The sequence below is a fragment of the Eptatretus burgeri genome, chromosome 9 (assembly GCF_056783735.1).
Source record: "Eptatretus burgeri isolate ZD-2024b chromosome 9, Ebu_testis_v1, whole genome shotgun sequence".
NCBI classification, from domain to species: domain Eukaryota; kingdom Metazoa; phylum Chordata; class Myxini; order Myxiniformes; family Myxinidae; genus Eptatretus; species Eptatretus burgeri.
The window spans coordinates 31,750,944-31,895,122 of NC_140969.1; the positions used below are offsets into that span (position 1 = coordinate 31,750,944).

A 144,179-nucleotide genomic window follows, 5' to 3' on the forward strand; every position below is an offset into this window, starting at 1 on the left:
TGTCTCCACCCCTCAACCAGGAAGTTGAGCAGCAATATGTTGCGTTGGCTCCCCATTGTCCGAGAGGTGGCAGAAGTGCTCGCACCCCTCCGATTGGCTGAGAGGGGTGCCATGCCCGTATTTGGAGCGAAATCCAAGACGCCAACATTCAAAGAAACCCCGCCTGGCACATTGGACTCCGCCTACGGCTGTGCTTGACACGCATGTGCGTGGGAAAGGCCGATGATGAACAAGCGAAGATGGGCGTGGTTGTTGTTGAAGTTTAAAATGTAAAAATCCTAACTATAAAATAACTCACAGCGCACGTACAATTAATCACCCATTAAACAAAGGACGGGACCCTAACTACAAACACATACTTTCCGATATAGCTGATCTATAGGACCTGGCTGTTGTGTGCAGTAAGCTTCCAAATCCGCAACACTATAACAACTCTAGTTACAAAGTATATCCAGCCATTCGGTACTTCAGTGTGCATGACTTTAGACTACTTGAGTATCACAAAGTAACCATATACGAGGGGCAGTCAATAAGTGACCTTGAAATGGCGATATAAATTTGTAGTTGTAGATGACATATGTTATATCTATGGGTAAGAGTCATGTTTTGCCTGTTTTAGATCTGGAAATATTGAGCGTATGATGTCAGTACAGCAGTTCCAAGATGGTGACTCCCTTGGAAGCATGCACCAGGGAGGAGCCATGTTCTATCATCCGTTTCTTGGGAAGTGAGAGGGTGAATCCCAGTGGAATCCATCACAGAATGAAAATGCAACATGGTGACACATCTTTATCGCTGCAGCAGGTGTACGACTGGGACAGGAAGTTTAAAAGTGGAGTGTCCAGTGTGGCAGAAGCTGCTTGCTCGGGTTGGCTTTACACAGCCGATACACCAGAAATGGTTGCAGGAGTTGAGTGCGTGCTAAGGAAAAACCGTCGCATTACGCTGGTTGAAGTGGTCTCCAAATTGAACATTAGCTGTGGTTCAGCACACCTTATCATTCACAACATGCTGGGGCTCCGTAAAGTGTCTGCAAGGTGGGTGCTTAGACAACTCACACCCAAACTGAAAGAACTCCACTTTTAAGCTTCTTGTCCCAGTTATACACCTGCTGCAGTGATAAACATGTTTCACCATATCTTATTTTCATTCTGCAATGGATTTCACTGGGATTCACACCCTCACTTCCAAAGAAACTGATGATAGAACGTTGCTCCTCGCTCGTGCATGCTTCGAAGGGAGCCGCCATCTTGGAACTGCTCTAGTGACGTCATACGCTCAATGTTGCCAGATCTCAAACTGGCAAAACATGACTCTTACCCATAGATATAACATATGTCGTCCACAATGACACGCATTACATTCTCGAATTTATATCACCATTTTAATGTTAGTTATTGACTGCCCCTCATTGGACCAAAAATGTCATCAAGGCGCGCGTACGCTGTCGATTGCCAGGACTCCGTTTATCGATATTTCTCATCTATATATTAAGGTGGAGTAGCTGGAATGCTCCGTCCATCCCTGTGTTTGTCACACTCTTTTCAATGGGATGTCATTATGGTATTACGTATGGGATGCCATTATGGCATCATTTCTAGTGCTAAGTGAGGCCTCTACAGACGAGCATGTTATCCTGGCACGTTATCCCGACATGCACGTTATCCATTACTCAATCCATCCCGTCGCTTCGCTGATGGCAGTTGAACAGCATAACCCATATCTGACGTCTGGACGTGACGAGCTGAAAGCCAAACAATAGGCGTCAGGATAATGGATTTCATAGGACTAGCACACTCACTCCCTACGAGTGATGAGAAGGGTTATGTTGTTATCTTTGGAGTATACACAGTGCCTTCAGAAAGTATTCACAGCCCTTGACTTTCATCACATTTTGTTGTGTTACAGCTGAATTTGAAATGGATTAAATTTAATTGTTTTTTTGTCACCGATCTACACAAAATACCCCAAAATGACAAAGTGAAAACATGTTTTTAGAATTTTTTGCAAATTAATTAAGAATGAAAATCAGAAATGTCTTGTGTCAATAAGTATTCAACCCCCTGAGTCAATACTTTGTAGAAGCGCCTTTGGCAGCGATTACAGCTTTGAGTCTTCTTGGGTATGTCTGTATGAGCTTTGCACATCTGGATTTGGGGATTTTCTCCCATTCTTCCTTGCAGATTTGCACAAGCACTGACAATTTGGATGGGGATCATCAGTGAACAGCATTCTTCAAGTCTTTCCAGAGATTCTCAATGGGATTCAAATTTGGGCTTTGGCTGGGCCACTCAAGGACTTTCACATTCTTGTTCTGAAGCCATTCCAGTGTTGCTTTGGCTGTATGCTTGTGTTTATTGTCCTGTTGGAACATAAATCTTCGCCGTGCTATCTCATTTTTTTGCACTCTAAAGCAGGTTCTCCTCAACAATTTGCTTGTAGTTGGCTCCATTCATTGTTCCCTCTATCCTTACAAGTCTCCCAGTCCCTACCGCTGAAAAGCATCCCCAAAGCATGATGCTGCCACCACCATGCTTCACCGTAGGGATGGTGTTTGAAGGTTGATGAGCTCTGCTCGGTTTCTGCCAGAAGTAGTGCTTTGTATTCAGGTGAAAGAGTTCAAGTTTCATCTCATCAAACCACAGAATCTATTGCTTCATGCTCTCGGCCTTTCATGGGCCTTTTTGTAAACTCCAGGTGTGCTGTCATGTGCCTTTTTCTCAAGAGTGGCCTTCGTCTGGCCACTCTCCCATAAAGCCTAGATTTTTGAAATTGCTGCAGAGCTTGTTCTCCTTCCGGCAGGTTCTCCCATCTCAGCCATGGAATTCTGCAGTTCTGTCAGAGTGGTCATTAGGTTCTTGGTCACTTCCCTGACGAAGGTCCTTCTTGCTCAGTTGCTCAGTTTGGTCGGACGACCAGCTCGAGGAAGAGTCTGGGTAGTTCCATATTCTTTCCATTTTCTAATGATGGAGCTCACTGTGCTCTTGGGAACTTTCAACACTCTAGAAATTGCTTTATACCCTTCCCCAGATCTATGCCTCCTCACAATTCTATCTCTGAGTTTTACGGACAGTTCCTTTGACTTCATGGTGGAGTTTTGCTCTAATATGCAATGTCAACTGCAGGACCTTATATAGAAAGGTGTGTTTCTTTCTAAATAATGTCCAATCAATTGAATTGGCCACAGGTGGAATCCATTCAAGTTGTTGAGACATCTCCACGATGATCAAAGGAAACTGGATGCACCTGAGCTCAATTTGGAGTGTCATAGCAAAAGGGTTGAATACTTTCTGAAGCAAGACATTTCAGCGTTTCAATTTTTAATAATTTGTAAAAGATTCTCGAAACATGTTTTCACTTTGTCATTGTGGAGTATTTTATTTTGATCGGTGACAAAAAAAAAACAATTAAATCCGTTTTCGATTCAGGCTGGAACACAACAAAATGTGACAAAAGTCGAGGGGTGTGAAGACTTTCTTAAGGCACTGTAGATTCCAGCAGATCTAGGTTCGGGCCTCAAGAACATGAGGTTTCCTCCCTTTACTTTCAGTTTAGTATTAAACAGCAGGAGTGACTGTTTAAAAAAAAAGGTAATCATGTGTGTTTGTGGTTTCTAATATTTTTACTTCTGTTCGAGGTGCACCACAAAACCCCACAAAAAGCTATTTATATCCGTTAACACGGTGTTTGTCCAAGGAGGAAAAGCCCCTTGTGGATGGGGGATATTGTTGGAGAATCCACTCGGCTTGGTCACGGCAGATGTTAAAGTGAAGAAAAAGAAGCTTGATAATCTCCACATGACCTCTGCCGGTGCCAAGGTGAGTTGGTCTGTGGACCAATCCTGGCGTCACGTGACAACTGCAAATGGCCTGGAAGAGATGTTATAGCTTTGGCCCCTGTATGTGACGGATGAAATTGCAAACCGCCGTTTTTGTTGAGAGATGGCGATTCAACTCTTTCCCAAATGGATTCCTTTACACCTCGAGCAAACCACTTTCTTTCTCTGTATAAGATGACCACTTGACTTATAAAAGCTGTGACCATGCAGGTTCAAGTGTGGATACACAGCAGAGTTGAAAGCCTCTTCATGAAAACCAAGACTATGTTGGTTCATACAGGCCTTAAGGGTTTGCTGAGTGTGTCCTTTGTGGGTCTCAGTGCATGATGGGTCTCTGCATCTGATGCCACATACCAAGTTGCATTTCCTATCCTTCCAGATATTGTCCTTAACATGAACTAACTGGCTGTGCAGAATTCTGCAGGGTTTGTATGATGTAACAATGTCCAAACTTGGAGAAGGATCTTCTCACTTTCTCAGATAGCCCAGCCACATATGGAATTGTCACTCTTGTCATATTTTCTTGAGCTGTGTCCTGTTGTTCACCAGACATGATGTTCTTTTTGCTACTTCCCGCTTTTAAAAACGACCATCCTGGATAATCACACTTACTGAGAGCACTCCTGATATTCTCGTTGTCATATAATGTCTCCTGTGTTTTCGGAATAGTATCTGTACGACGGAAATCTGCAAAAATGTATCTGCACGAAATGTATCTGTAGAAACAACATCACGCCTGGTGAACAATAACAGGACACAGCTCAAGAAAATATGACACGTGTGACCATTCCTTGTGTGGCTGGGCTATCTGAGAAAGTGAGAAGATCCTTCTCCAAGTTTGGACATTGTTACATCATACAAAAACCCTGCATAAATTTGCGCAGCCAGTCTGTTCATGTTAAGGACAACATCTGGAAGGATGGGAAACGCAGCTTGGTGTGTGGCATCAGATGTGGAGACAGACTCATCATGCACTGAGACCTATATCAGAGAAACTCGGCAAACCCTTAATATAAGTCCCGTATGAACCAACATCGTTGTCCAGCTTACGAAAAGGCTTTGAAATCTGCTGTGCTTACACACTTGAACCTCATGGTCACAGGTTTGATAACAACGAAGTGGTCATCTTCGACAGAGAAAGAATGTGGTTTGCTCGAGGTGTAAAGGAATCCATTTGGGAAAGAGTTGAATGACCGTCTCTCAACAAAGACGGTGGTTTGCGATTTCATCTGTCATGTACATGGGACGAAGCTATAGCATCTATTCCACGCCATCTGCAACCGTCACGTGACGCCACAGTTGGTCTCCAGACAAACTCACCTTACCACCGACAGAGGTCACGTGGCGATTCTCAAGCTGCTTCTTCACTTTAGCATCTCCGTGATCGAGGCGAGTGGATTGTCGTCGAAACGTCAGTCCCGACTTGTAAGTCCAGCTTTTTAAAATTATAAACTTTTACTGTTTTACTTTGACTGGATGAATAATAACAGCCTGCATCAAATTATGCTATTATCATTCGTGGTGTTATTGCTTCTGCCACCGAAGGTGGACGGAAGTTATATTTTCACCCTTGTCTGTCTGTGAACAGGATATATCAAAAAGTTGTGGACGGATTTCGACCAAATTTGGTGGACAGGTTGGGTGTGACAAGGACTAATTGATTAGATTTTGGTCAATATCCGGATACCAGAATTTTTGAAGAGACGGGGCCAAAAACGATATATAGTACGGTATCTCAAAAGGAGCCTGGTGTTGGTGTAGTGGTTAGGGTAGCGGCTTGGGATCCAAAAGGTCCTGAGTTCAAGCTCCGTTGGCCACTTGAATTAATACACACCAGGAGGTTGACTCAGCCTGTCATCCTTCCGAGGTCGGCGAAGTGAGTACCAGTGTACTGGGCCCGGTGTATGCCCCGGTTAGAATAGGTGTACCATATCCCTGTGTCGTAAGAGGCGACCAGGGTTGCGTCAGGAAGGGCATCCAGTGTAAAACCTGTGCCAAATCATTATGCGGATCATAACGGATGATCCACTGTGCCGACCCCTAAAGGGAGCAACCGAAAGAAGAAGAAGAAGAAGAAGAAGAAGAAGAAGAAGAAGAAGAAGAAGAAGAAGAAGTACGGTATGTCAAAAGGTTGTGGACGGATTTGGACTAAACTTGGTGGATGAGTTGGGTAAGTGACAAGAACAAGCCGGTTAGATTTTGGTAGTCTGGATCCAGATCCGGCCTATCAGTAGGATACAAAACGTAAACTGTTCAGCCTGGCAGAGATATGCGCTCTACCTCGTGCCGTTCTAGTTACTTTTGTTATGATAAGCGGCCTTGGAAAACTGCCACGATTCGCTGTCTTAAGGATATACAGTATACACCTTAACATGGATTTTTCTCAAGGCGAAGAACCGTCTTGGGCAGGGGGGAGGGGGCAAATTAAGTTGCTACAACCTCCATCATGTGGCCATAAGTCCTCCTGTCAAATTTGGTTGGGATTGGTTAAGTAACAACTGAATGTGTCATGGTCAAAACACAGGCACACACAATTGCACATTTTAATATGATGGCCATGTCGTAAGACATGTTACGTCTGCGATGTTATTACTGCACTATGTTTAGTGCTCACCTTGGCCTTTACAGTAGTGTATTATTCATAACTCACTGAAAATTGTATTTTGCATTTTGAAAGAAAAATAACTTAACGTCTGATCTCTGGGAACGTAAAACAAATTCTTAATATTGTTTTTTGGCAAATACTTGTGCGTATTAATACACTTAACGCTGGGTTGTTAGCAGTAAACAAAATTTTTCTGGAACAACAAAAAAAATGTGACTATTGACTGTCAATAAACTGTGTTACTGTTCTGTAGCATATACAAGTTATGTTCAACTACCATCAGCGAAGTTACGGGTTCAATGCTGGTTTTATTGAAACCATATTCCATACCAGGATGGAGACTACAGAAGACCTGTCGGTGATGTGAAAGTGATAGGCCAAGAGACTCTGCTTCATCGCAGGAGATTCAAATAGTTTTGAAGGCCTTGGTTTCCACGGTGATAAGCTCAGCAAGGTGTGAGGCAAGGGTGTCAGTGCAGAGGGGGCAGCAGCACTCCGTAAAGCTGCGGGTTATTGCCTTGTAGGTGAATAAAAGTTCAGATGTTCCAAGCAAGGACTACATGAATGAGGATGCCCAATCAGCAACTGGCTTTGGAAGCCAACTTTGAAATGTGGCTTGCCCAAGAAAGATCATAGCTGATACTGAGGACCAAAAGTTTGAGTGACGCAACTTCGTCAAGAGGCTTGCAAAGAAACATTTGTTAAAGTTTTGATGATTTCACTGAGTTGTAGGACGTTAAAGATCCCATGGTGTTCTTCGCGAAGAGTATGCGAGCTATCACCAGCATCATGAAGAAATTCCAAATTTCTGTCCTAACCAATAGGAGGCACTTTTTGAAATTTGTTCTCAATGACAATGCTAACTCGTCAAATCTTCATTAAGGATATGGTGAAATATTTACTGCCCACCAACCAATACTCGCAGATGGGACACCCAGCTGAACACACTTTGGAGGGACAGCACAGACATTACGTCTTTCCCTGCATGCGAAACACCAGAATGACAGTTCATATCTGGGTTGAGATGCAAATATATGTTAGACAGATCTGAGGCGAATGCGTATACCTCAAGGGCTGAGGCTATCCTGCCACCCTCAAAAGACGAATACAAATGAGTGAAAAGAAAAAAAAAAATTGGTCAAAACTTTTTGAAAAGATATAGGGGTGAATCATGGTGTTTTTAGTTCAATCATATCATGCAGAATTAAACATCATTTGCACTTGCGAAAGTGTAGGTGCCATGTGAGGCATCCCTATGTCTTGATCTCATGTGGAAAGCTCCCAACTAACTTGCGTTTCGAGTACAACTCAGACTCCCACACGGCTTGCTATCACCAACATATCCAGTGAAGTGTAACGGTTGTGAATCGTATCCAAAACTATTCATTACAAGTTTTAAACAACAAACACTTGTTCAAAACTAGAAGGGCACTCGGTGGAGTGCATTCCTCTGCCACGTAATGCCTGATTCACACGAACATATTGGGCCCAATACATTTTTGAAATATCATGCGATGCGGTACTATATCGTTTTTGGCCCTATCAATAGTGAAGAATCACTTTAAAAATTAAACAATTATCGTAACCGGATCCGGATTCAGATCTTCACGAGAATCTAATCAATTCGTCCATGCGACACACCCAACCTGTCCACCAAGTTTTGTTCGAATCCGTCCACAACTTTTTGAGATATCGTGCTAGATATCATTTTAGCCCAATCTCTCAATGGTGAAGAATCACAACTTTTTGAGATGTATCCTTTTTGGTCTCCTCTTCAGATGTGAGAGTTGGACTCTGACCAGGGATCTGAGACAGAGACTTAATTCCTTTGGTGCCAGGTCTCTTCAGAGAATCCTTGGCTATCGCTGGTCAGACTTTGTGTCCAACGAGCGGTTGCTGAGAGAGACTCAAATGAGATTTGTTACCTGCATACTCTGTGAGCATCACCTGCAGTTGTATGGACATGTGGCTCGTTTTCCTGGCGCTCATCCTGCTCACGAGATTCACTCAGCGAGGGAGTCTCATGAGTGGAGGAAGTCAATGAGCCGACCACGTGTCTCGTGGTTGCAGCATGTTGATCAGCATCTCAAGGAGATGGGGATGGGCCAGGCATCTGCCTGGGGGATGGCCAGACGGAGGACTTTAGAGCACCGGTGGAAAGTGGACGCAGCGACGTGCTGCTCCGGAGCATGCTCCCATATCTGACCCATAGACTCCTATAGAGAAGGACTGGAACCTCACGATCTCGGGGTTTGTAACTTGAGTCTGAAGGATTAACTTGAGTCCGGGGCTAAAATGACTTCAAGAAGGGCTAGAGACACGATCTTGGGATCCATATAGGGGTTTTTGAGGACGGCGAGTTCAACAGTGTCATTTTCAATACCACCTGAGGTCATCTTCAAGGTCAAAACGTCATATTTTAAGGTCAAATTACTGAATTTTGGTATTTTTTGCCCGTTTTTGTGTCTAACTCATAAACGGTGAGAGATGGCTGATTGTAATAAGATGCAAGTGTGTAGAACTGTCAAACTGATATTTATTGTCATATATCGTATTACATAAACATTATATGCATGTCACAACACGATGCGTATTACAACTATGTCTATGTCTATCACTAGTTGGAGAGCTTTTCTTGCCTCCTGAGGCATCCCAAAGCTTTTTCTTTGTCACTTACATTGAGGCACACGAGCTTCCTCATTTCACCTTCCTTCTGTCGCAGCTGCATCTTATGTTCAAACCTCTTGATCGTCGCCGATTTGATACTGATACTATGATTTTCGTAATGCAGCTTCACAACATATCACCCAGTGCATACAAAATGATTCGTCGATCTGGCTTAATCATTCTACCATCAACAAAAAAGGTAAAACAGATACTTGCTCGTAGTTAGCAGGACTCCAACCTCAAAACCTTGTTCGACCAGCTTAAACCACAGCAGCATTTGGTCAATTTAATGTTTGACGAGGTAAAGCTGGTTGAGACATTGCGATTTTCTGGAGGGCATGTTGTAGGATATGCTCAAAATGGTGAACACGAAATGCTTGCTTCATATGCTATGGTTGTTGAAGTTGCCTGCCATTTCGGTGGTCCACGCTATATTCTACACATTTTGCCCTGCAAAAAACTAACTGCCGATCAGCTGAAGGAACTCCTTATCGAAGCTGCATCAGCTGAAGTTGGTGCTGGCGGTACTGTGATTTCTTTGATATGTGACAATTGCAATACCAACCGCAGTGTTTATTCAAAACTTGGAGGACCAGGAAGTTGCCAAGTGCTGTCAATTGAAGAGCAATCTATATTCTTAGTGTACGACTACGTGCACATCTTCAAAAATGTTCGCAACAACTGGATTACTCTTGATGGCAAGACACTCTCATTTGTCGTAGATGGTAATGAGTACAAAACTTACTGGAGTGATATTCAGAAGGTTTATGAGATCGACCGGGCTACTCCTATTCGCTAAACCAAGCTGACGCACACCGCTGTTTTCCCCAAGCCCCTTCAACGTCAGAGCGTACCATTGGTATGCCAAGTATTCAATGACAAGACTGTCGCTGCTTTAAAGACCTTCAAGGATTCACTGGGCATCAGCGAAGGCACAATCATCCTCACCCAGATAACGAGTGAGTGGTTCAAGATGATGAACGTGAAATGATGAACTATCCATCTGCGCGACGAATCCAGACAGCCTTAGACAGCAGACTGTACAAGTTTCACTAGGCTGGAGCAGGTCTGCCAAATTATATCTCGCTGCGCATGGCAAGGAGGTGGTGGTCGTAAGCTGAAGCTAACTCAGCAAACTGCTGAAGCCTTCACTGTGTCCACACGTAATAATATGGATGCTGCCAAATTGCTTCTGGCAGAGAACGACTTTGACTACGTTTTTCCTGCTATATTTGCAGATGAAGCCTTGTAAAAAATTTTCGGCCAAGCCAGGCAAAGAAGCAGTGGAAACTTCTACATTGACGTAGTTGACATTATGGCTGCAGCTAAAATTGTAAATTTTCAAACACTCATTGAGCATGACATTATGCCCGAATCTAGTTCTCGTGTGATTGATTGCGACAAGAACTGTACAACTTCCATAAATCCAGATGAGCGAAGTGAACTCATTGACGAGATTACTCTTCAAGACACTCAGGATCCCTTGGGGTCTGACGATGCCCTTAAGTATAAAGTAGTTTATTTGGCTGGACACCTTGTTCATAAATATGGCGATAGCACTAGTATGGAGGAGATCATTGATGATGAAGATGGTAACGAGGTGTCATCTGAGTTTCTAGATAATTTGAATAGAGGTGGATTGAGTGTGCCGACTACGTTAACAGTCTTTTTTTGTTCATAATGCCTATAATTTGTATGACAAGACTAAAATGCGTTGCCGATTTCATTTTGCTGAGCTGTTATCCTCTGTAGATGCACCTTGAGCTAGTAGTAGTGCTGCATGTACTACTTTAGCTAACATTCTATTGAAAGCTCATGTCCTCAATGTAAGTGACAAAGAAAAAGCTTTGGGATGCCTCAGGAGGCAAGAAAAGCTCTCCAACTAGTGATAGACGTAGACATAGTTGTAATACGCATCGTGTTGTGACATGCATATAATGTTTATGTAATACGATATATGACAATAAATATCAAAGTTTGACAGCTCTACACACTTGCATCTTATTACAATCAGCTATTTCTCACCGTTTATGAGTTAGACTCCAAAACAGGCAAAAAATACCAAAATTCAGTAATTTGACCTTGAAATATGACCTTTTGACCTTGAAGATGACCTCAGGTGGTGTTGAAAATGACGCTATTGAACTCGCCGTCCTCACAAACCCCTGCATGGATCCCGAGATCGTGTCTCTAGCCCTTCTAGAAGTCTTTTTAGCCCCGGACTCAAGTTAATCCTTCAGACTCAAGTTACAAACCCCGAGCATCGGAGGTTCCAGTCCTTCTCTGTAGGAGTCTATGATCTGACCTGACCTGCGGAAAGGGGGGGGGGAAACACCAACAGCAGAGTTGGAGGCAAAGATGAAGGCAGAATTGGACAAACAGTGGGTGTGGGGACAAATGAAGGGCAGGAGACAATGAATAGAGTGGACAAGATTGATAAAGATGCAAACTCTCAGGAAGGAGAAACTGGAAATTTGGAATGTGGTGGACTTAGGAGTGGGATGGTGGTGGGGAGGTTAAAGGTTCCTGAAAGTTCCTGTGGTGTCCATCTTGTATACCCCATGTTCCCCACCCCCATCTTCTCCCTTCCACAGATCTCATAATATTTCTGTTCCCCACTGTTTTGTCCTTCCCTCTCTCGCCCTTCTTGTCTCATGCCCCCTTGCTGTGTGTTGTGTGTTATCTCTCGCACGAGCCTCGACAGTGTATACAAAAAAGGTTGATGAAGATCCAAGCTCTGTGAGAAGAGGAGCACAAGATGAAGAAAATAGTATAAAAGCTGAAGATCTCCTCCAATGGTTTGAGGTACTCTTTGCAACTCCTGAAGGAAATTGGCTCAGTTTAAGACAAGAACAGGCAAGGAATACCAGAAGAACCTTCCCAAGGGTAGACAAGCACATAAGGTTGCTCAGCTTACATGATACAAGAAAATCATGTCAACAGCTGACAAATGAAATGAGAGCAGGCCTGAACATTAACATCTTATTCAGCACTGTGCGGAGAAGGCTGATTGCAGCAGGTCTCTATGGCAGAGTTGCAGCAAAGAAGCCACTCCTGAGACCACAGAATAAGGTGAAAATATATAAATTTTAAAGGTAACACCAAGATTGGGTGACTGAACAATGGAATCGGGTACTCTGTTCTGATAAATCGAAGTTTAACCTTTTTGGATTGATGAGACGCCAGTTTGTATGCCAAAGACCCAGAAAACGTAATGACATGCAATGTTTGCAACCTACTGTTAAACATGGCGGAGGCTCTATGACTGTCTTGGGTTGTATCCCAGCTTTTGGTGAAGAAAAACTTGTTAAAATCAATGGGATAGTAACAAAAGAGAATTTACAAGCAGATACTGCAGCACCATGCATTTCCTATAGTGTAGTAGATAGTAGAAAAATCGTGCAAATTATGATACAAGCATCAAATTTGGCATTTCTGTTCTGCAGGGCTTTCTGATCAAATCTGCCCCATTGGCCATTTGAAAATCCAAATTTTGAAAAATTTGAAAAAAAAAAAACTTCAAAAAAATTTGAAGTCACAGCTGGCTGAAATTCTTGAAGCGCAAGTGAACATCCCATACAGAGAACCAAGGGGAGATGCAGTCATCATCGATGGCTCAGCACTTATCAATGCCCTACCTCCACGCACTTCAAAGATATTTGATGACTATGCTAAAGAAGACATCATCCCAAAGGTGGAATCCTATGGTGCCAGGTATGAGAGGGTGGACGTAGTGTTTGATGTGTACAAGAAGTCAAGTCTGAAGTCCGAGGCAAGGTCGAAAAGGGGGCAAGGAATCAGAAGAAGAGTGACAGGAACCAGTAAGACCCCAAGTAACTGGAGAAGCTTTCTTCGAGATGACAGCAACAAGACTGAGCTGTTTCACTTCCTTGCGGAAAAGATGCGTGAAGCACAGACGACAAGCACAGTCATTGTCACAAATGGATAAGATGCCATTAGCAACACAAGGAAGTCACTGGATGCTGTTTCTCCATGTTGTCATGAAGAAGCTGACACTCAAATATTTGTACACGCCAGGGATGCAACGACGGATGATCGCAAGTCCATTATCATTAAGGCTAATGACATGGACGTACTCGTCATAGCAATATCTGTACTGCCATCCTTACAGGAACTAGGTCTTGAGAACATGTGGATTGCCTTTGGCCAAGGAGCCAGGTTCGATGGATTTCAGTCCATGAGGTAGTTTCTGCAATAGGACCTGAGAAAGCTCGAGGGATCCCATACTTCCATGCGTTCACTGGATGTGAAGTCGTGTCTGCCTTCCGCGGTGAAGGGAAGAAAACTGCATGGCAGACTTGGAACGTCTTTGATGATGTTCCTGAAACATTCACCAATTTCAGCCAGCATCCAACATTGATTCGTGATCTTGACTTTTTTTATTTTTTTATTTTTTTTTCAAAATTTGGATTTTCAAATGGTCAATCAGGCAGATTTGATTCGAATCCCCTGGAGAACAAATGTGCCAAATTTGATGCTTGTATCATCATTTGCACGATTCCTCTCAAAAATTGCTGTTATCTGCCCCACTACCAGTGAAGATCATGTAATCACAAGAGGATTCATGTTCCAACGAGATAATGATCCAAAACACACTTCCAACCCCAGAGTCCGTAATATTTGGGGAACACAAGTCCCATCGAGACCATATTGGATTTCCTGGAAACAGACAAGAACAAGAGGAACCCAACTAAACTTACAGAACTGTGGAATGTACCACAGGATATTTGACACCATATTCCTGTAAGAGTGCTTCAGTCGTATTCAGGAACCATGGGTAAAAAAGTGATGGCACTTAAGAAGGTTTCGGGTGGACACACAAAGTATTGATATGACTGATTCTATAAATGACACTTCTGTTATTTACTTAATCAGTTTTCTATTGTTTGTTTTTGATCCTTGTAGATATTTGAATTTGATGTGTCCTCTATTGCCTTAGGATGAAGCCACGAAAACCCAAGGAGGAAGATTCTCCCCGCACTATCGCTTGCCCACATAAAGTAAGTGATTGTGATATGTCATGACAAGATGAATGGTACAGATGTCTATTTCGTGGTGAATGATTATTTAATATCCTTCCATGTCATTCTGGAAAAGGAATTTTTCATGGACCAGGGGCTTAATTATGTAAATGTAGCCCAAGCCTGTTCTGTTCTTTTTTCCGTTGAGCGTTCTCCCTCTCACCCCACGTCTCCCCGTTCCTCCAAAACAAAAGAATGCAGAGATTAACATCTGATAAGAGGGATTTGGCCTGAACCATTACAATGCTTGCGGTTGATTTTATCAGCCTTCAATATCCATCTTGAAAATCGATGTGAATCCGTTTTCTTTCGATAAGTTTATGCAATATATTTGTGGTTGTGGAATACGTTTTCTAAAGTCTGCATTTGAAACGAGTCTTTTACGCTGTTGTTAAATAAATCCAAATGTAATCTGTATGTGTGAATTGTGGCACTGGATTATGTTGAAAGGGTTGAACACTACACAGCAAGTATATGAAAACAAATCTTGTGATCAATGGATTTGTCATGACAGCCTTATAGAGGGCAAGGTGAATTGCTGTTCTGTACCTTTCTAAAACCCTCGATCACTGATAATTACATGAAAAAGAGAGATGTCAAGCCTGGTGTTGGCTTAGTGGTTAGGGTAACTGGGTTGTGGTCTTAGGATCCTTAGTTCAAGCCCCTGGTGTTTACCATTGAATTAGCACCAGGTGGGTTGACTCAGCCTGTCATCCTTCTGAGGTCAGCAAAATGAGTTCCAGTGTAATAGTAATAGGGGCATTGCATCAGCAGCACAGCTGTGCCCTCAGCGAATGATGCTACCTGCATCCTTGTGCTGCATACAAAGGAGGTGGAGGAGGAGAGAGATGTCTACAGGATATTACCATCGACCACTCCACAAGAATGGCACTGTGCAGTGCTTTCAGGATGGTTCTACCATCCGAGAGCAGGATATTTGTTTTAACTGAGAGATGTCCCTTCGTCTTGCTTGCCAGGAAAGCAACAGGAAATTCAGCTGTTAGTTGAAGGATGTGAAGTTCTGATGAGGCAACATGGCATAAAAGCACCTGCCTCATGCTTCTGACGAGATGATGGATGTAGGGATGTGGAGCTTGGTTTGAACTCGATCTGGTTCCCACATGAAGTTCCAAGCTGACTCGTGAAGATGAGGCAATAGCGCTGCTCCCACATGTTAAAAACCTTGCATAAGTCTTTGTTCAACAAAAATGATAATAAAATAAAAAGCAATTAAAAACCTCATTGATAAATTGGACTCAGACAGGTCCATTGGTAAATGATCCCTCTGACATTGGATAAGGCCCTCCCCAACCTCAACCCGAACCTGGTAGGGCACAGGTTTGGACTATAAATACTCATGTGCATTCAGGAAAACAAAAGGGTGTACAGCGCTTCCTTGACAGCTTTTAATGTGTGTTTCTTTTGCAGGGCTGCAACAAAATGTTCCGTGACAACTCGGCAATGCGAAAACACCTGCACACGCATGGGCCACGTGTGCATGTGTGCGCCGAGTGTGGAAAGGCCTTTGTGGAGAGCTCCAAGCTGAAGCGACACCAGCTCGTGCACACGGGAGAGAAACCTTTCCAGGTATTTACCACACACTTGCCATTTAATTTGTAGTTTTTGCAATATCCTTAATTTTAACAAAGTGTACGTAGAAGTAGCAAAGTGTACATGGAAGCCTAGCATGTTGAGCAATTTGAGTTTTCTTTATTTCTTTTTGAACAGTCACTTGATGTGCCGGGTAATTTTTTTCCTCTCCAAAATAATTTGAGTGAAACGAAAGCCAGGATTGTCTCATCCTGGCAGTCGTGCACAATTCTGCTCATTGACCCGACCTGCCTCACCTTTGTGCTCACGTGTGCAGTGTACGTTCGAGGGTTGTGGTAAGCGCTTCTCTTTGGACTTCAACTTGCGCACACACGTGCGAATCCATACGGGAGACAGGCCCTATGTTTGCCCCTTTGACAGCTGCAGCAAAAAGTTCGCTCAGTCCACCAACCTGAAGTCACACATTCTCACTCATGCTCGAGCCAAGGCTCACCAATAAGGACCTTACGCTGCTTGCTGCTTTTCTCCTATTCGTGACACAACTGTGGCCTCTGTGTCGTTGTGTCGCACCCTTTGCACTGGCACCGAGCTTCACCCTCCCTTCCTTTCCCTCACCCTTTGTTCTCCCTCAAGTCTCTCGTGGTGGGACCTGTTCCTCCACTCAGTTCATCACCTACCGTTCTTCCTCCTTCCTGCTCTAAACTATGCTGTGCCTCTCAACATCAGCCACATTGGTGGCACTCTGGTCTGGCTGATGGTGTCGTAATGAACTCTTGTGTTTAACTTTGTTTCCACTCGATTGTGCCTAATTTTCTTTCCTTCGGGATTAGGGGTGGAGTGAGAGAGGAATGAAAGGGATTTTTGAGGTATATGTACCCCCATTTAAAACTATAGGGCACCACCCAAAGGGGATGCAAATGCGAAGGATAAGGAAGGAAGCTAAATATGATCTGCATATTTTTTTGTTGTCAGGGAGGAATGTGGTACTGCTTGGCATGCACAGGGAAGCCAATCTGGATGTGTACGCAGTTTGCAGTCAATGTGTTCAGTGGTGAGAGGGATGCAGGGAGTTCCTTTTTTTTTAATCTTGTTGGTCAAATTGTGGCATCACTAACTTCCTGTGAGGAGAGATTGCAGTAAGCTGATGTACAATAATGCTCGATCCATCAGTATGGGTCATGCTCAATGAATTTATCTTTGCTCAGGTGGGTTTTGAGTGTTTTGGTGAAACGTTTTAGTGGGGTTTTAAGAAATTTTCCCAGGTGGTACACTTTAGCTCATTTGGAGCAGTGCTACCTGCTGGAGGTGTTGATGTAGGCCTTTCAGGAAAATTGTGCATTTGTAAAGCATCGAGGTTGCTCTAGTGATCTGGCAGGCTTGTAGAGTATTCTACATGCTACGGAAGGGTTTATACCTCACCCGATCTACATTGTATACCCCATCGACATCCCTTGCTCTTATATTTGTGAAGATATTGCTAACCTGATCATTGTTTGTAAATAATCTAACTTAAGTGCACAGTTTACTCTGTGCATTGCAGATTTACCATATGCAGATATAAATCTGTGTCGGATACAAATTGTAAATTTTGGAAGAAACTTTCAAGCAAATGAGTTTGGACTTGGTCCTTTATGATTTGCTTTTGTGATGAGTGCTTGTTAGCCAGGGTCTGGCCACCAGTTATTTTGTTTACTTTTTTTTTGTACAGGGTAGGTTGTGGTTGTGTGTGGTGTGTGTGTGTGTGTGTGTGTGTGTGTGTGTGTGTGTGTGTGTGTGTGTGTGTGTGTGTGTGTGTGTGTGTGTGTGTGTGTGTGTGTGTGTGTGTGTGTGTGTGTGTGTGTGTGTGTGTGTGTGTCCGTCCAGTTTTGGTGAACACACAACTTCACTGCTGTCTGTACCCACACTGACCACAGCGTACCAGCTTTCCTCCTCAAATAATGGCCACCTTTTCCTGCATTTGGGCCAGGATAGTGCGTCACAAATCCTGCCTCTGCTGTCTCTTTAATAAAAAGATTGACTGCTGACGTCATACTGTCAAATATTTTGTCGGTGACACCTAAAGGACGATGTTATCCACTTCACCCAAGAGAGCGTTCTGGCTTTCTGCTGCCAAAGTTATGAAACATTTCAATTTGTTAGGAATATTTTGTTCAGAATCGGTCAGGGGTAGGTTTTCACACCATCATCATTTCAGGGAATGGGTCCTTGTGAAATCATTTAAAATACCTTTGTCACTAAAATATGTTGAAATAAATAAGAAAAACATTTGAATGTTTTTTTTTTTTGTTTTTTTTTGTACATTTGGAAAATATCTGTGGATGTTCTCGTTTCCAATTGAAGATTCTAAAACTCTTCAGTTATTTCGGTGACATTCACAGATATAATCGGTTTGTGTAGACCCTTGTCAACCTGTTTAACACAATAAATGTAGCTCGTAGATACAATCAAGAAAATAACAAAACATCACACCTACTAACACAGATGATTGCATGTTTTATTTGCTTGGACAATGCAAGTCAAAAAAGGTGGTAAGACCATTTTTAATTTTCAATAAACAAATGCAACTTAATGGTAGAAAGGTAACAAATACAATCTCATAAGTCGACGACAACCATAAATGAGCTTCAAATGAAAAGATATGCCTTGCTCTTCACTTGCATGATGAGTTGGCTTCTCTGTGTATCGTAGAGGGACAGTGTTCGGTGAGAAGGAGCATGTCCTCTCTGACATGTGGGGCCTGTGAATGAGATGCTTGCAATACTCCAAGACAGACCAAAAGAAGATATAGTTGTTTATTTATTCCTCGTTATATAAAGTGTACTTGTATTTTTAAAAGAATATAACCTGCTGGATTGTCTTGGAATTGAGGCTACCTTTAATAGTGTGATTACCGCCACAGACTGTGCTGTTCACGCTCGAAGAAATTAAAATCTCCAATTTTTTTTTGACCTCCCTTCGTGCAGTGCCTTCAGAAAGTATCCACACCTGTCGACTTTTGTCACAATTTATTGTTCCAGCCTGAATTTAAAATGGATTATCTTCAAATCTGGACTTTGGCTGGGCCACTCAAGGACTTTCACGTTCTTGTTCTTAAGCTATTCCAGTGTTGCTTTCGCTGTGTGCTTGGGGTTATTGTCCTGTTGGAACGTAAATCTTTGCTGCAGTCTGAGGTCTTTTGCACTCTGAAGCACGTTCTCTTCTGGGATTTGCCTGTATTTGGCTCCATTCATTGTTCCCTCTATCCTTAAATGTCTCCCACTCTCCATCTCTGAAAAGCATCCCCATGGCATGATGCTGCCACCAACATGCTTCACGGTAGGGATGGTGTTAGATGGATGATGAGCTTTGCTTGGCTTCCACTCGACGTAGCACTTTGCATTCAGGTCAAAGAGTTCAATTTTCGTCTCATCACACAGAATATTTTTCCTCATGCTCTCAGATTCTTTCACGTGCCTTTTTGCAAACTCCAGGTGTGCTGTCATGTACCCTTTTCTCAAGAGTGGTTTCTGTCTGGGCACTCTCCCATAAAGCCTAGATTTGTGAAGTGCTGCAGAGATCATTGTCCTTCCGGCAGGTTCTCCCATCTCAGCCAATTAACTCTGTAGTTCTGTCAGAGCGGTCATTGGGTTCTTGGTTACCTCCCTGCCCAAGGTCCTTGTTGCCCAGTCCGGTCGGACGGCCAGCTCGAGGAAGACTCTGGGTTGTTCCATGTTCTTTCCATTTCCTATTGATGGAGCTCACTGCAATACTCCAAGACAGACCGAAAGAAGATGTAGTTATACATTTATTCCTCGTTATATAAACTGTACTTGTATTTTTAAAAGAATATAACCTTGGGAACTTTGAGCCCAGGTGCATCCAATTTCCTTTGATCATCGTGGAGATGTCTCGACAACTTGATTGGAGTCCACCCGTGGCCAATTATACAATTAAACCTGTGCTCTTGGGAACTTTCAACACTCTAGAAATTGTTTTGTACCCTTCCCCAGATCTATGTCTCCTCACAATTCTATCTCTGAGTTATACAGACATTTCCTTGGACTTCATGGCAGAGTTTCTGCTCTGACATGCAGTCAACTGTGGGACCTCATCTAGAAAGGTGTGTTTCTTTCTTTCTAAATCATGTTCAATCAATTTAATTGGTCACAGGTGGACTCCAATCAAGTTGTCGAGATATCTCCACGATGAGCAAAGGAAATTGGATGCACCTGAGCTCAATTTGGAGTGCCATAGCAAAGGGGTTGAATACTTATTGACTCAAGACATTTCAGATTTTCATGATTAATTAATTTGTAAAAATTTCTAAAAACGTTTTTCACTTTGTCATTTTGGGATATTTAGTTATTTGGTGTAGATCGGTCACAAAAAAATTAAATTTAATCCCATTTAAATTCAAGCTGGAAGGCAGCAAAATGTGCAAAAGTCAAGGGGTGTGAATACTTTCTGAAGGCACTTGCATATACTTCCGGTGGTGGTGTCTGCCATAGCTTTCTGCTTGTACTTATGTACGCGGTCATTGCCGAGAGTCTACTTTCACTTGTCAGCCTGTCCCCCTGCACAGCAGGAGATGGGATTTTGAAATCGCTCATGTATCTGCCTGTCTGTCTGTCTTTGTCCAAGGCATAATTTCTTTCCCATTAGAGCTTTTGTCATTTATTTTTCAAGAAGCATTTATTATGAGAACATGGAGTACACCAATCAGTAATTTGGTCAAAATATCAAAGGGCAAAGTCACAGTGAGCAGAAATAGGCCTGATCAGCCCTGATCGAAACGACTGGGTTTTTGGAATTGCTTCCATGTTTTTATTTATTTAGCATTGAGCTCGAGTGTTTCTGTCCAGGGCATAATTTTTTTTTTTTACCATTTGAGCTTTTGTCATCAAAGTTTCAATGATCCTCTATTATGAGAATATGGAGAACACTAGTTAATAAAATTTACTTCTTCTTTTTTAAAGGTGCTGTTTTTGTCGAGTTTAGGCAGAGTACAAAGTGGATGTGAACGGGCTTTTCATTTCAAGATGATTTTTAGTTTTAAGTTGTTTTCCTTCATAGGATTTCCTGGGAAATTCTCAAAATGGTGTTTTCATGTGCATCTGCTTTATGCACTTCACATTGTGCAAAAAAAGTGGAAAAAGAACCGTTTATGCTGAAAGTGACGTGGGTGAAATTTCCATGACATCAGACTTTGCTGCATAACTGGAAGAAACTGCCAAGACGGGGTAAAAAGCCCAGATGGAACGGCAGACAAATTGATCATTCGCAAACTGTCACATTTGTGTTCACATTTCGACCGTGATCAGATTTTATATGTACAGTAGATTAATTTTTTCACTATTTTACCTTCGCCACCGTAGGTGGACAGAGGCTATGTTTTCACCCCTATCTCTGTCTGTCTGAGCAGGATATCGCAAAAAGTTGTGATTGGATTCGGCCGAAATTTGGTGGACAGGTTGGGTGTGTGACAAGGATGAACTGAATCGATTTTGGTGAAGATCCGGATTCAATGTTTTTTTTAATTCTCCAAGAGATTCCTCACCATTGAGAGATGGGGCCAAAAGCGATTATATAGATATTTCAAAAAGTTGTGGACGAGTTATGACAAAACGAGGTGGATGGGTTGGGTAAGTGAAAGAACAAGCCAATTAGATTTTGTTTCAGATCCAACCTATCATTGAGATATAAAACGTAAACTGTTCAGCCTAGAGAGGTATGCACTCTTCCGAGTGCCGTTATATTTTGTTTCTGTGTTACATTGTTCTGTTTATCGACAGTGGAACTGTTCATGCTGATATTTTGCTGCTGTAATCAAACTCGGTTGCCATCGCCAAATATTTTGAACTCTGCACATCAGTTGGACGAACTGACAAAATGAGCCTTGTCTCATATAATATGATGAAAATGAACTTGCGCTGCAACGCCTTCACTCCCCACTGACTTGATCTCTCCCAAGGTGCAACGCAAAGGCCAGGTTGAGTAACGCTGTCTTGATTGGCCTTGCTCTGGCTTCACCTTCTGATGTCGATGAACTGTATATGCCCATCTATCTTGCCAATGTTCAAATTTTCATGATACCGATCAACAAACATCTGAAAACCGTCATGCAACTTTTTTTTTCAATTTCTGTGTGGTCCATTAACACTGTATGGACGAGTATGTTGTGAACACGCCTGCCAAAGTTAGTGGGGGGGGTATTTCCCTGAGATTGGGCACCCACAGCACCTTTCTCCCGTTCAAATCCACTACCATCCCATATTTACTCTCCATGCGCAGGCATGTCCGTTCTGACTTCTCGTGGTCCCAGCTTTCAATCACGCTGTAATGCACCTCTGCTTTTGCCGTTACACTTAAAAGTTTATGTGGTGATTTTCCCTGGCAAGGAAATCCCCTTTCAGTTATGATTCTTTCAAAGTCAATCACTCGTAGATGTTAATACTTCTCTCAGAAGCCGTGTGTGTGTGTGTGTGTGTGTGTGTGTGTGTGTGTGTGTGTGTGTGTGTGTGTGTGTGTGTGTGTGTGTGTGTGTGTGTGTGTGTGTGTGTGTGTGTGTGTGTGTGTGTTATAAGCTGCACTAATTATATTGTAACTTGTAGTGCAAGCACAGTGTGTATGCTAATGTGCACGACGACCAGATATATTCGATTTCAGGAAGGCAAACATTGAGGGTATGAGGAGAGTTGGGTGCTATAAGTTGGGAGAGGCTAACAACAGGACAATCAGCATCAGAGAAATGGAAACCTTCAAGAAGCAAATGTGTAGAGAGCAGAGTAAGTACATTCCAATGAGGTGTAAAACTAGAAGCAGAAAGAGGCCAGGGTGGTTTCGTAGTGAGATAAGGAATGCTGTTGAGAAGCAGAAGGCATTTATCGATCATATAAAAGGAGCTCGGTCAGACGTGCCTGCGTGCGTCCGTCTGTGTGTGCGCCCATCTGCATCCTTTGTGTGCCAGTCTGATTAAGGAAATGTGTTCATAGTGCTGGAGCATATGTGGAGGTTTAAAGAGTTGTTCATAAAATCTCACTGAACACTTTCATTTACAGTTGTTTCATTAAAATCGGTTCATAAATAAAACTGCCACAACAATTTAAAATCGGGTATTGACTTATCATACACCCTGTATATCGGCCGTTTTTCAAAGCTCTTCCCCGCTGCAGGGAAAGGAGGAGCGGTTGGGGTGAGAGGGCAAGGGGGGAAAGGAAATCGAGAGAGAGAGAGAGAGAGAGAGAGAGAGAGAGAGAGAGAGAGAGAGAGAGAGAGAGAGAGAGAGAGAGAGAGAGAGAGAGAGAGAGAGAGAGAGAGAGAGAGAGAGAGAGAGAGAGAGAGAGAGAGAGAGAGAGAGAGAGAGAGAGAGAGAGAGAGAGAGAGAGAGAGAGAGAGAGAGAGAGAGAGAGAGAGAGAGAGAGAGAGAGAGAGAGAGAGAGAGAGAGAGAGAGAGAGAGAGAGAGAGAGAGAGAGAGAGAGAGAGAGAGAGAGAGAGAGAGAGAGAGAGAGAGAGAGAGAGAGAGAGAGAGAGAGAGAGAGAGAGAGAGAGAGAGAGAGAGAGAGAGAGAGAGAGAGAGAGAGAGAGAGAGAGAGAGAGAGAGAGAGAGAGAGAGAGAGAGAGAGAGAGAGAGAGAGAGAGAGAGAGAGAGAGAGAGAGAGAGAGAGAGAGAGAGAGAGAGAGAGAGACAGAGAGAGAGAGAGAGAGAGAGAGAGAGAGAGAGAGAGAGAGAGAGAGAGAGAGAGAGAGAGAGAGAAAAAAACAAAAAAAAAAAAAAACAAAAAAAAAAACACAAGAACATCAGTCTATTGATAGGGGGGAGGAAAGGGAAGGGAGTTACACCGTAACTGCATTGAAAGCTTTTGTAATACGATAGAAAGGACCCCTTTGAAATTGGGGGAGAGTGGAGTGGGGATGAGGGGAGGGAAGGGGAAAGTGGGGAGAGGAGAGTGTGGGTGTAGGGGAGGAGAGGTTGAGGGGGGATTGCTGAGGTTATTAATTCGCATTACTTGACATTTCCACTGTCGCTGACATAGCCTAAGATTGGGTGGAAGGGAAGGGGGTGAGTGGAGTGAGGAGTTAGGGTGGTGGAGAGGGAGGAGAGGAGAGGGAAAGAAGAAAGGTGGGTTAGAGAGTGGAGGTGAAGAGGGGGAAGGGGTGAAGTGTGAGCCTGGAGGGAGGGGCATGCGATAGGAGTCTGGAGGGAGGGGGCATGCGGTGGGAGTCTGGAGGGAGGGGGCATGCGGTGGGAGTCTGGAGGGAGGGGGCATGCGGTGGGAGTCTGGAGGGAGGGGGCATGCGGTGGGAGTCTGGAGGGTGCGGTGGGAGGAGGGACCTGGCGTTACTCGGCAATGCGAGGTACCTTTGTTAGTTAGGTATAAAATAACAGGACTGGAGCTAGATTGTTATCACTATCGGAGTAAACAGAGGCAAGTTAAGAAAATAACTCGGTAAGCCAAAAGAGAGCTTGGGAAGGACATGGCTAAGAATATTAAACATAATAGCAAGGCATTCTCTAAGTGCATAAGAGGAAAAGAACAGGTTAGGACCAGTGTGGGCCCTTCGAGGAATAGCACAAGGAGAGTGGAGAGTGTGAGCCCCCATTGCCCCCGTTGGCAGGCTTATTAGCCCCCATTGGACTTGGTCTGAAACACGGGCTTCTGGATTTGGTCTTGATTTTCGTGTCCATGCATGCGTGCATCCGCAACCATATCTCAGACATGTATGGACCAATTTTATTCCTACTTGGCACAAAAAAGCACATGATGGTATACATATGGACGTCGTTTATTTTCTACATCAGATCCAAGATGGTCGATTGGTGGCCATTTTAGTTGTAAAAACAAAAAACAACCTGATGTCGAACACGTCCTCCACCATTTCTCGGACATGCATTTCCTGATGTTGTTCAAACTTGGCATACAGATAAAGAATAATGGTTTTACATATGCACGTCATTGTTTTTTTCCAAGATGGCTGACTGGCAGCCATTTTATTTGTAAAAAACCCAATGTTGAACACGTCCTCAACCATTTCTCAGATATGCATTCACCAATTTTGTTCAAGCTTGGCACCTAGATAATGAATGATGGTTTACATATGCGAACACACACACACACGCACACACACACACACATACTGGGACCATACTCTGTACAGAGCGTTAGTGCTGCCGAAACAGTCTCTTGGGCTATTTGGCACAATCCTGGATGGGTCGCCACTCCAACACAGGATACTTGAATGGCTCAATCATCCCAGCAAGCTTGTACTCATTTTGCCGGCCTCGGAAGGATGAAAGGCTGAGTGAACCCCACCTGGTATTAATTCAACGGAAAAGCGGGATTTTGAACTCGGGACCCTCAGATCCCAAAAGCCCACCACTCTAACCATGAAGCCAACACCGGGCTTTCTTATATCTGCATGTCATTTATTTTGGAGATCCGATCCAAGATGGCTTACTGATGGCCATTTTGTTACTTAAATGTGTCCTCAACCATTTCTCAGACAGGTATGGCCCGATTTTGCTCAAACGTAGCACAAGCACAGTACATGATGGCATACACGTGCCCCTCACTTTCTTTTGCGATCTGATCAAAAATGGCCTACTGGTAGATTAGCAGCCATTTTAGTTGTACATAAATTTGGGCTAGCCCTTTAACTCCATACTGCAAAATTACTAAAACAACGGGGGCGATGACATTCTGTCTTTTTTTTTTACTTGTTAAACAGGTATTTTGCTTCAACTTTTACACAATAACTGTCTGGAGACTTGCCAGTAGCTGAGTGTATATCTAGGAGGTGAGGAAGGGCTTTTACAGAAGATCTAGGTTGGAGTGGAGGAAGTAAAAGAACAGCTTGGAAATCTTGGAGTAGATAAGTTTCCGGGTCCAGATAATATGCACCCGAGAGTATTGAGGGAGGTGGCTGAGCAGGTAAGCGAGATGTTAACGGATATTTTCAATAGTTCCCTGGAGTCAGGACAGGAACTGGAGGATTGGAGAGTCGTAAATGTAACAACATTATTTAAGAAAGGATCCAGAGAAGAATTGTGAAACTATAGAGCTGTTAGTTTGACTTCAGTTGTGGGGAAGGTGTTGGAGACATTAATTAAGGACCAGATGAGGAACCATTTAAACAAATACAAACTAATTAATGGTCGTCAGCATGGGTTTATCAAAGGTAGTCCCTGTTTAACAAATCTTTTAGAGTTCTATGAAGCAGTGTCTGATTGGGTGGATGAGGGAAAGGCAGTGCACATAGTATATCTAGAATTTAAGAAGGCATTTGATAAGGTACCACATCAGAGGTTGTTAGCTAAAGTGAGGGCTTGTGGTGTGGCTGGTCAGGTAGCTAACTGGATTGCAAACTGGCTTAGTGGGAGGAAGCAAAGAGTGGCTGCGAGCGGGAGGATTTCTTGCTAGGAGGTTGTAAGTAGAGGGGTACTTCAGGGATCAGTACTCGGACCATTACTATTCATTATTTACATCAACTATTTGGATAATGGGGTAAAGAGTAAGCTTTCCAAATGTGCAGATGACACAAAGCTTGGAGGTAAGGTGGATAGCAGAGGAGGTGGTGATCAGATACAGGAAAGTATTGATACTTGTATAGATTGAGTAAAAGATTGGCAGATGGAGATTAATCTGAGCAAGTGTTGGGGATGGGAGAGAACAATGAAAATCGAGATTACAGGATGCAAGGGGTAATTTTGGAGCGTGTCACACAGGAGAAGGATCTGGGGGTGGTAATAGATACGGGAGGTAAGCAGGTCGCAGCTCTCGGTAAAGCAAATAGGGTTTTAGGTTGTATTCGGAGGGGGGTCAATTATAAATCAAAAGAGGTGGTGTTAACATTTTATAGGAATTTAGTGAGGGTCACATCTAGAATATTGTGTGTTGCTTTGGTCACCATAGTTCAGGAAGGACATCGATGCCATGGAGAGGGTTCAGCGCAGGACTACTAGATTGATTCCGGGCCGAGCTAGACTCAGCTATGAGGAGCGGCTGAAGGAGACAGGGCTTTATTCACTTGAAAGGAGGTGGTTACGAGGAGATATGATAAAGATGTTTAAGATAAAGAAAGGTATCGATGTGTATGTATTTTATAGGTAAAATACATACAGAAGAATTGTTCAGCTGAGTCGACAGTGATAGGATCAGGGGCCATAGCCTGAGAGTTAAGATGATAGTAAGGCAGGGGTCTTTCACTCAGAGAGTAGTTGTAAGGCAGGGGTCTTTCACTAAGAGAGTAGTTGTAAGGCAGGGGTCTTTCACTTAGAGAGTAGTTGTAAGGCAGGGGTCTTTCACTTAGAGAGTAGTTGCCCCGAAGGTCGAAGGAGGTTACGTTTTCATTCCTTTCTGTCTGTTTATTTATTTGTTTGTGTATTAAATGTCTCACAAAGTTGTGGATGGATTCGGATGAAATTTTGTGGACAGGTTCGGTGTGTGGCAAGGACGAACTGATTAGATTTTGCTGAAGATCCGGATCTGGATCCGACGACTATAATTTGTTTTAGTGATTCTTCATCATTGATAAATTGGGCCAAAAACTTTAAACGATAAAAAGCATGGTATTTCAAAAACGTATAGGTTCCCGATACGTTCTCGTGGATCAGGCATTATATGGCCGGGCTATGCGCCCTACCGAGTGCCCTTCCAGTTAATGCATGCCCTTAATGTCTCCCTGGACAGGTCGTGGTTTGCAGAAACAGTCGATAAGTTTAAATTGGAGTTCAATCTGTACCTGGACGTATCGGAAGTCCAGGGAGGGATACTGACATGATTTGAAGGTACCCTGAATGTGGACGGGCGATTACGTGTACATCTGTGCTGTGTGATGTTTGTGAGTGAGTCTTGTGAAGGAGTAATGTGCAGCCGATCTATATTATTGGTTCACGAGTCAGTAAGTGACCACTATATTCGTTATGTCTGTCTGTCTGTGTGTCTGTCCCGAGCACAGCTCCGTGAGTTTTGATCCGATCCTGATAAAATTTTGGTGGGAGGTTTATATCATGATGTAGTTGTGTTTTCCTGAGAATGGGCGTGCTGCGCCCATTATGGGCGGAGCCACGCCCAAAAAACATGTGTTTTTAGGGGGAAGCCAGTTTCAAGTTACATTTTCTCCGAGGGGGTTTGTCGAATCTGGCAGGGGTTTTCGGTATTTGGTTAGCCCAATAGCATCTGCATAGCCCCACGGAGCTCGATTTTTCATTTTCGTCCCAAGGTCAAGGTCACAAGGTCATGGACTTAGAAAATGTCAAAAAAATCAATAAATTGGGCATCGAGCTCCTCGGGTTTTCAACTGTTTCTAATGAAAGTTGGTATGTAAGTCGTGCTCTTCGAGTACTACAACTTTCATCATTTACATTTTTCCCGATTCCCGCCAGTTTGCCCGTGGCGTCCCCTCGAAGGTCAAACAATAAAAAAAGGCGAACCGTGTGCATTGCTCGTGAACCATCGCCGTCTCCAGACTTGTTATTATTTAAACTTATTTACTTTTTCTGCTACAACTACCTGTCCAGGGAGACCATTCCATGCATTAACTACCACCCGACCTTACTACCGTCTTAACTCCCCTCTTTACTCTCAGTCTATGACCCCTGGTCCTGTCACTGTCTCCTCTGTTGAATAATTAATTCATCTGCACTTATTTTATCGACACGTTTCATTATGTTAAACATCTCGACGATATCTCCTCGTAACCGCCTCCTTTCTCGTGTATGAAGTGTTCGTGTCGCACAGGCATGATGGGCCGAATGGCCGCCTCGTGCGTCTCATTTCCTTGTGATTTATTTTTCGTCTGTGAAGGTGATGTGGAAGCTCGGAGAGTACCTGCCCGACGGGCGATCGTGTTCCAAACACACAACATGCTCTTCTGACGCAAAGCTGTATTTGGGCGGTGTATGGACAAGTGACGGCGACTGCTTATAATTTAAAACATCTCACAGCACTGGAAAATCGTGCGGACAGGAAATACTGCGTTGTAAATGGCCGAGACTCCCAATACTGGAGGCGGCGCGACACGACACACGTGCTGACAAACGAACACACAAACACCGCTCCGCGAATTTTAGTCAGGATTCACATTGGTTCATCAAATCAAACTACTCGTCTCATAATATTCATGTGGAAAAACAAAGCCGAGAAACAAGCAAAAAAATGCCAATTATTCGAGGTGTTTTCACACTCGGCGGTGATCCTGTGGAATATGACACCGCGACGAATAACACCGTCATGGACTTTTGACACATTGTAATTTACCAAACGTTGTCTAATGGTCAGTTTGTTCACAGTAAAGTTCACGTGAGCACTTTTTTATTGATCTTCCATTCAGCTCGTGTAATTCTGGGCGATAAAGGGGAGGATGGAAAGTCCATAGAATAATATACGGGGAAATATTTCATTTTCCGGTGGCTCTTCCGGCGATTCGCCAAACCATTTAAGAGGGCCGAGGGTGAAGCCGGTGTTCACAAGGAGAGGTTCGTGTCGCTGGGAGCTGACTTAATTAAATATATTAATTAATTATTTTGTGTTTGTTTGCACGTGTTATCCATATATTGCGACATTGGTATACGTTGCCTCTATCATGTCTCTCACTCCCTCCACGTCCATTTACACACCCGACCGCAGTTACCTCCCTCATTGGGAGTGTAGGCCTGCCGGACCGAGTACTCCCTCCCCCCTCACGACTGGCTCTTCCAATCCGCTCTGTGAGTTCCTTTGTCGTCTTGTTCCGCTTTCCTTTCACTCAATCCGATCTACAGTCCTGTGGATGCTTCGATGAAGTTCCGCGGCCCATCGTGTTATTGATTCCCGAACCGATCAAGTTGGTGTAACAGACGATTTAATGAATGAAAGGCGTTTTTTTTTGTTAATGAGAGTGAGAAGTCCGATTTGTGATGATCGTGTTTTTTTGGCGCCGTTTTCGCCCCACGTGCTCCAGACACCGAGGCGCCATGTTGCTCGTCTGAGCGCCAAACGTGCTGCTCAACCAGCTTGCCAAAGTGATTTTTTTTATTTTTTATTTTACAATCGTCTTTGTAATTTTATAGATTGACTTCACCTTTGTCCGATTAAATATATTTTTTTTTTCGCAAAAATAAATTCCAAGTTGTTTGTGTTTTCAGTTCACGGCTCCGTCCGTTGTGTCGGTGATTTCTGACGTGGGAGTCTTTACATCGGACATTGAGGTGAAGGTAAGAAGATGCTCTGGAGATTTATTTCCTCACAAACTATTTCATTGTTTTCGTACTTTGGGATGATGATGATGATTATTGCCGTTTACCCAATTGAAGACCAGTGACCAAGACTGGTCCATGAAAACCTTTTTAAAAATTTTATTCTGATGTCCCATTTTGTCCCAGTTGCTTGAATTAACCTTTGTTTTTTTTTCATTGTTTCAAGTCCCCTTCTTTAATTTATCAACTGACGATAAAATACTTGTTCCTTTTTCTGTAGCTGTTGTATTTTGAATGAGGTGGCCTACAACTGGTGTCGTGAAGAAAGTATCTTGATGCAACTTTGGCTCTCACTTTGTGTTCCTCTTCCAAATGACTGTTGCTGTGGAAATTCTCAAAAGAGGTAACTCTTTAAAATCCTTGAAATGAAGACTTGATTAAAAAAAAAAAAATTCTTTTAATGAGATCCAGTATTGCATGCTGGGTATTCTGTTGTTAAAAACTTTTTTCTTCTTTATGCATGGGACTTGAGAAAATGTTGAATGTTATCAATTCAGAAAAGGAACTGATGTCTATCTTCAGCAAATTTACATTCTGCTCGTTTTGTACTTCACTTGCACATTACCTGTAGGGTGATTTGTGTGAAACGCACACACACCCGACAATTCCTCCACAAAAAAGCCTTGGTCTTACCCTTCCCCTCCCAACCAGAAGGCATTCATCCATGCCTACATTTGATTTTACAACCCCTCATGCCCCCCCCCCCACCAGGGATCATACAGTGTGACATTCTGTGACAAAACAGATTTTATGTGACAGTGTTGAGAGAATTGTGGCACATTTGACAGAGTTGTGTCCACGCCAGCTTTGTACCAGATATATCACAATGACTATCCTCTGGAGCAAACTTTTTATCGGTGGTCACCATCAGCAAGGTGAGTGTTAAGATCAACACACATTCTCGCGTCAAGTTTTGTTCATTTTTGCGCTTTGTTATAACTGATGTCGCGGTTTCTGTTTGTTTGTTTATCACTTATACCCCAGACTTCTTTGCATTAACACTTCAGTTAATAATACTTTTTGCTTACACTGGAACGGGAAACTCCAGGAGCTAAAAGGGTTCTTGGTTACAAGTATTCCTTTTTTTCAAAAAGGAATATCTAACCAGACAAGAGTGATCGACTATGCTGTATGTAACCATGTTAATTAGAGACCTGACTGTCAGCCCGTAGCTATTTCATCACTACGCCTCCTGTCATTCGATAATAATAAATGACCGTTTTTACAGCCATTTTTCCCTGCTGTGCAGGGGTTTGGCTTTTTCTTGAGGAAATGTTTTTTATGGCCGGATGCCCTTCCTGACGCCAACCCTGGTCGCCTCTTACGACACACAGGGATATGGTACACCTATTCTAACCGGGGCATACACCGGGACCAGTACACTGGCACTCATTTCGCCGACCTCGGAAGGATGACAGGCTGAGTCAACCCCCTGGTGTTAATTCAGCAGCCAACGGGGCTTGAACTCGGGACCCTGGGATCCCAAGCCACCACCCTAACCACTAAGCCAACACCAGGCTTGCCTCCTGTCATTCGATGCTGAACATTTACGCTTATTGTGCAGATTCCTGGACTAAAAACATATGTTAGATGTCCGACGCCAAATGTATGGAAATTAAGGACCACAACATAAAATTGCTCAGATTAATCTGGGACCGAAATTGGATGGCCGTCTCGTCTCGGTTCCAGCCTACGTGTGTAAGGGCTTTAGATGGGACGGTCGTCCTCAAAGTGGGGGCATTATGTAGTAATAGGACAAAGCAGGAAATAGAGATGCATTATGAAATTAGGAGCATTTTTGTGGTCCTTGAATTCCAATGATGTTTTGTGCTCAGAATTTGCTTTATCAGACGTTAGTCTGCTGCTAACATGTCTCGTTAATTTCTGCACAACAAAGCCCAGACTGGTGTTTTTCATCAATAACACGAAATAACATATCGATTGAACAATAATTGCTGAACATTATTATGGGTGTTGCACTTCATTTGTGGTTGAAGTACACTATATGACCACAAAAAATTATTTTGTCAGGCATCACGAGGGTTTTTTTTTTTTTTTCAGCTGTCGATCATAAGTAAAAGGAACACCGCCTTCAAAGTGTCCATGTTGGATGGGGAGGACTCCAATCAAGACCCGATACAAAACTGGGCGAAACCCCACGACAATCACTCCGTCCACTGTCTTCTTTGTCAGGAGATCGTGAGCATTGCTCAGAGGGGGAAGGACCAGCTTATCCGTCATTCCAAGACTGGTACACATATCAAGCGAAGACAAAACAATTTGGGTGATGATCGAAAATTGAAGTGACTAGAAGATACGCAGAGGAATATACAGACCTGTTTTGCTAGTGGCAGCGTGGGTGCTGATGATAGACGGGAAGACTGGCAAAAGCGGAGCTTAAATAACAATGTGACCTATGCGGAAACTATGGTGTGCCAATGTTTCAGTGAATAATTTGTCCTTTCGACTCGGATTCTATGATCGCTATGTTTCCTGACTCGAAGATCGTGAAAGCGTTCCAATGCGCTTCAGACAAGACTGTGTATGTAGTTTCGGATGGAATGGGGCCATATATGCATACTCTAATTGAAAATGAAATTAGGAACTTTGCTCCAGCATACAGTATTCAGGTTGATGAGGCAACAACTGCTAAACATTGGAGACTTCGATGTGATCGTCCGTTACTGGCCAGCAAAGAGTGATCGTGTTCGTGTAGAACATCTGGAGTCATTTGAGATGTCATGCTGATGCTGCTAAATTCAAGGACAACATTGTTCGATCTCTCAGCGGTCTGTACCATGACAGGTTGTTGCAAATTTCCTTCCTATGGACCGAATGTCATGAAATCTCTGCAGAAAAAGGCTCTGGAAGAGATCGATCCAAAAATGATCAATATTGGCACGTGCAACTTGCACAAAAGCCACAACGCCTTTTCTAGTGCATTCGAAAAATTAGGCTCTGAGATTGAATGTATAGGTATTGATGTATTCTATCTTTTAAAATACTCAGCTGCTAGGAGAGAAGACTGCGAGGCTGTGCAGAAATCCAAGGGCATTAAATGACATGTGTCTTCGCGATGGATAGTATTGGAAGACGTCACAGAAAGACTGATGGAGCAACTTCTGGCTTTGACAGGGTATTTTCTCAGAACTCTTACTGACAGAGAGGGGGAACGACAGAATCAAGAGGATCTGCGGTGTTTTGAGTAACAAGATTCTCAAGTGTGAACTGCTGTTCATGAAATCCATCCTGTCTATGTTCAACCATTTCAATAAGTTGATACAGAGTGAGGGCCCGCTCATCCACATTGTCTACGATGAAATGAACACTGATCCTATCCCTGATGTGACTCGCCCTGACCGAAGGCGCTATTGGTCGAAAGACAGAAAAGCAACTTGGAAGCATCGATCTCATGAATCGTGATGTCTGGCTTCCAAAAGTGTACATCGGAGAAGCGGCTTCACGGGAGATAAAAGCCATGAGAGAATCCAAAAGGATATCCGAGGGGAGTTATCTGGATTTCTTCAAGAGAGCCAAACTATTTTATTCAGAGGCGATCAGTAAACTCCTCAAAACATTCCCAATGGACAACCAGCTCTTGCATGACCTACAAGTTCTTCATCCTTTAGCTCGGCAGTCTGAATCAGCGAAGCAAGCCATCAAGCGCGTTGCCATTGGCATCAAAATGTTCTCGAGAGATAAAATTGACGCAGTATCTGATGAGTGGTTGGAGTACTCGAGCGAGGACATACTGGAAGACTGGAACACCGATAATCCACAGGTCAGCACTTCCGAAGACGAAGATTCGGATGAGAACAACACCGACACCAATGTGGGAAATGTCAATGGAAGAGTTGATGTGTACTGGTACAGAGTCTGCAATATGAAAAGACCTAGTGGTCAGTTGAAATATGCCAATCTGATGACATTGGTTCGGATAGCCCTCACATTGAATCATGGCAATGCCGATGTTGAGAGGGGGTTCAGTAAGAACAAACTATTGCTCACATCTCATCACACCCGGCTCACTATGCCTCGCATCAATGGACTGTGGACAATAAGTTAGAATATTAAGAGATTTGATAACAAACCACAGATGCTGCCTTATTCGGAGGAACTGATATCAAACGCTCGGAAAGCAAGGTCGGCGTTTATGATGCAAATTGAATGGGAGAGACTGGCCACAAAATGACCAGCGGAAGCAGCTGCTCCGAACGACTCTTCAGCAGGAGGTTCAAATTCTGGCCAAGAAAAGGAGGGCTGAAGCACTGTTGGCGGGAGGGCATGACGATGCTCGACAATGCAGTGAAGGGAGAATCTGAGAACTTAGTCACCAAAGTTGTGGCTGCGAATGCTACCATCCAGAATGCCAAAAAAATACTAGATGGGGCCAATAAAGAACTGAATAACCTGAAGAAAAAGAAATAGCACTTTCCTCCTGAGCTTTCCGATGAACTGGTACCCCGGTATTACAGAATTGAAATGAGCGACATTGTGGAATTACGAGAATGTTGAGTTGTTTGGAATGAAAAGAATGTTAAAATGTGATCCTGGCTTGTCCAATCTGTGCATCTAAAACCCCCAAATATGTGACAAAAATGGATTTTCTATGTGACAAAACGATTTTTATGTGACAGACTGGAAATTGCGATATTATCCCTGCCATTCCCATCAAAAGTTCTCAACCCCACACTTCCAAAGCTGTCCCATCTTTACTCCAACCCTCTTCCCTCTCATAAAAGCAAACGGGCATTCCCAGGTTGAAACGGTGGAATAAGTTACGCTTTCTGCTCCCTGATCATGCTATGTTGACTTCACAGAAACTTGTCATAATTTTAATAGAAAATAGTCAGCAATGACAGCAAACATGTGTAACCTTCGCTGTAAAAGCACTGCTTGAGAGAAAGGGTTCTGAAGGGTAAATTCTAAAGTTATTAATCTGCAAGTTGTAAAGGTTACGAGGGGATATTATTATCTTGCCAAAACGAAGTTTTTGCAAGATATGTTAGTCAGCTTGTATGTTTTTTTTTATTTTTTTTTATTTTTTTGTTTGTCTGTAATCACGTATAAAAAATTCTGCAGATTACAGTTATCATTGGAAATTTTTGTAACTTCGCATATCAGAGGCCTATAGAGGTCCCTTTCAGCGCATAAAATTATGAAGGTCAAGGTCACTTTGTCGCAAATCTGGGGAGTCGACGAAACCCTTATTTTTTTGAGTAATTTTAATCGAATCGTCTCAACTTTATGGGAATGTAGTATTGTCTGGCGCTCAGCTGGTTAGTGTTTGGTGGTGATTGGCCTTGACCTTCATGGTTAGCGCCTGAGGTCAAACATATTTGACCCCAAGGTCAAATTTTCAAGTTTTAGGAACCATATCGTGTCGTACCTCAAATTGAACACCATGATGAGTGCTTTCCAGATATGTCAAGCTTGAGACATTATGAGGCAAACATATTATTCATGGTTACTCTGTAGAACGATTCTCATCGGAATCTCTCGTAGGCAGATATTCCTCAAGGAGTCGCTCCTGCTGGATAGCAGCTCTGTTCACCTCAGTGTGACCTTAAAGAAGTTACACGTGGTCACCTTTGGCAAGATACGGGTTACCCTGCGGGTGACATTGGTTTATTTTGTATGTTAAAAGGTAATGAAGGGTATAGACAAATATGTGCAGAATTATTATTGATAGGATTAGGGGCCATAGCCTGAGATTAAGAGGGGAGTTAAGATGTAATAAGGCAGGGGTCTTTCCCTCAGAGAGTAGTTGATGCATGGAATGGTCTCCCTGGAGAGGTAGTGGCAGCAGAAAGTGTACAAACGTCTAAATTGGAATTCAATCGGTACCAAGAAGTATTCCAGGTATAGGGGTACGATCATATAGGGATACAGTCTAGTGTTGGCTTAATGGCTCTGGTGGCTAGCTTAAGATCTTAGGGTCTTGAGTTCAAGCTGCCTGTCTCGCTCTTGAATTGACACCAGACAGGTTGACTCAGCCTGTCATCCTTCCAACGTCTGTGAAATTAGCACCAGCATGCTGGTAATGGGGCATTGCATCAGCAGCACAGCCACTCTCCCAGAAAACAAGCTCTAATGAGCTAAGATCCTCGTCCTCTTAATGATGACGTCATAAAAATTGATATGACGTCATAGTGATGTATCATATGTGTGGTAATTCATCTCTGCTAATGCCCTGTTTGATTCCCGCAAACAGAATTCAAAAAGCTTGCCTAGTTTCAGAGATAATTTTTCGGCGATTTCCATTAGCGGAGATATTTTGACGTCATAACTTTTTTTTTTCTAGGAGGAATTTTCAAAATCTGAGATTGTTACTGTCTGCGCAGGGTATTTTTACATATATATGCCAAGTTTCAGGAAGTTTCGATGAAAACTGTAGGCTGTGAAACAAAAGTCCACAAGAAGAACAACGTGAGTCAGACTTAGAGATCCTCCACGAGGATCTAATGATGCAGCCAAGCAGCCATTGGCGGCATTCGAATAAATAAAAGTACAGGGATATTGACACTATTTCAACGGAGCTTAAGTATGGATGGGTGATGTCTGTGGGTCTTGACAAGGGGTAGTGTGCATCCGATGTATATTATTCACCCTAAAAAAAAATTTGATATTTAAAAAAAATATGCAACATTTATATTTTTAACACCAATGTGCCCTTGAGCCTGTGACACTTCTTATCCCTACTACTCCGACATTCAACCAATGAAATTGAGTCATTTTGATGGAATAATGTAATCAGGAATGTGTTCAACTACTAAGCAGATGGTTTGCGCTTTACCAAGCATCCAACGGTTTCAAATGGAGTGCTTAAGCCACTTGGCCAGCACTCTACAAGAAACTTGGTAAGTGAACACTCCGCTGGTGTGTTCTAGTAGATACGCAGGCATGATGTGGCACAGGCATGATGAGCCAAATGGCCTCCTGCATCCAATTTCCTTGTCATTCCTTGCAATTTATTTTTGTCTGAAAATTATCCAGTATCAAAGTACTTGTCTCAAAAATATTTATATGGAAACAAAACCAAGAAAAAAAATTCCAATTATTCGAGCTGTTTTCCATGGAAAATAACAAAGGCCATGGGCCAGATATGGCCACAGTGCACCCCCCCCCCCATCACCTCCAAGCAAACCTATGTTTTTCTGAATCTCCTGGATATTCTGAACACTAATATGAATGTTAACATTGAAAATTTTGGGATGCACTACCTGTTTTGACCTTTTGAATAGGGGTACCCTAAAATTATACTTTTATCGACTTGCGTCGAATTTAATTTGTGGATGGAAACAAAATGGCATGCAGAAGGCCCAAATCATATCAAATATACATGTATGATTCATCAAATTGAAGATAATTGCATTCTGATCATCTGTATATTTCTAATAGTGTTGTACATTAAATTTAAATGAAATTGTATACATTTGAATATATTGTTACAGTTCTCAGAACCGTATCGTGGGGCAGATATGTGAAAAAGATGTTCATTTCCGGCAGAAAGTGTGAAGGTTCGCATACAGGGGTATTTTGGGGCGCCGATTTCAAAAATTGGCGGATCCAAGAGATCTAACCAATGGACCGGCCGCCATCTTGAATTCCAGTATGGCCGCCAAGACGAAATGTTGAAAATCCCTATCTTGGGTTCTAAATGACCTGTGGCGTTGAAATTTGGTACACAAGGGTATGTTGACATGCTGAGTTCAATAATGCAATAATTTGAAATGTCTGACAAATGGTATGGCCGCCATTTTAAATTCCAATATGGCCACCAAGAAAAAACCGATGTTTTCATTGCTTTAATAGCACAGTGTACGGTAATGTCATAATGTTAAATCATTTGAGCATTATTATGATAACTGGAAAATTGTTGCATCTCAAATCTACTGATGGGTTTGTAATTTTTTTGAAGGCAGTAAAATTTGGGAAATTCAGCGCCCCAAAATACCCCTGTATGCGAAATTTAACACTTTCTGCCAGAACTGAACATTCACATGACATTCCAATAATTTATTTTTTTATGTTTTTTTTTCTCTTTCAGATCCAATGTCGAAATCGAAGAAAACATCGTCAACAATTCCAATGCCAACAGACTGGAACATTTGCGCTCTTTGCCAGAAACGTTCTGAAAATGAACCACGAAGAAATGCACGTAAGGGCAGCAATCAGTCGTGTCTAGACGTCTATGAGAATCTTGCTCAAAATCTCAAGGCATTGAATGACTTAGGTGCCTTGCGGGATAAACGTTTCCTGACTAGATGATGGTTGCGGTATTGCAGAAACCCTAGCTGCGCATGCTGCCAAATGGCACAAAAACTGTTATGTGCAGTGCAGCAGCTCTCATGTGACCAGGGCTGAATCAAGGGGAAGAAAGCAAAGTTCAGACCTTAAACTTCGTGAAGAAACTTACTCGCCTGTTAAAAGACTCAGAACAAGTTTCAAATCTCCATCCTTTGAACAGAGTACCGCTAGCACATGTTTCTTTTGTGATAGCATTATCAGTAATGAAGAAATAGTCCACAGAGCGGCAACAAAAAATGTAGATTCCAATGTTCGATTGATGGCAACAGAATTGAGGGATACAAAACTCCTGGCTAGATTGTCTGTAGGTGATATGACGGCATCAGATGCTGTTTATCACAAGAAGTGCATGACTGTTCTCCACACTCGATACAGATTATTTGTAAGAAAGAATGAGGAAGCCAGTTCAAGTCAAAATATGCCACCAGAATCAGTAGCTTTGGCCGAATTGATATCGTATTTGGAAGAAATGAAGTGTACAGATGACAGTTGCACTTCCAAGTTAGCCGATCTCACAAAGCTTTATATTATACAGAACGTCTGGCACAACTGGGAGGCTATCTCAGAGGATTAATTCAACTCACCTTAAGGACAAGCTTCTCAGACACCTTCCGCAACTTGAGGCACATAAGAGCAACCATGAAGTGGTACTGTCATTCAAAGAGGACATTGGTGAAGCTTTATTGCATGCTTGTAGACAAAGCGCTGACAACGACGCAGTCATTCTCATGAGAGCTGCCCAGATTGTGCGCAAAGATATTTTGCAAAAGCAATACCAATTCAATGGATCCCTAGTTAAATCATAGAACAACTCACCACCATCATTGGCAGCGTTGATGGAAATGATTCTTGCTGGTACAAACGTACGCAAACAACAAGGGAGGCGTCTCTGTGCAATCCTTAACTCAACTTGTAACATTCAACACTGAAGCGAAGAAGGTTGGAAACTACAGCAGTACGTCACAATTTGAAACGTGAAACATCAGTCACTTTACCTGGGTCTTCTCATTCATAGCAAAACAAGGAAACAGGATCTTGTTGATGTTCTTTTTCAACATGGTTTGTGTGTTTCCTATGATCGCATACTGGAGGTATCCACAGATGAGGCCAACAGAGTCATAGAAATATACAAACATGACGGCGTCGTGTGTCCACCAAAATTGCGAAGTGGAATATTCACAACAGGCAACCTGGACAACATAGATCACAACCCACCATCAGCATCAGCACAAAGTTCATTTCATGGAACCGCGTTATCACTGACACAACATGTTTCACATGACAAAAGTGGCAGCATTCGAAATCATGAGAATGTCACTGAGAATGAGAACAAACAGCGCTCCAAAACCATAGCTGCCCTTCCTGCATCTTACAGTGATGTGCCTCCTGAAGCATTTCCAAGAAAACCAAAAGGTCCATCCACTCCAAGTGTGTCCTCCAGAATACAGGACAAAGAGTCAGTGGCTTTCGTTTGTACAAAGTCTGCAGGAGAAGGAAGGTCTTGAGAGTGAAAATAATATCTCCTGGTCAGCATACATGGCAAATCTGCAGGTTGAAGTTCCTCGGCTTCCTGCAATTACAGGACTGCTACCTCAGTTCCGCGAGAGTGCTCACACATTGGCAATGGCGAAGCATGGAATGAATTTAATCAAGCAGGCGACAGAACTAGTAAACCCCGGACAAGTTCCAGTTCTGACCCTTGATCAACCACTCTATGCAATTGCAAAGAAGATTCAATGGACTTGGTCAGGTATATATGGTGAAGACAAGTTTGTTGTGATGGGAGGACTTCATGTAGAGATGGCCTTGTTGAAAGTGATCGGCAGCTTCCTGGAGGGGAGTGGTTGGGCAAGTGTAATGACCAGTGCTGGTGTAACAACAGAGGGAAGAGCAGATAGTCTTCACAAAGGTTCGCAAATATCGAGGTCACAATGGGCACACCAAGTCACAGTAGCGGCGTTGTACGCTCTGCAGTGAAAGGCATACGATGACTACCGGAAAAACATGTGAAACTGTACAATCATTTGATCTTTGGAGCAAGAAGATGGCTACAAAGTACCCCCAGTTTTGCTACTGGAATAAAGTCCTGCTGTTGGAGTGTCTTCTCTTGGCATTCATAAGATCACAACGGGAAGCCAACAGCACGCTCTATGTGGAGACTCTCACAGCGATCATTCTGTGGATGTTTGCCATGGACCATTACCATTACGCCAGATGGTTGACAGTGCATGTAACAGACCTTCAGGAACTTTCAAACGATTCCATGGATATCCATCGTGAATTTGTCAAGGGGAACTTTGTCACTCAGAAGTCATCACACAAGTTCTCTGCTATGGCACACGATCAGATACACGAACAGCAGAACGCTATGGTGGAGTCATTGGAATTACTGAGAATGAAGGGGCTCTTCGCCGGTGGATGGAAGCTGGTGCAGAAATAGCCAGAATCCTGAATGAGTTTGAGGACCAGTTTCAAAGACAGAGGCAAACTGATGTCCGCCACCACGAACAATTGCCTAGTGTCCAGAAATCCTTTGCATCAGATCTCAATAATGCAATCGGTTCATTTGAAAAACTTGGAAACCCGTTTGCGGAAGACAGTAATGACTTGTATGTGCTTGACACAAAGGTCATCATGCCTGATGAAGTGATATCCGCAGTGCGATCCATGGAGGACACTGGCAAAACACAATTTGACGGATTTGTGGGGCAGCGAATCAAGGATCCTTCTGACAATTTCTATGAGAGCATTTCAAAGAACAATCTGCCACTGTTGAAATTGAAGCCCAAGAAAACACCTGGAAAGTCTGAGGCGAATTACACGTATGAAAAGTAATGTGGAGCTCTTCTCACGAATGTACATTTCTTGCCAAACTGGAGATTGTGATCTTAACACATTTTTTGAATATGAGTGTCATGAGTGGCCATCTACATTGGCTGAAGGTATCAATACAATGCAGCCACCAACTGGCAACGCTGATCTTTTGCCCTATTTGGAAGCTTTAGCACGACGTCCTCGTGATGCGCCCAAAGGAGAAGTTCGTATTTTCGATGGGGCTGCCTTAGTCCATCATTTGGAGCCTCAGAAGTGCAACAGTGTGATCAGGACATTTGGTGTCTATGCACAGAAACAGGTCCTTCCGTACATTGCCCGAAAGTTAAATGAGGGGACTGTGATGCGTGTTGATGTGGTGTGGGACACCTACAGAACAGACAGTCTCAAAGAAGGCACCAGGCTTGGTCGTGGCACTGGCATACCACTCCATGTGACTGAACAGACATCTGTGCCATGAAACTGGAGCAGCTTCCTTCGTGTAGATTCCAACAGAGACATTATTCAGTTTCCTTGCTGATGCCCTACAAACGATGCCTATTCCAGAGGGAAAAACACTTCTTAGAACCTTTGAAGAAGAGGTTAAATCAAAGCCCCCTTCTCAAATTCAACCATGTACGCATGAAGAGGCTGATTCACGAATGATGCTACATGCTTGGCATGCATATCAGCAGGGGTACAGAACTATCGTCATTCATGCAACAGACACGGATGTGGGGTTGTGTTGGCTATCGCAATAGCAAGCATTATGGACGGTTGTGCAATGTGGTTGGCATTTAGACATGGAAACTATTTCAGGCACATTGCTGCTCACACTATTGCGACTCACATTGGCCCTGAACGCTCATGGGGGCTTCTATTCCTGCGTACTGTTTCTGACATATGTGGGATTGGCAAAAAGACTGTGTGGAGCATATGGAATTCCATGCCAAACTTGGGGGAGGTCTTCAATCATCTCTCACATGCACCAGCGGAAGTAACAGATGATGACATGGACAACATAGAGAGGTTCTTCGTTGTTCTGTACAGTAGAACTTCCCCTCTGAAGAAAGTGAACGAAGCACGCAAGCAGCTGTTTGCTCAGGGAAATCGGCAATCGGAAAATATTCCACCGACAAAAGAGGCACTGCGTCAACATGTGAAGAGGGCAGTCTTTCAGGCCGGTCACATATGAGGACAGTCCCAAATTGCTAACCCAGAACTGCTTTCACCTGCAGATTGGGGATGGGCTAAAAATGCAGATGATGTCTGGCATCCATTTTGGACAGTAATGCCAGAGGCATCAAAAGGGTGCCGAGAGCTGATCAAGTGCAAGTGTAAAAAACGGTGTGCTGGAAATTGCAAATGTTCTACTGCTAATCTACCATGCACAGAACTATGTTTCTGCTCTGGACAATGCTTCTGAGATGAGCAGTAGGAGAAGTAAAGCGGATGCAAAAAAGCTTGCATCATGTTATGGCTGCCAACTGGTACGAAATATGTTTTGAAATGAGCTCTTTGAGTTGTTATATGATTCGTCAACAAGGGATCCATTGAATTGGTATTGCTTTTGCAAATAACCCAGGATTTTCAACATTTCGTCTTGGCGGCCATATTGGAATTCAAAATGGCGGCCATACCATTTGTCAGACATTTCAAATTATTGCCTTATTGAACTCAGCATGTCAATATACCCTTGTGTACAAAACTTGAGCACCACAGGTCATTTAGAACCCAAGATAGGCATTTTCAACATTTCGTCTTGGCAGCCATATTGGAATTCAAAATGGCGACCATAAGGTTTGTCATACATTTCAAATTTTTCCATTATTGAATTCATTATCTCAAAATGCACCTGTGTACCAAATTTCAGGGCCATAGGTCACTTGGAACCATAGATAGTAATGTTCAATGTTTCGTCATGGTGGCCATATTGGAATTCAAGATGGCGGCCGGTCCATTGGTCAGACCTCTTGGATCTGCCAATTTTTGAACTCAGCATGTCAAAATACCCCTGTATGCAAAATTTCAAACTTTCTGCCGGATGTGAACATCTCGCAATTTTTGTTGCATATCTGCCCCACTAGTATGCATTCAAACATACAGGTGCCCCGAAGTTAGTTATGCCGTTAAGTATATGTGTCGACAGAACCCCTCCTTGTGTGTAGTGGGAAATCAAAGGGGTGCGTTGCGATGTTTTTTTTTTAGTTGGGGTAATACATCTTTATATCCCATCCCCCATCACGATCCACTGTCCACCCGCTGTCTACAGAGACTCGTTTTTCCGAGGCAAAATCTCCACGTTCGCTGTTCCAGTTCCATCTCGGCTTCCCCAAACGTACGCAGTGTGGCTGCACGGTCATTCACCTTCCCCAAACACGTGTGGAGTAGGCGGGCCACGCCGGTGCCTAGCCGAGGCCCCGCCCAGAAAGGGTGGACCCATGGGAGCCCCATCCAATCAGGGTGGACAGTGACGTCAGTTTTGACCAAGGCCCCGCCCCGCTGAGAGAGGTCAATGGACTACAAAGGGACCCTCTGAGAAGTGCGTTCGTCGGAGTTCAGTTTGCATTCGCTGGGGCGTTCGTTGGAGTTTTGCTGGAGTCGTGAGTTCGGTGTACGAGGAGGATTGACGGAGCTTTTTCACGAGTCTGTGGGTGGTGGTGCATGGCCGTTCTTCGTTGGTGGAGCGATCCGTCTGGTCGATTCCGATAACGACCGAGGACACCCGACCTCAACCCGGTCTCTCGCTGGGTCCTGTCCGGGACCCTAATCCCCGCCCTGGGACTCCGCTCGGGTTCCTCTGCGGATACGAGCCCCATGCGTGTGACTGCGGGCCGAGCTGCACTACCATTGGCAGGTGCCGCACCACGGAGCACCCTCTCCCTCCAACGTGCAGGTACCCAGCCGAGCCGCGACCCCAGCTCGTCTCTCCCTGGCTGTGAGGTTCCTTGGAATTCACCTGGGTTTTATTTTCGTCTGTGTGTGTGGCGCCATCTGCTAAGTAAAACTGCATAAGTGTTTTCGATCATTGTAAATCTCCTGTATATCCGCGATAAGCTTGCTCTGTGTCCTTCTTGCTGTAAATAAAACAATTGTAGAAATGTTCCCAGTTCGTTTCCATCCTTTCTTTCATTGGTCCAGCATGGTTCGGATCTGAGTTTTAGCTGGGTCTTTGTTCCCTTTAACCTGCTCATCCCCGCCGGCATGGCTTTCCGTTCGACTGCACCCGAACCGGAGTTGGTAGTAGGTAGTTGGAACTCTACCGCAGTCGGTAGAGTGACCCGGTTCGAGCAAGACTTGCCGAGGGCGTGGTTCCCCAGTAGACGACACCGCGTGGTTAATTAGGTAAATTGGTTCTAGACAAAAAGACCCTACGCAACGCGGTGGAGGTATTAGCGTCCACGGTCAGTTCAGCGACCCACCGCCTCATGGAGTTATCTGTGAGCGATGGCCTACAATTCCGTGAGTCTGGTGGGAGACGACGCAACTTCCCCCCACCTATCGGTCGTTCTCGCCACCGGTCCCCGGCCCACAACAATATATTCCCTATCTTTCGAATAAAAGCAAAATCAACACTCCGTATTCCTCAATGAATATATTTGACATTATATGAATTTTATTGCAGGTACAGACTATTTAATGATGGTGAGAAACGGTTTTATCCAATGTATGACGAGTACCTGTGACCTCATACCAGATTCCCTTACTGAGTGTCACCGATATCACAGAGAATGCTATCAACGATTTACCAGGAACCTCAGTCGCCTCTCCACTCCTTCAGATCCATCTACTCCATCATGCTCCAAGTTAAGTCGGAGGGATTAATCGGGGACAAGGTACTGTTTTCATCTGATTGCATCTTCTGTAACTCAAAGGAGAGACGAAAGGTTAAGATCAAAGGGACACACCACTGAAGGCTTAAGCCAGTTTGAGTGTGACGGATGGCGAACAGTTCTCGAAGTAGCTGAAAACAAATGTGACGAGAAATTACTCGCACGGATAAGAGGTCATGATTTGTTTGCTACAGAAGCGAAGTATCACAAATCCTGCCGGGTTATCAACACAGAATCGAGAGAAATTGAGGAGTACAAGCACAGAGGACAAGGAGAGACAAACAAACCTGGCACAAGCACACAGTCAGGCCTTTGCAGAAGTTCAGAAAGTCAGAGAAAGAGATATCATTAGAGGCAAACACATGATCAAACTGTCAGAGCTTTCCAGCATTTATATCTGCAGCCTACAGCATACGGATTTTGCCAATCCCAACTTCCGTGGGGAAAACCTTAAAGTGAAGTTAGAGAAACATGAGAAGTACAACGACTCATTGGTGTTCTGTAGATTACACTGCACAGGAAACTTCCAAACTTACATAGTCTACAATGCAGACAGTGGCACAAGCGACTCGGTAAGATGTGCATATGAACTTGGTTCTCTTGGTATGGTCCAATAATCTGGTAGATATCTGCATTGAATGATCCTTGACAGCTTCACTAAAGCAGAGGCTTTGAAATGGCCTCCATCAGCCCAGGATCGAGGAAACATGACAGACATCATCCCATCACAACTGGAGAAATTTCTGAGTTACGTCATATCAGGCAGACCAACTCCTCACACAGCCAAAGCAAATCGACTTGTGAATTCGATAGGACAAGATATATGCCGCGCAGCAACCAAAAGCCAATGGGAACTTCCTAAGTACATGTTGATATGCATGATACTGCGCCATTTGTTCAGGAGCGAGAAATTGATCACCCTTCTTAATCGAATGGGACACTCAAAGCTACTCGTTCTCGTTGGAACTGGAAACTGCCCTTGCTGAGGCTGTAGCAGAAACATCCAGTTTGTTAACAAAACAAATCATTTGGTCTCCAAATGCGCCCTCCGTGTTCCATTCTGAATTCGACAACTTTGACCAGTTATAGAACAACCTCATGGGAATGGGCTCGATCCACATGTCACATGGCATTATGTTACAGGACACAGAAGGGAAAGCAGAGGATCATGGAGTACGTGTGAAAATTCCATCTAGTTCAAGGAAGGACAGCTCCAAGCAACGGTCTCTAAACCATAGCACATCTGAAAGCCTTCCCGATTGTTATGTCGCCCAGCGAAAGAGTCCTCAAATCAAAATACAACAAAGAACATGTCCTGGGAGTACCAAAGCATTTGATGAAGCTTGTATGCAACACTTATTGTGGATCCTGATACGAATGAAGAGCAGCTTGTCTCAACAAGAGATGCCAGCATGGGTAGGCTTTGTCACCATGATTGGCCAAAGCCCTGAAACTCTGACAACCATCGACTATTACTATACCCTGTCATAGCGAGCCCAATCACCGACTACAAGACTGTAAGAGTGTCTCCGGTATGCTGAGGTAGCTACCAATGAAGTCCAGCAACACTACGTAATCACCACTTTCGACTTTGGGGTATGCATGAAAGCATATCCCCTCATTTGGAACAACCAAGCTAGGCAGATCCCCACATCATCCTGATTGGTACCTTCCACCTCGCCTGTGCGTATATGAAGATGAATGGTTCAGACCTCTCCGACATCTTGCTGGAAGCAGGGTTGATATCTTCAGGTTCTCTTCAAGGAGTGCTCTCTGGTTAGCACTATGATAGAGCAATGCACTGTCATAAGATCTTAGTGGAATGTCTTGAGAGACTTCTACTGTCACAGTACCTTGTGAGCATCGGTGAAGACGAGTTATTAACGTCATTACCTGAGGAATCAAAGAAGATTCTGCAAGATGTACAGAGTTATCCTTCGAAAGATTCCCTGGAAACAGCCGAGTCTGATCCTGCAATACAGAATTACCTTGATGGCTATCAGAAGTATCGAGAGAGCGTGAAGTCCGGGCATCGAGACAAGACTGGTCAACTGTGGATATCGTACTTGGACCATGTACGGTTAGTGATGTCTCTCATCCATGCAATTAAACACAACAACTTCCTCCTATACGTGCACTGCATGCAACAGATGACGAACCTCTTCTTCAGTTTCGGGGGTCACAATTATGCCAGATATCTGACCTCCACATTCCTTGCCAACATCGAGTTGTCGCATCCTGGCACTACAGAGCTCTTGAGGGGGCTATTAGTGTTGCTCGATCATTCATTCCCGGGAAGCGATGTGCGGTTGACAAAACCATGGAAGAAACTTTTATGCATCATGCCAAGTCCCATGGTAATGGAGGAGCTGGTGGCAGTGCCACAGGTGTCTCAGGCCTCCTGACTAATTATGACTCGTACTAACGCTGGGTTCGAATAACGCATGCTCGATCCCAGTATGTCATTACTATCCTGAGCATGGCCGACATGTTATCTGGAACGACAGCAGGAACCAAGCACCATGATCTTCGTCCATCCGAGATCTTGAAGGGTGAGAAGCTGGTGGAAAGAATACGAGAAGCAGTTGAAAGCTTCATCAATCCTTTCGAGGTCGAAAGCAAAAATCAGCTAATGAGCCTCTTGTCGGGCACGACAGCATCTGAAGAAGTCCAGAAAGATGTCTTGAGAGCCGCATGGGCAGGCAAAGATATGAAGTCTTCATTACCACACGTTTGGAAGCAGGACGGGACCAGTCAAGCCAGTCAAGCGTCTCAACTTGAAAACTTTTGCTGATATGAACAACAAGAGCAAAGTCACAACCACTAAGAACAAAGTTGTACAGTACCAACAACAGGGAAACGTCGCTTTCCAGCTGTTCATGAAATCACAAAACCAAGGCATACAACTGGACCTGAGAACTTCTCACCTACCCACTCACTCCTATACCGTACATTATTGGTACTGCTGATGGTTTCATGGCCAAAACAGATAAATCAAAGTTCTTCACTTTCCTGACGAAAGACCAAGAGGATGCTGTCCAACCTTCGAAAGACAAAACACTTGTCATTTTTGATGGCATTGCCTGTTTCTACTTCCTAAAGGAAATACGAGGTAACTTCAGCCAGATGTGCGAAAGGTGTTCAACGTCCTGCCGAAGTCAGGTGACGTTGAGTTTAGCACAGAAAGCTACGTACCCAACTCTGAAGGCGATGGAATGACTGAGGAGAGGATCCGGGGACAAACTTATTCTGAAGGGTGGAAACACTAAAAAAAAAACCTGCAGATTGGAAGTTCTTCTTGAGCAATGATGAGAATAAGCAACACTTCATTGACCTCCTCACTCGACTCTGGAGCCAAGACACATATGCCAGCAAGTTACACGGGAGGAAGGTAATTGTGACTTGTGGCGGATCAGCATATCGACTGACATCTGAAGACGGTCTGTCAACGTGTAACAGAGAACTGAACACACTAAAATCCACTCAAAAAGAAACTGATTCTCAAATCATTCTGTATGCCAGGAGTCAGAAGTACAGCCATATCAGGGTGAAGAGTCCAGATAGTGATATATTTGCCATCCTCATGGACTACGCTGTAACTATGACAGATGTGACGATCTTGTTTGACACAGGTACCGGGAACAAGAAGAGGTTTATCGACATGACCAAAATTGCCCGTGGTTATACTACACAGCATTCAACAGCAAAAATAGCTCTTCATGTATTCAGTGGCTGCGATTCGACCAGCGCTTTCAAGGGTCTTGGCAAGGTGAAGCCACTGAAGACCCTTTCTAGGCTGCCCAAGTTTGTACCAGTTCTAGCTATATTAGGAGACACGTGGGAAGTACCCAACGACTTGATTGATGACCTGGACAAGTTCACCTGTGCGTTATATGGAAGACCTCGTACCCTGAGCGTCAATGAGTTGCGGTTCATGAAAATGAATGGGCTGTATGCGAAAGGTGATGACCGTCTCTCCCATTCGAGCACAGTTGACATGGGCACTCTCCCTCCATGCAAGAAGAGCCTGGAGTAACACATCCAGAGAGTAAACTTCCAACTTTGTATTTGGAAAAGAGCCCATGTTGCAAATCTTGAGATCCCTGAGCCAAGTGATGGACATGGGTGGATTTTAGTTGAAGGGGAAGCTGGAACCTCTTTGGTACGAGGGAGAGGTGCTGCCACAGCAGTTGGCAGACATCACTCGCTGAAGATTCAGCGAACATCAATGTCTCGGACGGACTCGGACATTCCAGACGAATCGGACTATTTTAATGGAGACAGCTCAGAGTCTGACAATGAGTAGGATTAGTTGCAATTCACGTTAACGACATGAACATTCATTTCTATTGGAGTATACTTCTGTTTTGAATTGTTTGGCATACATGTTGTATTTAAATACTTACCATGTTTGAGATTTGGTTATGTTATTTAGTTCCGTGAATATTGTATTCAATATGATGCGGATATAATGCAAATATAAACACTATTTTATTCACTCTGAAACGTATGCTTTCTGCAGTCTTCATTGGCACTGTAAGTTTTAGATGTATGTTTGGAAATATGATGGATAATGAAATAATGCACGTAAAATATTCTTGTATTGTAGGAAACTGACATGATCCAGATTATGGAGATATCGACTGGAAATGTATATGTGCAATGAAATATCTTGTAGTTTGGTGATGCTGATGGTGGCCATCTTGGATTTTTTTTGGTTGCTTTCAAACTATACTATTAAATAATATTTTGGGTGGTATTATAACTGATTCACAACCACAACACATCAAGCTTGGTTTTTTTTTTTTTGAACCTCACATTTCTCGTAAGCATCGGCTATGATCGCGACCAGCCGTAGGCCCGAGCACAACCCATTAGAGGAGGTCTTTGCTATGGACTTGGATCGCAGAGAGAGCTGGGGGGGGGGTGGCGAGGCTGGAGAGGAGACTGTAGAAGACAGAAAGACCACCGACCAACCTGCGGTGATTGAGTGAGAGGCCCAAAGACTCAGCCTCATTGCGGGAGATGCCAATGATCCGAAATGCCTTGGTTTCTACAGCGTGAAGCCGAGAAAGGTGGGAGGCAGGAGCACCAGCCCAGAGGGGAGAGCAGTACTCCATCAGGCTGCGGACAAAAGCTTTGTAAATGGTCAGGAGCTCAGGTGGGCCGAGGAAGGACTTTGCACGACAGAGGATTCCCAGTCGGCGACTGGCTTTGGAGGCGAGGTTTGAAATGTGGCTTTCCCAGGAAAGGTCATCGCAGACAGTGAGACCCAGAAGCTTGAAAGAAAGGACTTCTTCCAGAGGATTGTTTAAAGTGGATGAGGGGATTTTCTAAACGGTCCTTTCGAAAAGACATGGTGAGAGTGAGATTTGTCCAGATTGAAAGACATGTTCCACGTGTTGGACCAGTTTGTGATTTTACCCAGATCTGCCGTGAGTGAATCAGCTGCTGCATGCCGGTCTGAGGGATGACAGATGGTACGGCAGAGGATGGAGTCATCAGCAAAGATGTAAGAAGATTTTCCAGAGAGTCGGAGAGATCATTGATGAAAACAAGAAAAAGAACAAAGCCCAGAACGCTACCTTGAACTCCAGCCTGGACAGGAAGAGGGGATGAAAGAACTCCATTTAGGGCTACACGGTGACTGCGACAGGAGAGGAAGTCTGCGAGCCATGAGTTGTTAAGAAGTATGTCAGCAGTATAAATTTGAGTGACTGACTGTATTGGTGATTTAATCACGCAACATCTTGACGACGAATATTCTGGCCAAACTATTGCATCAATTTAGTGCAGCAGCAGGGATGATTCGCACGCAACTCTCGATTTTGTTTCCATCAAAAGTTGTACACCGCTGTTCGTATTGAAAGATTTCAGTGCCAAGTACGTCAGTTTCCCTGCGAGATGCTGATATTCAGCCTTCAACGGACCAGAAATCAGCCGTTGATGTGCTCATGGGGATGGGGAGACGGTGCGATCAGATGCCCACTGAAAACTAAGCTGGTTATGGCTCTGATTGACCGTTTTGAGCGTGTTGACTCTGAGTAGACACCTTTTTTAAATCATATCCAGCACTATGCACTGGTGTGCACTCACACATCTACGACTTGGACAGTAATTTTCTCAGCATTGTTTCCATTTGTTTGATGATCCAACAGGTTCCTATAAGAAAAACAATCCAGACTATATTGTAAAAACAAGTTTTAATCCTTCTTTATTGTTTTTCACATCAGATGATACAGTGAACAATGGCATCCTGCATTTGAATGGTTTTCCATCTTCAATGTTTTCTTAGATCCTCCTGGTCTGGGATTTACATTTATTCCCCCCCCCCCCACCCACCTACCTTTGTGTCTTTTCTGTGGAACATCTGAAAAGAAATCATAAAAATATATAATTTCTAAAAATTGAAATCCTAGATTCTCCTGGTCTGGGATTTATATTTATTCCCCCCCCCCCCATCCACCTACCTTTGTGCCTTTTCCATGGAACATCTGAAAAAAAAATCATATAAATATATAATTTCTAAAAATTGAAATTATATCTATTTTTCGAACTACCGACCCTACATTTTAGCTGAAGAACTGCGTAAACCAAGTTATAAAATAATTAAGGCCTAAGCGATGAAACCGGTCCAGCAGCTGAAGGGGGTGTGTGGCATTGGGATTCTTATGTGCACGACTTGTGAATAGTACAGCTGATAATCTCTCGTATCATAAGAATTGTGCAAATTATGACTAAAGCATGAAATTTCTACCAGTGTTAGTACATGCCATAAGCTTCATTTTCAGATCAGGACAGCAATCTAGTACTGGTACTCCAACCGTGCACACACGATCAGCAGCTGCCCACAGGCTTCCACAGTCAACCGAGCCTATCTGTTTCTTCTGCAATAAGCCAGCTGGCCCTGCAGACTTGCACGAAGCAGCTACAAAGGAAATTGACAAGAACGTTCGGAGATGTGCCACTGAATTGGGGGACACAACTGCTGGCCAAGCTGTCTGCAGGAGACATGATTGCCATCGAGGCAAAATACCATCGCAACTGTCTCCGTGCATTATACAACAAAATCAGACCAGCCGCACTCAAGGACAAGGATGCGGATCGTCTGCATGGCATAGCCTTTGCTGAGCTGGTGGTATTCATGGAGGACATGCATGCAGATGAGGACAATGCCCCTGTATTTAAACTCTCAGACATGGCTAACCTCTACAAGATGAGACTGGAGCAGCTGGGTGCCATGGTAACCAACAGAATACACACAACCAGACTGAAGGACAGACTTCTTTCTGTGCTTCCTGATCTGAAAGCCCATTCTCAGGGCCGAGACACACTTCTCTTGTTTGAGAAAGATATAGGTCCCGCCCTGAAGAAGGCCTGTGATCATGACAGTGATGCCATACACCTAGTAAGAGCAGCACAGGTAGTACGTAGAGAAATGTTTGAGACCAGGTTCACCTTTGACGGTGTGTTCCAAGCTGACTGCCAGAAAGATTCTGTGACACCATCCCTCATTGCTCTGGTGAACATGATCCTCGATGGGGCGAACATCAAGCACCAGACTCAGTTGGCCAACACGAGCACTACAACTGCTGCTCTTACAGTATTGCAGCTACTGCTGTTCAACAGTGTAAAGCATGCACGCAGTGTGGAGTCAACCTCAGTGCACCACAGCCGCGAGAGAGAAACCCCACTCCCACTGACTGGGGCTGGACAAAGGAGGCCTCTGGGTGGCAGCCTCTTTGGACGACTCTGCCAGAGGCATCAAAATCTTGCCACGAACTGATCCACTGCGGCTGCGAGAAGGGATGTACCGGCTGCTGCAAGTGCACCAAGGCTGCACTCAAGTGCACTGCATTATGTGCATGTTCGGGAGACTGTTAGGTGCAATCAGACACCTTTATATTTATGCGTCTATATGGATAATGTGTGTGTATTACATGCAGCGGTATGTACTATACATGTGTCTGAGGTAACTGACCTCACTGTACTTTAAGCTTATACACTATGTTCAGTGCACATTGAAAATTAAGGTTGCACAGATGATCTTGCAACACGTTTTCATGCAAGCTGTTCTGGACACCACAAAAACCGAAATGTGTATTTCAATAAATTTGTTTTCTGAGGTCACTGACCTCATTTAAAGCACTTGTTCAGTCATGGTTGCATCCTGTGATTATGTATAAAGGCTCTCCAAAAGATAAAGGGACCAACACATAGAACATACCTTTTTAATGATTCCCAAAACAGATAAACTGCACCAGAATCGTGAAAAAATGACAATTATCAATGTAATTGAGGTCATTGACCTCTCGCTATCCTCAGAGGTCAAATCTGACACCTCCCAATCTGAAAATGAAGCTTATGGTATGTACTAACATTGGTAAAAATGTCATGCTTTTGTCATAATTTGCACAATTGTTATGATTATCTGCTGCACTAGAATGTCTTTGCAGCTGTGGAGGAACTCTTGGAAGGGTTTGAAACAGCAAAAGGGCTTGCCTTGTGTAGCCTTTCTTGGTTTTTTAATGCAGCTTCTTTGGTCAGAGGAGCCAAGTCGGAGGAGTTGATATATGTGTATATAATTAAAATAAATTTCAAGTTCTTTGTTTTTTCTCTGCAGTTTACACTCCATTTGCTGGGTTGGTGATTCTGAAGTGGGAGCTTTTATATCGGACATTGAGGTGAAGGTAAGATGCTCTGGTGATTTATTTCCTCACAAACTATTTTATTGTTTTCATACTTTGGGATGATGATGATTATTGCCGTTTACCCAATTGACGACCAGTGACCAAGACTGGTCCATGAAAACCTTTTTTATTCTGATGTCCCAGTTGCTTGAATTAACCTTTTTATTTTTTTCATTGTTTCAAGTCCCCTTCTTTAATTTATCAACTGACGATAAAATACTTGTTCCTTTTTCTGTAGCTGTTGTATTTTGAATGAGGTGGCCTACAACTGGTGTCATGAAGAAAGTATCTTGATGCAACTTTGGCTCTCACTTTGTGTTCCTCTTCCAAATGACTGTTGCTGTGGAAATTCTCAAAAGAGGTAACTCTTTAAAATCCTTGAAAGGAAGACTTGATTAAAAAAAAAAATTCTTTTAATGAGATCCAGTATTGCATGCTGGGTATTCTGTTGTAAAAACTTTTCTACTTTATGCATGGGACTTGAGAAAATGTGAAATTTGTTTACATGCTGAATGTTATCAATTCAGAAAAGGAACCGGTCTGTCTTCAGCAAATTTACATTCTGCTTGTTTTGTACTTCACTCGCACATTACCTGTAGGGTGATTTGTGTGAAACACACACACACACACCACATCTTTGCTCGACCTTACCCTCCCAACCCTAAGGCATCGGTCCTATGCCCACACTCGATCCCCTTCCAAAGATATCCCATCATTACTCGCAGTGTTACGGATTTGGAAACCTTGTGCAAACGGACAGCCAGAGTCCCTGTAGTTCAGTTATTTCGATCAGTATATGTTTATAGTCAGGGTCTCGTCGTCCTGTCTAATGGGAATTACATGTTTGCGCTACGAGTTATTTTTAGTTCGGTTTTTACAATTACAACAACGACACCACCCTCACTCAACCCGGTCACCATTGCCCACGTGTTTTTGGCTGAAGGCGTGGGCGGAGCCTCCATCACCTCAGATCCGACTCCGCCCCAGAAAGGTGGGAGTTGCCCCGCCTACCTTGGGCCTGTCCAATGAGGGACGGCCAGCGGATCGCGCGATGGGACCGTCCAATCAGGAGACGAGTGGCAAGAAAAGAAACCGCTCCCAACTCAAGAGAGTATAGGAGTGCTTGTGGTGATTGGCTTGGTCTGCGGTCGTGGTTCGAGCGGTCTGAGGTCCTTTGCGGTGGCTCACCGTGGTGGTGGTGGTGACCGAAGAGCAGTGATCGTGGGACTGCTGAGCATCTGCGGTCATGGTGGCTTGGTCTCGGTCGTCGTCTGCGGCCCTTTGCGGCGGATTCTCGTGGTGGTGGCGGCCAAGCTGCCGGGGACGTGGGCCGTGGACTTCGGGTCATGGGTTCGAGTCCCACCGTGGTGGTTTGGAGTCGTTGTGACCGCATGAGGCGGGAAGGTACCCCGTCCCGGCTCTACCGAATAAAGACCGTGTGTGTGTGTGTGTGTGTGTGTGTGTGTGTGTGTGTGTGTGTGTGTGTGTGTGTGTGTGTGTGTGTGTGTGTGTGTGTGTCGCCAGTCCGTGTAAGTGGAATCGTTAAGTGCCTTGTTCATTGTACATTACATTTCGTTATTAATTCGTGATAACTCTGCTCTGTCTCCCTCCCTGATTATTGTTATAAATAAACCCCTGTATAATGTACCAGCTCGTTTTCTGTGCTTTCTCCCATTGGCCTAGCATGGTGCGTATTGAGAATTAGTAAGGCCGTTGGTGCCGTAAATTGTTCATTTGGACCGACCGATCTTGGTAATCCCCGCTTGGTTTACACCCGGATCAGGCTCGATAAACGGTCCGTTCCACCTGAGGTCTGTCGAGGGTGTGGCTTTCCCCAGTGGTTGGACGACATGGATATTTAGGTATATTGAAATTAGGCAATTAACCCTACCGCAAGCCGTCAAAATATTGGCGACCACGGTCCGCTAAGGGACCCGTGAAGTCTCGGACTTATCCGGGAGGCACGACTTAAATTCCGGGTGTTCGGTGGGAGACGACTCGACCGCTCCCCCTAGTGGTCGTTTATCGCCACCGACCCCCGGCCCACAACAATATCAGTATATAATTAAAATTAATTTCAAGTTCTTTGTTTTCTCTGCAGTTTACACTCCGTTTGCTGCGTTGGTGATTCTGAAGTGGGAGCTTTTATATCGGACATTGAGGTGAAGGTAAGATGCTCTGGTGATTTATTTCCTCACAAACTATTTCATTGTTTTCGTACTTTGGGATGATGATGATTATATTGCCGTTTACCCAATTGAAGACCAGTGACCAAGACTGGTCCATGAAAACCTTTTTTATTCTGATGTCCCAGTTGCTCGAATTAACCTTTTTGTTTTTTTTTCATTGTTTCAAGCCCCCTTCTTTTATTTATCAACTGACAATAAAATACTTGTTCCTTTTTCTGTAGCTGTTGTATTTTTAATGAGATCTAGTATTGCATGCTGGGTATTCTGTTGTAAAAACTTTTCTTTATGCATGGGACTTGAGAAAATGTGAAATTTGTTAACATGCTGAATGTTATCAATTCAGAAAAGGAACTGATGTCTATCTTCCAGTCAGGTTCCTTGTGTAATTTCATTGGAATTTTTTGGAGAGTAGCAAACCTATAGATTTTTGAGAAGTTTAAAATCTATTTAAATAAAAAAATTGTTTCACATTTTTTTCAACTTTTGGAAAGGTCGTTTTGGGGTGAAAAACACTTTTTTTTTAATTCCAATATTAAAAATCTGAAACAATACAAAATAACCAACTGATGATGGATTACTGTTAAATGGCTAACAATGGATTTTATAAGATTATAAAATGTTGCATTTTGACTGTCGGTTGCTATGGAAACAGCATTTTTGGAGTGGAATTGCCATTTTTTAAGAATTTTTTTTTTAATTATATTTTCCATCGGATGGCCTGTTTTAATTGTTAAATATAGTGACCATGACTAACTTACACATAAGTATTATGATTTTCAAGTATTGGAACAGTTGGTTGCCATGGAAACGGCCATCTGTGCAATGAAACATTGATATGTCTGTTGTTCAATATCAGAAGGTTTCGGCACCTTCTGCAGTAAAACGTTTGATTTTAAGTTTTTGTAGTTTGATGTATTGTAAGTGTGATCTTGTAGGGAACATAGGTGATGCCACGTTGCGACGCCATGCCATCGCCTTAGGTTACGGTTGCTGGGCGTGGCATGACGTCGTGATGTGGCGCATTGCACGTCCAAGCACATGCAGCACTATGACGTCATTTTCAGTTCGCTTCCTTTATTCTCGATTTATTCACGACAGTTTACTTCGGAGCTTCGTTTCGTCATATTCGGTTTTCAACACCTTTCTTCCTTTTTTTCGGTAAGTTGTTATAGCCTTTGAGGCGTATGTACCTTTTTGTCATTTTATGTTCTTCTGCATGGGGTAGGATTACGGTTTGAATGGCCACGGGGTTGGAGGTTTTAATTGAGTTTCCTGTTAGGCGGTGAGCCACCGCAAAGGACTGCAGACCGCTCGAACCACTTCCTGTTAGGAAGTCGGGCAGTCGTCATGTTATAGCTATGTGTTTATCCTTTCTCCATTATTTTGGGTTGATCTTTAAATATGTCCTTATGTGCTGGTTCGTGCTTTCATTTATCCGGAAAGAAAGTCACCATCAATGTAATCAGTCACTGACGTATTTTGTTCCATTAGATTAACTGCTGTATAATAGGATAGGATTAGGTTAGCTTTGTGCCTGGGGGTTGGAGTTAGAGGGAGTCTATTTGGAGTTTCTATTTAGTTTACTGGCATGTAGTTTGCTCGTATTGTTGATTTCCCACTCATCTCTGCTTTTATTTTATTCAGGTAATTTTACGTCTTAGTCGCGGTTTTTATTTTGGATTCTAATAAAGTTCTATCATTGCGACATTTACCCGCATCTTCCGTGTAAATCACATAAGTTTAGGTCAATAAATTGGTCAAAGAAAATAAGGATGTTGTTTTTCTCATCTGTTTGCTTTTTATGGTGATTGTTATTTGTGCCCTTGATATGGCCCTTGACATGGGCACAGGCCGAGTTTTATAGGCTGTATCACGTATGATAGGTTAGAATATCGTCAGCTCATGAATGTCAAATCTGATACGGATGTTCTGGTTCTTGCCATAGCAAACTATCATCTCCTGCCAAGACACACATCTATCTCAATGGCATCTAGCATTGTCAAAATCGCGCCAATCTGGAAGGCCCAAGGTGAGGAGAGAGCCCAGGCATTGCCAGCCTTCCACGCATTCACAGGTGCCGATAATACTGGGCGGTTCGCTCGACATGGTAAGGCAAAGTGGTTCCAGTGCTACTTGAAGGCCGATGACGACATGGTAGATGCCTTTGCTATGCTCTGTAAGGATGCTGAACTGTCAGAGGACCTATGCACAACTTTAGCAAGATTTGTCTGTTCAGGTTATTGTCCAAGTGGTGTCAATATTTCCAGCATCCCTGAACTTCGGTGGCATCTCTTCTGTAAGAACATGGCTGAGAATGACAAGTTACCACCAACTGTCGGTGCTCTGAGGCAGCATATCATGCGGGTACATATCCAGGCATACGTTTGGGGTCAAGCAGCAATTTCTCAGTAAACATTTCCAGAGATGCCAACTTTTGGAAATCAGAATTAGGGAGGATTTGCAACCGACACCAAATAATGTGCGCTTCGCGCACATCTCGAGCGCGGAGCGCTCGACCCTTGCGGTGGGGTCCAGGGCCCGCCTTAGGGCCCTGGAAGCTCTGGGGTTCTAGACGCTCTCTAGTGCCCTCTGAGCCCTATTTTGGAGCATTTAACATGTTAAGAATTCCCACTTTTTGAACAAAAAAGGGGAAAATTGTGCACTTTTTAATGTTACATGTATGTTAATATTAGTAAGTTAGGGGACAATCAAAGATTAACAAAAAGCACAAAAGAAGCAATATTTTTCTTACCTTACTGGCTGGTACTACTGCTGCTTGCTTTTTCCATGGCAGCTTTGCTGAGTGACAGCTGTGTGGCTCTTTTAGCGCTTCTGATTATGTCTTTGCTGTATTCTCTCTGGGAGCAAGGGGTGCTATGAGCTAGTTTTTCAATTAAGAGAGCTTCCAGGGTTTTGACACTCAAATTGGGACGAAATTCAGTATGATTCTTCCGTACAAGACTGAGTGCCCGCTCACATGATGCGTTCGAATGAGGAATGACCAAGATTCCCTTCATCACTTTGCTCAAATTAGGATACTTCTTGGCACCAGTGCAGGGATCTGTGAGCTGTGAAATCCGATGCCACTGCTCATCCACTCTCACTGTCTCAGTAGCAATTGTAGCTATGGAGGCGTCTGCCTGGTAGTGAGCGAATTCACTCTCAAGACTGTCTATGTCACTATCACCGCCACTGAACAGACAGGGGAATTTCTTGATGAAAAACTCCACACAGTCAAACCCCACTTCTTGGTGTAGCTTAACATCCAGCACCTGAGCATGCTTGGCTAATTCATCATCTGGCGGCCAGGTTTTGAAGATGTAATTGCAGGCTTTCACATAATATGAGCGAACTGCACTGAAGAAACCTTGGATGTCTGACTCACTCAGAGTGAAGGTGGATTTCTTGAGACTCCTTTGTTCCCTTATATACAGTTTGGCATCGTTCCCAATCATGAGGTCCTCATCATTCTTCTGATTATTTCTGTCAGAGAAGGGTACATTTACCAGAGCAACCGATGACACCGATGGTTTCAAAAACCGTACGAAGATATCTTTCAGAAGACCATTCAATTCTCCGTGCAGGAGATGAATACAGGGTTCGTCTCTTTGGAGCAGAAGATTCCCCTTCTCAAAAAGCTTGTTAGCATATCGAAGGAAGAAACAATAGAGTTTTGTTTGTGGAGACAAGAACATCCTGTTGACACGTTTTTCTCTAGATTCCTGCACAGTGTTTGAGGAAGATGCGCTTTTAGTTGTAGAACTCGTCGTACACTTAGCCGCAGGGCGATCACACTTGCGTTTACTGCCAGCAGAAGAGGTCAGACTCGTAGTACCAGATCCAATTTTACGTTTGAGGAGAGAGCTTGAGGTAGGTGCAGCCAAGGAAGAAGACCTCTGATTCGAAGGTTTTGCTGAGCTTCTATCAAGTGATTTGGCAAAAGCAGAACTTAACTTGGGTCCTTCTTTGCCTGTAGATGGGACTATCACAGTCTTTCTCGACTCTGAAGGGATCTGCTTTGTAGATGAACGTGATGAAGGGCCGGTGATGCTACCTGCTCTCAGCATTGGTTTTGGTGCTGTCCCTGCTGTCTTCTTCGCAGCAGATACTGCAGTGGTAGTGGTGAATGCTGTTCCACTAGTGCTTGATCCTGCAGTGCCAGTACTGGCAGTAGATACAGTGCCGTCCTTCTTGCTCGTTGTTAGAGTCTTGGCTACAGTTGGTTGCATTTTTCTTCGTACTTCTTCTTTGAAGAAGAGGCGAAGTGGCTCCCACTGTTCAATCAGCCTGTCTAGGCACTGACCAAGGGACAGCCACCTTGTTGCGACATGCTTCAGAATCTTGTGTGTCGGGGCATCACAGAGTTCTTGCAGTGCTTTCACTCCTTTGACGCGTTTACTACTTTTGTCCAAGTAGTAGTAAATATCGATGAGAAAGTCATCTAATTCAATGGGTAAGGCCTGAGCCGCCTTCTTGGCCGTATTGTGCATCATATGGCAAGGGCATCCCATGATGTAGCACTCTGGATTTTGTTTGTGGATATAAGCAGCGACTCCTTTGTGCTTGCCCACCATGACAGAGGCATTATCAGCACAAAAGGAAACACAATTTCCCCACGGAATTTTCCTGTCACTGAACTCATGATCAAGCAGTTTGAAAATGTTTTCTCCAGTGGAATCTTGTTTGCACGCAGGCAAACTTAGCAAACCTTGCTTCACAATCCCAGCACTGTTGTCATAGTACGAAATCAGGACAGGATATAGCTGGGCCTCACCACTGTCATTGCTACCGTCTGTAGCTAGGCTAAATGGAGCTAGTCTTGCAATATCGGCAATAGATGAAGCAGTAACATTTGACAACTCACCAATTATTGCTGAAGTTTTTGTTCTTGCACATCCATACTTTGAAGCAACTTTTGAATCTGGAAACATCTTTTGAAATAGAGGTCCAGCATGATCTGAGACTGATATGGGCAAGTTATGTTCCACAATAAATCCACTAAAGAGAAGTTCCGCTCGGGTAACATCCTCTTCCTCGCTTGTCCCTTGTTTGGTGAAATAATTCAGAAGTGTACCGGTACTCGTGCTCGAAGATCTCTCCTTTGCAATGTCTGTGTGCCGTTTGCTTCCAACGTGCTTCCGAATATCATCGCGACCTCCGTGCTCAACTGAAATATCAACGCTGCATACTGTACAATACGCATGATGAATTCCTCTTTCAGACTTTCGAATACACGGGTATTGGAGACTGTATTCGGTCTTGTACTTCTGAGACCATTTCTTGGTCTTCGTAAGCTTCTTTTCTGCCATTTCGTAATCAACATCGAGGGCTTGAAGCATCGGTAACTTCGAAGTCGATGTTCCACAGCTGCAGCGCGACTCGTAGAACTCTAGCGGCTGTTAAACACCGCACGGTGGTCGCGACCGCCGGGCTGGTACGGGGCCCAGCTGCATGCAGTGAGCGTATCGCATGCATATACACTGTGCATACATACCGCATGCACTGTATTGCACACATACCGCATGCACTAAATCTCAGTGCATGATCGCATAAGCGAGATCCAGACCCAATGTTTCGCTGCTCCTCATTTGAATTTGCAATTTTTTACGTACAATTTGGAAGCAGCGAACGTTATGGAGTTACCACATGCTATACGTAGCAGACGATGCTTTTCATTCAATACTCATACTAGTACATTCTGATTAGTGAACAGTGCAAAAATATCAAAATTTCGGGAGGATAAGGATAGTGATCGTAAGGGCGGGAGTTTGGGTGAATTTTCGGAAGCCTCCCGATGAAATCGGGAGGGTTGGCATCTGTGCATTTCTTGATCCATTAAAGAATGGCTTCCACGAGGACACGAGTGGTCAACTCAAACCGACAACAACAGACATTCTCCCTGCACCAAAGGCAATTATCAAGATGATAAGGTGCCAGTGCAAGACAGAATGTTCATCACAGAGATGTTCCTGCAGGGCCAAGAACTTGACATGCACTGATCTTTGCATGTGCAGCACTTCGTGTGAGAATGACGAGGACTCAAACATTGAACGGCATGACCACGATAGTGATGATGACGTTGGCAATGATGAGTGACATTCGAGACAGTGATGCCAATTGGCTACAAACTCATATTTGACATTTAATAAGTACATTTCACTGATCACCATATTCTTGCGTTACTTGTTTCAAGATTTGAAAGCAATACATTAAATAAACTAATTTCACAAAATGATAGCCATTTCCATGGCAACCATTGCTCAAAATACAGATATGTTTATTCTATATTAAGAATTGTCCTCAAGTTAACAATTATGCATAATCAGTTGCTTGCTTGCGATTAATTTTGAATTTTCAGAGCTGAAATAAAAAAATGGGTTTTTACCCCAAAACGACCTATTTGACCACATTATATGCATTGAAAAAATGTGAAACATGGATTTTCTGTTTTCGTATTGTTTAAGCTTTCCAAAAATGTTGGTTAGCTACTCTCCAAAAAATTCCAACGAACGGCAAATTATGGACACAAGGAACGTGACTAGGAGGGAGAGACGACCTTGGCACACAACTGCGGCGTGCTGTTGGCCCCTCGTGAGCACAACCAATCGGCCAGCAGGAGTGAAGCCGTACACATTCAGTGATCACTGTACGCTGCTAGAGCTGGATTCTAGAGCCCTTCCTATTCACCGAAGGTAGAAGGAAGTTGTTTTCACCCCTTTCTGTCTTTGTGTGCAGGATGTCTCAAAGTTGTGCACAGCTTGGGTGTGTGACGAGGACAAACTGATTAGATTTTGCTGAAGATCCAGATCTGACGACTGGAATTTTTAAAGTGATTTTTCACCTTTGAGAGGTAAGGCAATGATGTATTGCATGATATCTCAATAAGGTGTGGACGGATTCAGATACAATTTGGTGGACAGGTTGGGTTTGTGACTATAATGAATATCAATTTTGGTGAAGATCCGAATCCAGATACGAGAATGATTTAATTTTTAAAGGTGATTCTACACCATTGAGAGATAGGGCCATAAAACGATTATATAGCATGATATTTCAAAAATGTATTGGGCCCGATATGTTCTCGTGGATCAGGCATTGCGTGGCGGAGGTATGCACTCTACCAAGTGCCCTTCGAGTTACTTTCACCACCGAAGGTGAAGGAGGTTGTTTTCTCCCCTTTCTGGGTGTTTGTGTACAGGCTATCCCAAAACGTTGCAGACAGATCCGGGTGAATTTTTGTGGACAGGTTCGGTGTGTGATAAGGACGAACTGATTAGCTTTTGGTGAAGATCCGGATCGGACTACGAGAATTTTTTAAGTGATTCTTCACCATTGAGAGATGGGGCTAAACTGCCATATAGTACGATATCTCGTAAGGTTGTGGACGGATTCAGATGAAACTTGGTGGACAGGTTGGGTGTGTGTGACCATAACAATTTAATTCGATTTTCGTGAAGATCTACGAGAATTATTTAATGTTTTCCAATTGATTCTTCAACATTGAGAGATGGGGCCAAAAATGATATTTCAAAAATGTATTGGGCCTGATATGTTCTCGTGGATCAGGCATTACGTGGTGGAGATATGCGCTCTACCGAGTTGCATTCTAGTTTTATACTGTATTTCTTTTGTCTACATATTTATAAGTCTGAAGACAAAGTGGATGTGGATGGGCTTTGCGTTTTCAGATGCTTTCTCGTTATTTGTTTCCTTTCCCATGGTTTTTCAAAATGGTGTGGCTTTTCAATACTCATTTCAACCGACTGTTTATTGGAGGTGAACGGACCTGGCTTCCACTGAAATAGTTGCAAACATATAAAGCTGTGTTGATTGACATGGGTTACGTCTTTTCACTGTATATGAAAGCTTTAAAACGTGCCAAAAGTATTTGCCTCTTTCAATATATTATCGTAAGCTCCAGTGTGTAATAGTTACAGCTTCATTTGAGACTATGATGACAAACAGAGCTGTTTAACAGATTGCAATATGGCTTGTGTTGCTGGAAATGAAGAGTCGATTTCCAATTCTGACGTCTCGGAAGCTCCAAATCGGTGTTCCTTTTGAAATACCTGCTGCTTGTTTCGTGAACTAAAATACAATAATTGATTTTATCCCCTTACAGGTCGTTGTGGTGAGTTGAAGAAATTTCACGGCACGCTCTTAAATGTTCCCAATAATTCTGGTACGTACTAGAACCCCATCTTTTTATGTTTATCTCGCCATTTATTTTTTTTGTATGTTCAGCACCAAGTTATTGATATGAAGGGTACAGCTTTGCTGCTAATATGTTGCCCAATTTTGATCAAGGAAAGAATATAAACACCTGAATAGCAGAACCCTATTGTCTTGTAATATTACTTTTCACTCGGCTACAAAAGCTTAGGCACGACTTTTTTTTTTTTTTTTCTGTTTTGGCCTAAACACTCTCCAGCTCTTACTGATGAACCTCTGGAGGTTTGACGGAAATCCGTTTCGCCATCTGTGAAAAATGGTTGCTCAGACAGACAAACATCTCTGTATATATTCCACCTTTGAACAAGTAAAATTAAACATTCAAATAAGTGAACTTGACCCAACCCCCACATCACTTTCAGCCAGGAGGTGGTGGGTCCATAGATCACATTAAGACTTTTTGGTATGGATTGTGTGGTCAGGGAGGTTTGATTCCACTTGCAACAGGATTTTTGTCAGAAGTAAGTCATCTTGTAAAGTGTGCATTGCGGAGGCAGAGAGTATAAACTATAAAGCAGCTAGAATAAGATTATGGTGTAAAAGGTGAGGTCAGGTTGAGGATTTCTGTGCACAAACCTCAAATGCACTCAGGAAAGCATTATGCGTTTTCCAAAGAACAGTGTTTTGGGCTGTTTAGCCAGTGGATCTCAGACCATGGTGGCAAAGTTGGCTATAGAGGGGTGGAAGGCTTTTTGTTTTTATTTTATTTTATATTTTTAATTGGGACCCTCCTGTGGGGCATGACCAGCAAACAAAGGTGCCGCCAACATTGGCAGGCACCCAATCATGGGACCTGTTGCCTTTGAAGGCATTCCTAATGTTTATGAGGACTGTAGCTACACTTGTGCTTGAAAGTTGGAATTTAACGACAGGCAAGTCAACATCTCTGCTCTTTCTTTCTGCTTTGGTCACTGCCCGATGAGGACATGTTGAAGTGATCGGGCAGCTCGCCATCTTTCCTCATCGTGCTCGCTTCTCATTGTCGTGCCTCACACTCCAAGCCGCACCCTGATTTGTGCCACATCATCCTGCAGCTGCATCCAGCTCATGCCAGCTTAAAGTCATTGCCGATTCCCCTTTCGTTGTGTGAATCTAGTATTTGTTGGCACAATTTGAGTGTTTGGCCATGGTTTCTATTGTCATAAGTTTGCTTGTCTCATCATCCTAATTTATGTCTAACTGCCAGATCTGTGCTGTTTATTTTGTGTTGTCTACCCTTTCCTTTGAATACTTTGTAAGTAACCCCTCTTTTAATGATGAGCATTTTCCCTACCTTCCTGCATGAAAACCGCCAGGTTCAGCCTAATTTGCGTGATCCTTGGAGGAAACCGTATTGGTGTTTGAACAGCGTTTCGGTCATTTATAGGGGTTTTACACCCATGTGTTGAGGGTCACTGATTTTGATGTACCCAATGAAATGATTCTTGGATGCACATTTTATTTCATTATACAAATTAGCTTTCACCATTTGAAAGAGCGATGCTTTAAAAAAATATATCTTTATTTATTTGCAGTTCAAGCATACATCATGGATAAGTGCTTCTTCAAACATTGTGGAAAAGAGAAATCCATAAAGCGCTTACCGTTGCCGGGCCAGACTGTGTTCATAAGAGTCCAGTAAGTTATCAGGTCGAGCAAACTTCGGCCGGATGGTCTTCATAAAAATCTCCAAAGAACACTTTTCAATGCTCGCTTCAATTTTTGGAGGTGAACGGACCTGGTTAATACAGTTCTCTACTGCAATATTTGCAAACATATAAAATTATTTTGGGTTGTAACATGGGTTGCTTCGTTTCACTGTATTTGAAAGCTTTAAAATGTGCCAAAAGTGTTTGTCACGTACTGTAAATGTATTTTTGTAGGCTCTGCCGTGTAGGAGTTACAGCTTCAGTTGAGATGATGATGACAAACAGAGCTGTTTAACAGATTGCAATCTGGCTTATGTTGCCAAAATGAAGAGTCGATTTCCAATTCTGATGTCTCAGAAGCTACAAGTAGGTGTTCCTGTTGAAATTCCTGCTGTTTCTTTTGTGAACTCTAATACAATTGATTTTATCCTCTTTCAGGTCACTGTGGTGAGGTGAAGAAAATTTAACGGACCACTCAAATGTTCCCAACAAATCCGGTACGTACCATAAAGTAATCCACCAATCTTTTTATATTCAGCACTGAGGTGTTGGTTATTGGTAACCAGCCGGACCACGGCTTGCTGCTAATGTGTTGCCAACTTGAGATAACGGAAAGAATATAAACGCCTGGAATAACACAACACAATTGTCTTTCTGGTTTTTAAATTCACAAGTAAATGCCAGCATATTGAACAGCTGAATGTTCCTTGCGAAGGCCAACGTACCTTTTGATGCAACATCCTATCAACAAAGCAATGTCAATAGGTTGGTCACAATTCTGTGTTCTTTTGTACACTTCTCTTGGTCACCTGTTCCCCTCCTGATTGCTGTTGGTTTATTGCCCTTCTCGCTTGTCTTCCAACAAGCAGCTAGTTCACCAGTATTAGAAATGATTCAATTGCATGTCACTCAGTGCTTGCTTGCCATTAATGGGCCCGTTTCATTCTGCAAAGCAAAGTTTTGCGCCCAGAGACCCGAGATCAGCATTTTCTTCCAGGAGTCTTTAGTACATCCTCCTGCAAAACGATAATGGTGTATTTTACATTGAGGAACACATGAACATTGCAACACATGCACTTTCAGATATCAGGTGGTAACCAAATGCTGTCATGTGAGTGCTGGGACAGGACAAAAATCTCACTGATCAATTATTCCACCTTTGAACAAGTAAAATTAAAATAAGTAAACCTGACAACCCCTGCATATCACTTCCACATGGACAATACCTTTTTAATTTCTAGGTTTTATGTGAGATGTTAATACCTTAACCACATATCGATCTTACTACTACTTTAATTCCAACTAGGGCTTTTTCATCCGGAGACATCATTGGACGTCTATTCGCTGTGGTGTCTCATCTGCATTGATTGCTGTCCAGGATATGCCCTATTTGTGGTAAGGCCAAATACAAACAAACATTTATTTCCTATTGCATGGCCAAAAAAAAATTGGGTCGGTTGGTAGAGAATTTTTTTTGACCTTTTTTTTTTTTGCCATGAATACATTCATATAACTCGATTAAAAATGTTTATTTTCCGTGGTGGTGGTGGTGGTTCACTCGACTTGCTTGCACTTTATTCTGTCTGAAATTTCTCCATATATTTAACAGTGCATGCATGCTGAAAATATGCATCGTTTATTAATATATTGTTGCGAATTCGCGCCCGTCGGCGTGCGGACGGCCACGTGACTCGAATCGCGGCACGTCGCCCGCCGGAAGGACAATTCTGTCGTGACCCTCTTGGACTAACGCTGGGAGCTAGTCCCGGGTGGGCCTTTCGGCCTCATCACGATCGTGCCAATCGGCCTCCCGCGTGGGATAGGGTTGTTCGCCAAACTCGACCCACCGAAGTACCCACGCGGATGGTAAACCAGGCGATCGCACCTCGCCGCAGGTCGACCCCGGACACGAGCCGCTTGGGCGGCCCGTTCCGTGCTATCGGGATAACCGAGTGGTGTTATCGTCGGCCTCGACAGTTCCGATTAATTATTGGGCGTATTAAGCCCACTACGTGAAGCAGGATGGAGAGTCAACAAAGGGAAGGACGCAGCGAAACTGGGAACAAGTTCACACAAGCACTTTATTCACATAGACACAGACACAAAGCACACATATACAGCCAAACAATCAGAATGCACAAAGCAAATGCAAGAAGAAAACAAAGGCAACGACGACGCAGAGCTACAACCGACTAAGACCGACACACGGCAACACTTACACAGTTCTACTTTACAAGACACGGCGCCACAAGTTCCATACAAAAAAACCCCCAAAAGAAATGGTGACTTCCCTTTTGGGCCGTCGAGTCCCTCTCCTACGTCCGTCGACGTGGTCCCGCCTGGCCACGACTCCGTGCCCTGGCGTGGGAGGCGAGTCCTCTCCTGCGTGCCTCGCGCCTGCACGTGTTGGCCGCTCAACGCCACGAATGGAGTGTTCGGCGCTATCCCAGCGCGGATAGAGGGGGGGGGGGGGAACGTGGATGCCCGAAATCAGGAGAGGGGAATGGCGGACGCTCCTTCCCGCCAGCGGGGTCTTGAAACTGCACCACAGCAGACCAGGCCAGCGGCCACCAGCAAGAGAAGAGGACGAGCGAGCCGGAAGACGGGAAGAGAGAAAGAGCAACCACGAAGAAAGAGCACCCACAAAACCGCTCCGCCCGTCTCCGACTTTTATATCCTGGAGCTCTGCCCTGTTGCTCCGCCCCGTTCTTTGCTCCACCCCCCTTCGAGGCGCTTCGAGAAAGGTCTCGAAGAGGGGCGTTCCTCCTCCCTGGCCGCGTCACACCGCGCATCCACCAATCGGGTGCCAGCTGCCCCCATTCCGCTTCTCCCTCACACCAAGCGCGGAGAAGAATGGTGCGAAAAGCCACCAAGCCCCTTGTTGGTTTTTGTTTGACATAAAAGACAGAAAAAGAAAAACGACTGACTCAAAGCGTCGCAGCCCGAATGAATCACATTAATTCCCTCTAAACAACGGGTTTGGGGCTAACTACACAGGTACTTAAGAGATACCTCACTTACGGGACCTGGATGGTGGTTTGCGAATTTCCACAGCCGTAACACTACCCGCTCCCCTTTTTACAGACACGTCCCGAGTCGTTAAATTCTCGTGTGCCATCATGTGTAGTTCTCCCCTAGTACGTTTTACCTTCGGATCCCTGAGTGCGACATTCATGGTATTCGTGTCCCCAAAATAAGTAACCTGAGGGCTGAGTAACTAACTAAACAAACCCACTCACACAGACGACTTGAATAAAATTGCCGGCGCGAGACAGACATGCCGGGGGCGCACTCATATTTACAGTACATCTTAACCTTAACCTTATAAATTTACACGACACCATGGCCCAGGATCAATGGACTCTCAGGGAGCAAAACGAAAGTTAAAAGAAAACCGGTGCATGGGCCGCCACAGCAGGCCCGTGTTGTAGCTACCAACAGGACAGTTTTCGCAGCTTGCAAACTGTTGCTCGCGGATCCTGGCGCGCATGTAAATGAACAGGGGGCGGGGGGGGGGGCAAAGCAAAATTGAACAGAACGGGGCAAAATGAACGTGGGCAGCAGGCATGGATCATGGCAAAGGCAGGCAAGGCATGGCAAAACGGCCACTGTAGCGAACAGCCGGCAGATGAACTGGCCGGCACAGGCCTTGAAGCACAGCAGCTGCGGACGATCCGGCCGGTACAGGCCTCGCAGAAAACAGCCTGCCAATGAAGTGGGCCAACACAGGCCTTGCAGTACAAACAGCCAGCCGATGAAGTTGGCCGGCCTTTGCCTTGCAGTGCAGTTTGATGGAGGGAGTGCGGTGGTGCTGGCCACTCAGAAGGCGGGCTCGGACCTGCCGACTGTCTCCCTCCCACCTATCGTCTTTGCCTGTCACTGTCAATACCCACTCCCTTAATTTGTAAAAACCCAATTTAGCCCCAATTAATTTTTTTTGGTTTTATTTTCTTTTTATTCCTCACGATAAATCGTCCCCTAACCCCCTTTACTGTCCTTGTTCGGCTAACCTATCTCGTCACTTAGCCTACTCCCAACCCCGACGTTCCCTTCCCGGAGGGGAACAAGGGAGAGCAAGCGTCCTGTGTCGAGGCCCAACTCAAGCCTCAGGATGGCCTCCCCAGACTTCAGCGATCTTTAACACAAAGTGGGTCCAGCGGCCCACAACGAGAGAGAAGGGATGGATGGTGCGGATGGGTACACTTCCAAATCTACCCTATCTATTTAACGGTGAAACTACCCCGGGGCTTTCAACAAGCGCCTCTCGCTTAAACTCTTGGTTCTATCAACCCAGATTCCCGTCGCCTGTGTTGGTATCCTCACAATTTCGGGCCTCGCCCGCCAACTTTCTTCCCGTGCCCTCACACGGTCTCATGGCTGGGACGCGTGGCAGGCACGACCCTCTGCCGATTCTCCAGCTATGGCACTACACTGCCTCCGAGCCTACCAGCTCCCTAAACACCGGAGAGTGCCCTCCCTGGCGACTCCCCTGAAACACTCACGTGGCAGGCTGGCTTCCCGGGCCCCTTTCCGAGGGTCACCCATGCCCACAACACTGCCCACGCGGCTAACGGCACCCCGGGCCCCCGCACCATGCGGGCGCACCCGTGCTCACTACGCTATCCCGGCCCCCCATGGGCCCTTGGCCTACCACGACCGACTAGCCCGGTGCACCCACTCAGCGATACTCACCTTTCGCAGCCACGCTCCCAGCCCGTCAACAGGGCTCCTGCACCCCTCCAAACGGGTTTCGAGCTTACACTCCCACCAACAACAAAACGACCTCCATTTTACTAACCCAATAACTCGCTCTACACTGACCCCAGGGTCCCTTGGGCAGGAATCACTCCTCCCCCCAATCACTCATCGCACCATGCATTCCACATTCGCTCCATACACACAGACCCACTGGCCTCACTCACTCAACATGTCTCCACACAACTCACCAACTCTTCAACACACACATTGCCGAACTCTGCCATCCTGCTGACTACATCCCCAAACTACCTCGTACTCCCACGTCATCCCTTACACTATAGCACGTTCCATTTAACACTTCGTAGCTAAGCTACGTCCCCTCTACACATTCAAAGTCTGTCACTGTCTCCGAATAATCCATTCCCCATCCTAAATCTCGACCAAAACCCCTCTACCTATTCCATTCCACGGACTCCATGAGGACTTACCCCTGCCCCATGAAGTCTGTCTAACTAAGCTAACCCTTCCCCCTAACTAGATTCCATCCTGTGCCCAGGCCAAGGGGGTCTTCCACCCCTTGCCTGGGAATCCTGTCGACCCGAAAGCGAGGCTTGCTTTCGTGAATTTTTTTTCCAATTACGCGCTGCACCAGCACGGCAACTCGCAGCTCGCGCACTTTGCACCTGCCCGTGACGTCATGCAGCTGCACGCGTACCTCGTCCCTCTTGGACGGTACCATCCGGCAGGGATTCACCCTCCTGCCGGATTCCAACCACACGTGCAGCCATGACGTCACCGTGCGCACCACAAAAGCAAACCTCGCACTCCGAGGGGCTCCCCACGCGAGCACATGTGCTCTGCCCGTTGGAGCCTAACATGCGCTCGCGTGGAGAACCCGTCCGGTCCAAATTCGTTTACCTGCCCAGACTTTGTCCGTCCGCGGGATCAGCAAATCCACCGCTGGAGTTTCCGGACCGGGCTTGACTCCCGCAAGCGAGCACGTGGCGGCCTCGTGCGTTGCACGGCACGGACCTTGCGCTCGCTGCTGGGTGAACCCGGCTCGGTGTTCACAATAGCTACAGCCGCTACTCGGCCTGTGTCTCTGTCGCCGTCTCCGTCGCCATTCAAACCACGCACACCTGCGTGTTACGACGCTCACTCTCCATTCCATCAAACTCACATTCACACCGGAAGACGCGGCTGCATGCTCACGCATGCCGACCGACATCTCCCTCACATACCGCTCTCTCACACACGGTCTCCCTTGCACTCGGCCGTTCACTCACGCATGCCATTTCCCTTGCACACGTGGTTCCATTCTCACACAGCCGTTCACCCACACCCATGGCTCCTTCCACACACGGTGCCTCATCCACACACGGCGTGCTGGGAGGCACGCACTTTGGCACACTTGCCCCCACACCACTCACACACGGGGTCGCTTCCACACACGGTGGCGCACTCACACCTTGCACCACACACACCGGGACAACCCCACCGGGATTAGTGCCACGCCAAGGGTTTCTGGGGCCTCTGTACCCCCCAAGCTCGGCGTGCACCCGTTCGCAGCACCCATCCTCTCGAACTCGCTAAGCACGACCGAACCCACCTGGTCGTAAACCGCTTCAAGGGGGAATACTCCCTCCCCTCGTTCCTGGAGGAGGCTATCCAACTGCTCGCACCGGGCCACAAAACAGTCCGCCAGCTCCCCCTCATGGTCCTCCACTACCTCCGTGTGTGTGCTCATTCTTAACCTCGTCCAATTCACCCTCTATCTCCCACGTCTCTGCCAACTCGGTCACCTCTTCACCCTTTACCTCCCTTGTCTCAACTATTATTTCCGTCTCTTCCCTTGTTATCTCCCTCGTGCACGTCTCCATCACCCCAATTAGTTTTTCCCTCTCGGTCACCGTCACTTTTTCCGTCACCTTTACACTTCTCGCCCAACACGTCCCCCGTATTATTTTCTCCTCACCCACCTCCCTTGCGGGCCTGACAACCGTTGCACTCCCTCCCAGCTCGTTCGCTCCCACACGTGGCGTCGCCATTACGCACTCCCCTGTTATTGCCTTCATGGCCACCTGCAGGCTTCGGCCCATTTGCTGCATCTCACCCCGCATTTCTTTCATTTCTTCCTTCATTCCGTTCTTCACCTGTTGTAAATTTGCATTCATTTGATTATTCATCCTGCACACATTTGTTTTTATTTCATTCGTGCTCGTTTCCATCTTCTTATCCATTTCGTTCATTTGTTGTGTATTTCCATCCATTTTTTTATTCATTTCGTTCATTTGTTGTGCATTCGCTGTTATTGCCTTCAGAATCCGGTCGAGTGCACTCGGTTCGACAAGGATTGGGGGGTTTTGGCGGAGAGGGGGAGGGGAGGTGTCATACGCCGCGGCCTCTGCCGCTGCGCCCATTTCGGGCTCTGGGTTCAGTTGGGGGGTTCTTGTTCCTGCACAACCAACATTTCCTGCTCGGGGTCTCCATCCTGGGCCATGGATTCAACACATTCTAAATCCATTTCTAATACCCCCGGCTCCTGCTCGCCTTGAGACACCATCTTATTTCTCGTAAGGGGTTAATTTTAAATCGCTCGTAATTTGGAGGGAATCGGGGGTCGCTCCTCTCACCCCTGAACCAATCCCCGTGAATTTAGCTTGGAGGCGGGAGGGATTCGAATCCCACTCCCGGACACCAGTGTTGCGAATTCGCGCCCGCCGGCGTGCGGACGGCCACGTGACTCGAATCGCGGCACGTCGCCCACCGCACAGACAATTCTGTCGTGACCCTCTTGGACTAACGCCGGGAGCTAGTCACGGGTGGGCCTTTCGGCCTCACCACGATCGTGCCAATAGGCCACCCGCGTGGGATAGGGTTGTTCGCCAAACTCGACCCACCTAAGTACCCACGCGGATGGTAAACCGGGCGATCGCACCTCGCCGCAGGTCGACCCCGGACACGAGCCGCTAAGCGGCCCGTTCCGTGCTATCGGGATAACAGAGTGGTGTTATCGTCTGCCTCAACAGTTCCTTTATTTAGCACTTTATTTAGCCTCAACAAGCACTTTATTCACACAAAGCACACATATACAGCCAAACAGAATCAGAATGCACAAAGCAAATGCAAGAAGAAAACAATAAAGGCAACGACGACGCAGAGCTACAACCGACTAAGACCGACACACGGCAACACTTATACAGTTCTACTTGACAAGACACGGCGCCACAAGTTCCATACAAAAAAACCCCGAAAATAAATGGTGACTTCCCTTTTGGGCCGTCGAGTCCCTCTCCTACGTCCGTCGACGTGGTCCCGCCTGGCTGCGACTCCATGCCCTGGCGTGGTAGGCGAGTCCTCTCCTGTGTGCCTCGCGCCTGCACGTGTTGGCCGCTCGACGCCACGAACGGAGTGTTCGGCGCTATCCCAGCGCGGATAGAGGGTGGGGGGGAATCGTGGATGCCCGAAGTCGGGAGAGGGGAATGGTGGATGCTCCTTCCCGCCAGCGGGGTCTTGGAACCGCACCACAGCAGACCAGGCCAGCGGCCACCAGCAAGAGAAGAGGACGAGCGAGCCGGAAGATGGGAAGAGAGCAAGAGCAACCACGAAGCAAGAGCACCCACAAAACCGCTCTGCCCGTCTCCGACTTTTATATCCCAGAGCTCTGCCCTGTTGCTCCGCCCCGTTCTTTGCTCCACCCCCCTTCGAGAAAGGTCTCGAAGAGGGGCGTTCCTCCTCCCTGGCCGCGTCACACCACGCATCCACCAATCGGGCGCCAGCTGCCCCCACCCCGCTTCTCCTCCCTCACACCAAGCGCGGAGAAGAATGGTGCGAAAAGCCACTGAGCCCCTTCTTGGTTTTTGTTTGACATAAAAGATAGAAAAAGAAAAACGACTGACTCAAAGCGTCGCAGCCCGAATGAATCGTATTAATTCCCTCGAAACAATGGGTTTGGGGCTAACTACACAGGGACTTAAGAGATACCTCACCTACGGGACCTGGATTGTGGTTTGCGAATTTCCACAGCCGTAACTATATATATATATATATATATATATATATATACACACACACACATGAGGTGTGTTCAAAAAGTATCCAAACTTAAATTTTTGTGCGTAAACAAATGAAGGTCGGGAGGCGTGGTTTGGTGCATGTATGTAGGCGATCCTAATTCGTATGTGTGAATATTTTCCCACCTGCAGAAGCTGTCAGTCGCTGACAGACCGCCGATGAGTGAGGAAGTGTAAGTGAGTGCCGTCGGATTTTCGTTTTTGACAAAATGACAGATCACTGTCTTGAAGTTGGGATCGCTGTTCAGTCTCCAGCATGTCCTGTGCGATCTCCAAAAGGAGTTGCTTCTGCTCGATCGTTAGCAGCTTTGGCACGAACTTCGCCGAGATTCTTCTTAAGCCCAAATCCTCAGTCACAATGGAATTAACGGATGCAATGCTGATGCCCGCAAGTTCTCTGATCATGATTCGACGATCCTGCATCAACAGGGTCCTCACTTGGTCAATGACTATCTCATTTCGGGATGTTGAGGGCCCACCGGAACGTGCTTCACTTTCCACTGATGTGCGACCATCGTTGAAGCGGTTTTACCACTCTTATCTGTGTGGTGCCCATTGCTTCGTTCCCGAAGGCCTGTTGAATCTTGCGGATCGTTTCCACTTGGGAATCGCCAAGCTTTACACAAAATTTTATGCAGTAGCGTTGTTCAAGTTTTTCCGTCATTTTGTCAAAAACAAAAATCCAACGGCGCTCACTCACACTTCCTCACTCATCAGCGGTCTGTCGGTGACTGACAGCTTCTGCAGGCGGGAAAATATCACTCATACGGATTAGGATCACCTAAATACGTGCACCAAACCACGCCTCCCTCGCTTCATTTGTTTACGCACGAAAAATTAAGGTTGGATACTTTTTGAACACACCTCGTAGATATATATATATATATATATATATATATATATATATATATATATATATATATATATATATATATATATATATATATATATATATATATATATATATATATATATAATATGCAGTGGGGAGAACAAGAATTTGATACTGCCGATTTTGCAGGTTTTCCCACTTACAAAGCACGTAGAGGTCTGTAATTTTTATCATACGTTCATTTCAACTGTGAAAGACGGAATGTAAAACAAAAATCCTGAAAATCATTGTATGATTTTTAAATAATTAATTTGCATTTTATTGCATGAAATAAGTATTTGATCACCTACCAAACAGTAAGAATTCTGGCTCTCACAGACCTGTTAGTTTTGTCTTAAAGAAACCCTCCCATTCTCCACTCATTACCTGTATTAACTGCATCTGTTTGAACTTGTTATCTGCATAAAAGATAGCTGTCCACACTCAATCAGACTCCAACCTCTCCACAATGGGCAAGACCAGGGAGCTGTCTGTCTAAGGGTATCAGGGACAAAATTATAGACTTGCACAAGGCTAGGATGGGCTACAGGACAAGAGGCAAGCAGCTTGGTGAGAAGGCAACAACTGTTGGCACAATTATTAGAAAATGTAAGAAGTTCAAGATAACAGTCAATCTCCCTCAGTCTGGGGCTCCATGCAGGATCTCACCTTGTGGAGCCTCAATGATAATGAGAAAGGTGAGGGATCAGTGTAACTACATGGCAGGACCTGGTCAATGACCTGAAGAGAGCTGGGACCACAGTATCAAAGAAAACCATAAGTAACACACTACGCAGTCATGGATTAAAATCCTGCAGCGCACGCAAGGTCCCTCTGCTCAAGCCAGTGCATGTCCAGGCCTGTCTGAAATTTGCCAATGACCATCTGGATGATCCAGAGGAGGAATGGGAGAAGGTCATGTGGTCTGATGAGACCAAAATATAGCTTTTTGGTTTAAACTCCACTCGCCGTGTTTGGAGGAAGAAGAAGGATGAGTACAACCCCAAGAACACCATCCCAACCGTGAAGCTTGGAGGTGGAAACATCATTCTTTGGGGATGCTTTTCTGCAAAGGGGACAGGACGACTGCACCGTATTGAGGGGAGGATGGATGGGGCCATGTATCGTGAGATCTTTGTCAACAACCTCCTTCCCTCAACAAGAGCATAGAAGATGGGGCGTGGCTGGGTCTTCCAGAATGAGAATGACACGAAACACAGCCAGGGCAACTAAGGCGTGGCTCCGTAAGAAGCATCTCAAGGTCCTGGAGTGGCCGAGCCAGTCTCCAGACCTGAACCCAATAGAAAATCTTTGGAGGGAGCTGAAAGTCTGTGTTGCCCAGCGACAGCCCTGAAACCTGAAGGATCTGGAGAAGATCTGAATGGAGGAGTGGGCCAAAATCCCTGCTGCAGTCTGTGCAAACCTGGTTTACAACTACAGGAAACGTCTGATCTCTGTAATTGCAAACAGGTTTCTGTACCAAATATTAAGTTCTGTTCTGATTTATCAAATACTTATTTCATGCAATAAAATGCAAATTAATTATTTAAAAATCATACAATGTGATTTTCAGGATTTTTGTTTTAGATTCCATCTTTCACAGTTGAAGTGTACCTATGATAAAAATTTGACCTCTCCGTGCTTTGTAAGTGGGAAACCCTGCAAAATCGGCAGTGTATCAAATACTTGTTCTCCCCACTGTGTGTATTGTTAGGAATTGGCGCCCCGCCGGCGTGTGAACGACCGCGTGTAGCCAATAGTGGCCGCTTCGCCCACCAAACGTGCAATTCAGTCGTGACCCTCTCGGAACAACGCTGGGAGCTAGTCACGGGTGGGGGTTTAACCCCACCACAACTCGGTCCGCATTCTACCCGCGTGAAATAGGGTCTGATCACCGAATGGTCTATTTACCTAAGTACCCGTGCGGATAGCGTACCGAGGAGTTGTACCACGCCACAGGTCGACTCCAGACACAAAGCGCTTAAGCGGCTCGTTCCGTGCTACAGGGATAACCGAGCGGAGTTATCGTCGACCTTGACGGTTCAGATTAGTTACCGGGTGTTTTAAACCCACTACCAATCCCTTATGTGATGCAAGATGGAGATTCAAACAAAGGAAAGGACGCAGCGAAACGGGGAACAATTGGACCAGCACATTTATTCCGCGCCACACGGCAGCACGGAAGGCACGTCTATTAGTCAAGCAAGAAACACAATAAAAGCAAGCGAAGAGACACACGCAGATCTACAACCGAATAATGCAATTCACACGGCAACACTTATAACAGTTCTACCTCACCAGACTGGCGCCACACACACACACACACACACACACACACACACACACACACACACACACACACACACACACACGTTTACACAGAACCCAAAAGAAATGGAAGTCGCGACTTCGCTTAGCGCGTCTTCAAGCCCTTGGCGACCGTAACTCCGAGTCCCTCCGGCGTGGTCCAATAGGCTCGTGCCTCGCGCCTGCATGTGTCGTCCGCCCGACAGGGACGAATGGACAGAACCTCCGACCAGGAACAATCACCACAATAGATGAAACTAACCGTGAAAAGACCGATCTACAAAGCAGTCCTCGTGCGCGTTTGACTCGGGCACCGCCATTTTGAAACTCACTGACGTAACACGTGGGATTCAAAATGGCGGCGCCCGAGTCCAAATAGTCAACAAAAATCATAGGGTTGCATATAAAAGCAATGGGTCGGTAGGAAACCGGAAACAAACAAACTCCTTTTTTTGTTTGGCCTTAGCTGGAGCTTGATTAAATAGCGGTGGTATTGCAATCCTAGAAAAATAAGTCGTTTTCTTAAATATTTTTATTTTTAAAGAAACTTAAATGTGCAAAACAATGGCTTGCCATTAATTTGTATTATGTATGCAGTGAAATCTGTCGGTTAGCATATTGTTACGAATTCTCGCCCGCCGGCGTGCGGACAGCCGCTTTTAGCTGTACGCCCACCGGATGGACAATTCAGTCGCGACTTTCTTGAACAACGCCGAAAACCAGTCACGGTGTGCTCCAAGCACACCACAACCTTGTCTGCACTCAACCCGTGCTACAGGGTCCGATCGCCAAATAATCGATTTACCTAATTATTCGCGTGGGTAGATTGCCGAGAGATTGTACCTCAGCGAGGCCTGCTTGGACACGAGCCGCTTAAGCAACTCGCTCCGTTTTGGGATAACCGAGCGGGGTATTATCACGAGGCCTCGCTGGACCCGATTCTATTATCTGCTATTTAAAAGCCCACTATATTCCGAGGGCAAGATGGTAGTTCAATTGGGGAAAATGACGCGACGAACAGGTCAACTTTTAAAGAATCACATTTATTCACACACATTCAAGCAGGCACGTATACAGCCAACAAAAGCGATGAATGCAAAACACGCATGCAGTTATGCAATGGATGGGGGCAGGGACAAGACGCGAGCAAGACAAAGCGCTACGACCGTCTTATGTACAGTTACTTGTACAATTCTACTTGAATGACTCGGCACCACAACTTCATACAAAGAAAAGCAAGGAAAAAAAAACCCCCCTCAAAGACAAGGGGGTCGACTGGACCTCTCGGGGTCTTTATGTCATGGAGCTTTGAGGACCGAAGGAGCTCCAAGAGGCCGCGCCAGGTTACCTTCCTCGCTGGGGCAACCCGCGACGTTCCGTCCCCACTGCAGCTAGCGTAACCGCGGCTTGGTGATTCGGGCCCCAGCCGGCAACGCCTGAGAGGAACGAACGGGTCTTTGCTCTTTCTGAGTTGATGCTCTTTAAGAACCCATCCGTCCCTCAGCGATGCTCGGACTGTTCCGAAGCCCGATCACCTCAGACCGTTCGGTGCTGGTTGGCGAGCTCGCACACGAACACGCAGCTCCGTGCGGCACAGCAGGCTTGGCCGTGCTCCCACCTCGCGTCTCCTCCGCTCTCCTCAGCTTCTCCCCGACTGCAGGCTTCAGGCTCCAGGCGCTCCAGACCCCGACAGACACTCCACCGACTGACCCAAGACTGGCGTTCCGCTCGCCCTTTTAAACGGCCCGAGACGAGATCTGATCGCTGCACTCTCAACTCTGACCCCCACGAGCTCCACCCTTCTCGCTCTCTTGATCCGAATCTCGGACGAAGCTTGCACAGAGCGGACGTGCGCGAGATCACCGACCCGCGCGGAGAGCGGACCCCCCCCCCCCCCCGTCTGACTGCAGCGATGCCATTCGATGCGGACTCGCCGTGGCTGGCGCTAAGATGGCATCGCTTCGGAGATGAAGGTGAGGTGACGTTGTTCGTGTTGATTTATCGGGGGAGATGTGGATTAGGAGATGGTGAGGAGATGTCGTTGTTGTGAAGGTGGTTTTGGAGAGGGTGGTTGGTGGTTGGTATAGTGGAGACTGTGGTTGGTGTGGTGGAGGTGGTTGGCGTGGTGGATGTGGTTGGTGGTTGGCGTTGGAGGTGGTTGATGAGAGCGATGTTGGTGGTAGAGGTGGTTGTGGAGAGGGTGGCTGGTGGTTGGCGTTGTGGTTGGTCCAAAATAACGACAGAAAAGAAAAACGGCTAACTGAAGATTCACAGCCCTGTTACACGAATAATTCCCATTAAACAACGGTGGGGAAATCTATCTGAACACAAACTTATCGGCATAACTGATCTGAGGACCTTTATGGTGCTCTGCAAATTTCCACAGCCGTAACAATATTATAGTCTGGATGTGCCATCCATTAAACTTTTATTTCCCACCTTTCATATCGTCAAAGCTTGGATATAACGAAATTGAGTGATGCCACCTTTTCACCATTGAGCATTTTCCTAAAAGTCCATTATTTTGCATTGCCATAAACAAAAAATGATTATTTTGCATATCTTCATTAGGAAACATCCTAACACCATAAACGAGGTGTCTGAACCCATGTTTTGTGTTGCTGTTTTTAATGAAGCCATTCAAATAATTATTGTTTTTCTTCTTTTTTTGCAGTTCAAGTTTTGCAGTTCAATACTGGATGAGTGGTTCTTCAAACCTTGTGGAAAAGAGAAAGGACTGAGCATTTCTGAGCCAGACCATGTTTGTAAGAATATCAGGTGAAGCAAACATCTCCAGGATAGTCTTCAAGAAAATCTGAAAGATGAGCTGACGACGAAAATCTTAACAGATGCTGTAGAGACGGTTTCCTCTTACGCATCACGGTCTCGCATTTCAAAGTTATCTGAAATGAATTCATGCTGATTGAGTGTCTGAGGAAGCTTTGTCAAGTAAACGTTATCGCTGTTCAGAGCAGCCATAATTTGACTTATGAAAATTCCTCTTTTGTGGTGTAGTCTTCAAAATAAACAAGGATAGAAAAATCCGAATCTGGCACCTTGTTGCACTTTGTAAGATGGCCACTCGCATTATCAAGACATTCAAACTATTTTCTTTGATATTTGTGATTCTCGGCAGGATGGTTTGGAACATCAGGTCAAGATGCAATTAATGGGAGCAATTGATCTACACGTGGCTGAGGCAAGATAATGTAGGGTTTTTTGCCACCTTTCAGCCGTGAGGTCGTCTGATAAACAGATTCATGAAGTTGAAACTGGGATCAATTCGACTGTTTCATCGATGAAAGCTAATCTGGAACTCCCTGTATGTATACGATATTTATCTTGCAAATGGTGGAAAATGCTCGCATGTTGTCATTGATTGATGTCTGTCAACATTTTGGTTTCCAGGTGGTAACTTGACCGGCTTGGCCAATTGACTTTAAATTGAACATTATAGTAGATGAGGATTCCTTTGTGGCATTATCTGTTTGCTTATTTTTCAATAAAATTTGGACATGTGAATTCTGTTGGTGGTGTTTCTTCCCCCCCCCACTCCCCAATTTCATGCTTCCAGAATTTTTTTCCAAGTCCATCAGGGAAACAAATTTTAAACATTACCTATTTTCAAAGTGAAGACATCCTCGATGTCCTGGCAATAAAGTTAATTTACATGCAACACTATATCTTGTATAAATTGCTTGATTTTTTTTTACGTCATTTCCCCACACAAAATTGTATGTGTATGTATTGTTATGGCTGTGGAAATTCGCATTACACCATAAGGGGCCCTCAGGTGAGATCTCCATAGGTACATGTGTAGTTAGCCCAAACCCGTTGTATAGAGGGAATTTATGTGATCTATCCAGGCTGCGACGCTTTGAGTAAGCCATTTTTCTGTTCTATCTTTTATTTCAAACAAACAGCATCTCAACAACCACGCCATCCCCACCACAGCACCAACCACACTACGACGCCACCTCCACCACATCATTGCTTCTACAACCATTCGCAAACACCACCACCTTCGCCTTTACCTTCACAACTTCATCGCTTCTACGGCCATTCCCAAACACCACCAGTCAACACCAAACGTCGTGTTCCCAGAGCCATTTGGCCATGGAGGCTGAACGCGTCTATCGGCGGATCAGGAACGCTTCACGCCCACTTCCCCTCCGTCCAATGGGCGAACGAGAGGCGGCTTAGCCCCGCCTCCAAGCACTTGTATGTGAAGTCCGTATATGCAAATTTTAGGATCAGGGGAGATTCACGCCCATTTTTGCCCGACCAATGGCTGACCGGGGGGGGGGGTGTGGCCCCGCCTCCAATCGCGTTCTGATCTGGGAATTTGCATATCGGCGCCTCCTGAGAGCTATAAAGGTGCGAGCGGAAGGCGACTGATAGAGTGTGGAACTGAGAAGGGAGGAGGAGAGTGTGGAACTAGGAGAGTGTCGTCAAGGAGTTGCTTTTGGAGACAAGGAGCGTTGCGTTGGTGGAGTTTAGTCGAGTCCGCACGGTGGAGCTGTGGGTGACTGGTCGGGGCAGGGGAGCTCGGGTCAAAGGCAAGGAAGACTGCAGTCGGCGACGAGGCTGCGGTGTGGGGGATCGCTCGTCTCTTCGCGGGACCCAAGCAAGCCAGCCACTCCCCTCCCCCAGGGCATCAACAATTTCCCCTTCCCCCACACTGAGATAGTGCAAAGGGGGGCCCCGTTCCTCCCCCACCCAAAACGTGGTGCCAACGAAACCCGCCAAGGGGCACGGAGTCGGGGCACAGCGGCGGACACTTTGTGGCGTGCCCGCCAACGAGTCATGAGGACGCGGGTAAGACCTCCCCGGTCTCGCGGACCTGGCCGCTCCTCTAGGTCCCACGCATATTTGGCCTACAGGCCTGTCTGCCTCCTTTCTTTTGCTTTTGTGTAAATGCGTGTTGGCGTCTGAAGTAAAACTGTGTAAGTGTTGCCGTGTCTATGCGTTAGTCGGTTGTATTACCTTTGCTTTTTGTGCATTCTGTATGTATATACGTGCTTTCCGTGTGTCGCGGAATAAAATGCTTGCTTGTTGAACTGTGCCCGTTTCGCTTCGTCTTTTCTCTATTGACTCTCCATCCTGCTTCACGTAAGGGGTTCGTAGTGGGTGCAACATCCCGGTAATTAATCGGAACCGTCAAGGCCGACAATAACACCGCTCGGTTATCACTGTAGCACGGAATGGACCGCTTAAGCGGTTCGTATCCGGAGTCAGCCTGTGGCGTGGTACGATTGCCAGGTCGACCATTCGCGCAGGTACTTAGGTCGATCGAATTTGGCGAGCAACCCTATCCTGCACGGGTGGGCAATTGGCACGATCGTGGTAAGGTTAAACCCCCACCCGTGACTAGCTCCCGGCGTTGTTCCGAGAGGGTCATGACAGAATTGTCCGTCGGGTGGGCGATGTGCCGCGATTCGAGTTACGTGGCCGTTCGCACGCCGGCGGGCGCGAATTCGCAACTATATATATGTATATAGTGTTATGGTTGTGGAAATTCACAGCACACCAGTCAGGTTCCCCAGAGGTCAGTTATTTCAGAAAGTGCACGTTTCAGGTTAGATTTCCCCACCGAAGTATAATGGGTCTCGTTTGTGTGCCGGGCTGTGAATTTTTGAGTTGGCCGTTATTCTTTTCTATCCTTTATTTCAAACAAACAGCATCCCTTCAACGACACGACTACAACCATGCCACCTCCACCACCACAACAGCACCTCAACAACCATGCCATCCCCACCACAGTGCCAACCACACTGCAAACATGACATCTCAACAACCACGCCATCTCCACAAACACCAATACACCAACGGTCATTACAACCAAGAAAGGATACGAGCCCGATGACTCCTGGGATTTCCCACCCCCGCGCGCCGGAGGTGGGAGGGGCAGATCCAGCCTGGGTAAAGGTTCAAAGGTGAAAAGGGGGAGGGTGCTGATTTCGGGTGAAAAAGCCTACGGCGGTCCCTCCCCTTGGGGCGATAAAAAGCCACATTCACTGGCTGAAAAGGGCAGTTGGTGTGGGGAGTTCGGAGTCGTTGGGAGTGGAGAGACGCCCCGTTCGGAGGTGGGAGCTGAGTTCGGAGTGTTGGAGTGCAGGCAGTTGGTTCGCTGGAAGGTTCGCCGGCGCAACCAGGAAGCCGGGGTCGAGACCCGTTCACTCCTCCAGCGCGTCGTCGGCGAAGCCAGGCCGCAGTGAAGGCCGGACGACCAAGGGAGCCAGTCGGAGCTCGGGGGGGGTCCAGGCATAGATGCCGAACAAAAGCCCATGGAGTCACCACGAGGGTGGCCAGGTAGCCGGCCCGGTCTTTCAGGGCCTGTTCCGGTCATCCCGGCCCTCTACATTAAAGGCTCATGATCCCCGTTCTTTCTTTCTTTGGTTTTGCATGAAAGTCTGTGGCGCCTTGTCCTTAAGTAGAACTGGTTAAGTGCCTGTATGTACATTGCATAACAGACATCAGCTGCAGGCTTTTGCTTGTCTTGTCCCCTATCCCCTATCCCTATTCATTGACTGCTTATGTGCTGGGTGAAAATAAATCCCCATATTGTTTGAATGTCAACCCGCTCATTGGATCACTTTCTCCATCGACTGCCATGATGCGTTTGGGAAATTATCTGGCTGATTATCAAGCCGATAAAACGTACATCTGGTCTGACGGGATCTGGCGAATTAAAACCACACGGTATTCGCATACAAAACGAGCCGCTTAAGCGGCTCGTTTTCGTGCAGGCCCCTTCGAGGTATAAACTCCTGGCATTTCTGTCCGCGCGAATAGTTAGGTATATCGATAATTCAGCGATTTGACCCTGTAGCGCGTGGACAGAATTGGTGGCTGGTTTATGGTGTATTAAAAACACCCGTAGCTGGGTTTCAGCGTTTGTCCGGAAGCTACGACTAAATTGTCGCGTTCGGTGGACGTGCGGCCTGGATTGGGCGAAAAAGGGTCGTGCGCACGCTGAGCCGGCAGAAATCGACAACAATATATATATTGTTACGATTGTGGAAATTCACAGAGCACCATATAGGTCCTTAGATCAGTTATGTCGAAGTGTGTTCAGATAGATTTCCCCACCGATGTTTAACGGGCAATTATACGTGTGCAAGGCTGTGAATCTTCAGTTAGCCGTTTTTCCTTTGCCATCTTTATTTTGGAACAACCGCCTCTCAAACACCACCAACCGCTTCACAACAACCACCTCCACCACCAACATCGCTCTCAACCATCTCCACAACGACATCCCCTCACCACCTATGCCACAACAAGCAACGCCTCACCTTCATTGCACTGCCATCTTTGCGCCAGCCACGGCGAATTCCCCACGAACAACATCTCTGCCACTAGATGCGGGGACTCCTTCGTTGGGGCAAGGATCGATGATTTCACCCACGTCCGCTCTCTCCGAGCTTTGGGACAATTCGGATCAAAATATAAAAAGGGGCGGAGCTCGCTGGGGGTCAGAGGTGAGAGATCGGAGATCAAAACCTCCCCTCACGGATCCCATATAAAGGCGCGCAGAGATGCTACGCGTGCAGTTGTGTGGAGTCGCGTTGGGAGCTGGGTCAGCCTGGAGTCTGCAGTCGGTGAGGAGCTGGAGAGAGCGGAGGAGACGGGAGCCTGGAGCGCAGCCTGCCGTGCCGAACTGTGGGTCGCTGGAGAGAGGCCAGAGAGGAGTCGCCAACCAGCGGCATAACGGTCCGAGGTGATCGGGCCCCGAGAAAGTCCAAATGACGTTGAGGAACGGACGGGCTCTTAGAGCATCAACTCTGAAGGAGCAAAGGCCCGTTCGTTCCTCTGAGGCGTTGTCGACTAGGCCCGATCGACCGGGCCGTAAGACGAGGCCTGGGCCACGCCGCGGTCACGCCAGCTGCCGTGTGGACGGGATGTCGAGGAGGGCCCAGCGAGTCGCCACGAAGGCGGCAGGTAACCAGAGGCTGGAGAGGAGTCGCCAACCAGCGGCATAATGGTCTGAGGTGATCGGGCCCCAGGACAGTCCAAACGACGCTGAGGAACGGACGGGCTCTTAGAGCATCAACTCTGAAGGAGCAAAGGCCCGTTCGTTCCGCTGAGGCATTGTCGACTAGGCCCGATCAACCGGGCCGCAAGACGAGGCCTGGGCCACGCCCCGGTCACGCCAGCTGCCGTGTGGACGGGATGTCGAGGAGCGCCCAGCGAGTCGCCACGAAGGCGGCAGGTAACCAGAGGCTGGAGAGGAGTCGCCAACCAGCGGCATAATGGTCCGAGGTGATCGGGCCCCGGGACAGTCCAAACGACGCTGAGGAACGAATGGGCTCTTAAGAAAGCATCAACTCTGAAAGAGCAAAGGCCCGTTCGTTCCTCTGAGGCATTGTTGACTCTGCCCGATGGACCGGGCGGCACGACGAGGCCTGGGCCGTGCCAGCTGCCGTGTGGACGGGACGTCGAGGAGCGCCCAGCAAGTCGCCACGAAGGCGGCAGGTAACCAGCGCGGTCTCTTGGAGCTTTTTCGGTCTTCACAGCTCCGTGAACTATTAAAGGCCCACGAGGCTCAGTTCTTGCCCTTTTCTTTCTGGGGTTTTCTTTGCATGTATGATGTGGCGCCAAGCCCGTTAAGTAGAACTGTTAAGTGCATGTGTGTACATAATAAATAGACGGTTGTAGTTCTTTTTCTTGCTTGCGTTTTGTCCCATAAGTGCATTGGTTGCATACATGACTGCATGACTGCTTACGGGTGTGAAATAAATGTCGTTGTTTAAATGTTCATCCGTTCGTTGCGTCCTTTCCCTCATTGAACTGCCATAATTGAGATCGGAATATAGCTGGCTTTTTAATAGCCGATAAAAGAATCGGTTCTGGCGGGGATTGGCGATATACACCGCTCGGCAAATCGCAAACGGAGCGAGCTGCTTCGCGGCTTGTTTCCAAGCAGGTCCCGTTGAGGTACAGTCTCTCGGTTGTCTGCCCGTGCAATTAATTAGGTAAATCGACCATTCGGTGATCGGACCCTGTAGCGCGTGGGTAGAGTATTGACAAGGCTGTGGTGTGATTAAAGATACACCCGTAGCTGGATTTCGGCATTGATCCGAAAGCTGCGACGAGTTTGTCCGTTCGGTGGGCGAGAGCGGCCGCCATTGGCTAGAAGCCGACGGGCGGGAAGCCACAACACACCAAAATTAAATTAAGTTGTTAAGCTGCACCATGAAGTTGTGGGAAAGAGTTGTGGAAGCTAGGTTGAGAGGAGAGGTGATGATTTGTGAGCAGCAATACGAGTTTATTCCAGGAAAGAGCACCACCGATGCGATGTTTGCTTTGAGAATGTTGATGGAGAAGTATAGGGAAGGCCAGAAGGAGTTACATTGTGTGTTTGTGGATTTCGTGAAAGCTTATGATAGGGTGCAAAGAGAGGAGTTGTGGCATTGTATGAGGAAGTCGGGAGTGGTGGAGAAGTATGAGGATCGTGTAGGATATGTATGAGGGCAGTGTGGAATCTCCATGGACTATGATGTTCGCGGATGACATCATGGTCTGTACAGAGGCCGGAGTACGCACTGGAGAAAAGGGGAATGATAGTCAGTGGGAGTAAGACGGAGTACATGTGCGTAAATGAGAGGGAGGGTGGTGGTATGGTACGGTTGCAAGGAGTTGAGGTGGGGAAGGTGGATGGGTTGAAATACTTGGGATCAACTGTCCAAAGTAACGGAGAGTGTGGGAGAGAAGTGAAAGAGAGAGTGCAGGCAGGATGGAGTGGGTGGAGAAGAGTTGCAGGAATGATTTGTGATAGAAGGGTAGCTGCAAGAGTTAAGGGGAAAGTATATAAGACGGTAGTGAGACCAGCTATGTTGTATGGTTTGGAGGCGGTGGCGGTGACAAAAAGCCAGGAAGCGGAGCTGGTGGTGGCAGAGTTAAAGATGCTGCGATTCTCGTTGGGAGTGATGAGGATGGACAGGATAAGGAATGAGTATATTGGAGGGACAGCGCAAGTAGGACGGTTTGGAAACAAAGTGAGAGGCGAGATTGAGATGGTTTGGACATGTGCACAGGAGGGAAGCGGAGTATATCGGGAGAAGGATGCTGAGGATGGAGCCGCCAGGCAGGATGAGAAGAGGAAGGCCAAAGAAGAGGTTCATGGATGCGGTGAGGGCAGACATGCGGGCGGTTCGAGTGTCAATGGAAGATGTGAAGGATAGAGTGAAATGGAGACGGTTGATCCGCTGTGGCGACCCCTAATGGGAGCAGCTGAAAGAAGAAGATATATATATATATATATATATATATATATATATATATATATATATATATATATATATATATATATATATATATATATATATATATATATATATATATATATATATATATATATATATATATATATATATATATATATATATATATATATATATATATATATATATATATATATATATATATATATATATATATATATATATATATATATATATATATATATATATATATATATATATATATATATATATATATATATATATATATATATATATATATATATATATATTGTGGATTTTCGCCTGCCTTGCTCAATTGCGGGCTCGCGCGCCCACCGAACGAGCAATCTCGTCGCAGCTTTCGGATCAACGCCGAAATCCAGCTACGGGTGTTTTTAACCACACCATAAACCAGCCAACTCTTCTGTCCACGCGCTACAGGGTCGATCACCGAATTGTCGATGCACCTAATTATTCACGCAGACAGAAATGCCGGGGATTTATACCTCAACGGAGCCTGCACGAAAACGAGCCGCTTTTAGCAGCTCGTTCCGTTTGTGATTACCGAGCGGTTTTATATCGCCAAGCCCCGTCGGACCAGATGTACGTTTTATCGGCTTATAATCAGCCAGCTAATTATTCCGAACGCCATTATGGCAGTCAATGGAGGAAGGGACGCAACGAGCAGGTGAGACATTCAAAAATGGGGAACATTTATTTGCACACGTAAGCAATGCAATTAATGGGTGTAGGGGACAAGACACGCGTAAAAACCGACAGCCGATATCTATTTATTACATACATGCACTTAATCAGTTCTACTTGGTAGACAAGGCGCCACAGACTTCCATGCAAAAACCCCAGAAAGTAAGAAAGAACTGGGCTCGTAAGCCTTTAATGTTCCTCAGAGCTGGGATGACCGAAGGAGCTTGGCGAGGCCGGGCAGGTTACCTTTGTCGCCCTTGAGGCGACTCGATGGGTCTTTTGGTCAGCAACCCTCTGTATGTCTCGTCGTCAACGCGGCAGCTGTGGTAATGGCGGCTTAGTTGGTCCAGGGCCAAGCAGCGCGGCCTGGTCGATCGGGCCTGGCCAACGATGCGTCAGAGGAGCGAACGGGCCTTGCTCTTTTCGAGTTGATGCTCTTTTAGAGCCCGCTCACTCCTCAGCGTCGCTCGACCGACTCGGGGCCCGATCGCTTGGACCGTTACATAGCTTGCTGGCGACTTCTCCAGACTCCAACTCAACTGCCTCCACCGACCAACAACGCTCTCGGCGTTGAAACGTGCCTTTTTATAGCCCCAAGGGGAGGGGTCGCTCTGGGCTTCATCGCCCAAAAATCAGCACCCTGCCTCCTTTCACCTTTGAACCTTCACCCCCAGCTGGCTCCGCCCCGTTCTGATCCGATTCTGCTGTCACACGTGGCCGTGGTTGAGATCACTTTAATAATAGAATAATATAGTAATAATAGAAATAATAAAAAGAAAGAACTCATGATGGCGATCAGAGTAATCAGACAAACTAAATCGAACAGCGCCACCTGTGGAATCAGATGACAAGGAATGGGATGAGGATCCCTCAATGGAGTACTATTATACAGCCCGACAATGGGCCCCTCCACCTAGGAGGCCTTTTAGAGAACAAATAACTCCCTGGGGACTGGGGTGAGATCGCAGAGGGGGAAAAGAAGTTGGTCCCTCATGGGGAGTAGCTGGCGATGAATGCGATAGGTGTGGAAAAAAAAAAGACATTTTATGCGAGACTGCCCACAAGATGTACCCCGTACACGACCGGAGACTCGGGCTTGGCAGAAGCAACAGGCAGGTCAGTCCCGGCCTGAGTACGGAGAGCTGGAGCGGGATAAAAACGAAAATACGCAATGATGGGGCGGGAGCAAGGGAACCCCTACTGACCACATAACCTCCGTGCAACCAAAATATTCTCATGGGAAATGGGAAGAATTTAAATTTTCTGGTCGATACCAGGGCCACTCGCTCGATGATTACACTAAGGGACCTTAAGGATGCCCCAAGGTCCAACAAAACGATTTTGATAGTGGGAATCTCAGGGAAACCCAAAAAGGTGCATTTGTCAAAAGTATTTCATGTCAAATGTGGGACGCTAGAGGCCAAACATGCTTTTCTTTTAGCCACCAACTCCATACAACCACTTAGGATGAGACCTGCTTTGTAGATTAGGATGTACAGTGAAATGCACCGAAGAGGGCGTATATCTTGACATACCCAATGACGCAGTGGAAGAAACGTTGCAATTACTTGCCTCTCCAGGTCCGGTGGTTTATTGGTGGAGGATAATGGATGAGACGTTCTTGAACCAAATAATGCCGTTTTTAGAAGAAATCTATCAGATACTTGAGATTGAAACATGGCTATAACAGAACAAGATAATCAAGGCACCGTACTCACTGCTCCATTGTACAGCCTACTATGAGGACATGGGTGGGGGGGGGGGAGGATGACAAATTTGAAGAATGGGCCAACCAAAACGTAGGGGCTTACACAAATTTCAAATTGAGGGATGTATGATTTGGCCAACTAGGAGTAACCATCAGTGTAAATTTGACTCAGAGCCAGCGGAATTTAACACATTTCCAACAAAGCTTGCGCACACATATCTGTTTCAACCAGAAAGGGGGAACCACCAGAGGTACTGGGACCAATGGTGAAGGACATGTCACAAATGGACCAGTGCCATTTGCGAGACTATCACCTGAGCGGTGTACTGTGGCAAGTACAGGACAAGGGTTACTGATGGAAGCAGACCATGGGCCAAGAAGTGGAGGTTGTGTACAAGAATTACCTCCAATGGAAGGGTACCCGATCACTTTCACAGAAAACGACGAAGACATACTCAGACAAGTGCCTGAGAAATTGTGGACGAAACATCTTAATGACGTGGGCCGCATTGCTAATGCTGCACCTGTAAAGATCGAAATTGACCCACACTGTAAGTCGCCGAAGATTAAATAATACCCCTTGCGGAAGGAGGCAATTGAGGGAATAGCTCCGGTAATGGATGCACTCCTAGGGCATGGGATTATCAGGGAGACGACCAGCCCATGTAATACACCGATTTTCCCTGTAAAGGTCAGGTCAGGTATGGGAGCATGTGCCAGAACAGCGCGTCGCTGCGTCCACTTTCCGCCGGTACTCCAGGGGCCTCCGTCTGGCCATCCCCCAGGCAGATGCCAGGCCCATCCCCATCTCCTTGAGATGATGGTCAACCTGCTGCAACCATGAGGCACGTGGTCAGCCCACTGGCCTCCTCCACTCATGAGACTCCCTCGCTGAGAGAATCTGGTGAGCAGGATCAGCGTCAGGAAAACGAGCCACATGTCCATACAGCCGCAACTGACGCTCATGGACTATGCAGGTAACAAATCTCACCCGAGTCTCTCTCAGCAACCGCTCGTTGGACACAAAATCCGACCAGCGATAGCCAAGGATTCTCCGAAGACACCTGGTACCGAAGAAATTAAGTCTCCGTCTCAGAACCTTGGTCAGAGTCCAAGTCTCGCACCCATAGAGCAAGACTGGAAGTACCAAGGACCTGAAGACTCGGACTTTCGTCCTCCCGCACAGGTACCGGCAGCGCCACACCCCATGATCCAGTGAATCCATGACTCCCCAGGCCCGACCCAGACGTCTATTGACCTCTGACTCGCAGCCAGCAGAGACATGAATATCACTGCCAAGGTAAGTGAATCTCTCCACGACCTCAACTTCCTCACCACAAACAGACACAGACAGGACAGCAGCATCCAAGATGTCACCGAAAGCCTGGATCTTAGTTTTGACCCAAGAAACCCGTAATCCCAGCGGCTCCGACTCCTCATTCAGCACCTCGAGGGCCCCCAAAAGGCTGTCTAAAGTCTCCGCAAAGATGACTGCACCGTCTGCGAAATCAAGGTCCGAGATCTTGACATTCCCAAATGATGCACCGCAGCTAGATCTCTCTGACATCCTCCCTAAAATCCAGTCCATACAAGTGCTGAAAAGTGTGGGGGCAAGTACACACCCCTGACGAACTCCAGTAACAACTGGAAATAAGTCAGAGGTGGTACCACCACACTTCACAGCACTCTCAGTACCAGAGTAGAGCTCAGACATCAGATCGATCAGTTTTGGTGGCACCCCACGAAGACCAAGAATCCTCCAGAGGACATCCCGATTCACTGAATCGAACGCTTTACAGAGATCAACATAGGCTGCAAGCAGCCCCTGCCGAAACTCTCGTCTGCGTTCGGTGAGGACACGAAGGGCAAGGATACGGTCAATCGTTGACCTCTTTGATGCAAAGCCTGACTGCTCTGGACGCTGGTGCTCAAGCAGATGGTGGCGAACCCTATCAATAATTATCCGAGCAAAGACCTTGCCCGGCACTGAGAGCAGCGTCACCCCTCGGTAGTTGTTGCAGTCTTGGCGATCACCCTTCCCTTTCCAGAGAGGGACAACAAGGCCCCTCTTCCAGTCAGTTGGGATGATGCCTGTGTTCCAGGCAGAGCACAAAACTGCATGCAACCACACAAGTGCAGCACTTCCACCAGCCTTGAGAAGTTCGGCATGGATGCCACAGATCCCTGGAGCTTTGCCCCGTTTCAACTGGTTCACCGCAGCCCGTGTTTCCACAAGCGAAGATGGACCACAGTTGATTCGAGGGTCAGCAACAGGGATTGTAACACCCTTGACGTCCAACTCGACAGCTGGGGGATCAGCCTGGTAAAACCGCTCAAAGTAACCGGCCCAGCGGGCCTTCACTTCAGACTCCTCTGTCAAGAGCCTACCACTCTCTGCTCGAACTGCAGTGCTCCGAGGGATGGGCTTGGATGAACGTAATGCGCGAATTCCCCTGTAAGCGGGACGAGAATCACCTGTCCACAGGTGATGCTCTACCCCCTCACAGATTCCTCGCACATAGGCCTCCTTGTCCACCCTCAGTGCACGTACAGTTTTACGCCTCAGCTCCCTGAACAGCTCAGCTCTGCCATTCAGCCTGGCCCTGCGACTCTGGTCAATGGTATCCAGTGTCCCTTGAGAGACAAAATTCTTCTTTGCCCTGCGGTGAGTTCCAAGACATCCACCGGCAACATCAAGGACGGTGGTCTTGAAGGCGCTCCACAACTCTTCAGGACACCCAAAGCACCCAGACCCCCCAAGTGTCCACTCAGCCTGTTTGCAAACTCCTCAGCTACTCTCTCTTCCCTGAGCTTGGCAACATCCAGCCTAGGCTGGGATGGTACCATTCTCCAAGATTTAAGGTGCAGCTTTAGAGTTGCTACAACAAGCCTGTGGTCAGTATTGAGGAACTGAGCACTCCGGCAGACCCTGCAGTTCTGGATCATCCTCCAACGACCGTCAATGAGGACATGGTCAATCTCCTTTGCCACACCGCCAGCGTTGGAATACCAAGTCCAGCAATGAGCTTGTGGACGCTGAAACCATGAACCAGCCACCCTAAGTCCATGACTTCTTGCAAAGTCAAGGAACTTAGTGCTATTCTGGTTCATAGTTCCTGACCCATGGGGACCAACACACACCTCATAACCATCCCTATCAGTTCCAGTCGATGCATTGAAATCCCCCAAGACTAGAAGTGTATCTCGTCTGGGGCACTGATCAACCACAGACTCGAGTGTGGCGTAGAATGCATCCTTCACGGTGAGATCACTCGCCTCAGTCGGAGCATAAACAAAGACCAGGGAAATGACACCTAAGGAGTGACGAATCCTTAATCTCATAATACGCTCGTTGACCAGTGTTACCTCAATTATCATTGGGGTCAGCTTATTGGACACAGCTACAGCAACTCCTTCGGTATGGTAACCATCAGAGCGACCAGACCAATAGTAGGTGTAACCACCCACCATTATCTCGCCGCAATCCGGTCTCCGAACCTCAGAGAGAGCTGCAATCCCGATGTCCAAACGCTTGAGCTCAGATGATAACAGAGACAGGGACCGGGTAAGGACACTTGGAGATTCATACAGGACTTAAGGGCTGTCAATCAATGTATTAAAAACATACACCCAGTAGTACCTAATCCAGTTACTCTACTGTCATCTATCCCCGCAACAACAACCGTGTATTCAGTGATTGATTTATGCTTCGCCTTTTTCTCAGTGCCAGTCCACCCAGACTCGCAAAACCTGTTCGCATTCACCTCTCAGGGTATATAGTATACGTGGATAGTATTGCCACAGGGATTCGCAGACAGCCCGACACCGTTTTCTAGAGCAATGCATAAAGATTTAGACAACATATACCTTAGTGAGGGATCCGTACTAACACTACGTAGACGATTTGCTTGTATGCTCGGACACTGTAGAGCACTGTAAGGACACTTGCTTACTGCGCTTGCAGAGAACACAAGGTGAACAAAAGCAAACTACAGCTATGGAAGGACAAGGTCGACTACCTCGGACATACTCTTTTGGCAGGAGATCGAAGGATCAACGGGGAAAGGGTCGCAGCCATTTGGGCCGTGCCAAAACCTTGGAACAAGAAGGAAATGCGACGGTTCCTAGGAATTGCCGACAGTGGATCGTAGATTACGCGGTGTTCACTCGACCCTTGTATGACTCGATGTTAGAAGCGGCACCAACAACAATTGAGTGGATAGGGGTAAACACAAGCATTTGAAACTCTGAAGACACAATTAGTGACGACACCAGCATAAGGCCTACCTGACGACGAGAAACCCTTTGTACTGTACGTACACAAAAAGGACTGATTTGTAAGCGGTGCTAACACAACAGCATGTGAATAAACAACGACCCATTGGATACTTTAATGCACGACTCGACACAGTAGCGAGAGGGTCACCACCCTGCTTCAGGGCAGTGGCAGCGGCAGTGTTCGTGGTACAAAAAAATTGCACATATCTTGAGGCAATACCCTCTAGTCCAGCGTTTCTCAACCGGGGGCCCATGGCCCCCCAAGGGGGCCATCGGCCTTCGACCGGGGGGGCCATGAGCGGATGCCGAAAAACTGCGATTCAGAATGCAGAAGCTTGTAATGTACAATTTAGGTGACGAGTCTCCGGTCATAGTGTCAAAGTAAAAAGGGTAGATGAGTTTAACCATGATTTTGAAAGAGAAGGCGGAGCCCACAGAGCATTCATAGTAAACCAATCTTTACAAAAACGTTAGAATTTTGTTTTTTTCAATTTTTTTCTCAGATGTCGAAGGTTCGAAAATGGAATGACAGCTATGTCAAGTTTGGATTCACAAATGTCAGTCGAGATGGCGTGGACTGCGCGCAATGTCTGCACTGCCCGGTCGTGATGTCAAATGCGTCACTACGTCCTTCCAAACTTTCAAACCATCGCGACAAGATGCATCCCGGAAGGAAGGAAGATAATATCGACGCTCTGTCTGCGAAACGATCACGATATGACCGTGAAGCGACACTTCCCAAATTTGGATTCTGGCCAGAAGAAAAACCTGCTCTTCAATCCAGCTATGAAGTGGCATACCAAATTGCAGTGCAAGAAGCCGCACACTATTGCTGAGGACCTTATCAAGCCATGTACAGAGAAAATGGTGGAATTGATGATCGGACCAGAGGCAAAAATGAAGATCCAGCAGGTTTCGCTCTCTAATGACACGATCCGATGAAGGATTGATGACATGGCCGCTGATGTGTGCCGTCAAGTTTGCTCCGAAATCAAACAAAGCACGCTCTTGGCTAGCCTTCAATTAGATGAGTCTACCGACAACGCCCTGGAGAGACAGTTGATCGCCTTCGCTCGCCACGAGAGAAAGGAAGAGTTCTTGTTCTGCAATACCCTACCAACCACAACGACAGCGGCAGATATCAAAGCTATTGTGGACTCTTTTTTGAAGCTAATAGACTCGGTTGGCAGAATTTCAAGCACATTTGTACTGATGGTGCCCCAGCGATGGTCGGCGTCAGAGGAGGGTTCGTCACGCTTGTGAAGAACGAATGGCCCCATGTGACGTCCTCCCACTGTTCGCTACACCGATACGCTCTTGCGTCAAAGACTCTTCTGCCTCGTTTGCTGGAAGTTATGGACGTCGCGGTCAAAGTGATTAACTTCATTCGTGCGAAGGCCAAAAATCATCGGCTCTTCCAACTCCTGGCCAACGAAATGGGAGCGGAACATGTTGGACTTCTGTTCCACACCAAAGTCCGTTGGCTATCGAGGGGGAAATGCCTCTCTCGGCTGTATGAACTCCGGGTTGAGGTGGAAATCTTCCTGCGAGACAACGAAAACAACCTCCATGTCCACTTCGACAATGAAGAGTTCGTCATGATGCTCGCCTACCTGGCCGATATATTCGGCCAACTCAACGAAATGAACCAGTCCTTGCAAGGCCGTGATGCGAGTCAGTGACGTTCAAGAAAGCTTGCCGGACTGTCTGCAAGAATGGAAGTCTGGCAGGCACGAATCAAGGACGGGTCCACTGCCTCGTTTCCTTTCTTGGACGAGCACCTGCAGACGCAGAGGATTGAGCTTCCCGTCGGCATCAAAGATTGCATCACTAGACATCTCGACAATCTCTCCGCTGAGTTCAAATCGTATTTCGACGATGCACCGTTGGATGTTCCGTGGCACAAAGACCCGTTTAACGCCAAAATTGAACCTACTGAAGATGAAGCAGAGGAGCTGGCAGAGTTGAAGGTTTCAAAAGCAGTGAAGCTGGTCTTCAGTAACAAAGAAGACCACTCCACCTTCTGGTTGTCTGTTCAGGATACTTATCCACTACTCAGCAAGAAGGCATCCGTAATGCTCATTCAATTCGCCACAACATATCTTTGCGAATCTGGATTTTCTGACCTTGCGACAATTAAAACGAAGTCCAGAAACCGTCTTGACGTTGGGAACGATATTCGCCTTGCCGTGTCCAAGACGGAGCCGGACATAAGAGGCCTCGTCAGACAAGCCCAACAGCAAGTGTCTCATTGATTGTATTGCTTAGAAAAATGTTTACTTTGATTTATCTTTTAAGACTGAGTAAATAAATTTCATAAAACTAAATCTGCATCTTTTATTGAAGGGCATGGGACCACAAATGTTAAGCGACTCGGTAGGGGGGCCATGGGCCATCAAAGGTTGAGAAACGCTGCTCTAGTCACTCGAGGGTATTGCATCACAATATGTGCAATTTTACCACTAGAGTCTAGTGGTAAGAGTGCCACATTGTCAGTTCCATGATTTTGAAAGCCAATTCACAACATTTGTCAGTGACCCGTATGTTGACTTACGAACTCACTCTGTTGTCAGCACTGAACATCAGAGTAGGGAAATGTGCCATTCTGAATCCAGCATCACTTTTGCCAATAGAGGGTGAAGGGGAACCACATGATTGCGTGGAAGGCATACGTGCGTTTGTCACATCTCGGGAGGATATAAAAGATGTGCCATTACAAAATATTTGTATGTTGATGGGTCTTCACAACGAGGGGAAAATGGAACCTTGCTGGCAGGTTACACAGTATGCACCGACCACGAATGCATCAAATCAGGAAAGTTGACAAATACGTATTGAGCACAACAAGGGGAACTGTGCACCCTAATTGCAGCCTGCAAAATAGGGACAGACCAAAGGGTTACTATATATATACACCGATTCTCAGTATGCATGGGGTGTGGCTCACGATTCCAGTTGACTATGGAAAGAACGACATTTCATTAAATCTCATGGTACTCCCATGAAAAACAGACACCTCATAGCAGAATTACTGGATGCAATAATAAAGTGCAAAGGACATTCCACAGGTACCGACGATGTCAGTAAAGGAAATGCAGCATTCAACGGGGCAGCCAAAAATATGGCGACCAACCAACAGACCCTACCATCACTAGATGACCTGAGTCAAATGCAACAGGCAGCAGATTAGGAGGAAGTCCAGAAGTGGGAGACGAGATGATGTCGATTTAATGACCATACCGCATTATGGGAGTCACTGGAAGGCAAACCTGTCGCCCCACGACATATTGTCATGGCTTGCACACTTGTCGCATCAGAATGGACATGCATGCAAAGGGGGCATGGTGAGTCAGATAAATCAAACTTGGATTGCACCTGGATTCGCGGCAATAGCGGAAAATTATTGCAAACCGTGTCTCATTTGTCAGAAGAAGAATATAGGTAGAGGACACAAACAGACTCAGGTGGCTCATCCCCCACCATGGGGATCGTTTATACACCTGCAGGTAGATTTTGGCGTCATGCCACCGTGCTATAACTACCGATACATACTAGTGATAGTGGACAGATTTACGAAATGGGTGGAGGCCCACCCATGTAGAAAGGGGGACGCTGTCACGGTAATTAAATTATTGATGAAGGAATACATCTGTAGGTATGGGATACTATACAGAATATCAAGTGATCAGGGAGGGACCTTCACAGCGGACATATCTAAGGAAATGTGTAAAGCGTTGCAGATAAAATAATCGTTTCCCTGCCCTTATCACGCACAATCAGCAGATGTGGAAAGGCAGAATGGGACATTAAAGAATAAACTGGGAAAAATCTGCGATGAAACGGGACTAAAATAGCCGGAGGCCCTACGCTTGGCATTGATGGCCATGAGGTCAACTGGAAATCGAACGACGGGATTGTCCCCACACGAAATATTGATGGGACAACCAATGAGGGTACCAATTACAGCCCCGGTAGATGTGAACCAAATGCAACTGCAACAGATGGATGGGGTAGTGTTGATCTTTTGTAAAGCCCGAACGAAGGTGGTGAAAGGATTTCATTCACAGGTCCAGAAGGCGCTCCCAGAGTCAGCCCAAAGTCAACTATATCCATTTGAACCAGGAAAACAGTTATTGATTAAGAGCTTTTCAAGGAAGAACTGCTTACTACCAAGGTGGAGAGGGCCATACCAAGTGCTTCTGGTAACACACACCGCTGTAAATGTTGAAGGTAAGACAGCATGGATACACACAACACACTGCAAGCTACACATGGGAGAAAATGTGGATACAGCACCCCAAGATGGAACAGATACGAGGGGGGTGGTGGAATAGGCGCAACATCTGCCTCATCGTGACCACAACTCTTTTTGCACTCGGTTGTGTGTGGGTAATTTATAGTATTGGGGACGAGCAAGACAGTAAAGGGACCACTGGCGATGTGGGAATCACAATGATGGAAAAAAAAAAGAGAGTGAGGAATTGCATCCTGTGGAGTCGCAGGTTGATAAGAGAGAAATGAGAAATAACCCTGCACAAAGAGTTGACCAATCATCATAATATAATGGGCATAAGCTTGGAACTTCTAACAGACTTTTCTCTGAACATATTCTGTTCATACTTCCAAAATCTGCACATTATGTGTTCCATGTATTTACACAGATGATAGCGGATTCAAAAATCGAATATAGATAAAATTTTCAAAGAGGGAATCGATGGCGTCACAATCAGCAGCGTTCGGCAGCAAACTGATGGCCGGGTCCCAGATGATGTCCTTTACTTAACTACGTCCATGAGTTCAGGACGTTCGTTCAACTCAGCATTTATGACTTTTATCCTGCCATGTTAATCTGTTGATGGAGGTAATATAGAAACGATGAATATGTCAAATCGTTCGTGTTACTCATCTGGCACGATGTGTCAAGTCCAACAATCTAAAGCGACCAGTCTCAAATGCTACCATGGGCACCCAGACACGCCACCAATATGAACTGAGCTGTTGAATGTGGCACAAAAACATCCAAAGAAACTACCGTAACAGAGTATTGTGATCCGTCCGGTCCCCCATACCTGTTGTAGACGGGTATCCGCTAGTCCATTGAACACCTATTTGGCACTATCTTTACAGTATGCCAAGACTATTGTCAAAAGTAAATGTTGGGTGTGTTCACACCTTCCCCACTCTGCAAAACACGGGTTGCCCTTGTTTACAATCCCATATAAGGTAAGGGAGAAGATATGTGTGGATACTTAGTCCACAGACAAGATAGACCAGTTTTAACCAAAGTAAAAAAGACACCAGCAGGAGTACGAGGGGAAATAGCAGAAATAAGGGGAAACGGGGGGGGGGGGGTACAATTGTATGGACTATGAGCACTGGTATTACCCCAAGTATAAGAATCTTAAAATACATGTCGTGATTAAGGCGCTAGAAGGCGAATGAAGTGGAGACTCCATTGAATTGAAGATGACAGATTATGAGGGATTGAAAAAAGAGTGAAGGATTGGAAAGGTATCCTCCACATCTTCAACTTATGCACAAACAAATTGGACTGATTTGTTGAGTCAAAAGACAGGGTACTGGACCTTACTTGGAAAATTCAACATGCCAATATTATGCTGAACATGGTAACCAAAATATAACCATTGAAGGATTAACTAACGGGACAACCATACCTGTAAAGATACGAGTGAATAACCTTTTGGAACCTCAGGCACCTTTGAATGGTACTTACTTTGTGTGTGGATATGGGGCATACTCATGGTTGCCAGTGGGATGGACAGGATCATGCTATTTGGGATATGTAATACTCAGAATTCAGGTTATGGACCAATATTGTCAGGTCAGGTTCGATCTGTGACCTGCTACAGGTACCATGTAAACCTGTACTAACCTGTTCCATGGTCGGGTTGTCGGCGACTAAACCGTCTCCCCCACCAGGTTTTCTGGTGAGGAGGGTGTTTGGAAATGGACACCCAGCAGGATTAAAAACAAAACTTGTCAAAGGGCGGAGGAGCTCCTTGTGAGCCAACGGCCATCCATATCTAGTGCCCAACTGTGTCTGCGGACGTCCTCCTGCAGTTGGGTCACTTCTTATTAGGAGGTTGGTGGCAGGATTTGCACTCCGGCCACCATAAAACCCTTCATTCCGCAAAATGCAAAAACGCAAAAAAATCTGAAAACCCACCCCGTGGGAGTACCTCCTGTGCAGCTTCCCTTCGCAGGGCAGCTCACCGGATGACGGGATTGGGGCAAAGCCTTCGGGACCCCCAATCTTTGATAGGAGGGAAACCACGGGGTAACATCCCTGGGTCAGATTGCGGGAGAGTGTGTCGGAGTGGTGCTGAGGTGTCGTCCACCAGACGGCGGTCTCCTTGGGTTAACCTGAGGCGGTCCCTTCGGGTGGGTGCCTGGAATGTCCTATCCCTAAGAGAGGATGATCACCTGTCTCTGTTATCATCTGAGCTCAAGCGTTTGGACATCAGGATTGCAGCTCTCTCTGAGGTTCGGAGACCGGATTGCGGCGAGATAATGGTGGGTGGTTACACCTACTATTGGTCTGGTCGCTCTGATGGTTACCATACCCAAGGAGTTGCTGTAGCTGTGTCCAATAAGCTGACCCCAATGATAATTGAGGTAACACCGGTCAACGAGCGTATTATGAGATTAAGGATTCGTCACTCCTTAGGTGTCATTTCCCTGGTCTCTGTTTATGCTCCGACTGAGGCGAGTGATCTCACCGTGAAGGATGCATTCTACGCCACACTCGAGTCTGTGGTTGATCAGTGCCCCAGACGAGATACACTTCTAGTCTTGGGGGATTTCAATGCATCGACTGGAACTGATAGGGACGGTTATGAGGTGTGTGTTGGTCCCCATGGGTCAGGAACTATGAACCAGAATAGCACTAAGTTCCTTGACTTTGCAAGAAGTCATGGACTTAGGGTGGCTGGTTCATGGTTTCAGCGCCCACAAGCTCATCGCTGGACTTGGTATTCCAACGCTGGCGGTGTGGCAAAGGAGATTGACCATGTCCTCATTGACGGTCGTTGGAGGATGATCCAGAACTGCAGGGTCTACCGGAGTGCTCAGTTCCTCAATACTGACCACAGGCTTGTTGTAGCAACTCTAAAGCTGCACCTTAAATCCTGGAGAATGGTACCATCCCAGCCGAGGCTGGATGTTGCCAAGCTCAGGGATGAGAGAGTAGCTGAGGAGTTTACGAACAGGCTGAGTGGACACTTGGGGGGTCTGGGTGCTTTGGGGGGTCCTGAAGAGTTGTGGAGCGCCTTCAAGACCACCGTCCTTGATGTTGCCGGTGGATGCCTTGGAGCTCACCGCAGGGCAAAGAAGAATTTTGTCTCTCAAGGGACACTGGATACCATTGACCAGAGTCGCAGGGCCCGGCTGAATGGCAGAGCTGAGCTGTTCAGGGAGCTGAGGCGTAAAACTGTACGTGCACTGAGGGTGGACAAGGAGGCCTATGTGCGAGGAATCTGTGAGGGGGTAGAGCATCACCTGTGGACAGGTGATTCTCGTCCCGCTTACAGGGGAATTCGCGCATTACGTTCATCCAAGCCCATCCCTCGGAGCACTTCAGTTCGAGCAGAGAGTGGTAGGCTCTTGACAGAGGAGTCTGAAGTGAAGGCCCGCTGGGCCGGTTACTTTGAGCGGTTGTACCAGGCTGATCCCCCAACTGTCGAGTTGGACGTCAAGGGTGTTACAATCCCTGTTGCTGACCCTCGAATCAACTGTGGTCCACCTACGCTTGTGGAAACACGGGCTGCGGTGAACCAGTTGAAACGGGGCAAAGCTCCAGGGATCTGTGGCATCCATGCTGAACTTCTCAAGGCTGGTGGAAATGCCGCACTCGTGTCGTTGCATGCAGTTTTGTGCTCTGCCTGGAACACAGGCATCATCCCAACTGACTGGAAGAGGGGCCTTGTTGTCCCTCTCTGGAAAGGGAAGGGTGATCGCCAAGACTGCAACAACTACCGAGGGGTGACGCTGCTCTCAGTGCCGGGCAAGGTCTTTGCTCGGATAATTCTCGATAGGGTTCGCCACCATCTGCTTGAGCACCAGCGTCCAGAGCAGTCAGGCTTTACACCAAAGAGGTCAACGATTGACCGTATCCTTGCACTTCGTGTCCTCACTGAACGCAGACGAGAGTTTCGGCAGGGGCTGCTTGCAGCCTATGTTGATCTCTGTAAAGCGTTCGATTCAGTGAATCGGGATGTCCTCTGGAGGATTCTTGGTCTTCGTGGGGTGCCACCAAAACTGATCGATCTGATGTCTGAACTCTACTCTGGTACTGAGAGTGCTGTGAAGTGTGGTGGTACCATCTCTGACTTATTTCCAGTTGTTACTGGAGTTCGTCAGGGATGTGTACTTGCCCCCACACTTTTCAGCACTTGTATGGACTGGATTCTAGGGAGGATGTCGGAGAGATCAAGTTGCGGTGCGTCATTTGGGAATGTCAAGATCTCGGACCTTGACTTTGCAGATGATGCAGTCATCTTTGCGGAGACTTTAGACATCCTCTTGGGGGCCCTCGAGGTGCTGAATGAGGAGTCGGAGCCGTTGGGATTACGGGTTTCTTGGGTCAAAACTAAGATCCAGGCTTTCGGTGACATCTTGGATGCTGCTGTCCTGTCTGTGTCTGTTTGTGGTGAGGATGTTGAGGTCGTGGAGAGATTCACTTACCTTGGCAGTGATATTCATGTCTCTGCTGGCTGCGAGTCAGAGGTCAATAGACGTCTGGGTCGGGCCTGGGGAGTCATGGATTCACTGGATCATGGGGTGTGGCGCTGCCGGTACCTGTGCGGGAGGACGAAAGTCCGAGTCTTCAGGTCCTTGGTACTTCCATTCTTGCTCTATGGGTGCGAGACTTGGACTCTGACCAAGGATCTGAGACGGAGACTTAATTCCTTTGGTACCAGGTCTCTTCGGGGAATCCTTGGCTATCGCTGGTCGGATTTTGTGTCCAACGAGCGGTTGCTGGGAGAGACTCGGATGAGATTTGTTACCTGCATCGTCCGTGAGCGTCAGTTGCGGCTGTATGGACATGTGGCTCGTTTTCCTGACTCTGATCCTGCTCACCAGATTCTCTCAGCGAGGGAGTCTCATGAGTGGAGGAGGCCAGTGGGTCGACCACGTGCCTCATGGTTGCAACAGGTTGACCATCATCTCAAGGAGATGGGGATGGGCCTGGCATCTGCCTGGGGGATGGCCAGACGGAGGCCCCTGGAGTACCGGCGGAAAGTGGACGCAGCGACGTGCTGTTCTGGCACATGCTCCCATACCTGACCTGACCTGACTAATCACCATTTATACCACAGACAAGACCAAAAAGAGCCATTTCAGAAGTTGAGAGATTTTTCCTGATTGCATTCCCTCCTTATGGAGCTAGCAAAAGTGCGAGGGAAACTATTAACATGGCAGCATCTTTGGAGAAACTCGCCAACACCACTAGTGAGGGGTTTCACAAAACAAGTGTGGAATTGGTTACTCTGTGGACGACAGTTATGCAAAACCGCATGGCTCTTGATATGCTGTTGGCAGAAAAGGGAGGGACTTGTTCATCATAGTTGCGGAATGTTGCACCTCTCTTCCTGACAATACAGAAGAAATTAATAATTTGGCTGACAAAATTAAAGCTGAAGGTGCGAAGTACCATGACTTTAATAAAGGATGATAAATGGGATCGTAGTTTGAGGGAATATTTGGTGGTTTGGGAGCATGGATAATCCACTGGTTGTTCATGGGGCTCGTGATCTTTATAGCCATTATTGTCATCATTGCTTGTATTAAGGAATTAATCAGGGCATGTGTGAGACTGTGTGCTTCAGGAACAGAGAAGGAAACATCAACAAAAATGGAGATGGTGGTATACGAGGACAAGCTGAGTGACTCATCTATGCTGGACCGTTCATGTGGAGATTGGAGTTCACCTCAAAATTGGAGTTCACCTGGGGATAAGGCAGAAATCCCAGAAAAGGAACTTATTGTGACTCAACCTACTGTGACTTTTGGTCGAGACACCGTGCGGGTGAAATTTTGTGAGAAACCCAACATCATCACATGTGTCCAAGTGATCAATGAAGAGGAAGAACCGATGGAGAATTTCCAACCACTGAAATTAATATAAGAAAGAATCAATGACTGACAAAGCATTGCAGGAAATCCAACAATTCAGGAAAATCAGAAAATGTTGGAGGAGCTTGCTGAGGAAACAGACGGGATACATACGAGACACTAGAATAGCACCAACTAGTTCACATACAAACCGAGTAAAGTACTTTGTCATAAGAAAAGTGGATTACCTAATTGGATGTAACTGGTGTGTGTGAGACCTTCTCTTGCAGATTCTTTGGGCGACCTGGCTCCGTGGACTGTTGGGCTTTGCTGGCTGAAGGAAGGGGGTGGATATGGATGCCCACTGATGCTGAGATGAGCTGGTGTTCTCAAAGGAGGAAAAGGGTGTGGGTGGAGCTCTACATACCATCAAAGAGCCATGCCTTAGAGATTTGAACGTCAGGATTGAACTCTGTGATAGGGATTACATGCGCGGTTGGCACCCACTTAGTGATGTCATGAATGGGGGCAAGACCAGCAGGAATGGACTCACCCCGGAGAGAAAATCCAGCTTTATCGCGGTGTCTGATGGGACACGACCCGTCCGGAGGCAGTGGCAGCCATGCGTTCGTGGAGGGCAAGCCCTTATTGTTCGGTAGAGAGATGATCCCATTGCTAATTAGAGACAAATTTAGTTTTTGAAATCCTAGAGTTGTTTTTGCAAAAACAGATTTGTTTTTGCATCAAAAATAGGGAGGAATGTGAGGGTTGACACAGAAATTTCAGACTTTTCTTTCAGTTAAAACTTACTTTTAATATCTTATTTTGATAAAAGATTGTTTCTTGCTTGCATTTAGTTAAACTTTGTTTCATTATTGTTCTGATGCTTCTTTGTGATTCAAAATATAATCTTGAATATTCTTCAAACATAGTGCAGAGGGATTACTTCCTCATTTCCACAGCACGACAGTGCTCTTCCAGGCACTTCCCGATTTTCAGACACGAAGGAGAGAGGGTGAACTTCCCTTTCTCAGGTGCTTGGAGAGAAAGTGAATATACTGTGTTCAAAATACTGATGACTTGTATAAGGTTCTTGTAATCCCATGTGATGATTGCTTAAACCGGAGAAAGACTCCCATATATGGTACTTATACGGACCCACACCCTCATTGATTTCCTCTAACTAGTGCGTGCCCGTACGTGCAAGGCTGTACGTGCAAAAATTTTTTAAAAAAAACTTTCAAGCCGCGTGCCAGAAACAACAACCACACAGGCCGCTCCTTCGCTCTCGCGTGGCCGTACGTGCGTGGCCGTGCATGCGTGGCCGTACGTGCGTGGCCGTACGTGCATGGCCGTACGTGCGTGACCATACATGCAAAAAAAAAACCTTTCAAACAACCACACAGGCTGTTCCTTCAATCTCGTAAATGACGACTGGATTGAGCATTGTGTTTATCTATAAATGCATATAAGAAATCGAGAAATTATTATAATACAGTTAGTCATCACTATCCAGAAGTCCGTACATGTAACCCCTAATGGGGAACGCGCTCTAACTTGGCCATAACTTGGGAACCACTTGTCCGATTAATTTCAAACCTTGAAAAGGCACATACTCAGGTCCCCAGCAATATAGCTGGCAAGTTTAAATTAGATCGAACCAGTGGTTGTTGAGAAACAGCGGTCACACACACACACACACACACACACACACACACACACACACACACACACACACACACACACACACACACACACACACACACACACACACACACACACACACACACACACACACACACACACACACACAGAGATTGCTGGAATTATAGAGACTAGTGCGTGCCCATACGTGCGTGGCCGTACGTGCAAAAAAAAAAAAAAAACTTCCAAACCGCGTGCGAGAAACAACAACCACAGGCTGTTCCTTCGCTCTTGCGTGCCCGTACGTGTGTGGCCGTACGTGCAAAAATAAAAATAAAAAAACTATTAAACCACGTGTCAGAAACAACAACCACACAGGCCGTTCCTTCGCTCTCGCGTTCCCGTACGTGTGTGGCCGTACGTGCAAAAAAAACAAACAAAAAAAAAACTTTCAAACAACCAGACAGGCTGTTCCTTCGCTCTCGTAAACGACGACTGGATTGGGGCATTGTGTTTATCTATAAATACGCATAAGAAATCGAGAAATTATGAGACTACAGCAAGTCATCATTATCAGGAAATCCGTACGTTGTAACCCGTAATGGGGAACGCGCTCGAACTTGGCCATAACTTGGGAACCACTTGTCCGATTAATTTCAAACCTTGAAAAGACAAACAAACATAGATTGCTGGAATTAAAGATAGAAGATAGATACTGTGGGTGCAAAATGCCAAGCAACGTGTCCTGTCATTGGTAACTGAGGATCTCTTCCCCAACGGCCACGCCGACGCAGCGTGTCCTGTCATTGGTAACTGAAGATCTTTTCCCCAACGGCCACGCCTACGCAGAAACGTGTCCTGTCATTGGTAACTAAATGGCGCCCTTTCCCCATCGGCCACGCCTATGCAGCAACGTGTCCTGTCATTGGTTTGGTAAATACATGGCCATAACTTGGGAACCACTTCTCCGATTAATATCAAACCTTGAAAAGGCACATACTTATGTCCCCAGCAATATACCTGGCAAGTTTCAATTAGATTGGACCAGTGGTTGTTTGAGAAACAGCGGTCTCACACACACACACACACACACACACACACACACACACACACACACACACACACACACACACACACACACACACACACACACACACACACACACACACACACCTGGAATTATAGATAGATTATACATATCAATGTGACTTTGTTGTGAAAATGTTACACTGATTTTTTTTTCAAGTTTCTAAAATGCTATTTAAAATAAACTAATTTAATCTGCGATGTAATAGCAAAAAGACAAGTTTCGAAGAAACAACTCAGAACTGTGCACGTTAGACAGCTGTTAGAAAGGCGATCTAGCCTATCTCATTCTGTCAATAAAACAAGGGATATAATGCATTTTAATGATACAAATCAGACAATATTGTTACCACCAGCTATTTAATACCAACTACTGAAATAACGTATCAGAAATGAGTTACATACCGGAGACAAAATGAAGGCCACACAACCAGTCATGCTCGCCAGGTCGCCATTTTTCTCTTCTCAGAACCGATATCCAAAGATTCCGTCGGTCTACTTCGGCGGGAAAGCGGTAAAACTGCCCTCCAGAGCCTTTAGTATATCGCTGAGTACATCCCGGGGCACAACGACTCTTACCCATTTGCAGAAAAAAAGAAAAATCGCTTGCATGGAAATAATGGTGTAGTTGAAGTGGAGACTATCGGTTATTATGGACGCCTTAATACTTTCTTGCCACTCAATATGGCGGAGCTGCCAGTCACGTGACGGGTGACGTCATCTGAATAAGGGTTACAAGACGAAATCACATTTATCGATTGTTGATTTTTTTTTTCAATATATTATTCACTTTTTATCCTTCCTACCTTTTCAAATAATCAGTACTACAGCAAGGCGGTGGGCCTTCAACATTAAGACTATATTAAATAACAAGAACTCTGAAAATTTAAATAATAAAATTAGTATACATCGAACAAAAAGCAGGATCATAATCCTGAAATATACTTGTCAGGGAAGAAACAAACGAGAATCCTAATCCTGAAACTTGTCTTGATGAATTTTTAGACTTGATTTTTCTCAATACACTTTTTATCCTGTCTTTTCAAATAACCACCCACCCACCTGGTATGAAAAATCCCTTCCTCGGTTTGGAAGGTGTGGCCCCTGCCTGGAAGTGGAACCGGACCCCGAGGCCTACTCTCGAGCTGCCACCCACGGGACAGGCACCACACAGACCACACCACGCGCCTCCTTTTGTTTGTTGATATTCATTCAACAAAGTGGCGAATTACCCCATTGATGCAAGAGTAAAATGCTTAAGCAGTTAATCTGACGAAAACATATTCTCGAGCATAATTTTCTGTGCATTACAACAACATCTTACCTTTCTGTCTTCGAATATCGACATATTTAGAGAAACTCGCCCACAAAGCCTTCCTTGTGGACCTCGTGGTGCATGTGTACCGGAAGTCGGAATGCCACCCGGCGAACAGCTTCCGGATTGTGTGACGTCACGCCGATTGCTCGTCTGCTGTCACAGTGACGAGTTGTTTGAATCCGGTTATCTGACAGGGTTTTTTTTTTAAGGAATTTGTTAGTTTATTTTCTTCATCAGTTTATTGAATCCACGAAGGAGTTCATCGATTGTTGTTTATGATTTATCGATTCATAAATTGGTAATGGCCGGACAGGCTAAAGAAACACTGCAGTGTGAAGATTTCAAAAATACACCGGAGATTTATCGTTACGTGATTGGTAGTTGATAATTTTAACTACAACCACCAATCACGGTTTATTTTCACGTTTTTTTTTTTATTCGGAGGCAAAATCTCAAAAACCTTCTTTATCAACAACAAGTATTTTGAAAAATGAATACAATTTTTGATGTTAACCAATTCCAAACATGAGGAATCACACCGTGAGCCGCATATGGAGTAGTTTGAAAATTTAAATCCACAACATGAAGTGAATCGCTGACATGAATGAACGTGACGGAGTCGGGACTGTTGGGAGAGGTGAAAGCGTGTTCGTGAGGACGAAGAAGAAGAGGAACGTTGTTTCACCAAATCGTCAAAAACGAGGGAACAAACACGTCATAAATGACGTGACTGGATACGGATGACGTCAGACCATGAAGCACAGTTTGTCCTCTGCTTCCTGATTAAGTGGATTTTATAATTTTAATGAGGGACAAAACGGTTGGAGGATACGGGCATCGATCCCGCTCCCTCTCGGATGCAAAGCGAGCGATCTACCATAGGAGATAATCCCCCGTTCTTGAACATCAGAACTTGGGGGTCATCTCTCATGACTGATAAGAAACCAGATTGAAAGTGCTTAAGCAAGCACTCTAACGGAACGGAGTGCTCACCACCGCTTAACAACATGGCGGTCTCCATGGAAAACAATGCTGTCGTGGAACTTCAGCTGGGCGGGTCGGGTTTGCTTGCATTACTCGCTGAAAAAAAGTGTCGTCTGTGTTTTGTCAGAAGACTCCTTTGATGTTTGAATGATGCGTTTAAAGGGGTCGAAATGTCTACACATCTAAAGGGTGTAAAGCTGTAAATGATCCACGAGGGCCTTAAGGGTTCATAATATCTAAAGGATAAAGGGGATATGGATATGTTCCAATAGGGGATAGGGTTCAAAGGGTCTTCGGGGTCTCATGGACGTAAGGGGTCTCAAACGTCTAAGACCCATGGGCCAAAGAAGAAATGGTCTCATGGGACTTCAAAGGTCGAAAGGTCTCAAGATTCCAAAGGGTCTCAGGCGTTTGAAGGTCCAAAGCAGTCTCGAGTTTTAAAAGGTCCGTTCTGGTAGTACGTCATGAATAGATGCAGTCACGGTGCAACTGATGTTCAAACACGACATAATTAAGAGACAAAAGCAGGGATGTAGTGGTGTCGGAGTTTACCGCTCTGACACCTCAATCCATGCGAGGTAGATCTTCCCTCCACAACAGTTTAAAACAAACAAAAGCACCCACGTTCATATTGGTTGTGTTATTGTGCTTTGTGTACTTTCATGTTCACATAATTGGGATCAAAACTTGTCCCAAAAGCTTTGCTCTGTCGATTTGTCAGACACTTTGTCTCATGAATGATACCATAACAATACAGGTGTCAGCAACACCGACCGTACGAATTGCCGAAACCAGTATGGTCCAGAAGCAAGACAAACTTTCCAACCATTTTATATCCAGAATGAATGAATTCTGTCATGTTTAGAAAAAGTATTTACACTCTGGAAGATGTGAAGGCATGGGGAACTTTGGATGCTGACAACTCGTGGAAGTCTGGGTGGATCAGGAATCATGTTGGTTGAGCAAATGTAGGCCGATAACACATCAATGACAGACTCATGTTGACAGAGCAGATAAGCATAACAATCGATCTATCTGGGTTCTTCAAGGAGCAATGATGGAGGAATCAGGAGAAACCTTTACTCTTTATTTTCGTTTTTCTTTGTCTATCTGTCTTGGAGAAGTGAATTATTGCAGAAAGTTTTGTGCAAGGCTCATTTGGCTGTGCCTGAACAGGATTTGAGGGTGGACAAGTAGCGGCTGAAACCCGAATCCTCTCCAAGTTCCTCCTGATGACTCCATCTTTGACCTTTACTTCTTCAGGTTCCTTCTGATGACGCCAATGCAGTACTGTATCTAAAGTACTGTATGTACTGTATTTAGTTTTCTGTTTGATTACATAAGTAAACATCATGGTTACCTGCTCTGCCATCTCCTTCATTACTCTTGGATGTTTATCTGGCACCAAAGATTAAACTTATTTCATCAATTCCAAGAAAGATACCAACTAATGTGAAGGATAACTAAAGAACTAATTCCAGCAGACAGGACTCCCAGTTTAATGTCTATCTGAGGGAGGGCACGTACATTCATGAATCACCCTGCCTGTGACACACTGGGATGGCATTTTGTTATTTTTTTTGCATGTTACCAAGTCGAGGCTCATGCAAGAGCTAACACACAGAAACATACAACAAGGCAGAAGACAAGAGGGGCAGGAGAGGGAAGTACAAAACAGTGGAGAACAGAGATATTAGGAGATCTGCGGAACTAAGAGGGATGGGGTAGGGTACACAGAGCACACGGGGTAAACAAGATGGTACGACAGGTACTTTCAGGAAGGAAAAGAGGGAATTTGAAGGAAGTGGGTTTGGAGTGGTTTAAAGGGGGTAGAAAAGATCATGGTTTTGGATGGGGAAGATATGAGTTGGGGTGAACAACTGTTTTGAAGATCTGGATGGAGGAGTGGGAATGAAGAGAGTGTGGGAGTTTGTTCCAGAGGAGGGAAAAAAGAGGAATGAAAGAGTGAAGGTGAGCAGTGATTCTTGATTTCCACAGTTTCACCAGGGGTTTTTTCGTGGACCTTCAGTGCCCTGAGAAAATATAGGGGGGACAGAGCATGGACAGAGCAAGCGGGGGCGGGGGGGCAAGGCCAGAGAGGAGATGGCAGAAGACAGAAAGACCACCAACCTGCCTCTGTGAGAAAGTAAAAGACCCACAGCCTCAGCTTCATCGTGGGAGATACCAATGATCTTAAAACCTTGGTTTCCACAGCGTGAAGCCGAGAAAGGTGAGAGGTGGGAGCACCAGCCCAGATGGGAGAGTAGTACTCCATCAGACTGCAGATGAAAGCTTTGAAAATGATAAAAAGCTCAAGTATGCCAAGGAAGGACTTTGCACGACGTTGGATGCCCAGTCGGCGACTGGCTTTTGAGGAAAGCTTGGAGGTGTGGCTTTCCCAGGAAAGATCGTGGCAGATAGTGAGACCCAAAAGCATGAATGAAAGGACTTCATCAAGGGGATTGTTGAGAAAGTAGATGGGGATAGGGGGTTTTCAGACGGTCCTTTCAGAAAGACATGGTGAGGGTGTGGGATTTGTCAGGATTGAAAGACATATTCCAATTGTTTGACCAGCTTGTGATTTTATCCAGGTCTACAAAAAGTGAAGAGGCTGCTGCCTGCCAACCAGATGGATGAGATATGGTATGGCAGAGGGTGGAGTCATCAGCAAAGAGATAAAGAGGATTTTCCAGAAAGTCTGAGAGATCATTGCTGAAAACAAAAAGCCCAGGTCCCAGAACATTGCCTTGAGGAGCTCCAGCCTGGATGGGAAGAAGAGATGAGAGGATTCCATGAAGAGGCACACATTGACAGTGACAGGAGTCGAAGTCCATGAGCCATGAGTGGAGATTGACTTGGATTCCATAAGAAGAAAGTTTGGTAAGCAGTGCGGGATGCCAGACCATATCGAAAACTCACGATATGTTTGGAGAGATGGCCCTGATCTCATGTTTGGCACTTAGGGCCTCCATCCATTGTTGGAAAAGCAGAAGTTGCATGTCCAGGGTTGCTTGACCCAGTCTACATCCAAATTGATGGTCGGAAATCAAGCCATTGGAGAAGAGGAAAGATTTGATGTCGGAAGTGCTGATAGATTCCATGAACTTGCCGATGATTGGGAGCAGGCTGATTGGTCTGGAGTTGCAGGGATTGGTTTTTGCACATTTCTTATATTGAGTGGTAATATTTGCTGATTTCGAAGCAGATGGCAGATGACCTTGAGCAAATGAGAGGGTGAAGAGAACAGAGAGACAAGATTTTTGAGCAAGAGCAGTGGAGGAGGTTTTTTGAACACGTGGGCTGATGCCACCTGGACCGTTTGCTGAATCTGAGTATAGGTTTGACAGCAAGCTCTTCACCTTCTCAGGAGAAAAGAACACAGAGTCCAGGGACAGTTGGGTGTGACTGGGTAAGTTGGGTACAGAGAGCAATGGGTTTGAAACGCAAGATTTAGAAGCAAACACAGAGTTTAGGCATTCAGCCTTTTTACATGCAATGTCAGCGATGTAGTCTTTTGAGGTGAGGGGATGGAGGGGAAACATACACCAGAAACAGACTTAACTCGATGCCACCAGGATGTGGAGGAGGGAAACAGGTTTGAGAGTTCAGACTTAAGATGAGAAACATGTCGTTCCCTGGCTTTCCTGAGGGTAGACACACACTTGTTTCAAGCTTTGTGGGAGGAACTGAGATTGCCTTCAGTAGGATTTGCCTTCCATGAGGTGGAGTCAAGTTGTTTCAGGTGAACTGCCTCACCACAAGCTTCAGTGTATCATGGGAAGGAGGAAGGGTATGACAACTGAAGACAAGATGGGATAAATCTGTGCATGACAGTAGGGTGAATATACTGATTCTGGCTCACTTTTCCCTATGTAAATGAATGAGGGATTTTCAGCGATTCCCTTTTTTTTTCCTGAAAAATAAACCCCCTTTTTATCCCAAGGTATATTTATTTGTCTCCCCTTTTAACCTGGAGGTTGAACCTCATTGAATTGAACAGCTCACTCATTGAACCTATAAAGATTTGTTCATTCTCAAATTCCTTCAATAGTTTAATTTTCTTTGCACAATAATCCCCATCTAAAATATTTAAAAACAAAACATTTGAATCTTTATATTTTTTAAGATACCCCATTTGTGCCATTACGAAATGATAAACTTCTCTTAATGCTCTTGTTTGACCACCTCCTGAGCCACAGGTTATTTTTGTTAAGCCCCGCCCACTTTTCATAAGCCCGCCCACTTTTCTTTAAGCCCCGCCCACTTTTCACGAGGTATTCCATAAGCCACGCCCACTTTAAGCCCCGCCCACTTTTCTGTGGATTTTTATAAGCCCCGCCCACTTTTCATGAGGTATTTTTATAAGCCACGCCCACTTTCCCTAAGCCCCACCTACTTTTGCTAAGCCCCGCCTACTCTTACATCATTTCCAGTTCATCTCTGACTCACAAAGAAATCACGAGAAAATTCCAGCATGTTATGGTTTTGAAAAATTTCCCAATGAAGGCTTGCCTAGGCTTGCCCAGGGAATTTCCAAAGGAAACCACACCCACCAGTCTTTCCCTATAAAAGCCTCAAGCCCAGGCTCCATTTTAAACATTTTTTTGCTGGTGATGGTGTGCTGTGTGCTCGCCTGGAACTCTCAGACTTGTATGGAACTAAACCTTCAAGTTGATGAACTGGATTCAAACCTCTTATCTGTTGAGGAAAGATTTTTATTTTCCTATTTTCAAACTTTGATTGAAGCATACTCATTTAATAATTAAATAATTTAATTAATACATTATTATTTTCTCTCACAGGAAATTGTATCTGAAATGCAATATGAAAATACCGATTTTGCCACAACTTGGGGCGAAATTGTTGGCTTGGTTGAAGACTTTGTGAGCGACCAAGACCTTGAGTGGGATGACTTTGGGGTTCCTTGGAACTCTCAGACTTGTATGGAACTAAACATTCAAGTTGATGAACTGGATTCAAACCTCTTATCTGTTGAGGTAAGATTTTTATTTTCCTATTTTTAGTTCCTTTTAAACATCGGCTCGTTTAATAATTAAATAACTTAATTAATACATTATTATTTTCTCTCACAGGAAATTGTGTCTGAAATACGAAATGAAAATACTGCTTTTGCTACAACTTGGGGCGAAATTGTTGGCTTGGTTGAAGACCTTATGAGCGACCAAGACCCACAGAACGAGTTCATCCTTGATGATCCAACCAAAGAGTTATACCTTGGAGACCAGCAAAGTCCTGAAAAAGAGTTTTGCAACAATAGTACTCATTGTGAGTTATCAAGACAATACCCCCTGAACAAGTTATACCTTGATGAGCTAGAATACAAGTTTTACCTTGGAGACACAATTTTCAGACATTTTGAAAAATGGAGTTTTCCTTGATGATCCACAGTTATACTATGTGAGATCTATCACTGAAACCCATAAAAATTGGAAAAATGGAGTTTTCCTTGATGATCCACAGTTATACTATGTGAGATCTATCACTGAAACCCACTATATTTCTGGAAATTGTGATTCTACCTTGGAGTCTTGGATAGATGGTTATATTTTTGGAGACTTGAAATGTGGGTTCTGGGTTGATAACTCACAATGTGATACATATCTTGGAAACTCAACAGGAATGTGGTTATACCTTGGAGACTTGGAAAGTTGGGTTTATTTTGAAGACTTGAAATGCTACCACTCTTTGGGATCTAAACCTATCAAGAAAGTTCTTACTCCCTCTTTTTATGTCATCAAACCTGAAAGCCTTAAAAGACAGAATTGGAAGAAGAGAAAAAAACATAAAAAATATACATTGTTCGTTCTGGGAAGAAAGTGCAGGCTTACTCCCCCTTTCTACGTCATCAAACCTGAAAGCTTTAAAAGACAGAATTGGAAGAAGAGAAAAAAACAAAAAATATACATTGTTCATTCTGGGAAGAAAGTGCAGGCTTACTCCCCCTTTCTATGTCATCAAACCTGAAAGCCTTAAAAGACAGAATTGGAAGAAGAGAAAAAAAAAAAACATAAAAAATACATATATAGGTGGAAATCTCATTTTGAAAAAGACATTATGTTGGGCGAGGATTGAGTTGGGGTTGAGATTTTGAATGTGAGGGTTGGGGTTGAGATTTTGAATGTGAGGGTTGGGAGACACACACACACACACACACACACACACACACACACACACACACACACACACACACACACACACACACACACACACACACACACACACACACACACACATCAACAAACAAAAGTTAAGCCTTGACTATTCAGTTGAGCATTCTGTGTTTGGGGTTCACAGATCTAAGAACGTCCACCCCTTGACACACATTATATACTGTTATACACCTCGGACTTGGCCCTCTAGTGTCCACAAAGGTGTATAGTAGGAGGGAGTGAAGGGACAACCCATTGCTCCCATAGGTATTATCTGCTTAGTTTTGTCTTTTGTAATTCCTGTGAATAAAATGAACCTAAAATCTCTTCCCCTTCCAAATCATATAACTTATAAGTCCAAGGAACCGTATCTATTACATCAACAATTTTAAAAAGTTCTTTTGTCCATCGTTTAGTAAAACCCTTTTCAAAATGAGATTTCCACCTATATATTCTTACGATATCACCAACTTTGAACTTAGGTTTTCTGACATTAATCTTTTTTTCATATTTTAATTTTGTAAATGTTTCTGATGGTTTCATATTTGTTGACGTGTGAATCGTGTCATTATACTTATCCACAATATCCTGAATAAAAGATGACCATTGTTGTGAACCGAGTGGTGTGAATTTTTTATATAGTCTCTCTTTTAAGGTACGATTAAAACGTTCAACAACAACTGCTTTCCCTTCATTAAAGGTACTGTATAATGTAATAGTTATTTTTTAGAAAATTCATAAATGTCTTGTTATAAAACTCTCTACCCTCATCAGTCCACAATTTTTTAGGTGTTCTCTTACTTTTATTAAATATCTGTTGAAAAGCTAACATAAGATTATTACCTGTTTTGTTTTTTAAAGGGACAACCCACGCATATCTACTCCTCAAATCAATAACGGTTAAAGCATACTTGTACCCCTTATCATTATTGAGTTCAATCAAATCAGCAGACCAGATATAATCAACTTCCTTGGAATAAACTTTCCTTCTCTGAAACTTTGTGAATATTGGTTTATGTAATTCATCAGCTAATTGCTCTTCAGTCTTAATGGCATCATTAGAGCTTACAAGTTTTTTGAATTTCCAAGTCCAAGTTTCAATTTAGCACTGATCATCTTCTTCACAATGAACCGATCAACTTTTTCTCTCAAGGTTGGATTTTGTATCAGAGACAAATTATACAACATTTCTCTATCGGCTTCATGCTTTTCTTCCAACGTTGTGGTATTCTCATAATCAATATTGTGTCTCATGCACACTTCATCAACTCTATTGATAGGCTTACTCCAGGATTTAGGATTGTCTGCCTCATCTAATCTTTTATCCAAGTTTGTGCCTGGACCACAGAAAGAATACCCTGGTAGATGTAATTCCCCTGGTATTCCAGTAGTTGTAAATTTACTTCCTGATAAAAACTTTTGTATATCTCCTCTGAGTTTGTGTTTGGAGATAAATTGATTTTTTTTTTGAACCACACACCGAACATATACCTTTTTGTATAACCCTGTTATTTTTACTTTTAATATATGAAATATTTTTAGTATTAGTTTTCTTTTTACATTTGAGACAATAACTCATTTATTTATGAGAAAAATTCCTGCAGAGTGCAAAAACCTTTTTAGTTTCCAACATGCACATTTGAATCTTAATTTTTAAAACATAAAGAATCCTTAGAAATGCCTTCACTCTCTCTCCATTTATTTAAGAAAAAAAAAATGAAAAACTTGAATTAAAATGAATATCTTGCCGATGACAATAGTCTTGTAGAAAATATTGCAAATAGACTTGTCAATTCTTTGTTTTCCTCCTCGGTGGGTTGAGTTATTTTCTGTAATACCCTTAATCTTTTTTGAATCTCACTGGTTTCCATATTTTGATATTTATTCATCCACTCTCTTTCCTCCCTTTCATCCCTCTCTCTCTTCTCTCTTTCCTCCCTCTCTCTCTTCTCCTTTTCCTCCTTCTCTTTCTTCTCCCTCTCCTCTTTCTCTTTCTTCTCCTTTTCCTCCTCTTCCCTCTCTTCTTCAACTCCTTCCTCGTCCCTTACTATCCTTGAATCGTTTACACCCCATAGAATATTATACATATATTCATCAGGATTTCTTGTTATTCCTGTATCCAAAATAATTTTTTTTACAACAGGAAACCAATAAAATTTCTTTTGTATTTCTAAAAGAGCCTTACCTTTTCTTAACTTTATAATTTTTTCATTATTTAACATTTTCATTAAATCTAAAGTTGTCGGTTTATCAACATCAGCATAATGCCAATCTTTTATTGAAAATACCTCATTCTTATGTTGTAGAACATATTTATTAAAATACCGAATACCCTTTTCTTGAAGGTATGCTTGAACACAGAAATGATAATTTTCTTGAAGCCTTCTTGCTGTCATTTATGTATTAGAAATATATGTTAGAATAATATTATGGCACGAAACACCTCCCCATCTTCCCATAGTTAAATCATTTTGTATTTCCTTACTTATTATATATAATCCTGTTTTTTCTGTTTTCATGAGATAAACAAGGGCAAAACCATTATTATATTTACCCTTATTAAATTCTTTTATTTGTTGTTTACTAATCGTAGCCCCACAAAACTCATTCTCGATACCAAGTGGATAATATTCTTCCTTACGAGACTGATTTAATTGTTCCAGGTCTTCGAGGTTAATTTTAAATGACCAATTATACCCTAAATCATTCATATCATACCCCCATTGTTCTATTCTCATACAAACGATACGCCCTTCTTTATAAAAAATTATTTTAATTCGAACTGTGAATTCTGTATGACCTGGAGATAATATCAACACTTCTGTATCTTTGGAATACACGGCAGTTTTATTTAAGTATATATATATATTGTGATAAATCGCTTAATCTCACCAAGTCATTCGCGTCAGTCGGGCTTGGATAATTTTTTAATTTATAAGCATTTTTCATGTTAATATTTTTGGTTATATTATATTTATGTCGTTCAGCCTGTGCCTTTGTGTAATAATTTGATAAATCAATATCCAGTTCTTGAGATACACCAAAGATAGAACCATCTTTACCAACATAAGTCATTTATATTAGATTAAAAATAATATCATGAAATTTTTTATTTTTGTTGAGTTGAAATAACACATATAGACATAATTGACCACAACACTTGGAATTTAATTCTTGGACTTGAAATGTTTGATAAACACCATTCTGTAAGAATTTTATGACTTCAACAGGTGGTGGAAGACCAAAACTATCAAAATAATATTTGTCTTGACTATTAAAAATACAAACCCAATGAGAACTGTTCCCATTATTATCTTATAAGTTCATAATAATTTTTTTTGTATGTTTCGGCACATTTGTTAATTCATCTCTCATACAAATAACCACATTATGAATTTTTAATTTCTTACAATATTTGACAAGTTGTAAATTTGATGTTGTATTCTTTCCAAATTCTTTCAACCACTCATCAATGCTCATTTATTTATAAGAAAGATATAATCCATTACCTCTTTTCGTTAATTTTACACCTGCTTGTGCTATAGAAGAAAGCATATCTCCAACTAACAATCTCGCTTTATCAGGCAGACCTTCAAGTTTTTCAGCAAAATCTACAATTACACCACTTCCACTAATTTGTTTCTCCAACTCTTTGTTGTGTCTTTCCAATTCTTTTTGAGCCTGGAGTTGAGCCTTCCTTTCGTTGGCAGTTTTCACCGCTGTTGAAATACCGCCCGTCAATGCTCCAACCGCACTTAAACCAGCAAATAAAGGAATTAGAAATGGGAGAAATCCTCCACTCGTCTCTCTTATTGAATATTTTTTCAACATTGGGTTTGTCATTTTAATTTTAAGTGAGCCAGTGTCATTCAAGATTTTAACCTGTTCTCTTGTGAGCAAAACATCAATTCTTACTGCTCCTTTTCTCTGAATTGTATTAACATTAATCGTACAAGGCTTTTGATTTTGAACACAAGATGATAGTTTATGAAGATTGATTTGATTAACATATACCCCAGTTGGTACTTTGCCACTCATTTATTTAACAAAAAATTATGTGAGACTAATCATCACACCATTATCTGTATTAATCTGCAATTCTGTTTCTTCCAAAAGCAAACAATATGTATCAACTTCTTCACTCTCTCCTCTTTCAATGTATAGGGAAGTATCCACTCGATTAGACTTTATAGTTTCCTTTTGAGCGCTCAGGTCAAACGCATAGATTGTATACAAACTTTTAAATGCTGTCATATCCAAAATAGGTTCTTTATTTCCATTACTTTCACACACCTTTTGGTAAGACTTGTATGCTTCAGCAAAATCATTTTTTTCCCAATTAATTTCCAATCTATCTCGTGGATAAAATGTTCCATCTAGAGAAACGCGAAGTTGTTTCACCTTAGCATTATCACTCAATGCATTATTCTTATCAGTCGCAGTATCACCATCTGGCTTTTTTAAAATGATCCACAGATATCGTGGCTTTCCTTCCAGAACACCCAAATTCCACGTGTAAGTCGTTTGGTTGAGTTTAACGTGTTGACATCTTCTTTTGAGGTATGATACACTGAGTGGTTTGTTTGAGTTAAGTCTTCGATTCAACATCTCTTCTGTTTTAATATTAGGAGTATATTCACTTATATACCAACTCATTTCCTCAATTACAAATTTATTCTGATCACTAAAAGCATTACCAACACCAAAAAGCAATCGATTTTCATTATCATTCCTTTGTAGTTGAAATCTAATTTTAAGACCATACAGAACTTTATCATGATCACAAAATCCAAATATACCTTTAAGAGGAACTGCCACAGTAAAACTATTTTCTGCTTTTGTATCATCATTATACATTCCTTTCCTTTGAGTATATCCAGGGTCTGTGTTTGTTCCCGTTGACATATCAGGAATAAAACCTTCGACAGACCCCTTTCCCATTCTATCACTGAATGTATAGAGTGTAAATTTCATCATTTCAGATAGAGTAGAGACATAATCAACCGCTTCAACTTCTTGTGTTCCAATATACAAACACACACTATCAAACATTTTCCAGAAGAAATCATTTACAAGTGTAGCGTTTGTGTTATTCCCAGCTTTAGTGAATTTAAATTTACACAACAAGAAACTTTCGGAGAGATTCAAATAGGTTTGTTGATTATTTATTTCAAAACTTTTTGTACCATTCGTATGCCAGTCTGTTCCAGTTATTGCATTTACCTTGAAGTAATCTTCTTTTTTAGTGGAGTTTGAGATAATAATAGTATCATCCAAATCATAGATACTATCAATTGCTTTCATACTTGTATTTATTTAGGAAAAAAGATGTTAAAACTTTTGAAACCCTGATCCAAGTATTTGAATTATTTTCTGTCGTTCTTGGGGGGACAACTGAGTTTTACCTTTCTTAATTTCTTTTATTGCTTGTAATTTATGAGATTTCTTCTGGGCATCTTTTATGCTCTTTACAACACCTGCTACATTTCCCACAGCAGAAGCAGTTGAACCAATTAGATCTTTATGTTTAAGAATAGTTGAACCAATACCCATTAGAGTATCAATTATACCATCTCCTCTAAATTGATGTCCAACACCCCTTTGTCTCTTAGGTTTATAGCATCCTCTACCAAGATACATACCTTCACCCTTGTCGTATGGGGAAAGGAACATCCCATCCCCTGTAATTATTTTATATTTTCCCAACTCGTGTTTCCTCACAATAACCATCGTATTTATTTATTGGAAAACTTCACGTAGGTGAATTCTGATGGATATAACTTCTCCATTAAAAGAAATCACACAATTATCTTGGTCGGTTATCCTAAAATTTACTCTGTGTATGGTTTTTCCTGACACAGGTAGATAAACCAAATTTTTGGGTTCCATATTGAATTTATAACCAATTGGGGTTGAGTATGCGCTGAATGAAAATATTGCATTTGTTTTTTTTCCATCATTATAAGCACCATCAATCAAATCACAGTGAATTAACACTGAATTTATTCCTGAGGATATTTGATTGACATTATCAATGTAAAACGTCCCATTAGTTTCAATCTTTTTTGAGGAGAAACCTAATAACTCTCTAAATGAATTATCAATTGTGAAATCAACCTTGTAGTTATTTTTAACTTTAATCGTTGATTTTGAAGTATGTTTTTGAATGTTTATAACAATATTTTTGGTTCATCACCCTGTTCTTTCATAAGAGGAGCAATTTCGGAAGATATTTGAGAAATCTCATATGCTCCGGGTGAGACTGTTATCGTTTTGTATCCACTTCCCGGATTATAACTAAACTTGTCATTTTTCTCGGTTATATTACATAAGGTATTATAAGTTTCCATGGACAATAAAGATGCCTCATATTCTTTTGTTGTGTCAAGTTGTAGTGGGTATGGGAATGAAGATGTGTGGTCGCTTGTTGTGAAATTGAAACTAAGGATTGTGCTTCTCATCTTATTTAATATGAGATAAAATGTCTTTATATTGATATTTATTAATTATTTTCATGTTCATCAACTGGTCTAAAATGGCTGATGCTTCATTAAAACAATTGTTATTTCCAGCCTTCTTACTGCCTAACAACAATAACAGTCTATTAACTAATTGTGATGGGTCATTTGGAAGAAAACTAACACCTGAACCAAGGATACTTAAAGCCTTAATAATGTGTTTCTCCTTCTCATTCTTCCTACTTTTACCAGAAAGAATAACCTTATAATTTAGAGTGTTCAGCAGATCAATATATACTCTATCATCATTATTTTCCACATCCAATGGCTTATCAATATACTTTGATTCATCCCTCACAGTTGAACCTTGTCTTCCATCTTTTGTGAGAAGAAACATTAATCTCGGAGTTAGTTTAACAGGAGGTTGAGCAGAACTCCAGAACCTTAATTCATCATTAAATATCAATACCTTTTCTTGAACAAGATGAAATATTGCTGGTTGTTCTGTTGGAATGAGTCCTGCTTTGGTTTTAGAATCCGCTGAATATTCATTGTTTTGAACAGCATTCACAATATAATCAGGGGGTTGATTTATCTCTTCCAGTTGTTGAAATAAACCTTCATCATCATATTCTAATTCTCCTAAATGCTCTAATTCTTCCTCCGTCATTTGATCAAAATCTTTTAACATTTTAAGTTTTTTAGGATAGATCAACAGGGAAATTTTCCTTTTCTTCATCATTCAAGTAGATGTGTTCAAATAAATCCTTTTCTTTAAATATTTCATCAAATTCTTTATTAACATTAATGCGAGTTGTAATTTCTTCTTCACTAATCCTTGCATCTCTGCTTTTCATACGTTTGCGTTGAGTTTCTTCATCAACATCAAAACCGAATGATAAAATCTTCACTCCGCTCAGATATTTAATAATTTGTCTCGTTCCTTCTGGATTAGTTTCTAATATCCCAACACCACCAGATTTTAGTTTCCTTAACTCACTCTTACAATGTGAATATTTTGTTGTACCAAGAGAAACCTCCTCAAATATTTGTCCTTCATTCCTCAATCGCATATGTTCCTCCACTGAAATATAGTGATAATCTTCACCTTTTACTTCTCCAGGTCTTATTGCTCTAGTTGTTGTTGATACAATGCGTATCATGGGGTGTTTTTTAAGTAAATTTACAATATTCTCATTTGTACTACACAAGAACCTTGATTTATGAAAGTTTTTTCCAGAAGCAGATTTACCCACAAGATTTATAATAATAGTTGTCATTTATATATGTAATTGTTTATAAAACAAAAAATATATCCCTTAATATCTCATCTTGTTTCACAACAATATATTTATATTTTTCAGTCGTGTGCTTCATGTAATCCTCAAATTTCTTTTTACTACATAATGTAGAACAATTATCTCTCCAAAAATTATTGATATCTATTGAATTTAACTTGAATAAAATAAAAGTATTAGCATTGTTTCTGATGGAACGACGAGGAAGTTGAAAGTACGATTGACTAAGATAAATACAATTACAAGAAGAATGTCTCCCTCTTGTGTAGTAGCTGTCCATTACCGTTTGGTTTCTCTCATTAACACAATCATCAAAGATAACGAGGTTCTTTTTTGATTTATCCAAATCTTGGGGAGACGGTATATCATCCGTATTATCACTAAGAATACAAGTTATAGGATTTGATTTCTTTTTACATCTCTGTGTATCACAAAATAGTTGAATTATATCTTCAATGTTATAATCATTTAGGTTTTTTGACGTTTAAATAAACCGATTATATCTTCTTTTTGAAGACCAGCATTAAAACCTTGTGAGAGTAGTTGATACTCTGGTTGAAAACTCGACTTTGTGAAAATTATTAAATTATCATAATCTAAAAAGTTGGGAGTGAGGAGCATTTTTAAAAGTAAGCAGGTTTTTCCACATCCACTTGAACCAACTATGAGACATCTTAATGAATTTGGGAGATTTTTATGGTTGTTAAATTTTATCTTATTTTCCCAAATAGGTAAAAAAATCATTCATTTATATATTTGGAAAACAGGTTATTTAATTTATTATTGGCTTTTTTAGAAACTCTATATTTTATCCTAAGTTCAGGTTTAATTTCAAGATAATCCATTATTTTATTTATACAATATCTTGTGTTGATATTTCCCTGAAAATTACATCCATGAATAATATATAACAACAATCCTTTAAACATTTCTCTTATACGTTCAGTTTCTTCCCTTGTAAGGAAAGGTGTGTTATCACCCTCATACTTTACATTCATTTCTCTAATCAATCTTGTAAAGTAATTCATTTTTGGTGTAAATCTAAAACAATTATTTTCCTTTTTATATTTTTTATTATCATTAATTAGAAGATAATCACAGAATATATATTGTTTATAGGCTTTTGACTCTGTGTTTAATCCCCGTCTTTCACATGCAGGACAATTCTCAAATTTGTCATATGGAGAATCAGGAAAGTCTAGCATATTTATAAAGTAAAACTTCACTTAAACTGAAATTCATCGATACTTTCAGTTGTATATTAACTCATATTTAATTATATTACCATCGATATCGATATACTTTTTTTCATTACCAGATTCAACGACAACATTTTTTATATTAAAGGTAATTTTAAATTGATCGTTAATTACTATTGAACGAAATGTCATTTCACCTGATATATTAACATCCTTTATTTCATCAGGATTTACATCTTTAGGGTTGTTGAAAAAAATACAAATTTCTCCTTGCATATTACAGATGGTCTTATCTTTTCTTTCTAAAGCTTCATCCATAAGGTTTTTGTTTTTTGATACTTTTTCTTGTTTCATTGCTTTTTCTAGTTTTGAATATATTACTAGAAGGAAAGGAGAAACTTTTGTTAGAGATACTTTAATTGATGTTCTACCAGGTATACTAAAAGCCCTTCCACTGAAGGAAATTGAAGAACTCATATTATTTACCGTAATAGTTTTTATCCAATAGTTGTTATATTTATCTTTGTTCAATTTTACATCCTTGACATATTTCTCAGTATCTTTAACAAATGAAGAGATTGATTGAAACTTGTCTTTTGTGTCTTGAAACATTGTATTTATTAAGTGAAAAAGTTGGAGGATAAAATGGTTTTAAGCACAGATTCACCTGTAAAATAAACGAAATTTTCATCAAGAAAATTTTAGTTTAAGCAAAGATTTATTTTATAAATATGGTGAATACAACATACTGCGATGTTTGTAATCACAAATATAAACATTATAGAAAACACCTCCGAACCAACAAACACACATTTAATCTGTTTCATAAAATATCTCCTCTTGAGTTGGAAAGAAAACATTGTGATATCTGTTCAAAGGATGTTTTGAAGAGTAGTTATAATAAACATCTTCAATCACAAAAACACAAGAAAAATGAGTTTAAAGTAAAGGGAGACTATTATATTGAAAACACTGATGGGGCATTTAAAGGGCATATAAAAATAAGGATTTTTCAATTTGGAGAACCCGGTCCATCATCAATAGCTGAATCAATTGAAATAGTGAAACCCGATGTTGAAAAATTTATTAAAAAGAAATGAAAACTTTAAAGTTTTATATGGGAGTGAAAATGAATATGAAAAGACAAGATGAAGAACATACTCCTTATATGAGAACAGATCTTCATTTTATAACATCATTTCAAGATTTTTTGAATAGTGGGGTTTATAAAGAACTATCAAGACAAGAGGAGGATGTTGATAATACAGTGGTAGGAAGTGGATTCAATATTAAAAAAAAATCATCTTTTTAGATATACACATTCTAAAATCAAACCCTCTTAAAGCTTCTTCTTATATTGAATTACCAAAAGAAATAAAACTAAAGAAGGCAGTTGTTAATATTAAAAACAATGATAATAAATGTTTTCTCTGGTCTGTTCTTGCTCACTTTCATCCACCAAAATGTAATTCAGAAAGAGTAGAACAATATATGAAATATGAGAATACCTTGGACATTAAAGATTTTAAATTCCCAATGCCACTAACAGATATTCCTAAATTTGAGAAAAAGAATAATCTTTCCATTAATGTATATGGATTAACGGATACAAACAAAGTTCGAATATTAAAAATTTCAAACAACTATAAAAATGAAGAAACACACATCGATCTTTTATATTTTAATGTTGGAAAGAATTCACATTACACATACATCAATAATTTATCAAGATTAATCTCTTCTCAGGTATTCAGAACAGCAAACAAAATATATCCTTGTAAGCGATGTCTTAATTCATTTCATACAAAAGAACGATTAGAACAACATTCAAAATATTGTAGTAATCATAAATCAGCTGTAATTACAATGCCTAAACCTGGTGAAAAGATTTCTTTTGAAGATTATAATAAATCTATCATGGACCCATTTGTGATATACGCTGATTTTGAGTGTATCCTTAAAAAGATTAATACTGCTTCTCCTAATCCAAAAGAACCATATACAAATAAATATCAAAAACATATTCCTTGTGGTTTCTGTTATTATATCAAATCATCTGTTGGAGAAAAGTATAATAAACTCGAACATTATAGTGGAAAAAATGCTTCACAAGAGTTTGTAAAACGATTAGAAAAGGATTGTATAAGACTAACTAAATTAATGAAAGAAACAAATGAACCGATGAAATTAACCAAAGAAGAAAAATTAGAATTTAGAAAGAACAATATCTGTCATATTTGTGAGGGGGAAATTAAGGAGTCTAAAGTTAGGGATCATTGTCATCTTACTGGTAAATATAGAGGTCCCGCTCATTCCTGTTGTAATCTTAATTATAAATTACCTTCTTTTATTCCAGTCTTTCTTCACAACAGCGCCAACTATGATACACATCTATTTATAAATGAACTTTCAAAAACACCAGGGAATATTTCTGCCATAACAAACACAAGTCAAAAGTATATTTCATTTTCAAAAATGATATTCACAAAACCTTTAACTCGTATTAGGTTTCTACATTCTTACAAGTTTATGGGAACACCACTAGCCTACCTCGCATCAAATCTAAGCTCCACGGACTCTTTTCCAAATCTTAATTCATTCTTTCCAAAAGAGGAAATTCTCACTAAAGAGGAAATTCAGATTAAAGAGAGAATTCAAAGTAAAGAGGAAATTCTAATTAATGAGGAAATTAATGAAGAAATTCTAACTGAAGATGAAATTCTAATTATAAAGAAAATTCGAACAATGAATGAAATTCTAACTAAAGAGGAAATTCTGATTAAAGATGAAATTCTGATTAAAGAAGGAATTCTTACGAGAGAGGAAATTCAAACAAGGAATGAAATTCAAAGTAAAGAGAAAATTCTTACAAGTAAGGGAATTTATCCTTATGATTATATGGATTCATTTATGAGATTTAAAGAAACACAACTTCCATCAAAAGAAAGTTTCTATAATAACCTTTATGAAGAAGAGATAAGTGATAAGGAATATAAACACGCACAAGAAATATGGAAAATATTTAAGATAAAGAACCTTGGAGAATATCATGATTTATATCTAAAAACAGATGTTTTATTGTTAGCTGATGTGTTTGAAGCTTTTAGATCACTCTGTCATCATAAAAATTGTTATGGATTAGATCCTGCCCACTATTTCACAGCTCCTGGTTTAGCTTGGAGTGCAATGTTGAAAATGACAAAACAAGATATAGATTTAATCAGTGATGTTGATATGCTTTTGATGATTGAGAAGTCCAAGAGAGGTGGAATATCACAAGTATGTTCAAAAAGATATGCTAAAGCAAATAATAAATATCTTCCAAATTATGATAGTGAAAAAGATAGTAATTATTTGATGTATTTTGATGCTAATAATTTGTATGGATGGGCAATGTCTCAATCTCTGCCTTATGGTAAATTAGAGTGGGTGGAAGAAAAGGATTATGAAAAGGCTTTGATGAATATTGTTATTTCTTCTCAAGAGGAATTGAATGACGAAGAAGAAGGTTATTATTTTGAAGTTGATTTGAGGTACCCGAGTGATCTTCATAATAAGCATAAAGACCTTCCTTTTGCATGTGAGAAAGAAACCCCAAAGAAAGAATGGTTCAGTGATCATCATAAAAGTTTTAATATTAAAAGCAAATCTACAGAAAAGTTATTAACAACATACTATGATAAAGAGGGATATGTTTTGCATCAGAGAAGCTTAAAACAGTTTTTGAGAGAAGGATTGAGAGTAGCTAAAATTCATAGAGTTTTAAAATTTAAACAAAGTCCTTGGGTGAAAAAGTATATTCAATTCAATACAGATATGAGAGCAAATACAAAAGTAAAATTTGAAGGGGCTTTTATAAATTAATGAATAATGCTGTATTTGGAAAGACTATGGAAAATGTTAGAAACAGGCAAAACATTAGATTCGCAACATCTTGGAAAGAAGCTTCGAGATTGATAAATAAACCAAGTTTTGAGAGAGAAGAGGTTTTTCAGAGAACTTTTCTGCAATTCATATGAAAAAGGAAAGTATTGTAATGGATAAACCAATTTATATTGTAACAGCAGTTCTTGATTTATCAAAGATATTGATGTATGATTATTTGTATAATGACTTAAAGAAAGAGTATGGTGAAAATGTTTCATTGTTGTATATGGACACTGATAGTTTTATCCAAGATATAAAAACTGATGATGTTTATGAAGATATGAAGAAAAATATTGGAGTATATGATACAAGTAATTTCAGCAAGAAGAGTGAGTTATTTTCCAAAAAGAATGAAAAGGTTATTGGTAAGTTTAAGGATGAGTTGGGTGGAAAAGTAATGAGTGAGTTTATTGGATTGAGAGCAAAGGCATATGCTTATAAGTATGGTGATCAGATTGATAAGAGGTTAAAGGGAATAAAGAAATATGTAATAAAGAAATCAATAACTTTTAGAAATTATTATAATTGTTTGATGAATAAGAAAGAAGAATATAGGAAAATGAATACAATAAGAAGTTATAAACATAACATATATAGTGAAGAAGTAAATAAAAAGGCATTAGGAGCCTTTGATGATAAGAGATTTATTTTAGATAATGGAATAGATTGTGTTCCATATGGATATTGTATGATAGCGTGAATAGAATAGATTGTGTTTTAACGATGGGAAGATGGGTTAGGGTTTTTTAAGGGCTACCGCCGTGTTTTTTCGCAATATATAAATGGTTAAACCAAGTATTAATCAAACTAAAGAGTGGAGAAAATCTCAGTCTTGGTATATAAATGGAAAACATAATGAATGTGAAAAATATCAAATAAGTCTTATTGAAAAAATAACTAAAACAAAGGTAAATAAAACAAATAAGCGAATCAATTTAAAAACTAGTAAGTTAGAGGATGTAAAGAAAAAAATGAATATCCTTGAATGGACTGAAAACTTTGATGGTTATCAATTGAACAATGAAAAAACAATTTACTATAATTTCAAAATGATATGTGGCTCAGGAGGTGGTCAAACAAGAGCATTAAGAGAAGTTTATCATTTCGTAATGGCACAAAAGGGGTATCTTAAAAAATATAAAGATTCAAATGTTTTGTTTGTCAATATTTTAGATGGGGATTATTGTGCAAAGAAAATTAAACTATTGAAGGAATTTGAGAATTAACAAATCTTTATAGGTTCAATGAGTGAGCTGTTCAATTCAATGAGGTTCAACCTCCAGGTTAAAAGGGGAGACAAATAAATATACCTTGGGATAAAAAGGGGGTTTATTTTTAGGGAAAAAAAAAGGGAATCGCTGAAAATCCCTCATTCATTTACATAGGGAAAAGTGAGCCAGAATCAGTATATTCACCCTACTCATGACAGAGAGCATCTCTGGACTTACTATGAAATGAATCCCATGTCAATGGGCAAGAACGACCTTCATCAAAAAGTGTGCAGAGAACCAGTTTGAGAGGTGACTCTGCCACTGAGTATTTGGGAATGGAGTTAATTCAAGACATTATCCGTGTTGCCAGGTTCGCCCTTTCTGTTGAAACCATGTGTCTCCACGGTAAATTATGACATCACAATTCCACAGAGAACAATGTCTGCCGCATTTGCAAGTAGTCATTCCCCTTGAGGTAACCATCAAAAAAGAAGGTTACTATCACTCTCTCTTTAGAGATAGTACACTAGACGATCACTTTCGGAAGATGGAGGGCAGTTTCGCAGATCTCACGTGGGCTTTCAAGTGCCAAAAATCTCATTTTCTGCTGATATCTCCAGTCAAAGGAAAGTCACCTCACCACAGCACAGTTACACGTGAGGACCGGAATAATTCGCATTCTTTATCACAGGTTTGATGCATTTTTTTAATGAACAGCTATCAATCTCTGCTTCACATTAATATTGTGTGGAAAGAAGTTTAGGTTCTTCCCAAGAATTCTCCCAAGTGTTTGTTTTTGACATTCCTGCCTCCATTGACGGGAAATGCAATGATTTATATTGGGGATTGCCAATCACTCAAGGGAGAATATCCTGCACTGTCGCATTTAGTCCACACAGTTGGCTGGCAACGACGTAAGCTTCGTCCAAGCACAACAGACTATTTAATGGATTTACATTTTCGGGGTCATGGGAATTGAATTCCTTCCTCAACTTCCTCTGTACTGTCACAAAGGCAGATCATTTTATCGACAACACCCAAGATGGGACCACAAAACAATCCATCTTGTTATGAATAAACAAAGAAATGAATATGTTTCATAGACCTTTATTACAATTATGTGAACAAAGTAAGAATGTAAATACATTGAAATAGAAATATTATATTACTGACTGCAATTAACAAGGGTGACACTTTGTGAATCAACAGCCTGTCGGCCACCCACCAATCCAACAACTTAGAGTTGGGTAAAGGAATCAAACCCAGACAAAATATTGTCGTGGAGCCGGGTGTCGGCGGCGAGCATGACCGCTAGGTGGAGCAGTACAGTCGGCTCCACCGAACATCCTGAATCTAGATCGTGGTTCTCGGAGAACTCCGAGAGGTATGGGTCCCTTACAGGACTGTGGTCACCAATACTTCAACGGCATGAGGTAGGCTCCACTTGTCGAACTCAAATTTACCGAAGTACTCACGCCGTCCAACCACACCCTCGGCCGACGCTGTCCGATCCGAGTCGCGGTAATGGCTCGGATACGGCGTTACCGAGCAGAGTTACCAGGGCCGCCGGAACAAATGCACAATTTTCCGCTTCACTATTTTCCAACACGCACCATGCTAAGCCAATGAAAGAAACACAGAAACAAGCTGATACATTCAACAAAATGGATATTTATTTCCAATAGGCAGGGAGGGGAACACCGAAGAGCAGAGTTATCCGACTATAAGAAATGCAGTCAATGTACAAGCGAAAGCACCTAACAATTCTACTTGACAAGACCGGCCTGCACACAGACAAACACCCAAAGAAATGGACCCCGTAGGATTTTTATTGAAGGTTCCCAGCTCGATGAAGATGAGCTGGAAACCAGAGCTATCTTGAACCTGTACACCTCGTGTGGTCTTCGAGGTCCTGGACTGGCAGGACTCGAACCCACAACCACAATGCCACTCCAAGTACCCGGGACGGAGGATGAAGGGCGGACACCAACCAGCACGAGCGCGGACGAGGCAGCGAGCGCCAGCAGGCAAGGCCAGGTGATCCGGCAGACCAACACCAACTACGACCAGTCGGATAGCGCCAAACAATTATTCGCTCCTTCTCCAGAGGGGAGGAGCCACCTCCTCCGGCCCACTCTCCCTCACTGGACGGTTTTGGCGCGCAAATGCGCTCGTCGCCCCCGTGATTGGCCAAAAGGGGCGCCAAGTCCTCTGATTGGACCGGTGAGGGGGGGGCGTGGCGGGCGTCACGTTGGACCGCCCCTCAAACAGGAAGAGGAGTAACATTGTCCTGCGTGGGCTCTCATTGGCCAACCAACGGTAAACTCGCTCGCATCTCTCTGATTGGTCCAGAGAGACGCCAAGTCCTTCTTGAACTCCGCCCACCGCAAGCGTTATGGTGTCAGGATGGAGCGAAGGCATTGTTGTAATTGTAAGTGATGTCAAAATGTAAAAGAAAACCCTGACTATCAAAATAACTCCACAGTGCACGAACATTTAATTCCCATTAGACGAGGGACGGAACCCTAACGAGAAACACGTACTTACGATATAACTGATCTATAAGGACTCTGGCTGTTGTGTGCTCATGGCTTCCAGATTCGCAACACTATTTCAAAGGTGAGTATGTGACCTCTGTATTCTGAGAGCAACAATATTAAATATAATAATTGAATCTCCTCTTTCTTTCACAACCACCCTCCACCACTCCCAATACACCCATAAATAACATTGAGGGGTGGGGGTGGGGGGGGAGAACTTAAAGAAGTAAAATAATATAACTGCATAATTATAGCAAAATGTGGGGAATAGAGTGTTTCAGTTTTTCTTCATCAAGTGAATCGAGATAAGTTATGATGTAACTGGAAGTGCCTGGATGGTTAAATCCAACCAGAGATGAGCACAATGGACCAGATGGTTATCCATGCATACAAGATGGTGTCCTGATGGCGAATGCCCGCATTTGCTACAGTGGTCGAAGATGTGCAGTTGCTGTAAAGGAAGAATTCACAAAGGAATTGGTATCACGCCATATCCACACATTTTTATGATATTAAGATTTAACTGGTTTATCACGTGGTCAAATTATTATATTTTCATTCCAAATAACCAGAATGACCAAAATTATTAAAATCATCAATTTTTACTCTCCTTCTCAACAATCACAGACTCTACATTATTGTTCATTCATTATTAAAACATAATAATTTTGTTCATAAATTTACACCTTTTCCAAGCAAAGCTATTCTAATGTGATAACTTTAAATAATAGTTTTGTATCAAAGGATTTCATGTCAATTATTTAAAAGATCTATATCTGACCATTATTTTTTACCTCATTTGATGGAAAAAAGTATCTTCAAGGAATGCTGCAGCGAGTTGATGAACACTGTTTAAATATAAACTGATGAAGTAATCTGTGTTTACACAAATAAATGGTATTTTGGGGGCAAGAAGACACACCAATACTGACGCAGGATTAGAGAGGAAGCAGGTGTGCATAGTGCAATTACCTGGACACAACAATAGAAACGGACAAAAGATGGACAAAATTTGTCGTCTTTTGGGAGAAAGTACAGCACACAAGTTTACTAATCTGAGATACGGATGTTCAGAATGATTGCACAGTGGCTTGCAAAAGTATTCACCCCCAACCAATAATTCCACATTCAAATGAATTACAAAGAAACATGCAAAGAAACAAATGAATTTTTTTTATGAATAACTGAAGAGATCAAACTAAACACTGTTCTCGATTAAGGAGGTTACGTGTTTGGAATACCGATAAAAAAACATATATAAATCAAAATTCACTGGTTGTAAAAGTATTCCGCCCTTTAGGTCAGTACTTGGTGGAAACACCGTTTTAAGCAATGACTGCTATGAGTCTTGTTGGGTAGGTCTCCACCAGCTTTACACAGTGAGATGGTGAAATCTTTGCCCATTCTTCACCTGAAACTTGCTCCAATTCTGCCAAGTTTGATGGGGATTGTCGATGGACTGCAATCTTCAAGTCTCGCCATAAATGTGCAATTGAGTTCAAATCAGGACTTTAACTGGGCCACTCAAGAACATTTATTATCTTCTTTTGTCAAGTGAATAAACTCACTGTTCAGCTTATTTAGCGATTAAATAACTGTGGAATAATTCTTCCCACCAAAGAGCCAGAGTGTAATGTACCTGGGTGCTCGTATTGCGAAAGTTTAAAAAAAAAAGTCAAGTGAAAGAAAGTGTGTACATCTGTGTGCTTGGGATCATTGTCCTACTGAAATGTGAATCTCCTTCTCAGTTTCAGATTCATGGCTGACTCAACCAGGTTTTCATTAAGGATTCTGCTGCACTTTGCACTGTCCATTGTTCCTTCTATCCTGACAAGCTTGCCAGTCCCTGCTGATTAAAAGCATCCGCATAACATGATGTTGACACCACCATGCTTCACAGTAGGGATGGTGTTGACTGGGTGATGTGCAGTGTTCGGCTTGCTCCAGACGAAACGCTTAAAATTTAGACCAAAAAGTTCAATTTCCGTCTCGTCTGAACACAAAACTTTTCTCCACGTGCCTGCAGTATCATGACGATGTTTTTGCAAGCTCCCGAGGAGATATTATATGGATCTTTTTCAGTAATGGGTTCTTTCTTGCCACCTGTCCAGAGGCCAGCTTTGTGAGGGGAATGGGATATTGTTGATTGATGAACACTGACCCCCATCTCAGAGATAGAGCCTTGCAGATCTTTCAAAGTCATTGTTGGATTTACAGTGACATCACGAACCAGTTTCCTGCTTGCTTGGCTGCTGTGTTTGGATGGGCAACCTCATGTGGGTAGAGTCTGTGTGGTATGATACATCTTCCACTTCTTAATGATGGATTTCACCGTACTCAAAGGGATAATGAGTGACTTTGAAATCTTCTTATGACCCTCTCCTGAATGGTGCTTCTCCACCACTATATGTCTTACTACTTTGGAAAGATCCTTTGTCTTCATGTTTGCCTTGTTGGTTGACCAAGTGAGTCACATCTTAAAACTTCTTGGATAAGTGTGGGAGCTTAATTAAGTTAAACCACTGATTACATACAGGTGAAACCTTTACACTTATTTTGCAACCTTTCAAACAAATAATTTGCTTCTGAAGTGATTTCGTGTTAATTAAAGGGGTTGAATACTTATATATTATAACTGAGAATCACCTGATTTTCTCTGTTAATCAAACTTATTCACATTTTATCTGCATTTTCTTTGGCTTTATATCACTTTGGACTACTTTGTGAAATCTCTCTATATTAAGTTTGATTTGAAGTCATCATGAAATAAACTCAGGTGGCATCAAATTGTGAAAACTTTGGAGGGGGGTGAATACTTTTGTAGGCCACTGTAAGAATGAGGTAATAGTCCAAAAATACCAATTTCTGATAATTTCCAAAATCTAAATATCTATATTTGGCAAAAAAAAGATTTCATGACTGTGTGTATATATATATATATATATATATATATATATATTTATGGAGATTGGAGAGGGCATGGATGTGTCCCACAACAGTGGTGGGAGGAGAGTGGCAATATGTGGTGAGAATTGAGCATTCACTGAGTGTTGCTGTGATAGCTCAATTGCCAGAGAACTGGTGTGGTTAGCTACGTTAGCTGCATGTCCTTGGTGTGATCCCTGGTCTGAGCAGTTGATTTTTCTCACATCCAAAATTTGATGATTTTCAATGCTGTCCAGCCTAGTATATTACATATACGAGAAGCACCCACTCCCTTCAGCCAGTAATACCCAACGAGAGGGGGGTTGTGTTATTATACTTATTCAAATGTGTCGTTCAAAATACCTCTCCAAAATATCTTTTGCTACATAATTCAAAACACCTCACGGCACTTGAAAACGTGGGGATAGGAAAGGTGGGTGCTGTAATTTGTGTATATATATATATATATATATATATATATATATATATACATATTTTGTGCTATAAAGTGCTGTAATTTATTGTGCTATCAAGAGTGAGTACTTGTAATAAGGTTGGGAACCCTCTCCCACCTGGAGTGGTGTGACATGATGCACATTCACATCAAGAATTTCCTCCTCTTCCATCCCTAAGACCACTGACAAAGGTAAAAACACCCCGATGCACTAATTGGGATCATGATGATCCTATGTACCAAGTCCAGATGTAATCGGCCCAGAATTATCGGAGGAGTAGCGGGACAAAACACAAACATACACCGATCCATGAATCCTGCAAGTAAGGATACTGAGATAATGAGAAATAAAAACCTTAGCATTCCTTGGATGACTATATCTCACTCGTATAACTCTTTAAACACCCCTCGGACATCAATTTGATCCCTGAGTCAACTCACTGTTGAGCATATTTATTGTTCAAGTTAAAAAAAATGTCAAGTGCAAGAAAATAATTTCACACCTGCAAACAGATGTCTCAAACGTTGTCAGTGAATTTGCACCAGAGTGTCCTGGGGTTTGCGAGTTTGTTGTTGGTGACGTCGTTGCACCAGAGTGTCCTGGGGTTTGAGAGTTTATTGTTGGTGACGTCGTTGCACCAGAGTGTCCTGGGGTTTGAGAGTTTATTGTTGGTGACGTCGTTGCACCAGAGTGTCCTGGGGTTTGAGAGTTTATTGTTGGTGACGTCGTTGCACCAGAGTTTCCTGGGGTTTGAGAGTTTATTGTTGGTGATGTCGTTGCACCAGAGTGTCCTGGGGTTTGAGAGTTTATTGTTGGTGACGTCGTTGCACCAGAGTGTCCTGGGGTTTGAGAGTTTATTGTTGGTGACGTCGTTGCACCAGAGTTTCCTGGGGTTTGAGAGTTTATTGTTGGTGACGTCGTTGCACCAGAGTTTCCTGGGGTTTGAGAGTTTATTGTTGGTGACGTCGTTGCACCAGAGTTTCCTGGGGTTTGAGAGTTTATTGTTGGTGACGTCGTTGCACCAGAGTGTCCTGGGGTTTGAGAGTTTATTGTTGGTGACGTCGTTGCACCAGAGTTTCCTGGGGTTTGAGAGTTTATTGTTGGTGATGTCGTTGCACCAGAGTGTCCTGGGGTTTGAGAATTTATTGTTGGTGATGTTGTTGCACCAGAGTGTCCTGGGGTTTGAGAGATTGTTATTGGTGACATTGTTGCACCACTGATTCCTGTGGTTGGTGAATTGGTAGTTGACGACCATTGTGGTTTCCACCGGTGGGAAATATCTGTGTTTGTTGGAGAAACAATGTTGGTAAGTTAACCATTTTGAGCTCTGAAATGGCAATAAGTCATAACACAATCATTGTGAAATGTTTTAATATATTCTTCTTAATTGTATCCAACTGTTGTCCCATGGCCTGTTTGTTGCTTTTGCTCTTCCATGATCCTTGCTGTTTCATAGAAAAGAAAAGTGATGAACATTGAATAACAGTCTCAGACATTTGTCAGGCCCTCTCTTTCTCTTTTGTTTTTCTCTCCATATCCCTCTGCTTTGGTGGTCATATGGCAGCTTAGCTGCCAGGGGAGCAATCATTTCTTGAAGCGCGACTGTGTCACTGATGCAGTGCCCCTCTACCAGTACACACACTGGAACTGGTGCTCATTTCGCCGACCTTGGAAGGATGACAGACTGAGTCAACCTCCTGGTGTTTTAATTCAGCGGCCGACAGGGCTTGAACTCAGGACCCTAGGATCCCGAGCCACCACCCTAACCACTGAGCCAACACCAGGCTTACTCCCTCTGTTTTGATGACGAATAGCCAAAACTAGCGTTATGGATGAGTTGATTGGAGAGATTCTGGGATTAAGTCAAAACCTCGATGGTGGAGGGTGCCCGGCTGATGATCCAGATGGTCAGTCAACATCTTCATTGAAAAAAACACTTCTTCCTTCTTCCTTTAAAAGCTTTTGAAAACATATTAAAAGCTTCAAATCCCTTACTTCTCTGGCATCAGCTTGCCACGTGTTCTTCTTCCTCAGGATTTATTCTTCCTCTTCCTCAAAAAGCATATTTTGGAAACCTGTTTCGAACGAAAGTGCATGGTCTGTCATCCATCTTCCAGTTCCCACAGCATGACATTTCTCCCTGCCTTCAACAACAATTATATCCACCATCCCATGATCTTTATCTCATAATGTTAAATGTGGGTATCTTGAGAACTCCAGTTTGCAGAAGTTGTCTGCACTCAACAATCAAATCTCCTTCAGATTATTCTAGTGTCAAAACTCTCCGTGTCAGTATCCTCCCCTAAATCTCCTCCAAGGCCGCATCCTTTAAACCCCACTCCTTCTATGTGTGCACCTCTTCAGCATCTCTCCACTTCATATGTCACCCCTTTCTGCATCTCCTCTCATGCCACCCTCTCCAAACAGCCCCTTCACCCCATCATCTCCAAGCTTCCACACTCACCCCACCCCTCACATATTCCCCCAGCCCACCCCTCAATGCGACCCCCTCTCAGATTCTTCCTCGTCCTGCACCCTTTCAGCTTCCCTTTCCCTGCAAATGTCTCCTGCTTTTCCTCTGCTCCAATTGGTTCATCTGATCATATGCTTGTGAGAGTCAACATCTCTCTGGTTTGACTCAGAGAGCTGCCTCGGTACTGGTGTATCTGGCGGTTCACTCAAGCAGACTGCAAGCAGCCATGTCCTTTCAAGACTGGTCCTACATATCTACTGCCCCTGGTATTAGCTCAGCCAGGGAATTCTTCCACAGATTCCTGCTCTTCCTTATGCATAAGATTCATTCCATCTCTTCTTTAGTTATCTTTCCCTTCTTCGTGCCCAAGGTACATTGAATCCCATGATGTGGCACTGGCTCTGAAACAACTTGCCTTCTCTTTCTGGAAGACAAATCTGACCAAAGGCAGATGCGATCTCAGCGCATTCCAAAAAGCCCGCAACAACTCTCAGAAGAACCAGCAAACAACATTTGTCTAACCTCAAGATTGAACTTTCAAACTTGCCTCTCTCCTGAAAAAGCTGGTGGAAGCTTGTTAAGCCTATCTGGTATATGCTCCCCTTCCATGGCTTCTCTCACTGCACACGGCACCAAAGCCAATTCCACTCGTTTGAAGGCCGAATACATAAATTGTGTTTGTTCCCAAATGTTGTGTTTCCAACCCCTCACTCTGTGTACCAACCCTTACCAGTTGTGCCCAACTGCTCCTGGACTGCATCTTTCACAACTGAGAAGGTGGAGAAGTTTCTGGCAACCCTCAACTCTGCTACCGGACTGGACAGCATCAGCTCAAGTGTCCTAAAAACCTGCTCTGCTGCTCTTGCACTTCCTCTCTCTGCCCTTTTCATCCTGTCATTTGCACTCAGTCATCTTCGAAATGCTTGGAAATCAGCCAACATCATTGCACAACTTAAAAGGTGCAAAAATGGATCCTCTAAACTACAGACCTATTCGCTTACTTCCAATCATCAAGGTCATGGAATCCATCATTGGAGGTGATATGAAATCCTTCCTTTTCTCCAACTACCTCATATTAGATCACCAATTTGGATTCAGACCAGGTCACTCTGCCTTGCACATGCTGCTTCTACTCAGCCAACAATGGATGGAGGTCAGACGTGAAATCAGGGCTATCTCTCTTGACATATCTCGTGCTTCCGATAAAGCCTGTTATCCCACCTTTCTCTCCAAACTCTCTGCCTCTGATGTCCAAAGCCAACTCCACACATGGCTCCCTGACTTCCTCTTGTCTCGTAGCCAATGTGTGGCTCTCAACCGCATCCTTTCTTCCCCTCTGTCTTTCAAAGCTGGAGTGCTCGAAGGCAGTGTTGTAGGCCCTAGTCCTGTTACTCATCTTCATCAATAATCTCTCTTGACTCTCTGGAAAATCCTCTTTATCTATTTGCTGATAATTCCACCCTGTGTCGTGACATCCCTCATCCTTCAAACAGGCAGGCCACAGCCTCTTCCCTCTCTTCAGACCTTGAAAAAACATCACAAACTGGTCAAACACTTGGAATGTGTCTTTCAATCCTGACAAATCTTACAATCTCACTCTTTCTCTCTCCGAAAAGACCATTTGGCAAACCCCACTCTCTACTTTCTTAACAATACTCTTGAGGATGTCCAGTCATGCAAAGTCCTGGGTCTCACTTCCAGCCACTATCTCTCTTGGGGAAACCACATTTCAAAGTTGGCCTGCAAAGCCAGTCAGCAACTGGGCATCCTCCATCATGCAAATTCCTTTCTTGTCACACCTGAACTCCTGTCCAACTACAAAGCCTTCAACCACTGCTTGATGGAGGACTGTTCTCCCCCCTGGGCCCGGCTCCCCTGCCTCACATCTTTCGCAGCTTAATGCCATGGAAACCAAGGCCTTCAAGATTATTGTAATCTGCCGTGCAAAAGCAGAGTCTCTGCTCTTTACAGGCTTTGTCGCCCCCTCCCCAAGTTTTGTAAGGCGTGCACAATCCAGCATCAACCCCTGATGGTGAAACTATCTAAATCCAAGATCACTGCTCACTCTTTGTTGTCGTTTTTTTCCTGCCTGTGAAACCAACTTCCACATTCTCTTCAATCTCATCCTCCCCTCTTGGTCATCAAGACAGCTGTTTACCACAATCTCAGTTCATCCCCAATCCAAAACCTTGATATTTTCTATCTTCGTTAACCCCAGCCCAGTTTCCACTCTTGAGAGTTTCCTTTTGTATCTATCTTGTCCACCCCCCACATCCTTTCCTGTGCCCCATTTATCCACACACCCATTAATTGTCCAAGTCTACCGCTGTCTTGTCCTTCAATGAAGCTGTTGGTGCCCCCACCCTCTCTCCTGTTCCTCTTCTCCTGTTAAGTCCTGATCCCTATCGTGTATTTGCTCTTCCATGAGCCTTGACTCAGTCTACAAAAAAGAATAAATTTCAGGCACTCAAAAAGCTTAACAAATTCTTCACATCTTTCTGTCTCAATCTCCATATCTCTTCCCCAACCTTTCCACCTCCACTCTCTCTGTCTGTCTCTCTCCATCTCTGTCTGTCTGTCTCTGTCTGTCTCTCTTCACACTGGGTACTTTGCATTTGCCTCGCTCAGTGTTTGTCAGAACATGGATTTATAATTTGTTCAGGATGCTAGTAATACCCACCTATTTATCATGAAAGACATTGAGGTGTTTTTAATGTGAACTAGCAAATCCCAGCAGAAAAGATACCTAGCTTAGTGTGCTTTTAAGGGATGGCACATCGAGTGATGCAGTAGTCGATACAATAAAACCTAAAGGGTCTGTTTCTCCTCTGTATGAACATAACCTTACATCATCAATTCATTGTCTACACACCACACAAACACAAACACCACCACACAAACACAAACACACCACCACGCAAAATATTCCACAAAAGTACTGTCGAGGGTCTACGATCTCTGATTGCTCTTTCCAGTTAGTCTCGCCCTGAAAGGTTTGTGAGACGATTGTAACGCCCGTATATGTCTGTCTGTCTGTTTGTGTGTCGACGTCGATAAATTTTCGCTTTAAAAATGATTTTATCTGCAACTGCTTGTCTGATCGATGCAAAACATTAAACAAAAGAGACTCCCATGGAGAATATTTCATTGATAACTCTGACATCAAAGGTCACATGGAATGGCAGCCATTATTGAATTAAAAGAAAAACTTGGATATATTCCCCAAAACCACAGAAAGAAAAAAATTGAAAGTTGATGCATGTCATCATCTCCCCATTGGGTTTATAGGGTAATAACAATGAGATCATTGGTGAAGTGGTATTCCAGCCATTAATTGGTTGAATCGAAATCCTTAAGTATCTGAAAAATTTGAAACTTCAGATATCTGATCAAAGACCTGATGAGAGTGAGGAATTACATTTATGATGTCATTGGTCACGTGGTCTGGCACCCACATTGGAATGAAAATAAAAACGTTTTAAAAAAGTGTCTTCTCCATACCGCTTAATCGATCAATCCAAAACTTCATACACACACACACGCGCACACACACACACACACACACACACACACACACACACACACACACACACACACACACACACACACACACACACACACACACACACACACACACACACACACACCATTGGGATTAGAATTCGTAATTTTTATTCACATTCACCTTCATTGACACAATTTAGCCTCAATGTGCATAAAAATGGTTGTTAAATATGCTAATAATCAATCAGTAATCAATAACGCTACAGACAATGGCAATGTATGTGACATAATAGAATGATGTATGTGACATGGATGATACGGATACATGGGCAGTAATTGCAGCATGTTTCGTTAACGATGGTATTATTGATCAGAATGAGCGTGCAAGGTGAGACAATGCGTTCTTACCGAGCACCGTTCTCATTAATTAGGTTTTGTGATTAAAATCTTTCAAGACATTTGACTCACCCTCAAAATTTATCAGGAGGACAATATCTCTGCGCCTGATGTATTGTCGCTTGTGAAGATGAACATGAGGGAGGAATGTCCTGTACCCATAACCTGGTCCACGGTAGTAGGTGCTTCCATTATTATACACTTGGTGACCAACTCTGTCTGGCCGATCCCACCGGAAAACAATAGAACCTGCAGGAAGAAATGCACAAAATTAAAATTTAGGATGATACTTACCAGTGGATGAGTGCATTTAAGATGTGTACAAAAAAAAAACAACCAAACAAACAGCCATTTTCCCCTGCTGAGCAGGGGTTAGCTTTTTTTGCAGGCTCCATGCAATCATGCTTCCCTTCTTGAGGCAATGTTTTATGGACGGATGCCCTTCCTGACGCCAACCCTGGTCCTGACACACAGGGATATGGTACACCTATTCTAACCGGGGCATACACCGGGACAAGTACACTGGTGCTCATTTCGCCAACTTCGGAAGGATGACAGGCTGAGTCAACCCCCTGGTGTTAATTCAGTGGAAATGGGGCTCAAACACAGGACCCTAGGATGCCGAGCCAGCCCCCCTAACCACTAAGCCAATACCAGGCTATTATTTAAGACTAGCCGAAACCCCGTCACAGACGGATTCCGTTCCATGAGCCCAATATGACAACCAGTGGCGGCTCTTGTAAGAGCCGGATCCCAGTCGATGTACTCCATGGCCTTACCTCTTGAGGCCTACAAAACGTCCTTGTACACGACATTTTTGGTGTACACTACTCCTTGTGAAGAAGTCCCCTGATTTGTGCACGTGTCTACTTTGACTTACAAACACCGTGTCAAAACTTCTCAGGTCACAGTACCGAGAAAAACGTGACGCGACCGCGAGGAGGAGCACAAAATTGGTCCTTCAGTATTAATATCGTGATGGAAGATACAATGTTTCTTGTGACATTTTTTTGTGTCAAATTCACATTCTGAGGTAGTCAGCATGTGCAGAAGAGGGTTTTACATTGCAGACGCTATTTTCGAGGAGTGGAATTACACCTCTCAGCGGTGGCGGTCTGTCAACGACAGACGTAATGACGTCAGTGAATGACCGATGATGCCATGACGTCCTTACGCCTCTCAGCGGTGACGTCACACGTCGCCATGTAAACGAATGTAAAACGAAAAGTGTTTATTCTGCTTCAGAGTTGAAGTTTGACTGTTGCGATGCACTCTTACAGGTACGAAGTTTCTTTCAGTCCAGGTCACGGTACCGAGAAAAACGTGACGCGACCGCTAGGAGGAGCACAAAATTGGTCCTTCAGTATTAATATATAGATGTGTACAGTGGGAAAAATATTGTTGCGGTTCTTGGAACCGCATGCATCCAACAGATAGTGGTCCCAAGACAGTTATTCCATTATTATACGTGTCGATAGTCCCTTCCATTTTGTCTAGCGGGACAACAGGGGCGTGCGTTGTGATGATCTCATCGCTTGGTTTGCTTAAATCAATTTATTTTCTTCATTTCATCCCTACTCTTCTTTTCTGATTATTCCTGAGGTAAATCTGAGCTACATGCGTCCTTCGCTGTGAGATGGGTCCTCTCGGAGGCCAGTGCGTGCGGTGCCGCTGCGAGGAAACGATGACGCGCGAGCATTAACAGTGCAGAGCCCCCGTTCCCAAGCGAGCCCTCAACACAACGTGTGCGGCGAGTCATACAGTGCCCTTGGCAGTTCTGGATTATCGACTCGAGCTTCCCCTGATCTGGGGAAGATTGCCAGTTGCATTAAAAAGGCATACGAATGAATATCTCTTCGGAGGCTGCATGAATGGTGTTTTTCACAACACAGGAAACACAGCCAGCACGATGCCCACGATGCACGAAACGCATACGGAGGCCGATAAAGGAGACTCTACGCCACGTTGGGTGGGATGCGAGGGTGTGAAGTAAAAGCGGCGCATTCCTTTTCAACCTAATATCT

At 43.8% G+C, this 144,179-nt stretch overlaps 4 protein-coding genes and 1 long non-coding RNA gene across 19 annotated transcripts in view; 3 read left to right on the forward strand and 2 right to left on the reverse strand.

Moving 5' to 3' along the window:
* YY1 (YY1 transcription factor) overlaps nt 1-17,727 on the forward strand; it is a 52,156-nt gene extending 34,429 nt beyond the window's left edge. For both annotated transcript variants that reach the window (XM_085894613.1, XM_085894614.1), the window contains 3 exons: nt 14,071-14,131; nt 15,581-15,739; nt 16,020-17,727. In XM_085894613.1, coding sequence (XP_085750739.1) covers nt 14,071-14,131; nt 15,581-15,739; nt 16,020-16,202 — 403 coding nt within the window. In that variant the 3' untranslated portion in view covers nt 16,203-17,727. The remainder of the gene's footprint in view (nt 1-14,070; nt 14,132-15,580; nt 15,740-16,019) is intronic.
* Nucleotides 17,728-23,997: 6,270 nt separating this feature from the next.
* On the forward strand, nt 23,998-81,080 carry LOC147019845 (uncharacterized). Of its 13 annotated transcripts, none has more exons than XM_085894616.1 (16): nt 24,006-29,157; nt 29,309-29,388; nt 29,806-29,874; nt 30,137-30,259; nt 30,628-30,791; nt 37,967-38,077; nt 44,735-44,843; nt 53,494-53,560; nt 53,799-53,921; nt 55,662-55,728; nt 62,485-62,599; nt 63,872-63,931; nt 65,496-65,598; nt 66,048-66,106; nt 66,916-67,004; nt 80,233-81,080. In XM_085894616.1, the coding sequence occupies exons 5-9, from the start codon at nt 30,743-30,745 to the stop codon at nt 53,814-53,816; spliced, it is 354 nt and encodes a 117-aa protein (XP_085750742.1). In that variant the 5' UTR covers nt 24,006-29,157; nt 29,309-29,388; nt 29,806-29,874; nt 30,137-30,259; nt 30,628-30,742; the 3' UTR covers nt 53,817-53,921; nt 55,662-55,728; nt 62,485-62,599; nt 63,872-63,931; nt 65,496-65,598; nt 66,048-66,106; nt 66,916-67,004; nt 80,233-81,080. The 13 variants fall into 13 exon arrangements, 4 of the variants coding, with proteins under 4 accessions (XP_085750742.1, XP_085750745.1, XP_085750743.1 ...); XM_085894619.1 differs by having other exon boundaries at nt 24,007-29,157; nt 31,978-38,077; XR_015061532.1 differs by having other exon boundaries at nt 29,074-29,157; nt 44,735-44,873.
* On the forward strand, nt 44,880-53,484 carry LOC147019846 (uncharacterized). The gene has a single exon (XM_085894615.1). The coding sequence runs from the start codon at nt 51,883-51,885 to the stop codon at nt 52,654-52,656; it is 774 nt and encodes a 257-aa protein (XP_085750741.1). The 5' UTR covers nt 44,880-51,882; the 3' UTR covers nt 52,657-53,484.
* Nucleotides 66,256-108,767, reverse strand: LOC147019847 (uncharacterized). The gene is made up of 2 exons (XR_015061539.1): nt 108,622-108,767; nt 66,256-66,625 (listed from the first exon to the last, which is right to left on the reverse strand). It is a non-coding gene; the product is annotated as an uncharacterized LOC147019847 (long non-coding RNA).
* Nucleotides 108,768-130,953: 22,186 nt separating this feature from the next.
* Nucleotides 130,954-144,179, reverse strand: part of LOC147019848 (meprin A subunit beta-like) — a 43,422-nt gene continuing 30,196 nt past the window's right edge. For both annotated transcript variants that reach the window (XM_085894621.1, XM_085894620.1), the window contains exons 12-14: nt 142,228-142,404; nt 136,285-137,062; nt 130,954-132,853 (exon numbers count right to left, since the gene is read on the reverse strand). In XM_085894621.1, the coding sequence (XP_085750747.1) occupies nt 132,742-132,853; nt 136,285-137,062; nt 142,228-142,404 (1,067 nt within the window). In that variant the 3' untranslated portion in view covers nt 130,954-132,741. The remainder of the gene's footprint in view (nt 132,854-136,284; nt 137,063-142,227; nt 142,405-144,179) is intronic.

Excerpts from the sequence above, each read along its gene's own strand:
- LOC147019846 (XM_085894615.1), top strand. The coding sequence starts at position 51,883 with ATGATTGCCATCGAGGCAAAATACCATCGCAACTGTCTCCGTGCATTA.
- LOC147019845 (XM_085894616.1), top strand. The coding sequence starts at position 30,743 with ATGACTATCCTCTGGAGCAAACTTTTTATCGGTGGTCACCATCAGCAA. Across the intron at positions 30,792-37,966 it reads CGGTGGTCACCATCAGCAAG|ATCCAATGTCGAAATCGAAG; the intron begins GTGAGTGTTAAG and ends TTTCTCTTTCAG. Across the intron at positions 38,078-44,734 it reads TGAACCACGAAGAAATGCAC|ATTCCCTTACTGAGTGTCAC; the intron begins GTAAGGGCAGCA and ends ACCTCATACCAG.